This window comes from Doryrhamphus excisus, chromosome 1 (assembly GCF_030265055.1).
Source record: "Doryrhamphus excisus isolate RoL2022-K1 chromosome 1, RoL_Dexc_1.0, whole genome shotgun sequence".
NCBI classification, from domain to species: domain Eukaryota; kingdom Metazoa; phylum Chordata; class Actinopteri; order Syngnathiformes; family Syngnathidae; genus Doryrhamphus; species Doryrhamphus excisus.
Genome location: NC_080466.1, coordinates 15,544,017 through 15,688,195, shown reverse-complemented (window position 1 = coordinate 15,688,195; position 144,179 = coordinate 15,544,017). Strand labels below are relative to the sequence as shown.

Here is a 144,179-nt window from a genome sequence, read left to right as displayed (position 1 = left end):
GTGGGTCTACACAAGTTTTTTTTTGTCCGGTAAAAAACATGTAATGACTAAATTTACACTACGCTGACCTGGAAGAAATAATACAGCTGGAATAGGTGCAGATTCTGGAAGATCCGTGCTGGTTATCATGCGTAGCGGCTCTACAGGAGTCCACAACTCAGTACAAAGGGTCGAAAATTAGCATAATAGGCCCCCTTTAATAAATCCTAATTTCGCAAGAAAAATTTGGTAATTTTGCAAAAAAGTTTTTTATGAAATATTTGAATTATTCTGTGAGGAAAATTTAAAAAAATGAATTTCATGTAGTTCTCGTGTCTCTGTCTTCTTCTTGTGCCCTCTTTAATATACCCTACTTTTGCAAGAAAAATGTTGTAATTTTGCCAAAAAGTTGTATCTACAAAAATTCACATCATTATGAAAAATTTAAATTATTCTGTGATGATTTTTTTTTATTTCATTTCCTGCATTTCTCGTGTCTCTGTCTTCTTCTTGTGCCCCATTTAAAAAATCCTAATTTCACAAGAAAAATTTGTTAATTTTGCAAAAAAGTTTTTTATGAAATTTTTGAATTATTCTGTGAGGAAAATTAAAAAAAATGAATTTCATGTAGTTCTCGTGTCTCTGTCTTCTTCTTTTGCCCTCTTTAATATACCCTAATTTTGCAAGAATAATTTTGTAATTTTGCCAAAAAGTTGTATCTACAAAAATTCACATCTTTATGAAAAATTTGAATTATTCTGTGAGGAAATTTTTTTTATTTCATTTCCTGCATTTCTCGTGTCTCTGTCTTCTTCTTGTGCCCCATTTAAAAAATCCTAATTTCACAAGAAAAATTTGTTAATTTTGCAAAAAAGTTTTTTATGAAATTTGTGAATTATTCTGTGAGGAAAATTTAAAAAAATGAATTTCATGTAGTTCTCGTGTCTCTGTCTTCTTCTTTTGCCCTCTTTAATATACCCTAATTTTGCAAGAATAATTTTGTAATTTTGCCAAAAAGTTGTATCTACAAAAATTCACATTGTTATGAAAAATTTAAATTATTCTGTGATGAATTTTTTTTTATTTCATTTCCTGCATTTCTCGTGTCTCTGTCTTCTTCTTGTGCCCAATTTAATAAATCCCAATTTCACAAGAAAAATTTGGTAATTTTGCAAAAAAGTTTTTTATGAAATATTTGAATTATTCTGTGAAGAAAATTAAAAAAAATGAATTTCATGTAGTTCTCGTGTCTCTGTCTTCTTCTTGTGCCCTCTTTAATATACCCTAATTTTGCAAGAAAAATTTTGTAATTTTGCCAAAAAGTTGTATCTACAAAAATTCACATCTTTATGAAAAATTTGAATTATTCTGTGAGGAAATGTTTTTTTATTTTTTTTATTTTTATAACATATTTTTATTTAATGCATTTCTTGTGTCTCTTTCTTCTTCTTGTGCCCGCTTTAATAAATCCTAATTTTGCAAGAAAATTAGGTAATTTTGCCAAAAAGTTGTATCGACAAAAAGTCACATTTTTATGAAAAATTAATGAAATTGTGTCTCTGTCTTCTTCTTGTGTTTTTTTTTTTTTTTTTTTTTTGTCCTTCCAGATCCCCTGGTTCTGGCTGGAGGCGCAGCTACCGGGCGCACCTGATGCTGATTGCTTCCAGCCTTTTTATGGCAATGGCTTGGAGGAGGAAGATGCCAGATTGTTCCTCCATGTCTCTTCTGTGCTATCAATAATAATAATATTATTATTATTATTATTATTATTATTATGATTATTCATTCATTCATGAATAATAATAACAACAATAATAATTATTATTATTAAATAATAATAATAGTAATAATAATAATCATTATTATTATTATAAATATAAATATAAAAAATAATATTTTCACTGTCAAAAAAGTTGTCTAATATAATGACAATTAAGTCAAAATTTTACTATTCATTTTTAAGTTTATTTTGTGACCAAAAATGTTAAATACATTGTATAAATTATGACTAGAGAACGTAACAGAGATCTAAAACTAAATATTATTTTGGACAAGCAAAGCAGATAGAGCGTATTGGTTTTAGATGTCAATGAGCCATCAGCAAGCCCAACAGGGACTCTATTGTCTATTGATGCTGCGGCTCCTTCACGCCTCAGGACGGACCGTGGAGTGTGGATCAATGACAGCAGTCAAGTGCAGGTCAAGCTCACGTGGCAAACGGAGACCACAATGATCCAAAAGGTCGTTAGTGGATAAGCAACTCCTCTCGCTCTCCTTCATCATTTGATTGTCATGGTTACAGCAATAAGACAACAATGTTGCTGGTTTCATATCAATAACTTGATATCTGAAGTCAATAAAATATTTTTAAAAATGTCCCCAATGGTAGTAATGTACGCTTTGTCTTATATGATTTGCATTGATACACATACGTACTTATGCTAGTTCTGTCAACAACTTACAATGTCCACTCTCATTGGGATGGCCGTGTCTTCCAGCACAAGACGTGTCTTCCAGTCCTCGGGTAAAAAAATGCTGACGGCAAACTAGCATCTTGAAATTGAGAGCTCGGTATCGACTCTACCGAGACGCCGTGTTAGCTAGTTAGCATCAATGCACGAGGAAAGAAGTTTCGGTTTGTTTTAAATCACTGCAACTATTACACGTTATTATCGGTGTATGTGTTTATGTATTAGCACGGCGTGTATATCAATGTTTTTTTTAAAAAATCTTTTTAGAGTGCTTCATAGTCGAAATAAGTGTATCCCAATGACGACATTGTTAGCTAGCTCATATTAACTTGCTTTTTTTGTGTTATAATGCACAAAAAAGGAAAGAAATATGTGTTTATGTTTCACATAAGGATGTTCGGCAAAATTCCCAAAAAAGTACAGTTCCCTTTTAAGGTTCTACTGCATAATTCCTAAAAATTGCATCCAAATAGACGACAAAACTGTAGCTTTACTGTTATTCCTAAATGTTTGTACATTGTGTTAGCTAGTTAGTATCAATGCGCGAGGAAAGAAGTTTTGGTTTGTTTTAAATCACTGCAACTATTACACGTTATTATCGGTGTATGTGTTTATGTATTAGCACGGCGTGTATATCAATGTTTTTCTACTTCTTTTTAGAGTGCTTCATAGTCCAAATAAGTGTATCCCAATGACGACATTGTTAGCTAGCTCATATTAACTATTAGTTTCTTTGTGTTATAATGCACAAAAAAAGGAAAGAAATATGTGTTTATGTTTCACATAAGGATGTTCGGCAAAATTCCCAAAAAAGTACAGTTCCCTTTTAAGGTTTGACTGCATAATTCCTAAAAATTGCATCCAAATAGACGACAAAACTGTAGCTTTACTGTTATTCCTAAATGTTTGTACATTTATAAGCAAAAAAGGCCCAAGTTAAAAAAGTTGGCCGTCACTATTTTGTAACGCAGTGGTGACCAAACTGCGGCCCCTCGGGCCACATCAGGCCCGCGAAGTGCCTTAATCCGGCCCATCAGGCCTTTCCAAATTCTTTTAACATGGAAATTGTAATAATAATAATAACAATAACAATAACAATAACAATAACAATAACAATAACAATAACTATTTATTATTATTTATTATTATTATTATTATTATTATTATTATTATTATTATTATTATTATTATTATTATTATTATTATTATTATTATTATTATTAAATTAATTAATTAATTAATTAATTAATTAATTAATTAATTAATTAAATTTAATTTAATTTAATTAATTTTACATTTCTAAGCAAAAAAGGCCCAAGTTGGAAAAGTTGGAAATCCTCCAGTGGAGCTTTAAAAAGACGAAAAAAATGTGCACGTGAAACTCAATAGAGCAAACATTGACTCAAGGCTGAGAATATTTCAGTGATGAATATTGTAGTCAAAAGGGGGGGGGGTGTCATCATGGTTTGAAGTCGCATCGTATCGCCGTTTTTAAGATGTTCTATGCAGTTTATGCAAGCAAAATGGGGGCCTCGGCTTCCTTCTATATTGTAAAAGCCGAGGGCGTCTTTAAGAATTGACACAAAGCCTCTAAAACTTACATCTCATTGAAACGACTTAAAGGGCTGCAATTTTAATATAACTTGAGAATGGGAGAGGGGGGGGGAGTAAAATAGCATTTTAGCTCGGCAGCGAGCAGCGGGGGCACCACAAAGCCAGCGTAAAAGAGAATACGGGGCTCACATCACATGTGAAAGGCAAACACGCTGGCAGGCGAGCCTGATGATGAGCGACAACCGCGATGCGGACGTTTAAAAAAAAAAAAATCAAATAAAGACCAGATTTCACCTTTTTGCATCACTGGCTTTTTGTAGCAACACATGTCCGCTCACACCACAGCCCCTTTTTGCCATGAAAGCTCCAGTTTGATGAGTTCATCGCAGTAAATGAGAAGAAGAAGAAGAAGAAAAGCTCTGTGACACGTCCATCCATCCGACAAAGAAACTTCAGCAGAGCATCTCAAACTATTCTGCTAGGCTAAAATTTTATGTTAGCGCAGAACTGCAAACAAGAAAGGTTGTTTTTTTCGGTTCGAAGGCACAACAATGGGTTGACTTTAACGTTTCTTTTGTCGATGTACACAAAAGCAAAAGAAATCCATCGTTTTTTGGAGAGGTTTATTTATAAGGATTATTCTCGGGAGGGAAAAGGGGGTTTGGGGCTGATTTGTATGATTTTTTATGATTTTATGCCAAATTTAACATATAATTTTATGACATTAAATTCACAATTTTACAACAATTTTTTTAGTTTTTTTATTATATTTTTAATATATTTAATAATATATATTTAATAATATATTATTTTTAATATATTTCTTCTTATTATTATTTATTTTAATATTATTTTAGAGCCTTAATTATATGTGGGGAAAAAACATATTTTTTGTAAACTATTACAAAAACATTAAAATGATTTCACAATTTTTCACAAAATGAAGTCACAATTTTATTACATTTATTTAAATAATACAAAAATAAGGTGGGAGAAATGTTTCCTAATTTCTACATTTATGACAAAATGTCATTTTATGAGAAAAAGTCAGATTTAATTTTTATGTCACGGTTCGGCTTCATTGCTTTACGGTTCGACCCCAGGATGCAGAGAACAGGACCAAGTGCAGGTAAATAATATTTATTCTGTGCCTTAATAGCAACAGAAAAACAAAGCAACTCAGGTAGCTGACGGACAAACAATACAATGATCCAACAAAGGGAGAAGGACACACCTGAACTAAATAGAGGACAAATTAGGGACAGGTGTGGGTAACCATGGCAACTAAGGCAGACGGGGCAAAAGAGGAAGTCCAATACAAAACCAGAGTGTTCAAAAGGGAAACCAAAGCCCAGACAGGGAACATAAACAAACTGTCACGCACGAACCCACACAGGGCGTGACATTTTAGTTATTTTTCTTTTTTTCTTTTTTTTTGTATGAGGTGATATGAGCATCCAATGACATAATGGGTACCATAGCAACTGTCAATATAATGATATATATATAGTACATTATTAATTTAATAATTTATTTTTTTAAAACTTAATTTTAATAATTTTTAGATTATATTTTATATTATATTATTATAATATATATTATTTTTTAGTTTTTTTTGTCACATACCGTAGTATGTTATTATTATTATTATTATCCAGTCTCCTTTTGATTGAAACATGGCTGCCAAAAACAAAGCCTGAGCAATGATAACTTAAGAGTCTTTGATGCATTGGATCTTATTAGATTGCGTAGGTGTGTCTAATGTTGTGAACGGTGAGTGTGAGCTCATGGAAAGTTAATTAGGGTCATGCATGGCTGCAGGTGCTCTTCAGGTAATGTAGCAGCCTGTCAAAAAAAAAGAAAAAAAGTCAGTCTGCTATATTGTGGCTAATTATTTTCACTATGTCAGACGCTGCATTTAAATCTTTATTAGACGAGCCGCCCGTGGCCATTGAAGACCAGCCGATCCTTTGTTTTAAGCTGTCAATCAAGCCCTCAATGTCACGCCGCAACATCAGGACCGTGGACCAACGCAGCATCGCAGCCATTGATTGAACAGCCGCTTGGCGGCGTGTCGTCAATGCCGATTGTTTTTCAACATGCTTAACGAACTCCGCCTGCCGCTAATGAAGCTGCTCCGCAGAGAGCCCGGGTCAGAAAGTGATGCCGCTAATCTGATGTACGTCAGGATAATTAACGTGCATACATTAAAGCTTTATCTTATTGAATTATACATCTTCTCTTTGCCGAGTATCGTACCTGTAGCCCCTCCGTGAAGCATCAATTATTATATATATCAGTGGAAGACCTTGTGTTGCATTCAGGGGGATCGGGAACTACTCACGTTAAAAGTAAAAACTTTCTTCGCACCGTGGGCTAGTATGTCCTTCTGCGTGATGCCACCCAATGTGACAAATCGTATCCATGTGCCAAAAATCATATATAAATCCATATATTCCTGTTGCAAGGCATGCTGGGTAGCTTTCTCACAACATTCTGTTGTGTTTGTCACATTTTTGCTAGAGACGTAAACAAGATAACTTAACATACTCTTGATATCCAATGCTTTATTGTTCATAGTTCATATTGTTGTTGAAGCCGGACTACCCAGCATGCCTTGCGGGCATTTGAAATAACATTTTTTTTACAGTGAGTTACGTGTTATGTGTTGTGTTTTTCATTTCCTCGCACAGTCACTATTTTGTAACACAGTGGTAGCCAAACTGCGGCCCCTCGGGCCACATCAGGCCCGCCAAGTGCCTTAATCCGGCCCATCGGGCCTTTTGAAATTCTTCAACACACGACACACAAAGTCGCCGACAGAACCTACTGCACCATGCGGGCTGACAAAACTTATCCACGTGCAATACCCATGCCAAAAATCATATATAAACTCATATATTCCTACCGCAAGGCATGCTGGGTAGCTTGTGGTACTCTCTCTCACAACATTCTGTTGTGTTTGCCACATTTTTCTGAAGAAGTAAACAAGGAGGACTTAACATACTCTTGATATCCAATGCTTTATTGTCCATAGTTCATATTGTTGTTGAAGATGGGCTACCCAGCATGCCTTGCAGGCATTTGAAATAAAAAATTTTTACAGTGTGTTACGTGTTATGACCTCTCCGCCAATTTTTTTAACCCAATGTGGCACATATAGACAAACAACCATTCACACTCACATTCATACCTATGGACAATTTGGAGTCGCTAATTAACCTAGCATGTTTTTTTTTTGAATGTGGGAGGAAACCGGAGTAGCATCATTGTGGCATCGTTGTTTAGACATTTTGTCTCAAAATGCATTCCCTTCTCTGTTTTCTTTTTTCTTCTTTTCTATCCCCTCCTGCTCCGGTCTGACCACTCCAAATTTGCAAAACATTCATTCATTCATTGATTCATTCATTTTCTACCGCTTTTTTCCTCACGAGGGTTGTGGGGGTGCTGGAGCCTATCCCAGCTGTCTTCTTTTGGAGAGAGTTGCGGTACACCCTGGACTGGTGGCCAGCCAATCACAGGGCACATACTATAGACAAACAACCATTCACACTCACATTCATACCTATGGACAATTTGGAGTCGCTAATTAACCTAGCATGTTTTTTTTTTTTTTGGAATGTGGGAGGAAACCGGAGTACCCGGAGAAAACCCACGCATGCACGGGGAGAACATGCAAACTCCAGGGTGGAATTGAACCCTAGTCTCCTAGCTGTGAGGTCTGCGTGCTAACCACTCGAACACCGTGCTGCCCTCTGAAGTGTTTTCAAGCGTTTAAAAAAACATGCACACTATAATAGTGTACTGTTTATCGCCATTGTCTTGTCAGTCATGCCTGAAGAACATCTCGTTTTTTGCGTTTTTTTTTTTTTACACACACACGCACGCACACACACACACAAAGACACTGTTCCTTTTCATATTCAAATGAGAACATTAACATTAGCCATCAGGCATGGCATGGTCCCTCTCTGTTAGCGTCTCATTTGAATATCTCATATCTCCGAGACATGACACTACTATGTGACGACGGAATAGTCATCTGGGCTTTTCGTCCCCCCCACACACACACACACATAAGCAGCATCAGGCACCCCGTGTCACGCATCCTGCCTGGTAATTTGTCATGAAAAGATGAAGGTAACGAGCTGTCAAGGTTGTAATGGCCAACGTAAACACGGCTAATTAATTAGCAACCAGGTGAGGCAGAGGGTAGTTTAGGGTAAGGTACGGGGTCAGCCCCCCCCCACCCTCTTCTAATTAGCTCCTACGTCACATCTATACAACTTATACACAGGGGGGGTCCTGAACATCAACATGGGAGGGGGGGGGGGGGGGTACCTGTAAAAGGAGCTGAAAAAAACCATGCATTATAAAAACAAAATAGGCAAGCCATCCTCCATTAGCGATGAAGACCAAAACAGACAATATCATGTTGTCATGATGCTGATGCGATATTAGTAAACCAAAGGGCGTCAGCGTCCATGTTGGATAGATATGTAGCATAAAGTGTAGATATAGTATAGATAGAATCACACCCACACTTAACACACTCCTGTGGAGCTTTAACTAATTACAAGCTTATTCCGCCTCATTAACATTAGGCTGGATGAAGACATGCAGAATGCCAATTCATCAGCCTCAGGCAATGCAGCGCTACTTTCGCTAATTAATGCTAAGTTTTTGGTGTTTTTTTTTAAAGGACATTCCCTCAAACGGCCAAGAAAAGAGAACGGAACTCGTGTTGTGTTTTATTGTTGAAGTTGACTGAAAAGAACATGATGATGTTTTAGGAATCAAATTCATATTATGGTAATGGTAATGGTTTTATTTCATTTGAACATGCATCAGATTACAATTGAATGCATCACATAATCAGTTCACAGTTCCACATGTCCAAAAGGAGTAGGAAGAAGCAAAGCTTATTAAATGCTACCCCTCCATCTGCTACTTTTACAATCAGTAACTGTTACATTTGTTCACTTCCTGCTTTCCTAATATAATGTAAGTTGTTTTTTTTTAAATTAATTTTTAAAATTATTTCATTTATTTTTTATTCATGTATTTATTTGTGTATTTATTTGTGTATTTAGCGGGACTTTGAGGTGAAGCAAAGCTTATTAAATCCTACCCCTCCATCTGGTATTTTTACAATCAGTAACTGTTACATTTGTTCACTTCCTGCTTTCCTAATATAATGTAAGTTGTTGTTTTGTGGGTTTTTTTTTTTACTAATTTTTAAAATTATTTTTATTTATTTTTATTTATGTATTTACTTGTGTATTTATTTGAGTATTTATGTATTTATTTATTTAAATTTAGCGGGACTTTGAGGTGAAGCAAAGCTTATTAAATCCTACCCCTCCATCTGGTACTTTTACAATCAGTAACTGTTACATTTGTTCACTTCCTGCTTTCCTAATATAATTACATTTTTTTAAAATTCATTTTATTATTTTTTGTATTATTTATTTATTATGATATATTAGTTTTATTTATTTATTTATTTATTTATTTATTGTCACATACCAAAGTATGTTATTATTATTATCCATCCGTAACGGAAAGTAGTCTCCTTTTGATTAAAACATGGCTGCCAAAAATATAGCCTGAGCGATGATAACTTCATTATTTTTAATTACATTATGTTGCATTTTTTTGGTGTGTAATTAACTCCTCACACACAGTCTTACACTTTTTATTCTAACCTGACGTCCGTACTCACTGTATCTTATCTCCCATTACAAGAAGGCCAGATGCATTTAGGGACACTCCGGACATCACAATAAAGCTATTATGCTTCCATGTGTGGTCTAAATGAACGGAAAGACAAGGAAAAACATGAAGTGGATATTCTTATTACTCACTTTGTACAATTTGCTGCATTCAAGTATGCTGGGAAATTGCAGAAATTTGACATAAAAGAATAATTCTATATTATTTGCTTCATGTTGCATTCCAGATGCTAAAGTCGCAACCATCTCATCTACTATTTGCCCTCAGGCTGCTCATGTTGATTCTTTGCTTCCTGCTGACACCTCCCCACTCGCCCACCCCACCCCCCTGTCTTTACCTGCTTGGTGGTACGGCCCCAGTTTCGGCCAGGAAGTGCTGAAGCTCATCCAGCTAATAGCGAGGATGGTTTGTAGTAGTGGGGGTGGATGGGAGGAGGAAAGCTGGTTCCTCCGGAGTGGGGGTGAGGGGGGGGTCTGCCACCATATGGCTGACCCAGGCCCTGCAGCCTCCCCAGGGGCGGCTTGTGCCCGGATCAGCGAAAACGACGAGCGGGTGTAGTATTATTTTTATTATTTTTATTATTTTTATTATTTTTATTATTTTTATTATTTTTATTATTTTTATTATTTTTAATTATTTTTATTACATAAAAACATGGTTTGGCAAATGCACACCTGACATTTTTTTTATTTGCATGACCTTTAAGCCGCTTAAAGGCCAACATCAAGGCAGTGATGGGTAAGATCCAGCAGTTGGCGCTGTTTTTCTACTTTACATTTAATACAGAGTAGCTATTGCGTTTTGTATGTTTCTTAATCCTTACGGGGGGGGGGGGTTAATGTTTCACGCTGCATGGAGACTAGCTACTGAGCCAGCAGAGCTGAGCCAACATGCCATGGCTGTGGTTAAGTGGAAAAAACTGTTCTCCTCCCAGTCGGTGTGGAAGTGGTAAGTTTAAGCTTGCAATAGCTTGGTAGCTAATGTCTCCACGGTGATTCCGTATCCTGCACAATGTGATATAAAGAAATAATAATAGGAGTTAAAAGTCATTACTAGGGTTATTTCATATATAGTACAGTCCTGTAGTAACGTTATAAGAAAGTCATAAACAGGTTATTACAAAGTCATAAACAGGTTTTCTATGCTCTATGAAAATATTCTGTTTATTGACATTGGATCCTACTTTGCAGAAATTCACTTAGCGTCATCTAGCATCATCTAGATGCTAGATGCAAAGACATTGAACTGTTAGCCGTTAGCATGAGACCGTACTATCTGCCGCGGGAATTCTCGCACGTTATCGCGATAGCGGCGTACATTCCCCCCTCTGCTAACGCCGACGCGGCCTGTGACGTCATCCACTCTGCCGTGGGCCGGCTACAGACACAACATCCGCAGGCTCTCCTTCTTCTCTCAGGTGATTTCAACCACGCTTCTCCATCCTCCACCCTGCCCACCTTCACCCAGTATGTCACCTGCTGCACTAGAGACAATAAAACACTGGACTTGTGTTATGCCAACACCAAGGAGGCATATAATTCAACAGCACTTCCTCCCCTGGGAAGATCAGACCACAACCTGGTACATCTCCAGCCTGTGTACAAACCTCTGGTACGCAGGCTGCCAGCTGTGTCCCGCACAGTGAAGAGATGGTCTGATGAAGCCGACGAGGCTCTGAAGGACTGTTTCAACACAACAGTGTGGGAGGAACTCTGCCATCCTCATGGGGACGATATAGACAGTCTCACTGACTGCATCACAGACTACATAAACTTCTGTGTGGAAAACACTGTACCCACCAGGACTGTACGGTGTTTCTCCAACAACAAACCGTGGATTAATCCGGACATAAAGGCTCTCCTAAAGGAGAAGAAGAGGGTCTTTAAGTCAGGAAATAGGGAAGAGCTGAAGGCTGTGCAGAAGGAGCTGAGGAGGAAAATCAGGGAGGGGAAGGACTGCTACAGGAAAAAGATGGAGGAACAGCTGCAGCAGAACAACGTCAGAGGAGTCTGGAGAGGCCTGAAAACCATCTCTGGCCACAAGGGGCCCGACTCCCAGGCTGCTGGGGACCAGGTAAAGGCTAACGATCTGAATCTATTTTTCAACAGGTTTGATCAACCATCTGCCCATCCCCCGGCCCAGCACCTCCTGCCGAAACTTCTGCCGAAACTCCCCCCATCGACACCTCGAGTGGACAGCCCTACCCCCACCTCCCCCTCCTGCACACAGCCATCCCCCACCACTTCTCACCTAATCAGCTCAACCTCCTCACTAACCTCCCCCCGCACACAGCCCCACTGCTCCAACCTGACCCTCACAACATCCCAGGTGAGAAACCAGCTCCGGAAAACCAAGGCGAGGAAGGCAGCGGGACCAGACGGCATCAGCTCCAGGCTCCTGAAGTCCTGCGCGGACGAGCTGTGCGGGATTGTTGAGCACATCTTCAACCTGAGCCTGAAGCTGGGGAGGGTGCCACAGCTGTGGAAGACATCCTGCGTGGTTCCTGTCCCCAAGACGCCGCACCCCAAGGACCTCAGCAGCTACAGGCCGGTGGCACTTACATCACACCTGATGAAGACCTTGGAGCGGCTGATCCTTGACCATCTCCGCCCCCTGGTGGGTCCTTCGATGGACCCGCTCCAGTTCGCCTATCAACCTGGCACTGGGGTGGACGACGCTGTCATCTTCCTCCAGCACAGAGCGCTCTCTCACCTGGAGAAACCTGGGAGCACGGTGAGAATCATGTTCTTTGATTTTTCCAGTGCGTTCAACACCATCCAGCCAGCACTTCTGAGGGACAAGCTGGAGAACACAGGGGTGGACCTGCACCTCACATCGTGGATACTGGATTACCTCACCAACCGTCCACAGTATGTGAGGACACGGGACTGTGTGTCCGACACAGTTGTCTGCAGTACGGGGGCTCCGCAGGGAACGGTCCTGGCTCCGTTCCTTTTCACCCTCTACACAGCAGACTTCTCCTACAACACACCAACCTCCCACCTGCAGAAGTTCTCTGACGACTCTGCAATTGTTGGCCTCATCACAGATGGGGACGACTTGGAGTACAGAGGACTGACACAGGACTTTGTGGACTGGTGCCAGCGGAACTGCCTCCAGATCAACACGGGGAAAACCAGAGAGCTGGTGGTGGATTTCCGCAGGCGCATCCACTCTCCTCCAACACCAGTGAACATTCAGGGAATGGACATTGAGATGGTGACATCTTACAAGTACCTGGGTGTTCATCTCAACAATAGACTGGACTGGACTCATCACACAGAAGCACTTTACAGGAAGGGCATGAGCAGACTCTATCTGCTCAGGAGACTGAGGTCTTTTGGAGTGCAAGGGGCACTCCTCAAGACGTTCTATGACTCTGTTGTGGCTTCAGCCATTTTCCAGGGAGTGGTCTGCTGGGGCAGCAGCATTTCGGCTGCGGATAGGAAGAGACTGGATAAGATCATCAGGAAGGCCAGCTCTGCACTGGGTTGCCCCCTTGACCCAGTGGAGGTGGTGGGAGAGAGGAGGATGTTGGCTAAGCTATCATCCATGTTGGAGAACAACTCCCACCCCCTGCAGGACACCTTGACAGCACTTGAAAGCTCCTTCAGCGATAGACTGCTTCACCCCAAGTGTGTGAAGGAGCGATATCGCAGGTCTTTTCTTCCTGCAGCTGTCAGGCTGTACAACCAGCACTGCTCCCAATAGACTTCTACACTGCTATGTACATCTGTGTAATACTTTGCTTTTTACATTCAGTATAGTTACTCCAGACCCCATTCACTGTGCAATATCTGATCAACCTCCATGTGCAATATTAAGGCTCTAAATGCAATATATTAAGTTCTATGTGAAGTATTTCCATAATGCCTCATATTAACTCACTAGCAAGATCTCAGTGTATAGACTGGTCATATATATCATCTCGTCTCATATTATCTACATACTGTATTGTATATAACTCTGGGAAAAACTGTTGATTTTTGTTAATACTTGAGTCGTTATATTGTTTATTTTTCTATATTGTGTATTTTGTACTGCTTAACTGATTCTGTACTCTTGCTGCTGTGCAATACAAATTTCCCCACTGAGGGACGAATAAAGGCATATCTTAATCTTAATCTTAATCTTAGCGTTTGAGTTCCTGTTCCAGACGACTCTTCACGTCGTCACATTTTGATATTATATACTACATATGAATACATATGAGTCTATTTTTATTAATATACGCCAAATCCCAACAGTCATCTCATGGCACTTTACACGTGGAGATCACATTCATTAGTGAAACGAGGAGAACCAACTGAAACCCCACACGAACAAGCACTTGGCGTTGGAGGCAAGGAAAAACTCCCTGTTGGAAATGAAACCTTGGATAGAACCCAGGCTCTGTGGGGCGGCCGTCTGTCTCGACCCCTAAAAATAGAGTCAAGGGATAGATGGCAGATCAAGCCAGACGTCCAAGGAACATGGATGGATGTCTGTGATTACAGTATCAGCGTATCAGGGTCACTGGAGGGGGAGACGAGGACCCTGGTAACTAAATTTGGAATGGCTAATTAACCTAGCGTGTTTTTGGAATGTGGGAGGAAACCCGAGTACCCGGAGAAAACCCACAAAACCCCCAAAATTAAAATTCTTAAATTAAAGTTCTTAAATTAAAATTCTTAAATTAAAGTTCTTAAATTAAAATTCTTAAATTAAAAAATTGAAATTAAAATTAAAAGGATTTCAATTTAAATTTAAAATTAAAGGATTTCAATTTAAATTTAAAATTAAATTTTAAATTTTAAATGAAAAAAAATTAAATGAATTGAAGTTATCGTATTTTTGCCAGCAATGTTTTAATCAAAAGGAGACTACTTTCCGTTACGGATGGATGATAATAATAATAACGTACTTTGGTACGTGACAAAAAATAAATAAATAAATAAATAATAAAAATAAATAATATATAATAAATAAATAATATAAAAAATAAATAAAGTTAAAAAAAACTTAAATTATATTAGGAAAGCAGGAAGTGAACAAATGTAACAGTTACTGATTGTAAAAGTACCAGATGGAGGGGTAGGATTTAATAAGCTTTGCTTCTTCCTACTCCTTTTGGACATGTGGAACTGTGAACTGATTATGGGATGCACTCAATTGTCATCTGATGCATGTTCAAATGAAATAAAACCATTACCTTTACCATGAGAGCTACAGTATAACACCCACCCCACCCCCCACTCCCCTGAACTTGCCTTCCATCCCCACTAGCACCAGGCTACGTGGCCCCAACATCGACTGCAGTGCAGGGACGCTAAAGTGTCATTATTTGCAGGCCTAGAGGGATGGAGGGCGGCTGCTGCTGGGTGGACCAGATGGTGGAGGAGCGAAGCAGGAACGAGCTAAGAAGAGAGCGGCCCTATTACAATCCTCTGTAGTATAGTCCTTGTGCTATCAAAGAGCTACAGCGACCGAGGCCTTGTTGGGGCTACCTTGTTATCTCATTTGGGTATGTTTATTTATGTGCATCAGCGGTCCCACGAGGGGGCGGTGAAGATGTCATTCATTTGCGTGTACAACTACACCAGAGCGTGTGAACCGACTTTAACTTAATAGCGCTGCATAGTTAGTACTCATGTGTACAATCAGGAGGGCATTTGTATAAAACAATTCACGTAATATAGGAAGTAAGTAATGACATAACATGCAATAAAATATGTATATAATAATATAATAAGTAAATATAATAAATAAAAAAGGCAATAAAAATATGAGAAATTAATACGTAATACGGTCAAATAAGCATGTTGGTAAATGAATGCCTGTCTTGCGGCGTCAAGCAAAATAGAGCATTTTTGTGTTTAGCTTATATGTTGACCTCTGGGTGCATAAATAACAAGCATAATAATAATAATAAATAATAACGGTAATGGTTTTATTTCATTTAAACATGCATCAGATTACAATTGAATGCATCCCATAATCAGTTCCCAGTTCCACATGTCCAAAAGGAGTAGGAAGAAGCAAAGCTTATTAAATCCTACCCCTCCATCTGGTACTTTTACAATCACTAACTGTTACATTTGTTCACTTCCTGCTTTCCTAATATAATTTAAGTTTTTATTTTTATTTTTATTTTTATTTTTATTTTTGTTTTTATTTTTATTTTTATTTTTATTTTTATTTTTATTTTTATTTTTATTTTTATTTTTATTTTTATTTTTATTTTTATTTTTATTTTTATTTTTATTTTTATTTTTATTTTTATTTTTATTTTACTAAAATCAGCTAGGTTTTGAGTGATAAATGACAGTAATGAAATAAATGAAAGTATTGGTGACTAAAATAATCTTAACGAGGTTTACAAATGGATAGATTATCTGCATTTCTAATATATTTATGTCTGTATGAGGGGAAAAAATAAAACAGACGCATTTAGTGTTGAGTTTTATCACTTAAGACTAAATTTCCCTCCAGTAAATAAGACAGCATGTAGAAGGGAACTTTTTTTTTAAGATTACAGTGACACCTTTCGTCCAAAAGGGAGTATTACATCAACTCCTGCTCAAAAGCTTCCCACTCTGGGATGGAAACGTCCCATTGCTTTTAATTTGTGCCCTTCATTAACACGGAATAACAAACACGACATGTCATACATAATAGATTTGACACTTTTTTTCCCCAACAGTTTTTTAAAGAAGAAGGTTTTTTGGGGGGGGGGGGACTCCAGAGCGGTCGCCATTCAAGTCAGCCTGTTAGGAATTAAAGCAGTGCTTCCTTAGGACATACTAATGAATCATGTATTCAAGATAATCATTATTGGTTTTAAAAGCGACTCACTTTGCCTCGCCGAGCGCATTGGGCTCAGTCCCGGGATGTGCAACCATGGGTAATAATGTCGTTACAACTGGAAACACGCTGGCAATTCTCGGAATGTCGAGAAACTCTGCAGGCGACGTTATTTCACTTTTAGCATGTTTTTACAATTAGATGTATTTGCTAATATATTAACCGCTAAGTTGCCTTTCCACACAGGAAGTCATGGCAATAAAAATTTAATACGACTTTAATACTCACGGACACATTGACGGCATTGGAACATACGTACGCAAGTTCGATGTCGCTTTGGCTTATAGAACCTACATGCCAGACACTTCCATACTGCCTGTCTGCTCATTTTTCAAGCCTTTGTATTGAGTTAACTCCTATAGAGCAGCTACACACAATAACCAGTACAGACAGCTTTCTATCTTCCAGAATCTGCACCTATTCCGGTGTATTTCATTGGATTTCTTGAAAATAGTAATAATAGTAATAATAGCAGTAATAATAGCAGTAATAATAGTAATAATAGTAATAATAATAGTAATAATAGTAATTGTAATAATAGTAATGTAATAATAGTAATGTAATATAGTAATAATAGTAATAGTAATATAGTAGTAACAATAGTAATAATAGTAATATAGTAATAGTAATAATAGTAACAGTAATAATAGTAATAGTAATAGTAATAATAGTAATAGTAATAATAGTAATAGTAATAATAGTAATGTAATGATAGTAATAGTAATAATAGTAATAATAGTATAATAGTAATAAAGTAAAGTAATAAAAATAATAATGGTAATAATAATAATAGTAATAATAATAGTAATAAAAATAATAGTTATAATAATATAGTAATAATAATAATAATAATAATAGTTATAATAATAGTAATAACAGTAATAACAGTAATAATGATAATAGTAATAATAAATAATAATAATAACAATAATATACAGATAGATACTACTACTACAAGAGAACTTCACATTTCCAGAAGCATAATTAACTTAATTACAAAATTAAACACTTTAATTAAACAAAGGCAAGACTAAGAGATTTGAAAAATAGTGTAAGAATAAATAAATACATAACAGATCCCATCAAATTGGTAGTGCAATAATACATAATAATACTACATTACATAATACATTGCCGTTTCAAGACAGTGCGTGGGCCCAAAAAAAGCAATATTGTGCCACTCAATTTGTCGAGATGTTGGGGGCACTTCATATGGCCAACACATATATGCGTAATATTAAAGGAAATGAGCAATTTTTGGATGAATTAACTACTTTTCCCTTGTAAAATCTTGTGAAAATAACTTGAACGATACCAACTAAATAAAACTAAATAAAATAAAACTAAATAAAACTAAATAAAAAACTGTGATATTTCACATATTTTTGTGCACGCCTCACACGCTAATCACTCTCAGCATTTGACACAAACGAGTTAGAAATAAATGAAAAGTTGGGATGAAGTGCCTACTATATAAAACGGCTGCTAATGTTGAACTCAACAGGTGTAGCTCACTGGCGCTACTTCCACCTTTCATGGCGCGGCTACCTTTGAACGAGCGCGCATGTGTGTATATCTACAATAAATGGAATAATTCATGATTGTGTCATTAAAAATGAAAACTTTCTTTTCCTCGTACTTGGGATGTGTTTTGAAACGATACATAATGGACCGCAAGATGTTCAGAAGTTGAACCCAAACCTCCTCCAGCTACGACGTTGGCAGACGAGCACCCAGTAACAAGTAGCACCTACCAGAAGGAGACGAGGTAGCGAGGTAGCAGGGGCTTTAATTACGTGCTGTGCCGGGATCATTAGCATGGATGGAGGTGCTGAGTCTCTCCAGTCGAGGAACTCTTCTCCTCTCATGTCGCTGTCGGCTTTGTTACTGGAGCACAGGTTAACAAGCGGCTAGCGTCGCCACACGCATGGCCAAAATACGACCCCTGGACTCACGGACACATTGACGGCATTGGAACATACGTACACACGTCCGATGTCGCTTTAGCTTATAGAACCTACATACCGGAGACTTCCATACTGCCTGTCTGCTCATTTTTCGACCCTTTGTATTGAGTTAACCCCTATAGAGCAGCTACACACAATAACCAGCACAGAAAGCTTTCCAGATCTTCCAGAATCTGCACCTATTCAGCTGTATTTCTTTGGATTTCTTGATAATTGTAATAATAATGAAAAAATTGTAATAATAATAATAATAGTTATAATAGTAATAATAGTCATAACAGTAATAATAATAATAATAATAATAGTAATAATAACAACAACAATAATATACAGATAGATACTACTACTACAAGAGAACTTCACTTTCACTTTGGCTTATAATAATAATAATAATAATAGAAAAAACATATACTACTACTACTACTACTACTAATAATAATAATAATAAACTTTGGCTTATAATAATAATAAATAAAAATAAAAACCCAACTAATAATAATAATAATAATAATAATAATAATAACAACAATAATATACAGATAGATACTACTACTACTACAAGAGAACTTCACATTTCATACATACACACGTTCAATGTCAATTTGGCTACTACTACTACTAATAATAAATAAAAATAAAAAAACCAAATATAATAATAATAATAATAATAAACTTTGGCTTATAATAATAATAATAATAAATAAAAAATAAAAAACCCAAATAATAATAATAATAACAACAATAATATACAGATAGATACTACTACTACTACAAGAGAACTTCACATTTCATACATACACACGTTCAATGTCAATTTGGCTACTACTACTACTAATAATAAATAAAAATAAAAAAACCAAATATAATAATAATAATAATAATAAACTTTGGCTTATAATAATAATAATAATAAATAAAAAATAAAAAACCCAAATAATAATAATAATAACAACAATAATATACAGATAGATACTACTACTACAAGAGAACTTCACATTTCATACATAGACACATTCAATGTCACTTTGGCTTATAGAACCTACATGCCAGAGACTTATAGAGCAGCTACACACAATAACCAGCACAGAAAGCTTTCTAGATCGTCCAGAATCTGCACCTATTCAGCTGTATTTCTTTAGATTTCTTGGTTCCCATAAAAAAGCGGTCTGTTTTAATGTATTCCACCCACGGCGAGTGTGTAAAACTTGTATTCTATATTTCTTAGCTACTTTCTACATGTTAAGCTGCTGTGTGATGAGTTTAACGTTCTTTATAAGATTACTTTATAAGATTTTTTTTATTACTTTTTTAAAAATTTTGCCTCAAAAAGAGGCAAAATAATTTGCATATAATTTCCTACTAAATTCTTCGGACGTCACCAGATTGGATTTATGCGACTGGACACGACAATGTTTCCCCTTCCACATTCATAAAGTAAGTCATATTTCATGACCCCCGTAGGAGGAAACCGCCACACGGTGCCAGAGACACACAACTACACAACTACACAACTACACACACAGAACTCCACAATCAGCCATGACACAGATAGATGTGACGCTGGTTCACGTTCACGCCAACCTACTTGAGAAACTTTCTCAATTATTCATTAATATGAAATTGTGTTTGTCTCAAGTGGAACTGAGCCATTTCCTCCCAAGACGTTCAGGCCTTGTCATGTGCGTCGTCGTCGTCGTCAAGGGGAGAAGGGGGGGGGGGGGGCTCTGTGGGGGCCACTGGCTCTCAGCTGACTCCTGTTGTATAAAAAAAGGAACATTTCCCTGATGATACTTTGGAGGAACCCTGAATGGTCCTAATCTCCAGATCATTTGTAAGACAGAAGACGGGGATGAATAATAAATGGTGTATTACGGAGACAGAGGAATTTTTTTTATGGTTTAGGAAAGGAAAATATTTCTATATGGTGACATTATGAAATCATGATATGTGCACTGACTGTTTGAATCAACACTAAATGTTGGATGGAACTAAATATATAAGATTATTAATTAACGTCAGGATGCTTGCTTTTTCATTTTCTTTTTAATAAAAAATAGGAAAAATATCCTTTATATATATATATATATATATATATATATATATATATATTTTTTTTTTTTATATTATATATGTTTTATTATATTTTATTATATTATATAATATATATATATACATATATAAATACTTTTTTCTTATTTTCTTTATAAATATTCTATATATATATATATATACACGTATATATATATATATATAAAGAATATTTTTCTTATTTTTATCTTAAACTTTATATGAAGAATATATAATATAAAGTTTTCACATTACTTTTCAAATGAAATACTCCACAAAACTGTCACATGACTTTTTGTATTATAATATTATATATAGTATTATATGTATATATAATATTTATGTTAACATAAATGTAGAGTTTGAAGGCTTATCAATGGCTCTATGGTAATAAGCTTGTTTAAGCAACAGAGAGAATTAAAATTAAATTAAATTAAAGAAATAAAATAAAAATTCAATTTAAAATGAAAAAGAAAAATAATTAAAAAAAAAATAAAATTTAAATAAAAAATTAAACAAATAATAATTAAAGAACTAAATTAAAGATTAAAATTAAAAGAGGATAAAAAAATAAATGGAAGTAATTGTTTTTTTATGAAAGTGATAAATCCACGATAAATGTATCAATGTATAAATGTGTAAAATTCTTATATACTTATGGTTTATGTTATTTTCTGACAAATCAGTGTAGGTCTGTGATGTTATTAAAAACCCTCACCCTCACATTAACATTAATATTGCTAATATTAATGTTAATGCAGTTGGTCAATAAATCAATGACAATCATGTATCTGACCCACAGAGGAGAGATTCTGAAGGTGAACAGTGTGTTTTGTTTTTTTAAAACATCGGTCCATTTATCATGTTTTTTTAATGAGTATATGATGATTATCCACTACCGTGCGACAAAAGACGTGAATAAAAGATATGAGGGCGCTTCTAAAAACAACATTCATCTATTTTAATGATCGGAAAAGGAAAAAAAATCCATTCTGGTTTCCTTTGTAATTGAGATTGTTGGAATTTAATTTTAGCAGAAATAAAATGAGTGTGAATAGGATGGTTTGTACGTATATGCTAATTAGCCAGCGGTCTCGTTAGAGCGAGAGTGCGGCGCCAAATGAAATTCAAACTTACCTGTAAGCGCTTGTGTGTCTGAGAATTAAGCCAAATAAAAACACTTTTTTTTGTGCACACTCAGTTGTTTTTACGCCAGACGAAGGTCTTAATTGTCGGTAGTGTCTAATAATGGCTGCGGGGACATTTGGGTTTGTAAGGGGGGGTGGGAGTGTGGGGGGGTGTAACGCCCAGCAATGGAGCTTCATTTCATGAGATAATTCATAAAGTAGTTGCAAGACTTGCACTTTGCTCTGCCTGAGGGTTCGGCTCATGATGGTGCTAGCGTGGAGATTAGGCGTAAAAAGAAAGGTGAAAGGTCACAGGATTATCTGCCTTACTTATTTAGACAGGACATTTAGGCTGAATCCCATTCCCATAATAAAAAATGTAAATATACATATGATAAACATCCATCCTCACAAGGATAAATGTGTTAATATGAGCTAGCTAACAATGCTGCCATTGGGATACACCTATTTCGAAAACAAAACAACGTATTTTGGCGTATTTTCATTCATTCATTTTCTACCGCTTCACCTCATTAGGGTCACAGGGGGGTGCTGGAGCCTATCCCAGCTGTCTGGGTACACCCTGGACTGGTGGCCAGCCAATCACAGGACACATATAGACAAACAACCATTCACACTCACATTCATACCTATGGACAATTTGGAGTCGCTAATTAACCTAGCATGTTTTTGGAATGTGGGAGGAAACCGGAGTAGCATCGTTGTGGCATCATTGTTTGTCTAAAAACGCACTCCCCCGTCTGTTTTGTTTTTTCTTCTTTTCTATCCCCTCCTGCTCCGGTCTGACCACTCCAAATTTGCAAAACAACAAAACATCATTCATTCATTAATTTTCTACCGCTTATCCTCACAAGGGTTACGGGGGTGCTGGAGCTTATCCTAGCTGTCTTCAGGCGAGAGAGGCGGGGTACACCCTGGACTGGTGGCCAGCCAATCACAGGGCACATATAGACAAACAACCATTCACACTCACATTCATACCTATGGACAATTTGGAGTCGCCAATTAACCTAGCATGTTTTTGGAATGTGGGAGGAAACCGGAGTACCCGGAGAAAACCCACGCATGCACGGGGAGAACATGCAAACTCCACACAGAGATGGCCGAGGGTGGGATTGAACTCGGGTTTCCTAGCTGTGAGGTCTGCGCGCTAACCATTCGACCGCCGTGCAGCTTGTTGGCATATTTTGATGATTTAAAACACTACCAAAACATCATTTTTTCTCAGTGCATTGACACACATACTTATATGCTAGTTGTCAACAACACTTGGGATGTCCGCGTCTTCCAGCACATGATCCAAAAAACAAAATGTTGACGGCAAACAAACATCTTGTTGAGTCTTTGTAGCAAACTTAAGACGTACGTTTTGTCCGTCGGTGAAGGAAATTATGTTGTAAATTTCATTTATTTGACAACAAAATATGATCACTAATATGACCACATTTCATTTTGAATAATATTTTCTGCAAAATCGGACTAAAGAAGCGCCTTCTCTGCAGAATCGGACAATTTTAATGACATGTAAGATTAATGAAAAATGATCACTTTGCATTTTTACACAGCACATAATGAGGGAGCTTCTACTTTTTATGCTAATGCTAGCCTAGCCTTGCTTTGCACCCTTGACCACCTGTTGGGATGTCCCGTTAAATATTTCACGCACCTCGTCGTCTTTTTTTTTTCTCTCTCTCTCTCTCTCTTGCTGGTTCCTCACGGCGCTTTTGATGTTTTTGTTCCACATCCTTTGCTTTTTCATCCTCGGCGGGCTCGCTGTGAAATCATCCTACAGCTTCCCTTTCATGCGCCAAAAACTTTGCATCGCATTTCAATGTGGGGGCCGGAGAACGCTCTTACCCCCGCCACCCCCTTTTTTTTTCCTCATGTACGATTGCATCTTTGATAAAAAAGCGTGAGGGGCTGAGGAGGTGCTGCTGGATGCGTTGTAAAGGTCTCTGGGAGGCTGATTAGCATCTGGGAGCCGGCGCGGGGCTTCCTGCTAATGAGCAAAAAAATGCAGCATGGCTGCCATTGGACGCCTTGGTCAAGACTTATTACAGCCGATGTTTTCATCCCAGGCCGCTCGTGCCAAGTAACTTCACACTTGAAAGCTTCCTGCAGCAACAATCTTGGCAAATGCGACGTTTGGGGGCGGGGGGCAAACTAGCGTTCCTGCAGCTGCAGCGTTAATGGCCGCCATTCCATGAGGAAATTGGGTCCTCTTTCGGATTCTCATCGTGACCATATTCAATATCCAACATGAACACCCTGAAGTATACCAACTGGGGAGGGGGTCCAGCACCACATTTTTTATTCACTTTATTGAATGAAAGATAAACATATCGAAAAACAAGTCATATGTAGCATTGGTCGCTAGGCATCACTATTGTTACTTAATCCGACATCACATGACATTCCCTTACACTGCACAGAGTTCGCCATGGTCGGATATAAGAGTGAAAAAAAAAATCCCCTCACATTTAGTGTGGAAGTGGTAAATTTTTGTCCTTTTTCCCCACTCGATTTGAAACCTTTTTAGAATAAATAAACTGTAGGCTAACTAGTTAGCGAGGTAGACTTCTACAGTATGTTTAAAACGGCGGCTATCGCTAGTGCCCCTTCAGCGATCCCGTAGCCTGTGCATTACAGTTGAGTAATGTGTTGTAAATGAAGAATAACAGGAGTGTAAAGATGACTGTAGGGGTGCTATTTTCATGTCTACAGGGCAGGAGGAAGAAGCAAAGCTTATTAAATGCTACTCCTCCATTTGGTACTTTTACAATCAGTAACTGTTACATTTGTTCACTTCCTGCTTTCCTAATATAGTTTAAGTTTTCTATTTTTTATTAATTTGTTTTTTTTAATTAATTTGTTATTTTTACTTTTTTATTTGTTATTTTGTTATTTTTATTTTTTATTATTTTCATTGTTATTTTTTTATTTTATTTTTATTTCATTTATTCATTTTTTGGAGGGGGGGGGTCACATACCGAAGTAGGAGGTGATATGAGCATCCAATGACATAATGGGTACCATAGTAAGTGTCAATATAGTGATATATATAGCACATCGGTTGAATGAGATTGAAACGTGATATCGAAACACCGTCACAATAGCAAAAACGAAAGTGAAAGCCAACACAAGATGGATGACTTTTCTCTTTTATCTAGCGTAAACATGGCAGACATGACGCTGGTGCGTGCATCTTTAAAACATCATCATTGTGAGGTCTCTTTGTTGTTGTATTTTGAGTTTTGAATGGAAAAGAAAAGGGACCTAAGCAGGAGCCTTGAGGGATACCATTTCTTCTCTGACCTTTCTCATGATTTCGTCTGTACTCCCTCCGGAACAAAAAGCAGTGGTATCATCCGCAAATAATACTAGCTTTAAGTCTTTTGTGACTTTGGAGATATCGTTGATGTACAAGTTGAACAGTTTTGGCCCCAGTATTGACCCCTGGGGAACTCCGCATGTAATATGTGGGAGTCCTTGCTGTTGGTTTACTATTATGTTTTTTCCACTTTTCTGACCTATAAATGTATTTAGTGATACCAAAATTTCAGATAATGAGGTTTGCGCATTTGGAAGTTAGCCCTGAAAAAAGTTTTTGATAGCTCAAAACGCTACGTTCGAGAAGGCGTGGTAAAACTACTCCTTTGTGATGTCACAGAGCAGGAGCCTTGAGGGATACCATTTCTTCTCTGACCTTTCTCATTATTTTGTTTGTACTCCCTCCGGAACAAAAAGCAGTGGTATCATCCGCAAATAATACTAGTTTTAAGTCTTAATTGATGTACAAGTTGAACAGTTTTGGTCCCAGTATTGACCCCTGGGGAACTCCGCATGTAATATATGTGTATTCTCGTGGTTGTTTATCAGCGTAGCATTCCATCATTAACTCTTGCGCAGAAAAAAAACATAAAAGATGTCCAAAAAAAACATCTTTGGTAGCAAATGAGTTAAATAATATTTGAAAAACCGCAACCAATCGAGGGACAACTGTATGACCTTTACTGACCTTTGGTAAAAAAAAAAAAAAAAAAAAGTACGTAGCGACATGAACAACTTTGAGCTTCTGACTCAAATTAGCATTGCTGGGCCTTGGGGGAGGTCTATGCGATTGTAGTCGACTCCCTTTTTGCATGAACAATGCCAAAGAGCGTTGAGGAAGAGGTGCTCCTCTTAATGAAATTCCGAGATTCTGCGCCCCTGATGTCAGGCCCGACTCAACCGTGCTTGATTTTTTCTTTTGTGCCTTTTCCCCTGTAAAGGGAAAAAAGATCTAAACCTTTTTTTTTTCTTCTTCTTCTTCTTTTGGACTGAATTTACATCTTCCCCTCATTTCTGCACTGGTGTTCTTACCAAGAGAATTGTAATGAAGGGCAGAGTGGGATATCTGCAGGGATACAAGAGGACCCGGAGACAGGAGCGGGATGCAGCCACTGATGGCAAAGACATTTCCATAAAAAAGTACAATCAGGTTGGAATTTTAAAAGTGCATGTTTAATCAGCCTAAGAGATGGGCTTTGATTCGCGCTCTGATCAAACCCGAGACGTCTCATTCCGAGAATAATGATTTTTTTTCTCCCCCCCCCCCACTTATAATTTCGCCCTCTTTCTGTCTCATCTGTGAGCTTACAGGTAGAGCCGAGCCCCCAGTGGTATTGTTTCCCCCCCATTGCAGTACGTGAGCATCGCAGCCTTTCTTCTGCCACATTAGACGTGGCCAAAAAGAATGGTAAATGGAGACGGGGGGGGGGGGGGGGGGGGGGTTGTTGGGGAGGGGGGGGAGTGGGGGCAACGACACTCCAAACATCGCAGGCCCTGAACCACAAAGTGTTGCTACAAACTTATGATGAGCGGGATGTATGAGTGGTTAGCGCGCAGACCTCACAGCTAGAAGACCCGAGTTCGATTCCACCCTCGGCCATCTCTATGTGGAGTTTGCATGTTCTCCCCGTGCATGTGTGGGTTTTCTCCGGGTACTCCGGTTTCCTCCCACATTCTAAAAACATGCTAGGTTAATTAGCGACTCCAAATTGTCCATAGGTATGAATGTGAGTGTGAATGGTTGTTTGTCTATATGTGTCCTGTGATTGGCTGGCCACCAGTCCAGGGTGTACCCCGCCTCTGGGGAAGGCTCCAGCACCCCCCGCGACCCTCGTGAGGATAAGCGGTAGAAAATGAATGAATGAATGGATGATGTTCTGTTGTTTTGCAAATTTGAAGAGGTCAGACAAGAGCAGGAGGGGATAGAAAAGAAAAATGGAAAACAGGGGGGATTGCATTTTTAGACAAAATGTTTAAACAATGATGTTACTCCGGTTTCCTCCCACATTCCAAAAACATGCTAGGTTAATTGTAGACTCCAAATTGTCCATAGGTATGAATGTGAGTGTGAATGGTTGTTTGTCTACATGTGCCCTGTGATTGGAACTGATTATGGGATGCACTCAATTGTAATCTGATGCATGTTCAAATGAAATAAAACCATTACCATTTTTAGAAAGTGTCGTGTGCCATTAAATAACAGACGCGGGCCGCACTTTGGACACCCCAAAGGTGTTGAGTAAAATGCTGCATGTAAATTGGCACAGGGATTGTGGACCGATGCCTGTTGTTGATGGTTAATGTATGTCCACTTTACGTGGCTATTATAGCAATACATGATGCGTTTAGGTACGTTTAGGCCCTGGGCAGGAAACAGTTCAAAAAGGTTTTGGAAACCATGTCTTAACTGACTTTTAAAAAATGTTCATAGCTCGTCCGATGTTGTGTTTGAGTCCGATAATGTTGCCTAATTGGAATAAGTAAGAAGAGCAGAAAGGATGTTGCTACTTTCTTCCAAAACTCACGTCAGTAACTTTTTCCCCGAGCGTCTATACATTTTTCCGCTTTTCAAATATGATTTGTCAGACTTGCGTGCTTCGGCTGCAAGCTTGTTTCCTCCCTCCATTTTTTTTTTTTTTTGTGTATGGAGAAGATTCCTGACCGCTTCTATTCAGACAGATGCAGGGATGCAGAATGACGAGAAGCATCAGCTTTTTTTTCCTCCAGATGATGCCTAAGGTAAGAGGAACACGGCCGGAGGCTACGGCCGCCCTCTGGGGACACGCTGGGGTTTTTATAAACTGTGAAACTGACATCTCTAATCTATTACTTGTGCTAAGTAAAACTTTAAAAACATTGACGCTTTTCTCCCCAGCTCACATATGCTTAGCATTTTTGCTGGTATTGACTTGTTAGCGCAAATAATAGGACCGGCGTGTTATTTTTATGTATTCCAAAATCAATAAAGGATGGAACCTATTTCATAGCGTCAATATAAAGGGGGGGGGCTCCATCACCCACACTCTCTGACAAGGTCACCATGTTGGAAAGCTGTCACTTCCACTTACGGCACAACAACAAACATTAACATGCTAGCTTTGTGCTTTGTTTTTTGTATTTGTAGGAATCTCTCTCTTGGAAGTGGACAAAATATATGCATGTAAAGAAATTTAATGAACCGGAGCAGGGATAGACTTTTTCATCAGAGTTTTTTTTTAAACGACAGTTTGAAGTGGATCATTATAAGCAGCTGGTGGCAAATCTCCTGAAGTCTACACGGGAATGGAAATACAGTATAAACTATTAGAACAGTGCTTCTCAGATAGTGGGGCGGGTCCCCTTGGGGGAGGGCGGGGGGTGGGGGGGGGGGGGGGGGGCTGGTGAAGATTTTCAATATTTTTATATAAAATAATTTTTTTTAATTTTTTTTATTTTTTCAGACAGCTGTTTTTATTTAGATTTTTTCCAACTATTTGAACTTTCTTCTCGTAATTGTGACTTAGTTCAACTTTATTCACGAAACCGTTTCCAAAACCAAATTTTCCAAAAAAAATACAACTTCCTTTGTTGTTTTATTTCTCATAACATCACAACTTTAAACTTTATGATACTAAAATTGTGTTATTTTTTTCCTCATAATGTTACTCTGTTCTCATAAAATTACCAAATTTTCTTATTAGATTATGACTTTTTTCTCTTGATAGTTTGAAAAATTAAAAATTAAAACAAATAAAAAATTTAAAATAAAATTATTGCAATTTTTTCAATAAAATTACCAAATGAAATTACCAAATTTTCTTATTAGATTACGACTAATAAAAAATAAAAAATAAATAAAAAATTTAAATAAAATTATTGCAAATTTTTTTTACTGTTCCTTGTTATATGATATTTTTAGTAAATGCTAACCCTAAAAAAATTGTGTTGTGACCGAAATATTACCTTTTGCCGCAATGATATCACAAATATCAAATATCAGTTTTATTTAAGTCCTTAAGGCCATAAAAAACAGCCCATTCCAAGTTCAAATAATACTACATAGAGATTGATGCATTTAAGGTTATTTACGTATTTAGGACTAGCGTTAATGAATCATCCAATGTACCGCTACGGTATACGCACGGACTCGAGTACTAAGTAAGACACAGAAACAGCACAATGCAATTTCCCGATAGACTTAATGAAAGCTTCAATCCCAGTTCCCGGCTCTTCATCAGTCACTTTTACCATCTTTATCCAGTTACACCCCCACCCGGTTGGAGACTTCAAACATCCCAACACAGCTAAAGACACCTCAGAAGTTCAAATTGACCTCTTGGACTCCTGGGACAAGCCCTAATCAATTCTGCGTCTCTAGATGAAGTAAACGCCCTGCAGGAGCATTCGGCGTTATGATTAGCATCTGTGAGGTTAAACAATAAGAAAGGACACACGAGACTGTTAGCTGTTGATGATGATAAACAACATTAGGAGGTTTAAACTTTACTAGAATCTTTGTTAAAAGGGTATAAAAATGTCTCAGAGGTCATGGCATAAAGGTTCAAAGTCAAATTATTGCTACAACAGCAAAGTGAACCGCGGTATCCCTCAAGGCTCTTGCTTAGATCCCTTTTCTTTTCCATTCAAAACTCAAAACACAACAACAAAGACACCTCAAATGATGATGTTTTAAAGATGTCATGTCTGCCGTGTTGACACTAGATAAAAGATAAAAGTCATCCGTCTTCTGTTGGCTTTCACTTTTGTTTTTGCTATTGTGACGGTGTTTCGATATCACGTTTCAATCTCATTCGACTGCCCCCCGCCCCCATTACTGACTTCAAGACAAGCTACATTACAAGTTATTGCATTACAAATTGTAATCAGTTTGCCACAACAGCAAAGTGAACCGCGGTATCCCTCAAGGCTCCTGCTTAGGTCCCTTTTCTTTTCCATTCAAAACTCAAAACACAACAACAAAGATGTTTTAAAGATGCACGCACCAGCGTCACGTCTGCCATGTTGGCACTGGATAAAAGATAAAAGTCATCCATCTTGTGTTGACTTTCACTTTCGTTTTTGCTATTGTGACAGTGTTTCGATATCACATTTCAATCTCATTCGACTGTTAACCTGATTAGAAAATGTTGCCCCTTACTTGCTAGCGACTAGTGACAAATCCGGTGAAATTTTTCTGGCCTCATTGGGGAACTTTTTGGTATTTGGGGTATTTGGGGGTCCGTTCCTCTGTGACATCACAAAGGGGCAGTTTTACCACGCCTTCTCAAACGTAGTGTTTTGAGCTATCCCAAACTTCTTTCAGGGCTCACTTCCAAATGCGCAAACAAATCCTGTGACATTTCTCTGGCCTCATTGGGGAACTTTTTGGTATTTGGTGGTCAGTTCCTCTGTGACATCACAAAGGGGCAGTTTTACCACGCCTTCTCAAACGTAGTGTTTTGAGCTATCCCAAACTTCTTTCAGGGCTAACTTCCAAATGCGCAAATTATCTGAAACTTTGGCATCATTTAACACGAGAATACAACATTTTAAATACATTTATAAGTCAGAAAAGTGGAAAAAACATGAAAGGTTTAATAATATAATAATAATAATAACCAACAACAAGGACTCCCACAACTCCCCTGCTTTGGTAACAAGACAAAATTTGTAAATGACATTTACGCCTCAAAGCTCCAATACAACTGAAACTTTAAAGTTCATTTATGCTGACCGTACAAAAAGCCTAAACTTTTTCAAGACTAGTTTTATACGTACCACATTTCGAGCGTATAAAAAGCTAACAAACACAGACAGTGAGTTTTATCCACTTCAATCAACGATGATACTTCAACGGACTCAAACCTAGCAGGAGACATCACCTCTCCCAGAGATGTTAATTATTCCTGGCCTGCTATCCGACCGGCTAGCTTGCAGGCATTATGCTTTGATTTACTTGACAAAATAAATAAATTATCACTCATAAAAGCATAATTCCGCAACCAGCCAGCGGTCAGGACACGTTAGCAAAGGTACGACGAGGTCGGGAGGCAAACAGCGTTCGGAGGAGGAAGTGTTTGACGTTCGCTACTGAACTAATCCCCCAAACTTGTGTGTGTGTGGGGGGGGGGTGTTCCTCTCCTGTTGATTCTTGTTAGTGTTTCGGTTTTTTACGGTCAGCAAAGATACACACGCGTAAAATGCGAGTACAACAGCAACGTAACTACTTTTCACACAATTTAATCATCAATTTATCATCCGTAGTCATGAAAATAAACTTTATCTGCACATGAAGTCTAAAACCTAGGTTGCCTCTTTTGGTCGTCCAATTTGTGATTAGTTGTGGTGACCATGAAAGACTAAGGACTAATCAGCAATTGAACATCCAGCAACTTTGCAGACCCAGTCTTAGATCATTGTGTTTACTGGTGGGCCACTGAGTCTTAATCCTTCGAGCACAAAGCATGGATGGTTGGTTGGATGGATGGATGGATGGATGGATGGATGGATGGACAGTTGGTTGGATGGTTGGTTGGTTGGTTGGATGGATGGATGGTTGGTTGGATGGATGGTTGGATGGTTGGTTGGTTGGACAGATGGATGGATGGTTGGATGGATGGTTGGATGGTTGGATGGATGGATGGATGGATGGATGGATGGATGGATGGATGGCTGGATGGATGGCTGGTTGGATGGATGGATGACAGATTGATGCATGCGTCAAATGTTTAGATCATTGTGTTTACTGATGTGCCACTGAGTCTTAATCCTTCGAGCACAAAGCACGGTGGTGTGTTTAGGAATGCAGGACAACCTGACGACAAGGAAGTAGGTGTTTTTTGGTAGGTGGGGTGGGGGGGTATATATTCTGCCTGGCCGTCACTCATGTCCTTAAAGCTTGACGTTATTGTCCGTGTCAGCTCGGAGGGTATGGGGGGGGGGCTTTGCTGGGGCTCGCTGTCACCCCCTCTGTCAGGCAGTGACCGATAAAGCTGGCGGTTCTGCCAATCTCCCTTCTTCAGCTCTGCTGGCTGTTCCTGGACTCCATTCCTGCACTAATTAGCTCTTCAGAGATTTCTCCTCATAGAGCAAGCAGGGGGTTGTATTGGTGGTGGTGCTTATGGGGGCGTGGGGGGGGGGGGGTACTGGGGGCTTGAGGTGCGGTGTAGGGTAGGGTAAGATGGAAAGAGGAAAAGGGATGTATGTTGGATGCTCCAGTAATTGATGGATGGATGGATGGATAGATGGTTGGATGGATGGATGGATGGTTGGTTGGTTGGTTGGATGGATGGATGGATGGTTGGTTGGTTGGATGGATGGTTGGATGGGTGGTTGGATGGATGGATAAATGGAAGAATATCAATTAATGAATGAATGATGTTTTATTGTTTTCCAAATTTTGAGTGGTCAGACCGGAGCAGGAGGGGATAGAAAATAAGAAAAAAGAAAACAGCGGGGGGGGGGGGGGGGGGGTTGCATTTTTAGACAAAATGTCTAAACAACGATGCCACTCCAGTTTCCTCCCACATTAAAAAAAAAACATGCTAGGTTAATTAGCGACTCCAAATTATCCATAGGTACGTATGAATGTGAGTGTGAATGGTTGTTTGTCTATATGTGCCCTGTGATTGGCTGGCCACCAGTCCAGGGTGTACCCCGCCTCTCTCGCCCAAAGACAGCTGGGATAGGCTCCAGCACCCCCCGCGACCCTTGTGAGGAAAAGCAGATGGACGGGTGTAAGTAACTAAATTGAAGGATGGACACCAGACAGACTGTTGCCGTAGCGACGTGTCCAGGCCGGTCAATGGAGATGATGTGCACGTGCCCACTACCGGGTAGCAGGATATGCGACATGAAAAGGCGGCCGGTTTCTTTGTCTAGCGCCGGGTAAATATTGTGCTAGCCGCATATAAAAGTAGCGCAAGTGTACGCTACAAAAACACGGAGAAAAAAGATCAAGAGTGGGTCTCGCATCAAGGAGGACCCTGAGGATGTCTTTGTTGTCAACTTCAGAAGGGGGAAGAGAGCGGCAGATGAGGAAACTGGCAGAAGGGCGGGTGCGAGAAGGGGGGGGGGGATAGATGCCAGAGCCAGCTCAAAGGATGGGGGCCCGGGCAAGGTGATCGGTATTCCTCGGCAGTCTGCCTCCTGGCTCAGATCAGTGGGAGTGAGCTGGCAGCCAAGCCAGAGGGCATAACAGCACAAACACACCTTCAGTGCTACGCTGCTAGCGGCTGCGCTCTACAATCTGGAGGTGGGGGGGCGTGGGGGGTTGGACGGAAACCAGGTGAAAATAAACAACCCCCCTAATTACTGTCATGCCGTCCACCGCTCGCTGTAAACACGGGGTCACCTCGCCTCACGTTGCTAAGCCGGGGTGCAAGGGTCACCAAGTCCAAAAAACACCCACTGGGGACCGCCCACCAACGCAAAAAGGGCACTGGCGCTCGACATCCGACATGGTCCTGCTAGGGGCCACGAGTCCGGGTCCAGATGTGGAGAGGAAGAGTGGGCAGGACTCGCAGACGGAGCGTTCACAGACGCTAAGTGCTGTGGCAGGTAGCAGATGTCCTGGCAGAAGACAGCTGTTTCCACGGCAAACACACACAGCACGGTGGTTAAGTGGATCAGCCGTGGCACGCTATCAGACTCGCGGTCCTGCTTCAACATGTAGTCTATGTCTCATGTCAATGCAACAACTACATAGTGGATGTTGCAACCAACAAATGGTTTTGGCAACCCTTGCCGGGAATTGAACCCCCACCCTGAAACTTACATTACAACACTAGAGATATAACGCTGACTCACGCATTAAAGAAATCTGTACCGGTTTTTATGATGCCAAATCTCTCAGTGCTGCACAAATTCTGCCTAGCAACAAGTGACAAAATCATGTGAACTGCTAGCCTGCTATCTAGCTAAAATGGAGTATTCATTCATTCATTCATTTTATACCACTTATTCTCACGAGGGTTGCTGGGGGCGCTGGAGCCTATTCCAGCTGTCACTCACGCTGGACTGGTGGCCAGCCAATCGCAGGGCACATATAGACAAGCAACCATTCTTCGGGCGAGCCAGCCAATCACAGGGCACATATAGACAAACAATAAAAAATTAAATTAAATTAAATTAAATTACATTTTTTATTTTATTTATTTATTTTATATTTAATATTTTATTAAATTTTACTAAATAAGACATCCGACTTGCAAGTCATGTTGCCAATTTGTATGTTAAAAGTTGAAATACAACATTACAAAAGTACAAAAAGCAACTGGTGGGCCGGATTCAAACGCTTGGTGGGCCGCATGTGGCCACCGGGCCATAGTTTGCCCACCCCTGGAATAAAACAAACTATTGCTTGACAGTTTACTTGACAACTTTATCTTCTTGCTGCAGCTTGCTTTCACATGGAAAACACACACACACGGTGGTTGAGTGGTTAGCATGTAGCCCATGCAGTCAGGAGATCGGGAAGACATGTGTTCAAATCTCGGCTTGTGTGTGAGTTCCTCCCGAATCCCCAAAACATGCATGTTGAGTCAATTGGCTCTTGTCTGAAGTCAGCTGGGGTAGGCTCCAGCATGGATGGATGGATGGAATCCCATTCAGGTGTACTGTTATAGAATAATAAACTGGCGAGAATTGGATATGGAGTAGTTACTTCCTAGTTTAAAAGTTGCTTCTTGGGATGAACAAACTTGAACATTTCATGTTATTGAATATAATATTTTTATTTTTCATGCAATTGTTCATTATTTCCATGTGTATTGCTTATTATTTATATTATAGATTTCAAGCCCCGGTGTGTTTTGTTCAATAAATCATTCATTCAAAATGCAATATACAACTTCCTATTCCGACAGGAAGACCTTGAGTTGATGTGAATAAAAAAATAATAATAATAATTAAAAAAAATGAGAATATATTTTTCATGCACAAAATTCAATACACATTTAATACTGAAGTAATACTCATCATTACACCATAACCGATCAATACGGTGACAAGCTGAACTTTTAGCGAGGCCTGTTGAGACCCCCGCCAAGGCCACACGGAGGTCAAACACTCATGTATGATATCAGACATAATCATCATACATAATCATGTGGATATGGAAGAGGAATATATCCTAATGAGACTTTTCCCCTTTACTGTTGGAGGTCAAAGATATGGATTGAATACATAAATGCAAAAAGAAAAGAAAAAAAAAACAATTAGTAATGCATCAATAGTCAGATCAATAACGATGTTGGTAATTATCACTTTTGGGATCAGGGAGATGCTCTTCCCCGTTATTGATGCAGCCCTAATTCACAGGTATGACCTGAGGGCCTGCGGAATAAATCAAAACACATCAAGGTAAACCACCGCGTTCAATTCCTTTATGGAATAACCTGAATAATTTAATCTTATAGCCGCCAACTTTCACGTATTAAAAGTTCAACTTGTTAGCGTCAACTTGACTCCGGCTTTAATTAGCCGGGAGAAGGATAATAGATTTCACATCCATTGGATTTAAAATGATTAGGAAATAAAAATGACATTTGTTACAGTTATCAAAATGATAAAAAATAAAAAAATAAAAAATAATGAAAAGATATGTAAAAAGCTAAATGTGTCTGTTTATTTCATATTAAAGGTATGTGCTTTAACCTTCCATCCATCCATCTTCTATGCCGCCTATCATCACTAGGGTCCTTGATATGGATTATATAATTATAAAATTATATAAAATAATATTTTTTAATACTAATAATTTATTAAGTAATAATAAAATTATATAAATTATAATTATAATTGTTAAATTATAATGTTAAATATATATAAATTGTTTACATAGGGTTTGAAATGAACTCATTTGCTAGCAAAGACGTGTTTGCCGTGTAATTATAGTAATTATAATCATAATTACTAATACTAATTTCATATAATATATACGTATATATGTAGAAGAAGGATATTAATAAACTGAATATTTTCATAGTTTGAGCATAAAAAACGTGTTTATGACTTGTAACAGGATCATTGCAGACATAACAGAAGGCCGTCACTAGCATAGCATTATTAATATATATTATTATATTAATATATATATATTCATATATAGTATTATAATAATTATATTATTATTATATTTCATTATAGTCAATTTAATTTAATTTATCTTCCATCTTTTTCACCCCGGATGCCCTTCCTGACGCAACTCTATCATTTATGGGGTCTTGGGACCAGCATTGGACACCTGTGCTCAATGGCTGTTGGGTCCCTGGTGGGAATCAAACCTGAAGTCTCATCACTTTGAGCCATAAAAGTACATTTTTGGCAAAAAAAAACCACTTACAGAACTAAGAAGACACATCTGACTCACTTACTTTTACCTCATTTTTACGCTTGTAAGAGGATTAAAACCATTAAAATCCTATACTTCAAAAGCTGCATGATGGCCACAGTTTGACTCTGGAACAGATCATTTCTATTTCCATTCCTCCCATGACTACATTGTGTTTATAAACAGACACATGCAACACATTTAGGGTGTCAGGACCTCATCAGACAGACAGAGCGGACCACCTGGATGTGAATGCAGGCCCGCAAAGCTTCATCATCACCATCATCATCATCATCATCATGTCTGCCGGATGGCTCCATTGATTTTTGAAGGCTCCTTCCCCTCCTGCCTCTCCTTTGATTATTAATTCACAGAAGCAAAAAGACAAGTGCCCACTGCTTTTAAAGCTTAAGCGCTCACTCAACAACCATCTGAGGATGACAGGAAGAAGAGGAAGAGGAGGAAAAAGGACCACAGCGGGCCGCCGTGTGCCTCAGAGGGCGGCGGCCATGAATAAGACGGGAGGTGACTTACTGAATTATATTGCAAAGTGTACTCCTGGGGGGTGGGGGGGGGGGGGGGGGTGCGTAGTATTCAAATGTATTCTTTCAAATCAATACGGATTAAAAAGGACACACACACACATGTGGTGAAGCGGTTACATTCACTTCCAGTGGAGTGATTATGATTATGGTTATGATTATGATGATGATGATGAAATCAAAGTGTAACCTGTGGATGCTGAGTGAGAACCACAAGGTATATTATACAGTATATCTACTTTCTATATATCATACATATAGCCTATATACAGTACATACTGCACTGTATATACAGTACATACTGCACTGTATATACCCTATATATTTTTTTTATTTATTATTATTACAGCCTTATGTGTTGTTATAAATATTATTATTGATGATGTATTATTGCACTACAATTTGGAAGTGAAGCATTCCGTATTATTTATGTATGTATGTATTTATTCTAGTTACTGTATGGATTAATGTGCATGACTTATTCCTGTACTCCTATTAATAATCTTAAATGTGTGTGTTTAAAAATAAAAATGTCATTATTTCATTTTCGCTTTATTATTATTTTTCCTATTTTGTTGGGTTTTTTTTAGGTTTTTAGACACATTTTGTTGTTGTTATTATTAAAAATGATTAAATGTATTGATAACAGTGGCATCATTAGGTCTGTTTTATTTATTGATATTTTTTATTGATTTTTTTTAAAGTCTCTGACAAATTTCATATAATAATAGGACAAAAGCAGGCTAATAAGCAAGCCAATAAGCAGGCTAATACTAGTCTACTACTACTACTAGTATATAATAATAATAATCATCATCATCATCATCATCATCATCATCAGAAGATTAATAATGATGATAGTAATAATAATAATCATCATCATAGGCTAATTGATAATATAATAATGATTATTATATCATTTTATTGCTAACACTGGCATCATTAGGCCTATTTTATTTATTGATATTTTTTATTGATTTTTTTAATTGATTTTTTTTACAAAAAAAATCTCTGACAAATTTCATATCATAGGGCAAAAGCAGGCTAATAAGCAAGCCAATAAGCAAGCCAATAAGCAAGGTAATACTAGTCTACTACTACTACCAGTAGTACCAGCTCACGTGCATCACTAACTCTATTGGAGGAACAAGGCCATCAGGTACGTGTTGCCACACGGACCATTATTACATTGCTCCACCGGTCTTTACACCGGGGACACTCGTATATATATGTATATATATATATATATACTCATATTTGCAGAAAATGGTTAATAAATGTTAATTTAAAAAAATATTCGATAATATCTCACGGTACACCTGGCGATTTCTCGCGTGGGGAGAAATTCACCTGTCTATAGATTAACGATAAAGTTTGATTAGCTTGTTCCCAAGCTAATCACTGGATAAAATACACAATTGTGGCCGTCGCACTTCCACAAACAGACGCTAGAGGGAGCAAGAAATGAAAGTTTCAGGTACTTCAAGGCCACTCATTAAAAAAGACTTAGGATGTGAATTATATAATATATGACAATCTTAGATGAAAGTATTCGTGTTTTGTTGTCACTTCTGACTTATAATGTGGACTTCTGCAAACGTCCAATGTTTAGCATTAGCAAATAAGAAGTAAATAAAAGTACGGGCCGCGGTCCAATATGTTGTGTTTGTGCGGAGTGTTTGATCCTTTGACTGGGGCCGTGTTTGTTTGGCGAGTGTTGTTGCCGAGAGATGAATGTATGATAAAAGAGTCCTCAGAAGTGTCCGCTCTCTGGGACGTCATCCTAATGAGTTATTTAAATAAATAAAAAATCACCATTAAAAACATATTGATGAATATTAACCATTCCCCATGTCTTCTTATTTAATCCAACGCCAGATAAAGATACTTTTTACCCCAGAAGGCTTTTGCTCTTTGCCTGGTAGCTGCAGGCTCCTGCACCCCCACCCCTACCCCTACGCCCGCCCCCCCCATATATACTTCTTTTTCCTCTTGTTTGCTACATTTCTTGTCGGCATCACAGTGAAAGAGGTGATACAATATACATGCTCCATCTGGTCAAACTTTGTGAACTTAAATATACCTGTCAAGTGCAACTTGAAAGTTGTTCGAGCACTTCTGGGCGCGGGGCCTAATCCACTAAGGCCTTCATTAAAAAGCAGCCCCACTTTCCGGGATGAGCTCGTCTAAATGAGGGAGTTTGCGCTGGCAGACGAGGAGCCGGGGGTCTTGCAGTGGGACCCCGCTTGTGGCTTTCATCACTTTTCAGCGCTCCTTCGGCTCTGAAGTTGCAGAGAGGCAGCTGTCTGACTCCAAGTAGAGGGGGGGTTAGTGGAGGAGAAGGAAGCAGGGCCGGGAGGACACGATAGCCTCCTTTTGTTACGACTATGTGCACGCAAAAAGATGTTTAAAATTATTTTTTTCTTGCAGTAATTGCATTTTTACAAATAATTTGTTCAACAAGTAATCTCACTTTTCTAAATTTTTTTCTGTTTAAAAAAAAACATTTTTCCTACCTAAAGAGGTCAAATTAAAAATGTCAAAATGTGTTAAATAGGTGTTAAAAGCATTTATTGTATAAAAATGATAAACTCTGGTAATAATTACTGTTGTTGCCTCAATGCAATCCGACCTCAATATCAGGGTGAAGGCGAAACTAGTAAAAACGACGCAATCCTGACATCTAGCGGTTATTTTACGAAATGACAGGATAATAATAATATACTTGGGAGAAGACCGAATGGCAAAAAAAGTACTTTACTCTAAGTTTAAATATATATTTTTTTTAATCTAAGCACTTTTTAATTATTTTTATAATATTTAAATATTTAGAAATAAATGCATAAATTAATTGAAAACATTTTATATATATATATATATATATATATATATATATATATATATATATATATATATATATATATATATATATATATATATATATATATATATATATATATATATATATATATATATATATATTAAGGTTTTAAAAAATAGACTAAAATAATGCAGTGTTAAAAATAACTTAAATATTTTTTAAAAATGTACTGCTTTCGCTTATAATTTCAGTAAAATTAAGTGTAAAAAGTGTAAACAATACAATTAAAATAACAAAATTAAACTTTTTATTATTAAAGGAGAAAAAAAAACACAAACCTACATGGTCCTGTGTGAAAAAGTGATTGTTCCTCCCGTTAAAACATAACAAATGAAATTAATTTAGATCTATCAGTCCAGAAAAGGTTACAAAGCCATTCCTAAAGCGTCAGGACTCCAGCAAACCACAGTGAGAGACATTATCCACAAATAGCAAAAACATGGAAGAGTGGTGAACCTTCCCAGGTGTGGCTATCCAACCAAAATGACCCCAAGAGCGCAACGGCGACTCATCCAAGAGGTCACAAAAGACCCCACAACAACATCCAAAGAACTGCAGGCCTCACTTGCTTTAGTTAAGGTCAGTGTTCATGACTCCACCATAAGAAAGACACTGGGAAAACACTGCCTACATGACAGAGTCCCAAGACCAAAACCACTACTGAACACAAAGAACATTTTGCCAGAAAACATCCTAATGATCTCCAAGACCTTTGTGAAAATACTCTGTAGTGTGACAAGACAAAAGTTCTACTTTTTGGAAGGTCCCAGTCAGAAAAAGAACATCATAGCAACAGTCAAATATGGTGGTGGTAGTGTGATGGTCTGGGGACATTTTGCTGCTTCAGGACCTGGAAGACTTGCTGTGAACTTTTTTGAAAGGTGTGTATCCCATCATAACAACAGTAAAATATGGTGGTGGTAGTGTGATGGTCTGGGGCTGTTTTGCTGCTTCAGGACCTGGATGAATTACTGTGAACTTTTTGGAAGGCGTGTATCCCATCATAGCAACAGTAAAATATGGTGGTGGTAGTGTGATGGTCTGGGGCAATTTTGCTGCTTCAGGATCTGGAAGACTTGCTGTGAACTTTTTGGAGGGTGTGTATACCATCACAGGAACAGTAAAATATGGTGGTAGTAGTGTGATGGTCTGGGGCTGTTTTGCTGCTTATATTTATGTCATATTTATGTGAAATACTGAAATACAGCTTCCATGTATAACTTTTAATATAACGTAAGCGAGAAAGGGCTCAATGGTTCCAGGCGCTGAGCCGAGGCCTGCTGAACTCGGGGAAAGGTCGCCATTTTCCCACGCATGTCAAGCAGAAGTCTGTTTCCTTTTAGACTCAATTAGCCAATAAAAGTATACAAAGGGGGGATGGGGGGGTCACAAAAGTTGAAATGTGTGTGTGTCACTGATCCCGCATGTCTTAAGTAACACCGTGACGGACATGCTGCTAAAAATACAGTTTTAACGCAGCAGTGGGCTCCCATAATGTCATCGCACGTCAGCTGCTCGTCGGCAAAGTACAACGATGAAAAAGGTCACCCCCCCCCCCCCCCCAATTTACTGGACACTGACTAGACAACAAGCTAAAAGCTTTAATCCTGTTATTGTTCTATTTTCTATTTAAAATGAATGAATGTTGCAAGGACGAATTATTGTACAATGGCGCCCTCTGTGGCTGAATAGTGTAATTGACTAGCTCAGGTTGTGCTTGTTATTATTATTTTTTCTTCAAAAAAATTTATTATTAAAAATTATTCCCGAAACATTAAAATTTTATTTCGCAACCAAATTGTTTTTAAATTGCCACTTTATTTATTGTTTTGTTTGTTTGTCATAATATGCTAATAAAGTGATTTTTCCTTGAATAATAATCTCTACATTATTCTCCTAAAATGTTTCTCATTAATATACAACTTTCTTCTCTTAATATTTTCATAAGATTATTACTTTTTTTTTTAAATGGAAAGAAATGTTTTTGTTTAATATTTCAACTTCATATTACCAAAATGACATTTTATTCCTCATAATATTACATTTCTCATTAGAATACAACTTTTTTCTCTTGATATTTTAATAAGATTATGACTTTTTTTTATGAAAAAAAATTGTTTTTGTTTAATATTTCAACTTTATACTACCAAAATGACATTTTATTCCTCATAATATTAAGTTTCTCATTAGAATATAACTCTTTTCTCTTAATATTTTTAATAATAATAATAATAATAATAATAATAATACATTTTATTTGTATAGCGCTTTTCAAAATACTCAAAGACACTTTACAGAAAAATTGAGTTGAATAAAAACAAGTAAACAGAATAAAATATACGTTAAAATACAACATTAATTCGTTTATACACAGTTAAACCATGAGTAAAAGCGTAATTGATGTTAAATGAACTGTATCACTCACATTGTATGTCAGGTTCTATGGTTATCATCACCATAAAAATGCTGAAGTCTCACCAGACGACGTTTTGAATACATTTCTTTTCCCGAAAGTATTTATTTGCACTACTTTAAGTGCTTCTCATGCTGCCGTTGGTTAGCTTAGACGGTCCAGCTAGACAACCTACACACACACACACACACACACACGCACACACACACACACACACACACTGGGCTGAGTGTGTTTTGCTAACGTAATTAAATCATCCCATGTTCCATCTATGGGATCTCCCTGGAGAATGGAGCCCCACACTGCTGCCGACTACCCTCCCACCCCCGCCCCCACCCCAACCCCCCCCCCCCCCCCAGGTCAGCGGGGTGTATGTTTCCCTTGGAAATCCTTCATGAGACTATTTGGTGTGTACTCTCTCTTGCTACTCCAATTCCGGACCACGGACAGTTGTCCAGAACCAGACTCATCCCGCATGGTTCCCCTGATGATTGGACCCCGGTGGGTGGCCCCCCCCCCTCACATTTGTAATGTGCTGGAGGTCATATGGGGGTCTTCAACTGCGCCTGTTATGTTTGTTCTGGCCATTTTAGACTATTTTGATGTGTTCGATGACTATATAAACAAAACAAATATTACACTCCCCTCTTTCCTCGTTCTTTAGTAATCAGCAGTATAGAACATATGTTTGTTTCAGGAAAATATCAGCTCCCAACTAGAAAGGGGATTAAAACCATCTTTTTTGTGAAAAGATTATTTAATTTATTTTTATTTTTATTTTTAGATTAATAACTTTCACTTTATCACAAATATTTTTGCTTTTGTGACAGCTCAAATATCTCAACTATACCAACATAAATGTTTTTTTAACATGAAAATAATAATAATAATAATACATTTAATGGTCATATATGGGTCTTCAACTGTGCCTGTTATGTTTGTTTTGGCCATGTTAGACAATTTTGATGTGTTCGATAACTATATAAACAAAACAGAAGTTACACTCCACTCTTTCCTCGGGATAAAAAAGCTTGTTTCTAAATTTTTTTTACATTTTTTACATTTTTCTTTAGTAATCAGCAGTATAGAACATATGTATGTTTCAGGAAAATATCAGCTCCCCACTAAAAAGGGGATAAAACCATCTTTTTGCATAACTTTCATTTATTCATTTTCTACCTCTTATCCTCACGAGGGTCGCGGGGGTGCTGGAGCCTATCCCAGCTGTCTGGATACACCCCGGACTGGTGGCCAGCCAATCACAGGGCACATATAGACAAACAACCATTCACACTCACATTCGTACCTATGGACAATTTGGAGTGGCCAATTAACCTAGCATGTTTTTGGGGATACAACCAATGGGATACAATGGGATACATTGTGGTCGTCTACAACCATGTATTTTTAGTTGAGAGGCAAATCTATGCAGGTTTTTCCTCCTAATTGTTGCCTTATGATATCCATCATCTCATAGCCTCTTTAAAGCTTCTAAGCAACCTCATCAGTGTCTCGTGTTACACAATTCCATGGAAGACAATGAGATTACATACATCGATCCTTGCCGAGGGAACGTCACAACAATCCATGCACTCCGACTCCAGTCTTCCCTTAATGAACTTGCAAGAAGTCGGGATAAACATCGGAGGATCCATACTGTAAACAACATTATGTCCTTGAAGAGATCACCAGGGGGATTCCTGGGAATTTGGGACGCTCAGAGGTGACTGGATTTTGTGTCTTTTAGATACAGCTTACATGGTCCTTAAACACACCATATTCCTTTTTGGTTTCTTTTAATCATACTCTGTTGGAAATTAAACAACCATTTTACTCACATTCATACCTATGGACAATTTGGAGTGGCTAATTAACCTAGCATGTTTTTCGAATGTTTTTGGAATGATGGAGGAAACCGGAGTACCCGGAGAAAACCCACGCATGCACGGGGAGAACATGCAAACTCCACACAGAGATGGCCGAGGGTGGAATTGAACCCTGGTCTCCTAGCTGTGAGGTATGCGCGCTAACCACACAACTGCTGTGCAGCCCTATTAAAGCAACAAACAATATTAATTAACAAACTGGTATTAATTGAGATCTATCAGTCTAGAAAAGGTGAAAAAGCCATTTCTAAAGCTTTGGGACTCCAGCAAACCACAGCGAGAGCCATTGTGGTTATATACACCCTGGACTGGTGGCCAGCCAATCACAGGGCACATATAGACAAACAACCATTCACACTCACATTCATACCTATGGACAATTTGGAGTGGCTAATTAACCTAGCATGTTTTTGGAATGTGGGAGGAAACCTGGAGTAAACCCACACATGCACGGGGAGAACGTGCATACTCCACACAAATTCGAACCCGGGTCTTCTTGATCTAACCGTGTGGTCAACATGCTAACCACTCGAACACTGTGCGGCCGCATTTGCAAATGTGAAAATTTCAATAATTCATGGTTTTTGTAAATATATTGTTATTTTGATGTTAAAAAAGTGTGTGTGTTATAGTTGAGATATTTGAGCTGTCACAAAAGCAAAAGTATTTGTGATAAAGTAAAAGCTATGCGGGGCTGCACGGCGGGGGAGTGGTTAGCGCGTGCATTCCAAAAACATGCTAAGTTAATTAGCAACTCCAAATTATCCATAGGTATGAATGTAAGTGTGAATGGTTGTTTGTCTATATGTGCCCTGTGATTGGCTGGCCACCAGTCCAGGGTGTATACAACCACAATAGCTCTCGCTGTGTTTTGCTGGAGTCCCAAAACGCTTTAGAAATGGCTTTTATCACCTTTTCCAGACTGATAGATCTCAGTCAATATCAGTTTGTTAATTAATATTGTTTGTTGCTTTAATAGGCGGTCGTGTGGTTAGTGCGCAGACCTCACAGCAAGGAGACCCGGGTTCAATTCCACCCTCGGCCATCTCTGTGTGGAGTTTATATATTGAGTATATGAGCATATCAGAGGCGTGTTGAGGGTGAGATTGAAGAGTTTAGCATGTGATTCTGTTAGCTAAGATTGCAATATGATTGTATTTTCATCATCATCATCATCATCCAGGCATGCTTGTCTCCTCAAAGAACTCAGCCTGTAAACAAGTACAGGAAATGATCATGTCCTCTTGCCAATGCTTTTAGGGGAGGATTGTTTTTCGTTTTTTGGCACCTGACTTGCTTCGTGTGAGCAAAGCTGATGAGTTTGAACGTTGCCTCCTCGTTGCACTTTTACTCCCGGTCCAAATGTTCGGAAGCTGGATTGTTTTCGGTGTTCTCAGTTGTAGAAAATGCTTCGAAATAATGTTAGTTTTTAAATGCCGAAGTGAAACATTTCAGGGGAAAAACACCGAATTATAAAAAAAAAAAAAAAAGCACATAGCCTACAGTTAATGATGCATTACTCCAGCATGTACAGTGAACAAGCTAGCGGCCAGCCAAGCCCATTTCCTCGGCTTTAATCATCTCACACAGGAAGCAACAGTCAAAAGGCGTCTTACTCACTATCACTCTTGTCTATACTCAGTAAAACAACCACAGGAAACGAGCCAAATGCACCAGAATTCAAAATCCAATACCCAAACACACATATTGTTCATTAAGGTTAGTCGCATGGCCGCAGTTAACCATTGTTTTAGTTGATTAATCGGTTTGGCCCTAGATCAGGAGTGTCCAAAAGCTTTCTACTGAGGGCCGCATGCCCAAATATCGAATGGATGCAGGAATCACATTTGGTAATGGTAATGGTTTTATTTCATTTGAACATGCATCAGATTACAATTGAGTGCATCCCATAATCAGTTCACAGTTCCACATGTCCAAAAGGAGTAGGAAGAAGCAAAGCTTATTAAATCCTACCCCTCCATCTGGTACTTTTACAATCAGTAACTGTTACATTTGTTCACTTCCTGCTTTCCTAATATAGTTAGTTAGTTAGTTAGTTAGTTAAGTAAGTTTTTATTTATTTAAGTTATTTTTATTGTTTGTTAATTTGTTATTTTTACTTTTTTATTTGTTATTTTTACTTTTTCATTTGTTATTTTTAATTTTTATTTGTTATTTTTATTTTTTTTTTTTTTATTTGTTATTTGTCATTTGTTATTTTTATTTGTACTTTTTATTTGTTATTTTTATTTTGTTATTTGTTTTTTTTAATTTTAAAATTTTTAATTTGTTTTTTCTTTTTTTATTATTTATTATTATTTTTTTTTAATTTGTTATTCATTTTTTTAATTTGTTATTCTTTTTTTAATTTGTTATTCTTTTTTTAAAATTTGTTATTCATTTTTTTTAATTTGTTATTCATTTTTTTATTTGTTATTTGTATTTTTATTTTTAGCCTTATGCATTATTTTAGCTGTTTGAAGATGAACTATATCAGCAAGTTGAAGTTTTTGTTATTTTAGAAATAAGGAGTTAGTATGTTCTCTGTAGGCGGCATTATGAATTATCCTTACTGACCTTTTTTGCAGTACATTTAGCCAGTGAAGATTGCTTTTATAGTTATTAGCCCATATTTCCACACAATAAGTGAGATATGGTAGAACCAGAGAGCAATAAAGAAACTTTCTTCGTGTTGCGTTTCAAGTTTCCCAGATTGAATTGTCAACACAGGTGGGCCTCTAAGTTTGGTTGGTCCCTCAGGGCTGAATAAGTTCCCCATTACGAGGGTCAAAGGTGACTTAAGGGGCTCGGGGCTGACTGATGTGAGCGGTGCTTAGCTATGCATATCCGCAATGAATCCTAGCGGCTAATAACATATAACGCTAGCCCATTAAAAGTATCGTGAGTATTTGTGTTAATTGCTTTCAAACTAGCATAAATGTCAATCAGAGCGTAATTAGCGGGTTATGGACTGCGGGGACATTACAGTTTAAACCGTTTTGGGATGCAAATACGGGAATACACGTTGAAGACAAGTCCCGTTTGATAAGCAAGCCAGACGTAATCGCTGCCAGATGCTCCTACGCTCGTCTCCTGTGACCTTTGACATGGCCTTCGCTACATGCTAAGAAACAATGATAAGGTCTGAGGGGCCTCGTTTGCCGGGTGAGTTGATCCCAAAAGTAGGATATCGACTTTTCAAAGAAGCAGATGAGGCCGTGAAGTCCTGGCAGAGTATAAACAAACAAACCACAAAAAGCACGAAGAGCACATGAACGTCTGAGGTCATGGTTGGACGAGATGCCGATAAACATTTGGAAGAGGTTCCCGTACGGAAACATGAGCAATCAATTAAAAATTGGATTACTAAACCAAAAATATGATCAATCAAGTTGAGACTTTGGTCTGAAACAGAACCATGACACAGTTAGAACTTTAACTTTTCAACCGTTCAGATTCCGGTTTCTGTTCTTCGTCCTTCATTTTCCATGCCGCTTATCCTCACTAGGGCCTTGGTTGTTTTAATTTGTGATTAACTTATTAAGTTCATGATAACATTTTTGCCGAGATGCTGAAAATGGGAATTTCTCTTGAACACATCAACAGTAGTGAAATTAAATAAATAAATAAATAAATTCTCCTCCCACATTGTGTGGAAGTGTTTTTTTGGTTTTTTAAGTTTAGGAGAACGAAATTTGAGGCTAAGTAGTCCCTGCAAAATAATTATTGTGCAATGTGTTGCATCTCTCTGCTCATAAAATACAGTCAATTAGCAAATGGTGATTAATCATGATTAACAAACTTGAAAAAAGTGATTAATTTGCAATCCTAATTATAATGTTTTTATGTTTTGATTATTTTTATGATAATAATAATAATTATTATTATTATTATCATTATTATGTTTTTATAATAATAATAATAATAGTAGTAATACTAATAATACTACTATTAGTATTATTATTTTATTATAGATTATAATTTAGTATTAATTTATATTATAAATGAAAAATGAAATATGAAATGAAAAAAAATATATAATAGTAATAATAATAATAAGAAGAAGAAGAAGAATTACTATTATTATTTTATTATAGATTATATTTATTATTAATTTATATTATAAATGAAAAAAATAAATGAAATGAAAATATAATAATAATTATTATTATTATTATGTTTTTGTTCTTTAATATATTGTGTGTGGGGGTGGGGGGGAGGGGGGGGGGGAGTACCAAAAAAAATGACTGACGAAAGAGGAACAGAATGTAATGCACCTCCAACCAAAATGACGACCGTTGTCGTGCTAATAAAGCCTTGATGATGGCTTGATTCATTATTATGTTTATTTCTAGTCTGGCATATTTATTCTTGGATTGAATGAATGTAAACTGTCAGATTAGCTTTGAAAAACCCGCCTCGAAAAAGAAGAATGCAAAGCTGAAAAAACAACACCGGCAGCAATCAGGAGGAATAAGTGGCGGGATTAAGTCATCCAGAGGGACGAGGCAGGGATTAAAATAGCAACTGCATTTGACGGACATTTGGGAACAGGTTGTCAGTCCCTTAAAAGACTTAAATACGCAAGCAGGCCAATCCGTGACAACCTGGAGCTAAAAGGCTGAAAGCCGCTCGAAGGAAACAAAGCCCATCGATCTGTTATTGTCACTTTTAGCCCACTTGATCCCCCACCCAGCTGTGTTTACCCCAACGCCACCTCAAATTGCTGACACGTGTATTTTCACACCCAAACCACCTGCATACCAATGCGTTTACATTGACCATACACACTTGAGAAAAGGACCTGGTGCACAAGTGCACTCGTTTTCCAGCATTAAAATTATGTCCCGGATAACCAACATTGGTATTCATCAGCGTTCCGACAATCAGAGCTTCCGTGTCTGTCCAACAAGAGCCAGATTGTAAACAAGACTGTGTCAGAAACTCGCTATCCGGACATCTGACAGTTCTGTGTTTAGCCTGTGGACACGCTAGCAAAGCAGCATGGATCCATCTGGTACTTTTACAATCAGTAACTGTTACATTTGTTCACTTCCTGCTTTCATAATATAATTTTTTTAATGAAAAATTCCATTTATTTATTTATTTATTTTGGGCCACGTACTGAAGGCATCCCTCTTCAAAGATTTTAGTTTTATTGTATTGTAGCAAATATGGTAATGGTAATGGTTTTATTTCATTTGAACATGCATCAGATTACAATTGAGTGCATCCCATAATCAGTTCACAGTTCCACATGTCCAAAAGGAGTAGGAAGAAGCAAAGCTTATTAAATCCTACCCCTCCATCTGGTACTTTTACAATCAGTAATTGTTACATTTGTTCACTTCCTGCTTTCCTAATATAGTTGAAGTTTTTTTATTTTATTTGTTATTTTTATTTTTTATTAATTTGTTATTTTTACTTTTTTTAATTTGTTATTTTTACTTTTTTATTTGTTATTTTTATTTTTTTATTTTGTTACTTGCTATTTTTACTTTGTTATTTGTTATTTTGTTATTTGTTATTTTTCCTTTTTTGTTATTTTTACTTTTTTATTTGTTATTTTTATTTTGTGATTTGTTATTTATATTTTAACTTTTTATTTGTTATTTATATTTTGTTATTTGTTATTTGTAATTTTTACTTTTTTATTTGTTATTTGTAATTTTTACTTTTTTATTTGTTATTTGTAATTTTTACTTTTTTGTTATTTGTTATGTTGAGTTTTTTATTCCAATTTAATTTAATTTAATTTAATTTAATTTAATTTAATTTAATTTAATTTAATTTAATTTAATTTAATTTAATTTAATTTAATTTAATTTAATTTAATTTAATTTAATTTAATTTTTTGTCACGTACCAAAGTACGAGGTGATATGACCATACAATGACATAATGGGTCCAATTTTCAGCTTGGAAAACAGTAACACAGACACAAAAAAAACTTTTTAAGTTTGAACGGGATGATTTTTTTTAGCAATCTTTGCTCACTTCAAGGGTGAAGCTGCTGTTTTTCAGAGTCGCTGTGGACTTATCTCGGTCGTGTTTAGTCCAAAAGATAACCTCCTGTCACTTCCGATATAATCCCACACCTTCCCAGGCCGCCTTATCACGGAAGAGAGAAAAGTTGCAAGGTTTTTGTGTGGCTGGCTGGCTGTTTTGCATCCCATATCGTCATTATTGCGCCTGACTGAAAAGAGCTTGTTAATGTCGACGGATTTCGTTAAGAAGTTAATTAAAAATTCTCCATCGCCGTATTAACTTTTGTTTGTGCCCCAAATGAATGACTCCTGGCAGAAGATTGAAACCTCTTCCCTGTGTCGCATCTCGTCACAGTAGAATTGGCCTCAAACCTCCTTTCTCTTTCTCGCCTTGGTGCTTGTCTCTCTGTTCTTTTTTTTTTTTTTCCCATGCAAGTGTCCCAGTTAAGAAATTGCTTACATCCCTCTCAGTCTGGGGCTGGCTTGCTTGAAATTTCCCATAGGGTATGTACCAATATGCAGAGAGCACACTTCGACAGATGCCATCAGAGAACAAGCGTATGAATTACCAGGCAGCCTGCCATCTTTCAGTTCAGACAGAATGGCATTAATACGCGATTGCCATCCAAACAACAACACAACAACAACATGAAAGCCACCCTGCAACCAGGGAGCAGGTAAAGGTTTCATCATTTATATATTAATGGCTTCACTCACAAAGACTCCTAGTTCCAACCCCCCCCCCCCCCCAACACCACCACCGACGCCCCCTCTTTCCGCTAAAGTTTAAATGTCACAGAAGATGCCAACAATCGAGGGACTTCAGAGTAAAAAAAAAAAAAAAAAAAAACAGATCCCGTCAGCGAATCACGTCTCGATGAATTAAATATCGGCCACCGCTGACCAATGACTTATTAACGAGGAGCCATCACATATTCATGACTACAATTAAAGAAAACACGATGGCTTTAATTTTGAATGGCGGTAAATATTGGCATTACCCAATTAAGTCACCGACGACTACCGGAGAAGTACCTGCAAAATTGAGCCGTCAACGCTCGACCTGTCATTAAAATATAATAGAAAATGGAGAAACATTACTTTTACATTTTTCGGGCGAGCCAGCCAATCACAGGACACATATAGACAAGCAACCATTTTTCGGGCGAGCCAGCCAATCACAGGGCACATATAGACAAAGAACCATTTTTCGGGCGAGCCAGCCAATCTCGGGGCACATATAGACAAACAACCATTTTTCAGGCAAGCCAGCCAATCACAGGGCACATATAGACAAACAACCATTTTCCGGGCGAGCCAGCCAAGCCAATCTCAGGGCACATATAGACAAACAACCATTTTTCGGGCGAGCCAGCCAAGCCAATAACAGGGCACATATAGACAAACAATCATTTTTCGGGCAAGCCAGCCAATCACAGGGCACATCTTGACAAACAACCATTTTTCGGGCGAGCCAGCCAATCTCAGGGCACATACAGACAAACGACCATTTTTCGGGCAAGCCAGCCAATCACAGGGCACATATAGACAAACAACCATTTTTCGGGCGAGCCAGCCAAGCCAATAACAGGGCACATATAGACAAACAATCATTTTTCGGGCGAGCCAGCCAATCTCAGGGCACATACAGACAAACGACCATTTTTCGGGCAAGCCAGCAAATTGCAGGGCACATATAGACAAGCAACCATTTTTCAGGCGAGCCAGCCAATCACAGGGCACATATAGACAAGCAACCATTTTTCGGGCGAGCCAGCCAATCACAGGGCACATATAGACAAACAACCATTTTTCAGGCAAGCCAGCCAATCACAGGGCACATATAGACAAACAACCATTTTTCGGGCAAGCCAGCCAATCACAGGGCACATATAGACAAACAACCATTTTTTGGGCGAGCCAGCCAAGCCAATCTCAGGGCACATATAGACAAACAACCATTTTTCGGGCGAGCCAGCCAAGCCAATAACAGGGCACATATAGACAAACAATCATTTTTCGGGCGAGCCAGCCAATCTCAGGGCACATACAGACAAACGACCATTTTTCGGGCAAGCCAGCAAATCGCAGGGCACATATAGACAAGCAACCATTTTTCGGGCGAGCCAGCCAATCACAGGGCACATATAGACAAACAACCATTTTTAGAGTATTCTAAACATAGCAGCCCTACAGTCACGTTTACATAACCCCAGTTTGTTTCTTATAGCCGTTGTATGTTTATTTAAATGTGAAGTATCATCCTGAGGTGAAGGGTGCTGGGTCCAAGTCTGCAGACTTTATTTTAAAAAAAATTAAATTAAATTAAAAAAATAATAAAAAACACAATCCAGACAGATGATGCTCTCATTGCTGTCAAACAGGAGCAAAGACAGGAGAAGAGTGCTGCTTCTGCATCCATTATGGATTGGAAAATGAACCATTTATCATGACGTGAGCTGAGAGCAGGAAAAAGAGATGCTCATACACCCCCCCCCCCCCCCAACCCATGTGACCTGTCCTGAGCCAGGCCAAAGAGCCCATTCTGTGGTTCCTTAAAAGCTTGGGATAAAAATATGATATGAAACTACGCATGTTTTACAGTTTATTCATATATAAGCCGTACCAGTGTGTAATCTGGCTGCACCGCGGTCAAGTGGTTAGCGCTCACAGCTAGGAGACCCGAGTTCAATCCCACCCTCGGCCTCGGTTAATTGGCGTTAATTCAAAATTGTCCATAGGTATGAATGTGAGTGTGAATGGTTGTTTGTCTATATGTGCCCTGTGATTGGCTGGCCACCAGTCCAGGGTGTACCCTGCCTCTTGCCCGAAGACAGCTGGGATAGGCTCCAGCACCCCCGTGACCCTCGTGAGGATAAGCGGTAGAAAATGAATGAATGAATGAAATAAAGATGCCAAAAAAAACACACAAAAAAAAACATTCAAAAAGTTTTCATTCAAATGTTTTCAAACATTTCATTGGACGACAAGCGGCATAGAAAACAAACGCTGCAATGTTGCCAAGAGCAGCCCAGAGGGAGGCTGATTTTATCTAAAAATGCATTATGGGAGCACCCATTTTGGTGCATGTTTGTATATTTTACAGGTGCGCCTTTTGAGTGTTAACTTGCTGTGTGATGAGTTTAGTGTTCTTCGTCAGATGACACTGTGATATTTACCGACCTCTTCTAATAGGTCGACAGGCTTGTTGCGAGTAGACTGATAGCTTGTGATTGGCTCCTGCCGATCTACCATCGAGCGGTACAGTATTTTAACCGTTAGTAGTCGTCCTGAAGAAAAGGAGAGGTAACGAGATTAGCCGCACCGCTGTATAAAACGCAGGGTTCAAACTTTAAGAAAAAACTTTGCAGCTTATACACCAGAAATTAACGTTATGATTAGCCAAAGTAGCAAAGTAGCAAAGTTCTTGGTGATTCAGCCAAGGACTGTAAAGTAACAGTTGTCGTTTTTTGAGAGTTTTGTGAGAAATTTCCGAGATTTCCGAGATGTTTTGACAAATGTTTACCCTTTTTGCGTGCAGCAGTTCAAAATTAAAAGAGTTAGCTTACAGAAAGGTGAGGGAAAAAATCCACTTTCCACTCCGTGAAAAAAATCCCCCTTTTTTTTTTTTTACATGCTTATTTTTGGTGTGTTTTTCTTTTGTTTTGGATTTTTTTTTTACATGCTTATTTTTGCTGTGTTTTTCTTTTGTTTTGGATTTTTTTTTTTTACATGCTTATTTTTGGTGTGTTTTTCTTTTGTTTTGGATTTTTTTTTTACATGCTTATTTTTGGTGTGTTTTTCTTTTGTTTCATTTTTTTTACATGCTTATTTTTGCTGTGTTTTTCTTTTGTTTTGGATTTTTTTTTTGTTTTTTTTTCATCTGTTGTCCACATGTTTAGAAGGCAACTAGGCTCGGCCCACCCACACACACACACTTAGCAATTATCTTAACGGGTAGGTTGATGGTTCTATTCCCGCTTCCTGTTTCTAAAAATGACGTAAAAACCTGCATGTGTTGTCTATAATGTACAACATTGGGGAACAGGTTAGTATTGATTCAAGTTATGTTTTGTTTTTCGGGGGGCGATTTTAGGGGGCGCGTGTGTGTGTGGGTGCGTTCAAGACGAGTGTCAGCCTGAGAGGTGTGTGTGTGTGTGTGTGTGTGGGGAGGGAGACATGTTTCCAAAGGGGGGGCCCAGGCTGTTACCACAGGGAGGTGGAGATTTACTATCCCACCCAGTCTTACTAGTGGTCTGACACACACACACACACACACACACTTTAGAAAGTCTCCACAGGAAACGGTGAGCCATAATGCGAAGGCACCTCGGAGCAGACGGCCGCCTTTGCTTCAAACCAATTGGGATACGGTCGCCGGGCTTTGATAGTGCGTTAATTACTCATGTGATGTGATACAGATGTCTGGGGGCTTCAGCCGAAACTTTGCCTGACGCTTTCCGAGGGGGCCAGGCAGACATTTTTAGAGAAGCGGTAGGTAAAAAAAAAAAAAAATGTATTTATTATTTATGGACAGATCAGTTTGTGTGCTGTCACGGGGGTCCCGGCGGTGCGTCGCTGATGCTAAACTGTGATGCTACTTGAAGGGCTGGCTGCTAAATAGTTCTTTGTGTACTCGCTGACAGGCGGGACTTTGAACAGGAACGACTCGAGGCTAGAAGACTCGCCTGCTCTCCTGACATGACGCAAAGGGCTTTAACCCGTCACGCTGACAGCTTTTAAAACTTTACCTACTCTTCTTGCGTCGCTAAGTTTTTTTTTTTTGTGGGACATCAACTACAGAGGCTGTCTCTTCTATCCGTAGAGAGGGCGATGCTTTTAATGTGAAGGAATAGAGTCATCAGGAAAATATTGGGGGGGTCCATTGGGTATTCATCTGGGTTTTATTGTACCCTTAAATGTTGTTGTTTGAAATGATGAGCCCTACAGTCGCCATTCGACTACATTTTCTTCATCGGCTATGGCAAAAAATTACATAATAAATATCATTTGATAACTACTTATTTTTATTGTTCCTGTTATTATGATTTTAGTTTTATTGTATTTATTATTAAGAATTTGTATTATTCATTCTAATGGTCTTTCCCCTTAATTATTTTAATCTGGTTTTTGACGTGATTAATCAGCAATATTTTTCCAGTCTATTTCCAAAATATAACTACTTATTTTTATTGTTGCTGTTATTATGATTTTAGTTTTATTGTATTTATTATTAAGAATATTTATTATTCATTCTAATGGCCTTTTTCCCTTAATTTTTCTAATCTGTTTTTTGACGTGATTAATCAGCAATATTTTTCCAGTCTATTTCCAAAATATAACTACTTATTTTCATTGTTGCTGTTTTTATGATTTTAGTTTTATTGTATTTACTATTAAGAATATTTATTATTCATTCTAATGGTCTTTTCCCTTAATTATTTTAATTTGGTGTTTGACTTGATTAATCAGCAATAAATTGCTAGTATTTATAAGTCAATTAATTTTGTATTAATACTATACGGCAGAAATACAACATGTATTTTTCTTGGGGGGGTGTGCTGATGGAGCCTATCCCAGCTGTCTTGGGGTGAGAGGCGGGGTACACCCTGGACTGGTGGCCAGCCAATCACAGGGCACATATAGACAAACAACCATTCACACTCACATTCTTACCTATGGACAATTTGGAGTCGCTAATTAACCTAGCATGTTTTTGGAACGGGGAGAACATGCAAACTCCACACAGAGATGGCCGAGGGTGGGATTGAACTTGGTTCTCCTAGCTGTGAGGTCTGCGTGCTAACCGCTAACCACTCGACCACCGTGTAGCCCCAAAACAATTGTGTCAAACTGAAAGTTAATCTCTTTTTTAAACTCTTTTTTTTGTTGGGAACTGATATTTTCCTGAAACTTACCTGTGTTCTACAGCTGATTAGTAAACAACATGTTTATGTAGCCAAAGAACACAATATTCTGTGTACCTTGAAGTATCAGTCAAAATTTTGCCTTGATTGCTTAAATCGGTTCAGTCTGAAGGATCAATTAATCGATTAATCTACTATTAAATCAAATGTAGCCTGTATCTTTGAGGTTTTAAGTAGACAATACAGCAAAAGACTTCTAAATGTTCCTAAACTTGAAAATCGGAGGTCAAACATTGGTTCTGGACCTTCTACCCAAACCGCTAAGGCAATGCAGACCCCCCTCATACAGACCAGAAGTGGTCTCATCCATCTGGGCCCCTTAGCAAAGTTGCTCAGCTGCCAAAGCTACTTGTCCAATCGTTTGCTGATTCTTAGAAACCTAACGTTCCTCTCCTGCTGTGTTGTTTCTTTCCCCTCACTAGTGATAACGTGGGAGTGGAACCAAAGTACAGCCAGCGTTCCATAATGGCCGCCACAGCCATGCATATGTTGCTGCTAATGGGCTGTATGGCAGCCAAAGGAATGTGCCAGATAAACAACGCTGCAGCGGAGGAGGACCATCACGTCGGATTGCTCCTCCGCTCCACCCTTCAACCCCCGGACCTCCACAGTACCTTCGTACCCAGCACAGACGCGTGGGGCCCGGTGGCGCAAGCAATGGGATCCGGTTCCGCAAACAGCACGGTCATAAGGAAGCCCTTACCGCCACCCATGTGCCGTGCGACTACGTCAATAAAGGGTTATTTTAAGTACATCAACACGGTCATCTCTATCGTGGTGTTCGTGGTGGGTCTGGTGGGCAACGCCACCCTGCTGAGGATCATATACCAGCAAAAGTGCATGAGGAACGGGCCCAACGCCCTCATCGCCAGCCTGGCCCTGGGGGACCTCATCTACATCATAATTGATATTCCCATCAATGTGTACAAGGTAAGACTTGCACATTGCCTGGGAAAAACAAGCTGTTTTCCACCCTTTCTCCACTTTGCTGTTCGATATAAACCTTGCCAAGATCCAACGTGGATTTTCTTGTGCGACTTATACTCCAGTGCAACTTATGTATGTTTTTTTTCTACTTAATTATAAATTTTTGACCTTGTGTGACTTATACTCCAGTGCGACTTATGTATGTTTTTTTTCTACCTAATTATGCATTTTTGGCCTTGTGCAACTTATACTCCAGTGCGACTTATGTATGTTTTTTTTCTACCTAATTATGCATTTTTGGCCTTGTGCAACTTATACTCCAGTGCGACTTATGTATGTTTTTTTCTACCCAATTATGCATTTTTGGCCTTGTGCGACTTATACTCCAGTGCGACTTATGTATGTTTTTTTTCTACTCAATTGTGCATTTTTGGCCTTGTGCGACTTATACTCCAGTGCGACTTATGTATGTTTTTTTCTACCTAATTATGCATTTTTGGCCTTGTGCGACTTATAGTCCGGAAAATACGGTAATTCTGCTTAGCCTGGTCCCTCTAGTGGACTACAGCTGTCCTATCTAGACTACCTAGTGTTTATCCTATCTAGTCATTGAGCAAGAACTGAGACCAAACGTCTCCCAAGACACCCTGAACAGTTGAGTTGCGATGGATTCAATGCCCTGAGAAGTTAACCGAGGCATGCATCTGGCGTCTGTGTGAAATGCAAAAGTGGATAAACCCTCGATCTTTTCTGGCCGCATCAATTGATGAGCACGTCGACATAAACAAAACGGACCATTCCAGACGAGAAAAAAACGGGAAGTGTCTGCAGCCAGGCAGGGCGCAAATAGACGGGAAAGCGTAATCAGCGTTTTGCGGCGTTATCTTCATCATGCGGCCGGGCTGGTGATGAGAGGTGCTGGGATACGACGTCTAAAATAAACACTGGAATCAGGCTGCGGCTGAACATGCGTGTAGCCTTGTGCTGACCTGGGACATTAGTCACCGTGCTTATCTGCAGTTCTTATGAAAATACCCACTCTATGAAGATTAATCACTTTAAAAAAAAAAAAAAAAAAAGCACATGAAAGTAATGTTCTGGCATTTGGTCGCAACGACTTCGACCAAGGAAGACAACACGTCCGACAATACTGAGACCACTTTGAAGCTTTTTGTTCTGGTCAGAGGAGCTACGGCAGGCAGCGCAGCCAAAAATAATCACAGGCTAAAAACAGTGACGTGGTTTTCCTTTCCTTTCCTTTGTGAGCAACTTAAACAGCTGGAGTAAACAATAGGAGGGCCAGGAAGCTACGCGGGGCTTCTTCCTTTATCATAAAGCGTAATGCCGCTCATATCCTCTGGAAGGAAAGGTGCCAAGATGATGAAAGTAACGCAGCTTTGACTTGGTAATGGTAATGGTTTTATTTCATTTGAACATGCATCAGATTACAATTGAATGCATCCCATAATCAGTTCACAGTTCCACATGTCCAAAAGGAGTAGGAAGAAGCAAAGCTTATTAAATCCTACCCCTCCATCTGGTACTTTTACAATCAGTAACTGTTACATTTGTTCACTTCCTGCTTTCCTAATATAATGTAAGTTGTTTTTTTAAATAAATTTTTTAAATTATTTTTATTTATTTGTTCAATTATTAAATATAATTTAATTTTTTTTAAACTTTATTTTATTATTATTATTTTATTTATTTAGTTTTTGTCACGTACCAAAGTACAAGGTGATATGACTATACAATGACATAATGGGTACCATTATTTATTGTTGTAAATAATAATAATAATTGTTAAATCCTTCCCCTCCATTTGGTACTTTCAAAATCAGTAACTGTTACATTTGTTCACTTCCTGCTTTCCCAATATAATTTAAGTTTTTTATTTTTGTTAATTTGTTATTTGTTGTTATTTGTTGTTAGCTATATTTTAATTTTAATTTTAATTTGTTCACTTCCTGCTTTCTTAATACAGTTAGTTTTTTATTAAGTTATTTTTACTTTTTTATTTATTTCTATTTTTTATTTGTTATTTTTACTTTTTACTTGTTATTTGTTATTTATTTTTATTTGTTTAAATTTTTTTTAAATTTTTATGGCTTTTTAACGTAGTCCTAGCATATAAGTGTTTCAAATGTACTTCTTCCCCGAGATCATATTTCTCCTCTCTTGTAGAGAAGTATTGGATGACATTTTTAGCTAATTTGTTATTTTTACCCTTTTAGTATTATTTTAGCTGTTTGAAGATGAACTATATCAGCAAGTTGAAGTATTTGTGATTTTAGAAATAAGGAGTTAGTATGTTCTCTTGGAATGAGTCAAGTTGCACCAGGCTAATGAGCTCCATATGTTTTTTTTAAACCATAAACAGGATGCATTCAGTATAAGATGAGACATTAAAAGCCATCTCTTATGTAACAGTAATGGACAAAAGCATCCGGGCACTATTATACTCTTCATCTTCATTCTAGTCTACCCTAAAAGGGGCTTGATGAGGTTCTTGCCTTTATGGATCTTTATGGTGCGCACTGGGAAAACACGGAATGGTCCAAAATTCTTTTTTTTTTTTTTTTTTTTTTTTTAAATCCATATCAGCAAATTCTGTCTGGCCTCTTTGTATGTGGATGTGACTGTTTTTGTTTTCCTCCACCAGCTTCTGGCGTCACGTTGGCCATTTGACGACAGTGCTGTGGGCTTGTGCCTCTGCAAGCTCTTTCCCTTCCTGCAGAAAGCCTCAGTGGGCATCACGGTCCTCAACCTGTGCGCCCTCAGCGTTGACAGGTCGGTGCTTCAATGCCTATCGGTCGCTAGGCGACTTGCACAGAAACTAAAACAATGTTATACAATCATCAGTGAGTCAAAAGAGTCCAAGTATAAGGGGGCACCACAAATGTTATTTACAACTATGTTTGTTTTCATTATAAAAATTGTACAAAATAAGCACAATATTACCTGGAAATCTCAATCTTTTGTTTAAAAACATTGATTAGGGTCATTATTTGTTGCAGAAAGTCTGTCTCTCACTGAAACAGCCGTTTTTTTTCATACATTTTTTTCCTATAAGAAGTCATGTAAATTCAATGAATTCGTTCCAGAAAACATATTTTTATAGTTTTACAATCATGCGGGAAACTATTTTGAATGCATATAAATACATATTTGGACCCTGTGATTGGCTGGCCACCAGTCCAGGGTGTACCCCGCCTCTCGCCCCAAGACAGCTGGGATAGGCTCCAGCACCCCCCGCGACCCTCGTGAGGATAAGCGGTAGAAAATGAATGAATGATTACATATAAATAATAAATGAAAAGGATAAATAAATAATAATAATAATAAGGATAAATGAACATTTAAAGTCACTTTCCTGGGTTCCTTGTCTATTTTTTGCATATTAAATTAATTCATTAATAATTAATTAAATAGTTACAGTATAGAAAACATGTTTATGACTTTGTAACTGTGGTTTTTAACATATTAGAGACATGTAATAACATCCAGAGGGTCACATTTTAATAATAATAATAATAATAAAATTTATTTGTATAGCGTTTTTCAGAATAATCAAAGATGATGATAGAGAAAAAAGAAATAAAAATAGATTTGAGTAAAAACTGAGTAAAAGATGCATTAAAATACAAAATCCATACATTCAATTCAGAGCTAAAACAAGGCTAAAAGTGTGGCGCGGCAGTCAGGTATAAAAAGTTAGACATTAAAAAAGTTAGACATTAAACGCATATTCATCATTGTTTACATCACATTGCAACTCTTACTTTTACCAATTCCACACGTAATGGAAGGAGAACTTTTATTTCCACTATCATGTTGCGCATGACTTCATGCAGTGTTAAGGTAATGTAACGTAAGGTAATTGTCTGAATGTTTTGTGTCATCCTCGTGAGGATAAGCGGTGGAAAATGAATGAATGAATGAATAATAACATAAAAATAATAAATGAAAAGGATAAATGAACATTTAAAGTCACTTTCCTGGGTTCCTTGTCTATTTTTTTTGCATATTTAATTAATTAAATAAATAAATAATTGATTTTTAACATTATTAGGAGACATGTAATAACATCCTGAGGGTCACATTTTAATAATATTTTTAGAGTACTCAAAGACGCTTTACAGTAGAGAAAAAGAAATAATAGAAAAAATAGAGTTGATTAAAAACATTAAACGCATATTCATCATTGTTTACATCACATTGCAACTCTTACTCTTACCACTTCCACACGTAATGAAAGGAGAACTTTTATGTTATGTTATTTTATGTTATTTTATGTTATTTTATTTCATTTTATTTATCATGTTTGACATGGCTGACTTCATGCAGTGTTAAGGTAATGTCACGTAAGGTAATTGTCTGAATGTTTTGTGTCATTACTGCCGCCTAATACTACATATCACTTTTCAATATATTGAAATACAAGTATAGCTAATGCCAGACCATATTCTGCCATTAATTAACCTGACTTCGAGGAAGGACTGTACTGCGTTCGACAAAACTTGTGTTACGCTTCTTATACTTGAATGGAAGCCTATTTAGCCACATCCAGTGTGTGTGTGTGTGTGTGTGTGTGTGTTAGCATCGCCAGGCATTATGTGGTGAAGTTGCGCTCCGACCTTGCATTTAATAGAAATTCCCCCATGAAAAAGTAATGACCACCAAGTGCAGACGCAACTACGGAGATAAGAGGCTCTCCCGCGGTTAATGAGCTCTATTATGGGAAAGCGATGCCTTCGAGAGCGGCTTGTTTTCAAGAAAAGTTGCTTTGATAAAAGGATTGGGGTTAGTTTAAGGTCAGGGTTACGGTAACAGGAAATTAAACTTGGATTGTGCGACACACACACACACATAAATAAAGCTTATGTTATTATATTTCTTCCACGTTGTTTCGACGATGTCGAATGAGAAGAAGGCGGATTGGTTTACCGCAACGTTGGTAAAATATACATGCCGCCATGATGTTCGACAGAGAAACTCAAACGTGTCATGAAAAATATATTGTTTTTGCCCCATAAAATCTTGATGCGCCATTTTACTAAAACATTTCGACAAGTGGTTCACCATTAATGAAACAAACAAGCGAGCAAGCGACGGAGGGGGGAGGGAGGGGATAATACGAGCCAACAGGCGGACCCCCTCTCTGCCAACATGGGCCGGTCTGTTCGGCGGAGGCGTTTTGCATACAATATTATGAATTTTAGATATTTAAAATAAACAATTGATCATCTCTACACATGAATTCTTAACATTTTTGACAGTCGTCATTTACTCGGATGTTTATTGTGTTGCTGTGCCGCCACACAAAATGTTTCTTGTTGCTACAATTAATTTTAGATTAATTTGAGATCAATTTAGATTTACAAGATGACATTAGAAGCATTGCAAGTGCAGAAACGTGATTATGTAAACATATAGTCCTCAATTAGCCTCGTTTATTTTGGTTAATTGATTCCAGGCCTAACAACGATAACTGAATTTCCACCAAGTAGGAATCAGTATCAATAAATGGAATATTTTCAAAGTTAGAGCAAAAAAAAAACTTTTTAGGACCTTCTAAATACAATATTTTACCATGATTAGAGTCCTGTGGATATGAAATAGCACCCCTATAGTCACCTTTACACTTGTATTACCCAATATAATGGACATAATAATAGAAAATAAAGCATCTTAAGGGCGGCACGGTGATCGAGTGGTCAGCTAGGAGACCAGGGTTCAATTCCACCAGGGTTCAATTCCACCCTCGACCATCTCTGTGTGGAGTTTGCATGTTCTCCCCGTGCATGCGTGGGTTTTCTCCGGATACTCCGGTTTCCTCCCACATTCCAAAAACATGCTAGGTTAATTAGCCACTCCAAATTGTCCATAGGTATGAATGTGAGTAGCATCGTTTTGGCATCGTTGTTTTGACATTTTGTCTAAAAATTCACTCTCTCCTTTTCTTTTTTCTACTTTCCTATCCCCTCCTGCTCCGGTCTGACCACTCCAAATTAGCAAAACAACAAAACATCATTCATTCATTTTCCTCACGAGGGTCGCAGGGGTGCTGGAGCCTATCCCAGCTGTCCCAGGCAGGGTACACCCTGGACTGGTGGCCAGCCAATCACAGGGCACATATAGACAAACAACCATTCACACTCACATTCATACCTATGGACAATTTGGAGTCGCTAATTAACCTAGCATGTTTTTGGAATGTGGGAGGAAACCGGAATACCCGGAGAAAACCCACACATGCACTGGGAGAACATGCAAACTCCACACTGAGATAGCCGAGGGTGGAATTGAACATGGATCTCCTAGCTGTGAGGTCTGCGTGCTAACCACTCGATCACCGGTTTTCCCATGTGGGGAAAAAAAGGAAAAAAAGTATCTTATCATTGTCCTAATATCCATGTCCAACCGGTCGCAGGTACCGAGCAGTGGCATCCTGGAGTCGAGTGCAAGGCGTCGGCATTCCGCTCTTCACCGTCTTGGAAATAGTCTCAATTTGGCTCCTGTCGCTAATCCTGGCCATCCCGGAAGCCATCGGATTCGACATGGTCAGCTTCAACTACAGGAACGAAACCCTCCGCACGTGTATGCTTTACCCCAAATCGGACTTCATGATGGTACGTATGTCATCCTGAACCGGAATCTTATTTCACTCACATCCACAAAGGTACATTTGTTGACGACTAGACAAAACATTCCCAGACTGGAAAGATATGGATGACTTCTGCTGTATTTCCAGCTGAAAAGACCAATAAAGTCTCTCCAACGCTCGCTTTTAGGCTTTTTTTCCACGTCCCGAAAGAACACAATTGATTACAGACCGACTGTAATTACCGAGACCTGAAACCCGAATCAACAAACCTGAAACCCGAGGCCACATGTGCAGATCATCATGGAGTAATCAGTCTCAGACCTCAGGAAAAAAACATAGTGAAGTCTCAATAAAACAAGACTTCCAGCTGTGTTTGCTGCACGATGACCGTGACCTGATTGCCGTCTTTGAGCGTGCGTTCTTATTAAAACCAATCATTTGGAAGTATTAAAAAATTCCAACATGGCTGTGTTTGTTTAGTTCTACAAGGAAGCCAAGGACTGGTGGTTGTTTGGCTTCTACTTCTGCGTGCCGCTGACCTGCACCGCCATCTTTTACACCTTGATGACCTACGAAATGCTAAACCACAGGAACGGCAGCCTACGCATCGCCCTTACCGAGCACCTCAAACAGGTAGGACCGGAAGTCCTGAAATTCCAAAAGCCAGTGTCCTTTCCGACCCTTTCTTTTGGATCATTTGTCAACAACTGCGTTAGCACCTGACCAAACAAAAGGTCAAGAGTTTAAGGATTAACATGTTTTTTTTTTTTACGTAAAGCTAGGAGAATATACATCTACAAGTTCATATATTACATGCGGAGTTCCCCAGGGGTCAATACTGAGACCAAAACTGTTCAACTTCAATGATACATCAATGATGTCTCCAAAGGCATATTATTAATATATGTTATTAATAATATAATAAAAATACAAAAATAAATAAAATGAAAATAATAAAATTAAATAATAATAACATTTAAAATTAATACAAATTAAAAAATATATAAAAAATAACAAAAAAATTAAATTATATTAGGAAAGCAGGAAGTGAACAAATGTAACAGTTACTGATTTTAAATGTACCAGATGGAGGGGAAGGATTTAACCCATTATGTCATTGTATGGTCATATCACCTTGTACTTTGGTACGTGACAAAAACTAACTAAATAAAATAATAATAATAAAATAAAGTTTTAAAAAAAACTTAAATTATATTAGGAAAGCAGGAAGTGAACAAATGTAACAGTTACTGATTTTAAAAGTACCAGATGGAGGGGTAGGATTTAATACGAATAATTATTATTTATAACAATAAATAATGGTACCCATTATGTCATTGTATGGTCATATCACCTTGTACTTTGGTACGTGACAAAAACTAAATAAATAAAATAATAATAATAATAATAAAGTTTAAAAAAAAAACTTAAATTATATTAGGAAAGAAGGAAGTGAACACATAAATAAAAAATAATTTTAAAAATGTATCTAAAAAAACAAAAAAACAACTTACATTATATTAGGAAAGCAGGAAGTGAACAAATGTAACAGTTACTGATTGTAAAAGTACCAGATGGAGAGGTAGGATTTAATAAGCTTTGCTTCTTCCTACTCCTTTTGGACATGTGGAACTGGGAACTGATTATGGGATGCATTCAATTGTAATCTGATGCATGTTAAAAATGAAATAAAAACATTACCATAACCATTTTTTCTTACCCCGTCTCTGCAGAGAAGGGAAGTGGCCAAAGCAGTCTTCTGTCTGGTCCTGATATTCGCCCTGTGCTGGTTCCCACTTCACCTCAGCAGGATCCTGAAGAAGACGGTGTACTACCAGAACGACGAGATGCGCTGCGATCTGCTCAAGTAAGTCCGCTTAACGTTTCCAGTTGGCTTCTTCTACATGTACTAAATGGCCGTGGTTGGCGCTCATGTTGTATGTTCAGCTTCCTTTTGGTCATGGATTACCTCAGCATCAACCTGGCAACCGTCAACTCCTGCATCAATCCCATTATCCTCTACTTTGTCAGCAAAAAGTTCAAAAACTGCTTCAAGGTAAGCCACCTCGGACTGATGTTGGTCAATGATAGTACACGTACATACATCAATACTCAAGAATACTAAATAAATATTCTAAGCATAAACTATAAGTTACAACTCTTTCTGTAAAACTGCAGTGGACCTCGGTTAGCGCCCTGGTGTTTTTCCGTCAACGTCAAAAATTGTGTATTCTCCAGTTAGCATACAATATGTCGTATTATTAATATCACATGAGTCCAACTGAGTTCTTAATTATTATTATTTTTTAAATCACAAAACTTATTAGCTAGCACCCTATTAGCTAGCTAACAAAATGGCTACGGGAACCAGAAGTAAAGTCGCCTGTCTATGATGTCATCAGCAGTTGACTCCCAAAAATGTTTAAAGAAATCACGTTTTTCAGGGTTTTATTATCATGTTCAGCAAACAGGGTTTTAGACCCACTTTTAGCCTTGTTTTTTTAGATTTTAATGAATGTATGACATATTGACAATATTGACATATTGAGTTTATTTTGATATATACAAATATACAGAATATCATCCTGTCCTGTTACTTATCTTTAAATAAGATAATTTTTAAAAGTTCATTAAATGCAGCAAAAATTGGCAGGTTTATGATATAATTACTCATGGTGATTAATCATGATTAATTCATTTTTTTTAACTGTGATTAATCTGATTAAAATGTTGAATCATTTGACAACCCTAGTTTTGACAACAAAAATATATTTTTGATGTGATTAATCATGATTAATTCAAAAAAAAACTGAGATTAATTAGATTAAAATGTTGAATCATTTGACAGCCCTAATTTTGACAACAAAAATAAAAAAATATATAACAAAAAATATTTAAAAAATATAAAAATATAAAAATATAAAAATATAAAAATATAAAAATATAAAAATATAAAAATATAAAAATATAAAAATATAAAAATATAAAAATATAAAAATATAAAAATATAAAAATATAAAAATATAAAAATATAAAAATATAAAAATATTATGAAGCTTTCTTTTTGTCTCATAAATTTACAACCAGCATTTCCAGATGTGTAAACAACAACAAAGACGTGAATGTGCATTTCAGCCACGGCGTTCCATGAGCAGCACGCAATATGATTTACGAATCCACTGCTCGTAAACAGCAGAGAATTGTCTCCAGCCTGGAGATGCAACATGCCTGTCGTTGGAGCACGGAAAGACCTCCTCATGAACTCATCCATCCTGTCTCCACAGTCGTGCTTGTGTTGCTGGTGCTACTCCGACAGCCAGCTGAGCAGCATCGGGGCCATGAACGGCACCAGCATCCAGTGTAAGAGCCCCGAGCCCAACAATGTGCTCACCGACCGCAGCTTGAGGAAAGACAGCGATTGAACACCCCCCCCCCAACCCCCCTCAAGAACTCTTTGCAGCCACTAAAGTCGCCGCAGCTAGCCTCCTAATCCTAATTTACACGCATTAATATGACACCTTATGTTTTTTTAAACAGAAACACACTTAGGAACCTACTGAAGCCAGGAAACAAGGTTGAAGAGGAAGTGGACTGAGCTGGGGGGGGGTGGGGGGGCAGGATGCAGCTAAACTGTGAATTACTGTCAATGAGTAGTACCTCGTTATGATTCCAGTAAACGGCGGCGGTAGCAGCAGCGCTACTGGGAAAGAGAAAGCAGACAAGCGTCTGTCAAACGGAATGACGGGAGACCTGCGCCGGCACGATCCCGTGAGCTGGGAAACAGGAACCAGACCATAAATTTTCCATGGGACACGGCCGTGGATGTACTCATGACTCATTGATTTAGCGTCCTCGTGTCGGGAAGCTTTGCCTTGAATGGTCTCGCGTTTCATAAGTCATTGGTGTAAATCAGGGTTTCCCTAAACTGAGGGTTTGTTCCCAAAATGGCCAACTTTGGGAGCGGCGTGGTGAAGTTAACTTGGAAATTGCTTCATGTTGTCTTGACTAGTTGGTGCTCATCAGGTGATTGTATGCAGAATGCTGGTGCCAGCAACTCATACAGTGGTTTGTACAGAGAAATAAATGTACAGTTCCGTGGAACCTTGGTTAGCAACATTAATTCATTCCAGAAGAAATGACTGGAACCAAAAGGGATGCTAACCCATACGAATTCATTCATTCATTTTCTACAAATTTCCCCACTGAGGGACGAATAAAGGCATATCTTATCTTAGGCATATCTTGTCCTCATGAGGGTCGCGGCGGGTGCTGGAGCCTATCCCAGCTGTACACCCTGGACTGGTGGCCAGCCAATCACAGGGCACATATAGACAAACAACCATTCACACTCACATTCATACCTATGGACAATTTGGAGTCGCTAATTAACCTAGCATGTTGTTTTTTTTTTTAATGTGGGATAAAGATAAAACATCAGAGGTTTCCTACAGCCACACAGTTACTCGACCCGGCACTATTTGCTTTTGGAGACCACGCACCTAATGACTACGTTTGGGGAAACCCTGGTGTACATGGTCCCATGAAGGAAACACTAAACCTTACAAATAGGAACGCTATAAATCATTTATGCTAGCATAATCCTACTATATCCACTTTTATAAAGTGTTTTTTTTGTAGTAATTGCTAGTATTACTCAGACTGGTTTATCTGTGTAATGACAAAGGCGGATTAAAAGTACGATGGCTAGAACAGCCTGCAACTGGAATTGCTACTCATCATAAATACAAGTTAATATTCACATTAATACACCATGGAAATAAATACATTTCCGGATATTATTTACATTTTATTATTCTGTTTTGCAACTGATCTATTTCTTTTATGTTTTTACAGAAAATTGGTTGATTGGTGAACATGAAGCTAAAGTTAGTATTGTGTTGACATAATCCAGGGGTGTCCAAACTTTTTCCAGCAAGGGCCATTTTGATATTTTGTAAAGTAACACATGCAGATATGCTAAGATGTATATATACGGTATATTTCAAGAAAAAAACTGCATATCAGTTTTGTCATATAGGTGAAAAAGCATATTAGTAATATCAACAATTTTTTCCTTTTTTCCAAAAAAAATTTTTAAAATACAACTTTATGGTCCTAAAATGACGTTGTTTTTAAATTATTCTCATACAATTATAACTTTTTCTCATTAGATTACATATTTTTCTCTTCATATTTTGACTTGATTCTGGTAAAACTGCAGCTGTTTTTTGCATTTCTCTTTCATCTTGTAAATTGTCTTCTCAAATGATGACATTACTACCATTATATTTGGACTTTATTCTTCTAACATGCTAACTTTTTAAGCAACTCAAAATTCATGTTTCAACTTACATAATAAAAGGATTTTTTTCCTCATAATGTTACAATATTCTCATAAATGTACACATTTTCAGCATTAGATTACAAAATTTTTTTTGTTTTTATTTCCGTAAAATTTGTTCAGATTTTTCAATTTTAATATATTTTCCTTTTGGAAATATTGCATGGACCACAATTGCCCGCGGTCTGCACTTTGGACACTCCTGGCATTGTTCAAATTTACCAAAGCATAACAACTTTTTTTGTGTGTTTCTAAGAAGTCATAACATAAACAAACAATGCTAATCTGCATCCAATACGTTTATTATCCCTTATGATGTATTCCCTGGAAAAATAACTATACTGCTTATACAGTACTATTTGTGAGTATACATAGTATAAAGCTGTGTTTGTTTGAATGTGAACACATTTTTAAAGGTTTTGCACGTGTGTACAGAAGAAAAGGCTAAATCTGCACATAATATTCCCAAAGTTCTTTTCAGATTGTTGTCCTGACGTTAGCGCTGCTTCTTATCATAATAAATATATGTCCAGTGCAAGTCTATTTCCACCGTGTTGCTAATGTGGCTTCCTCGGCGGGAAGTGGGAGGAGGCGGCTCCGTGTGTTTCCCTTCGGCATCTGTGAGAAAAAAAGACGTCTGGGAATGATTTTGCAGAGCGTTGCGACCTGCTGAGCCCTGTGATCCCAGCAAACCCCCGAGGCTTCCTGATCTCCATACATAGAGGATGTGAGCCATTCGCTCACTCGCTTGCTTGACGATGGGAATTTGACACCCAAAACTGGATCATCATGTGTGCTGCCAGAAGAAGATCAATTGAAGCTCGAGATGGTGTTATTTAGTCCGTTCACACGGCAGGAATTTTCACCATTTTTTTTCATTAACGAGCCTAGAATGATCTGAAAAATGACATCCAGCCACGCATGCACTGGATATATAATAGAAATATAATGTATAGAGGCCGGCAAAATGATCAAGTTTGTTTGAATTTATCGTGCAATTAATTGATTTACTGATTATCATGCCAAAGGTCAACCAATCAAATGAAACGTATTTTCATAGTCTTACAATTACAGTTTTTCTATTGGAAATGCATATAAATACATACAGTTGTTTAAAAAATATATGTCCCTTTCCTAATTTATTATTTGTCACACTTAAATATTTCGGATCATCCAACAAAGTCATTGCCTCCCTATTAAAACATTAATTAACTGAGATTAACTTGGATCTATCAGTCTGGGAAAGGTTATAAAGCCATTTTTAAAGCTTTGGGACTCCAGCAAACCACAAAGAGAGCCATTATCCACAAATGGTGAAAACACGGTAACAGCGGTGAACCTTCCCAGGAGTGGTTGGCCAACCAAAATGACCCCAAGAGAGCGGCGACGACTCACCCAAGAGGTCACAAAAGACCCCACAACATCATCCAAAGAACCACAAGCCTCACTCGCCTCAGTGTTAAGGTCAGTGTTCATGACTCCACCATAAGAAAGACACTGGTTCCAAGATCAAAAGCACTTCTGAACACAAAGAAGATAAAAAAAAACTTGTCTCAAATTTGTCAGAAAACATCTTAATGATCCCCAAGACCTTTCTCTGATGAGACAAAAGTTGAACTTTTTGGAAGGTGTGTCAACCATTACATCTGGCGTAAAAGTTATGCTGCAGTTCAGAAAAAGAACAGTAAAATATGGTGGTGGTAGTATGATGTTCCGGGGCTGTTTTGCTGCTTCAGGACCTGGAAGACTTGCTGTGAACTTTTTGGAGGGCGTGTATCCCATCATAGCAACAGTAAAATATGGTGGCGGTAGTGTGATGGTCTGGGGCTGTTTTGCTGCTTAAGGACCTGGAAGGCTTGCTGTGAACTTTTTGGAAGGTGTATATCCCATCATAGCGACAGTAAAGTGTGGTGGTAGTGTGATGGTCTGAGGCAGTTTTGCTGCTTCAGGACCTGGAAGACTTGCTGTGAACTTTTTGGAGGGCGTTTAGCCCATCATATCAACAGTAAAATATGGTGGTGGTAGTGTGATGGTCTGGGGCTGTTTTGCTGCTTCAGGACCAGGAAGACTGGTCCAAAACACACCAGCAAGTCCGCCTTTGGGGCAAACACTTTTTCCACACCGATGTATGCCACATTTTGGGAATTTTAACTTCAACTAGCAAAAAAAAACAACAACACTAAGTCAGGTACTTTGATAGAAATTTCACAAACTTGATCCCACTTCCATTGCTGAATGGGATGGAGGCCACATCCTTTAAGCTAAAATACCTTTTGGGTGTGATTAAACACAACATATGTTTATCCAGCCTGCCCCGATGGCTTTGGCCGGGTTTCCCGTCACTGTACACGGCATTCCCTTTGAGCCATCCAACATGGCGCTAGCTTTCCCGCATGACTAGTGGCAAGGACCATATCTTATTCATAAAAGCCAAAAGGAGGAATTGAAAATTTATGAACAATCTGTCCTGCAACAAGCAGTGATTTCTGTGACTGCGGGCCACTGGAGCCATGGCGCAAACAGGGAGGAAAGTTTTGGCTGCTGACGCCGTAAGGTCCGCTTATTTATACTGTCGTGCCTCCAAAGTCTAACCATGCGGAATATGACTACTATTTTCAGGAAAAAGTAAAGTAACATGAAAGTTCAGAACTTTAACTCAACCATACTTAGCTTCTGAAGTGTGACGATAACAATTGTGAGTCCATATACTGGCTGCTCAGTACACAATAGCTGAATCAAGGAATGGGATGTACACAGGAAGTATTCAGGTACGGAATTAGAATTACACCAACATGGTAAATTAATTTTTAAAATTGTCAAAAGAAGACTTTGTGGAGAGCATATTAAAAAAATAAAAATAAAACAAAAAGACAGCAAACATAGCAGTAACTCTTTGTACTACTATGTGTTCTTACAGTGGTATTATTTACAACTCTTTATTAATTTTATTTTAATTTTTAATCATGTTTATTTTGTTATTTTTCTATTACAACACAGACATTTACCCCAATGTGAGCTAAATAAAGTTTACCCAGGGTTGCCTACCAATTGTTAAATAATGTCGCCATCTGCTGGACAATATGCACATATGCACAACCACACATAAAAAAAAGAAAATCCTCATCACTGATTGGTCAAGCAAGAAGAACGCCACCAATCACATCAGAGACTGAAGGCGGGACACAATCCAGAAGCCGGAAGCATTCTAAGCAAAGGAAGTACTTCGGAAACTTTGAGACTTACAAGAAAGAAAATTCATTTCTGACTACTTTTAATTTACTATAAATGCGAGTGTGTAGTTGTACATAAGTATACCTTTAAACACTGCGTTTGTTGTTTAGTGACTTTATATGGCGTACTGAAAATGGGCCGTGTACATAGTTTGTTTACATGGCAAAATAGCTAGCAAGCTAGTAGCCAGTAGCTAGCACAATAGGAGGCACATGAATTGATAATTATCTAACAGCTTTTGAAATCAAACTTCGAAATTCAGGCGTTTACCTACTTGTAAACAAGGGAAGTCTTCATTTTCTTGCCAAATGTGTCCAGTTTTGTTCGTTGTGCGAACACCGATATAAAACTTGGCGGAAAGGCCCGGCGTCTTCATGTCAAAGATGCCGTGCTCCTGTGGGAATTGGAGAAGATGGATTCGTCCTTTGGTTGTTTTGTTGTATATTTTGTTGTTGCTCGTCGTCTTGCCGCTGTGCGTCTGGGAACTTCAGAAGTCAGAGGTGAGTGTCGGCCGCCATTACCTGTACGCAGCACATCATGGGAGATTATATGCGTTCAAGACTGCTTCCAAAGCTGTAATATTTAATTAACCGTTATTATATAGCGCTTAGCAAAAATATCGTGTTATATGATTACCATTGTTACAGTTGCCAAGTGGCAGCCTCGAAAATTGAAGTTAATTCTGTCTCAGTTCAAATGGAGCAACAAAAATATGGACTATTCATGTCTTTGTAATGGAGTAAACTTACAAACATCAAATTATTATTTTCCCCACTGTATCCCATCTCATATTTATATGAGATTTATATTGACCCCTGGAGTTCCCCATGGGTCAATACTGGGGCCAAAACTGTTCAACTTGTACATCAATGATATCTCAAAAGTTACTCTTTATTGCTCTCTGGTTCTACCATGCCTTGTTGTGTGGAAATATGGGCTAATAACTATAAAAGCAATCTTCACTGGCTAAATGTACTGCAAAAAAGGTCAGTAAGGATAATTCATAATGCCGCCTACAGAGAACATACTAACTCCTTATTTCTAAAAACACAAATACTTAAACTTGCTGATATAGTTCATCTTCAAACAGCTAAAATAATGCATAAGGCTAAAAATAACCAATTAGCTAAAATGTAATCCAATACTAATAATAAATATAATATTAATAAAAATAAAAAATAATAAAAAATTAAAATTAATAAAAAATTAAAAAATATATAAAAAAATAACAAATAAAAACACTTACATTATATTAGGAAAGCAGGAAGTGAACAAATGTAACAGTTACTGATTGTAAAAGTACCAGATGGAGGGGTAGGATTTAATAAGCTTTGGTTCTTCCTACTCCTTTTGGACATGTGGAACTGTGAACTGATTATGTGATGCATTCAATTGCAACCTGATGCATGTTCAAATGAAATAAAACCATTACCATATTTAAGTGTTTTTTTATATGACAGGTTGGTACTCATAACAAAGCCTGGTTCATTGCTGGGATATTCGTCTTTATGACCATCCCCATATCATTATGGGGTATCCTCCAGCATCTGGTTCACTACACGCAACCTGAGCTTCAGAAACCCATCATTAGGTAAACACTTGAACAAGCATAAGTTCATTATTAATCAGAAATTACTGTTACTAATTTGCTGTGATGTGGTACTTTCTTCCTAGGATATTATGGATGGTGCCAATCTACAGCTTGGACAGTGTAAGCTTATTGTTATTTTACTTTCATTTTAAATAAAAAAAATTGTCATGTATTTACATATTTTTTATACGTTGTAGTGGATCGCGCTAAAATATCCGAGCATTGCCATTTATGTGGACACGTGCAGAGAATGCTACGAGGCCTACGTCATCTACAACTTCATGACCTTCCTGCTCAACTACCTGGAGAATCAATACCCCAGCCTGGTGATGATGCTGGAGGTCCAGGAGCAGCAGAAGCACCTTCCTCCTCTCTGCTGCTGCCCGCCCTGGCCTATGGGAGAGTGAGTAGACGTTCAACTGCAACACATGCGTGATTGTGTTAGCGCCATCTTTGTTATTCATTTCTATTCTCCTTGAAAGGGTTTTACTTTTAAGGTGCAAGCTGGGAGTACTGCAGTACACCGTAGTTAGACCCGTCACGACTATCATTGCTCTGTAAGTACTTCAGTCTTCTTAAGTATCTGACAAGTGTGAGTACATTCCTCACATTTCATTAGGCATTTTAGTACACGATATATGTATTGTACTATCCATCCATTTTCTATACCGCTTCTCCTCATTAAGGTTGCAGGGGTAAGATGGAGCCTGTATTGTACTCCGGATTTTTATGAACATGCTAACTAATTCTTTTTGGCCAAATACCTTTTTTGTGTGTTTTAATTAACAAAAGTACTTTGAGACCGAGTCCTGTCTGAATATTCTAGTATTATGACACATGGAGTTGGGTTTTCTTCTTAATGATGCATTTTTGGCCTTGTGCGACTTATACTCCAGTGCGACTTATGTATGTTTTTTTCTACCTAATTATGCATTTTTGACCTTGTGCAACTTTTACTCCAGTGTGACTTATGTATGTTTTTTTCTACTTAGTTATGCATTTTTGGCCTTGTGCGACTTATACTCCAGTACGACTTATGTATGTTTTTTCTACCTAATTATGTATTTTTGGCCTTGTGCGACTTATACTCCAGTGCGACTTATGTATGTTTTTTTCTACCTAATTATGCATTTTTGGCCTTGTGCGACTTATACTCCAGTGCGACTTATGTATGTTTTTCTTTTACCTAATTGTGCATTTTTGGCCTTGTGCGACTTATACTCCAGCGTGACTTATGTATGGTTTTTTTCTACCTAATTATGCATTTTTGGCCTTGTGCGACTTATACTCCAGTGTGACTTATGTATGTCTTTTTCGACCCAATTGTGCATTTTTGGCCTTGTGCGACTTATGTATGTTTTTTTCTACCTAATTTATACATTTTTGGCCTTGTGCGAGTTATACCCCAGTGCGACTTATGTATGTTTTTTTCTACCCAATTGTGCATTTTTGGCCTTGTGCGACTTATACTCCAGTTCGACTTATGTATGTTTTTTTTCTACCTAATTATGCATTTTTGGCCTTGTGTGACTTATACTCTGGAGCGACTTATAGTCCAGAAAATACGGTATATGTAAGTTTCATTTCTGTAATATTGTCCCTTGACAAAATGCTTTTCAGGTACACCTCACTATCAGTCATATCGACTTCCTGTCCTTTTTGTAGGATCTGTCAGCTATGCAACGTGTACGACGAAGGCAACTTTAGCTCAACTAACGCTTGGACGTACCTGGTTATTTTCAACAACATGTCACAGCTGGTAGGTTGATCATTGAACACAGCATGTTTAATGTTGCGGTTGTCGCCGTGCGTCACACTGAGTGACCATTTTGTATTCTAATACGTTTGTCTTCTTTGCATCTAGTTTGCCATGTACTGCCTGGTGCTGTTCTACCGGGCTCTGCGAGAGGAGCTGAGTCCCATCCAACCAGTGGGAAAATTTCTGTGTGTCAAAATGGTGGTCTTTGTCTCATTTTGGTAAATGGTTTTAGTTTTAAAACATAAACGTTATGATTGAGAGTAATATATAAAAATTGTGTCTTGTCATTTGTTGTGCAGGCAAGCCGTGCTAATTGCTTTACTGGTCAAAGTGGGCATCATTTCGGAAAAACGCACATGGGACTGGCAAAGCGTGGAGGCGGTGGCTACGGGACTACAGGTAAAAAGTCAAAATTTCTACAACTACCAAAACATTATGGTGCAGATCTGGATAAAGGTGCACTTTCCGCTGCAATTGTCGCCAAGCGGGAGCAGATGAAGCTCGATTTCCATATTTTTGCAACAAAGCTCAAAGCCTCAGTCGTCAAACGTCATCGGTTCTCCTCCCCAAACCCCTTCAGGATTTCGTCATATGCGTGGAGATGTTCCTGGCGGCCATCGCGCACCACTTCAGCTTCACGTACAAGCCTTACATCCAGGAGGCTGAGGAGGGCTCGTGCTTCGACTCCTTCATGGCCATGTGGGACATCTCCGACGTCAGGGCCGACATCTCGGAACAAGTCCGGAATGTTGGTCAGTGGCTCTTTTACTAATGGAACTTATGGAATGTCTCATGGAATTTTTGTTTCAATATATGCTTTTTTTTTTACAGGCAGGACAGTCATGGGTCGCCCCAGGAAGTCGTACTTTGGTGAGGCGCAGAGCGACGGCGAGAGCTCGGGCCTCCTCTCCTCGTCGGCCTCTCAAGACGCCATCGCAGAGGCAGCATCCAATCCGGTGTCACCCAAGGGCCGGTACGAAGGCATGGGGAGTACCCAGACGCCGCACTCTCTGTCAGCCCCCGCCGGGCTCAGCGACGCAAACTGGGAAGAAGGACACGAGGCCAGGCCTGAAGAGAACGACGGAGCCGAAGAAGCGGCACACGCAGACCTGATCGTCATCACTTAGCGTATTATGTCATCACTTAGTAACACGGTTGGGCGGGACCCAGTGACTGAACTTGTTCAACAGTTGCCTGTGATAGCTGGAAGAATGTTCCATGAGGATATGGCACTACTACACTACTTTAAGCTTCGATCAGGTGCGGCCAATATTGACAAACATTTAGAAAATTCCACAAAGTATAAATATACTTTTGCAGAAAATTATAAGGATTTAAATAGAACCTATAACAATATCTCTTCTGGTCAGAAATGTACCGTAAAATTCGAGTATATAAGCTGGACCGACTAAATTTCGGGAATTTTTAATTTTTTTTTACATAAGTGACACATGCCCGTGTTATAAATTGGCATATTAGGGCGTGCACGAGTAAGGACATGGCGGCTCTTTACAAAGAGCCAATCATCAACTCACGACTAGCTTGTTGCCAGAAGTCAGTACTCAATACAACAGGCTGACTCGCCGTGTCATCTTACAAATAACACTAAACTCATCACACAGCAACTTAACACTCCAAAAGGTATACCTGAGATATATATATACACGTATATATACACAAACATGTTCCAATCACAAGTTCAAATCAGTTTAGAAAATGGATGGTTGGTGCGGCAATGCTATATCAGCCTACCAGAGGGAGGCTGACGTCAATGCAGTACCCCAATGAATGTGTAGTTCAAATGCAATGCATCATGGGATAACTCTAAAAGAGTTGTTTCCCCCCCTCCCCATTTTTAAACTTGTATTGGTATGTGTTTGTATATTTTCTCAGGTATACCTATGGCGTGTTAAACTTCTGTGTGACGAATTTAATGACACGACACGACTAGCTTGTTGCAGGAAGTCAGTACTCAATACAACAGGCTGACTCGCTGTGTCATCTTACAAATAACACTAAACTCATCACACAGCAACTTAATACTCAAAAAGGTATACCCGAGATATATATATATATATCCAAACATGTACCAAAACAATATCAAATCAGCATAGAAAATGGATGGTTGGTGCGGCAATGCTATATCAGCCTACCAGAGGGAGGCTGACGTCAATGCAGTACCCCAATGAATGTGTTGTTCAAATGAAATGCATTATGAGATAACTCTAAACGAGTTTTAAACTTGTATTGGTATGTGTCTGTATATTTTCTCAGAGTGTTAAGTTCCCGTGTGACGAATTTAATGACACCGTGAGTGTTATATTGTTCTGTGATTTCCAATGGGTTGGCAAGCTCGATATACATGCTCATGAAGCTTTCCTCACTGACTCAGGAGCGGCACAGTTTGAAAACAATTAGTGAATTAGAATTTAGCCATATTAGCCGCACCACTACAAAGTGTAAGAAAAAATGAGCGGCTTATACGGCAGAATTTAGCGTATATACACTCATCAAGGGAATAAATGTCCTGGTAATTATGGGATTTATTTGAATTATAGGTTCGAATTTTACAATTGTATAATTTACACAAGTTTTACGTCCAGACTCAAATTGAACTTGGTAATTTTTAGCTCCGCCCTAAGCCATTTAATATGATTGGTTACTGACTTGAAGGGATACCGACATGTAAAACGAGTGTTACTAATTGTGATAAGTCATATCCTGTATCCTGTCCAATGCCTTACACAGCTTTTATTTTTTACAATAAAACTGACAATAAAACACAAGTAAGCCGTCATAAGCCAGCCCATTTAAAAACACTTCAAAAGGTACCGCACCTCCACCGTGATGAGGCAGCATCACGCCACCACCACCGCCGCCATAATGGATATGGTGCTGTTGTGGACCTTCACAGACAGGCGGACCTCCTCTCCCGCCCGAACCTCCAGCGGCTGCTGCAGCACGACGGCCGCCTGCTTCCAGTGGGAGTTGGGACTGAGGGTGCTGACGCTGATGTCTTCGTCCAAAAAGATGTGGTACCAGAAGGGAATGGCGGTAATTCGGCCCGGAGACGTAGCCTGAACCTGAAGAGGATAAGAACACAGTACTTTGGTGGAATACCTTGTTTTCTACTGCCTGTATTGCTTACCTTTGATGTATATGTTTTATATTAGCTGAGTGGTCTACTTTTGTAGAATACTGTTTTTTAGTATTGGGTCATCAGTGGCTGTTTTTTTAGAAGATTGTATCTATTTATTTATTTATTTTTTTTTACAATCATTCCTCGTTTATTGCGTTAATTGCCTCTGCAAAGTAGGATTCCTTACTTTTGTCATAGTATTTTATAGTATTAGTATAATATAATATATATTATATAAAATATTACTATAGTATTTAAATTTATATTAATATTAATTAAATTTATATTAATATTTTTTTAGAATATTTTATTTTTTTACAATCATTCTTCGTTTATTGCGTTAATTGCTTCTGCAAAGTAGGATTCCTTACTTTTGTCACAGTATTTTATAGTATTAGTATTATATAATATATTATTATAGTATTTAAATTTATATTATTAATTACATTTATATTAATATTTTCATTTAGACTATTTTATTTATTTAATAATTTTTTTACAATCATTCTTAAAATTAAATTAAATATTATTATATTATTATGTTATTATATAGTATACATAGTATTTTGTATATAGTATATTGTCATAGTTGGAGCATAGAAAACGTTTTAACATTATTTGAGCCCTCTGGATGTGAATAGAGTAGAATATTTTATTTTAGAATATATTCATATTTTATTTATTTATTTAATTTTTTTGCAATCATTCTTCGTTTATTGCGTTAATTGCTTCTGCAGGAAGGATTCCTTACTTTTGTCATAGTATTTTATAGTATTAGCATTATATAATATATAATAATATATAATATAATAATATATATATATATATTATATATAATATATTATATAAAATATTATCATAGTATTATATTATTATAGATAATATAGAATATTTTATTTTAGAATATATGAATATTTTTATTTAGAATATTTTATTAGCAACATCCAATCTGCAAGCAGAACCAGTACGACCTACCTGGACTTCTCTGTTGGTGTAGTTAGCATTAGCGTCCATAAGGTCGAGTACAAAGAGCTCCACCGCCTCACTGAGGTGACGGCACGCCAAGGTGGAGAAATCCAGAAAGACATGGACCGGAACCTGAAGCCGAAACAAACGTCCGTAGTAGTCCACGTTGCCATGGAGATGGCGTAGTCCACTTACCGTAAACTGGTTGATAAAAGGGGCTATGTTGAATCCCAGCGTGGGCTCGTGACCCTGCACGGCGCTTTCTAGGAGCAGCGTGTCCGACTCCACCAGCATGCCGTGCACCACCAGCTTCTGTGGAAACACACGTCCTCCACGCTCCAGTAGGCATCTTGGAACACAAACATGGCGAGATCACAGATTTGAACACAAGGTAATGCTAATGCTAATGCTAATGGTTTTATTTCATTTGAACATACATCAGACTACAATCGAATGCATCCCATAATCAGTTCACAGTTCCACATGTCCAAAAGGAGTAAGAAGAAGCAAAGCTTATTAAATCCTACCCCTCCATCTGGTACTTTTACAATCAGTAACTGTTACATTTGTTCACTTCCTGCTTTCCTAATATAATTTAAGTTTTTTTATTTTTGTTAATTTGTTATTTTAAGTTCTTTATTTTTGTTAATTTGTTATTTTAAGTTCTTTATTTTTGTTAATTTGTTATTTTAATTGTGTTATTTAAATTTAAATTAAAAATAATAAACAATAAATATATAATAAATAATAAAACAACAAAATTTAAAGTTAAATAAATAACAAAATTAATATAACAAATTAACAAAAATAAAATAACAAATTAACAAAATAAAAAACTTAACTAACTAAACTAACTAAACTAAATTTAAGTAAATTAAAATTAAAATGATTTTTTTGTTATTTTAATTATTAATTATAATTAAAATATATATAATTAAAATATATAATTATAAATAATTATAATTATTTTTAGTCCCGTTATGATATGATATGATCACCATGACATAATGGGTACCATAAGGTCATAAAATATATATTTTTTTAATGGTAAAAACTATAGTTTTGCTATCCAAACAAGCGGAACCTGAAGTCCCAACACGCACGGCGTACCTGGCCAAAGATGCCTTCTCCATCAGTTTCTGCCTCACGAGGCCGCAGGTCTCCACACAGTCCAGCATGATGGCACTCCACAGTTTCTCCCTGGAAGGCCGTTGCAGCACCCCTTGGTCGTCCTCCGTGTGGCTGAGCCAGAACTCCAAATTCTGCTCCGGGATGTTATTGGCCCGAGCCAGCCTCTTGAGAACATCCTGCTGCTTGCTCTTCTCCACGGAGCTGAAGGCTTTCACTTGGCCTTGGCCGGCAGCCATGAGGGACAGCAACGAGAAACCCTCTGACACATCCAGAACGTAGAGAAGCTCTGTGGGTTCGGGTTGGATGCCAAGTCCCGGACTTTGGGATCCGTTCCTGAGCCGGGCCACTAGCTTGGACAAAGCACTGCCAAAGCGTTGATGGTAGTCGGAATTGTTCAGGAGCGCCATTTCTGAGCATTCCAGTATGCAGAGGTCTTTGTGCTGGTTTTGGTCCGTTTGTAACAAGGCCAGAGCGCTGCACAGGTCCAATTCAGGGTTGGGGACAAGGCTTGTGGAGTTCCATGCGTTTGGGTACTTGCCTAAATGGATCTCCTGCCCGTCCCTTAGTACGGCAACACTGCAGAGTCTCAAGTAGGCGTCCCTGCAGGACACTTCCACGATGAGATCATCTCCAGGTTTTAGGAGGAAACCTACAGGGAAACAATCATAACAGTCAAATAAAAATTATAAAATAATAAACCTTTTATGTGTATACATTGATTTCCATCTCTGTCACACTTAAATGTTTCAGATCATCAAACAAATTTAAATTTGTCAATGGCAACTGGTGGCCAGCCAATCACAGGGCACATATAGACAAACAACCATTCACACTCACATTCATACCTATGGACAATTTGGAGTCGCTAATTAACCTAGCATGTTTTTGGAATGTGGGAGGAAACCGGAGTAGCATCGTTGTGGCATCGTTGTTTAGACATTTTGTCTAAAAAAATGAACTCCCCCCTATGTTTTCTTTTTTCTTCTTTTCTATCCCCTCCTGCTCCGGTCTGACCACTCCTAATTTGCAAAACAACAAAACATCATTCATTCATTTTCTACTGCTTATCCTCACGAGGGTCCAGGTACACCCTGGACTGGTGGCCAGCCAATCACAGGTCACATATAGACAAACAACCATTCACACTCACATTCATACCTATGGACAATTTGGAGTCACTAATTAACCTAGCATGTTTTTGGAATGTGGGAGGAAACCGGAGTACCCGGAGAAAACCCACGCATGCACGGGGAGAACATGCAAACTCCACACAGAGATGGCCGAGGGTGGAATTGAACTTGGGTCTCCTAGCTGTGGAGCCTGCATGCTAACCACTTAACTACCATGCAGCCTCATTTATAATTGTAAACGTGAAAAAAAATGTGTCATTTGTTAACATTTGTGGCTTGGAAAGGAAAAATTGGATTGAGAAATATACAAACATGTACCAGTGCGAGTTCAACATGCAAAAAAACCCATTCATACCTATGGACAATTTGGAGTTGCCAATTAACCTAGCATGTTTTTGGAATGTGGGAGGAAACCGGAGTACCCGGAGAAAACCCGGGGAGAACATGCAAACTCCACACAGACATGGACGAGGGTGGAATTGAACCCGGGTCTGAGCAGTAACCACACGACCGCCGTGCAGCCCTATTAAAGCAACAAACAATAATAATTAACAAACTGATATTAATTGAGATCTATCAGTCTGGAAAAGGTGCTAAAGCCATTTCTAAAGCTTTGGGACTCCAGCAAACCACAGTAAGAGCCATTACCCACAAATGGCGAAAGCAGTGGTGAACCTTTCACCAAAAGGCCCCACGACAAAGCCTAAACCTCTAACCTCTTAATTTCAGTAAATAATAGTTTAATAAAAGTTTATAAAGAATACATTCCAAATAAATAAATAAAGTATTATTATTAATATTAACTGATCCATGATGATGACATCATTGCATAAATACAATTACAATTGTAAATGAAATGGAATCTAAGACGTGGAAAAGTGGGAAGGAAGGAGAGCAATGAGATGCAATGGGCCATGGCACATGAACAGGGAGGGGTGGGGGGGTATTTATTAGGAGGTTATTCCAGCAGGAATAACATCTGTTCACGTCACGCCTTGTCAGCCACGTTTTGCATTTGGAGGCGATGCATATTTATTCCGCCTTATAAGAATTTCATGATCTCTAAAGGGTGTCACAGGCGATCAGGGGGCTCACAAATAAACAGCGGCCCGGAAAAACGGATGTCGGTGATGGACGTGGATGTCGGCGGATGCCCCCCCTGACGACGGCGGTGGTGGCGGCGGCGGTTGCTGCCGTCTGATGGCGGTTGATGCGCTGCCACGCCGGCTGCACGTCTGAGGCAATTAGCTTCTGACTACACGGAATATTTGGGAGGGTTGTTGTCTATGAGGAACCAGTGACCTCTAGTGGTCAAACGTGGTAAGGCCGTTGAATGACTACAGTAATGAACTTGATTGGGGCAGCATTATAATGATCAATATAGAAATCCAAATTCATTCATTCATTCATTTTCTACCGCTTTTTCCTCACGAGGGTCGCGGGGGGTGCTGGAGCCTATCCCAGCTGTCTTCGGGCGAGAGGCGGGGTACACCCTGGACTGGTCGCCAGCCAATCACAGGAAATCCAAATTACTTTCCAAAATAATAATAATTTAAAAATACAAAATATTAAAAAAAAAAAACTAATGAAAAAAAATGCTCATACAATGCTTTGATAATGGCATTTTTATACTCAACTGCAGAGAGTATGAGGTATATATTTTGATTGTGGGAGACATTTAATTTATTAATAATTGGATTTATTTTTACTATTTTATTTTGGTAATTCTTATTTATCATCTCCATTTTGCGGTGCCACATACTGTAAATAAATGTGAATGTAATGACTACAGTAATGAACTTGGGGCAGCATTTATAATGATCAATATAGAAATCATAATTACTTTAAAAAATAATAAAAATAAAAAAAATATTATAAAAATTAAAAAGATTTAAACAAAAAAATAAAAATAAAAAAATGCTCATACAATGCTTTGATAATGGCATTTTCAATGGCACTCATTTTCATACTTCATACTCTCAACAGCAGAGAGTATGAGGGATATATTTTGATTGTGGGAGACATTTAATTTATTAATAATTGGATTTATTTTCTACTTTATTTTGGTAATTCTTATTTATCATCTCCATTTTGCGGTGCCACATACTGTAAATAAATGTAAATGTGAAATACATATTTACCCTTGGCACAGTGCTCGGGGTAGATGGCCTGCTCCCAGCAGGTGTCCTCCTGGGGTCCCGTGGACAAACTGCTGTCCTCGTCCAGGTGGAGCTGGAACCACACGGCCAGGGCGTCCAGCTCACCGCGCTGCACCACCGGGATTCGGACCCGCTGCACCGGCCTCGAAGTCAGCCCCTCCAGCTCCTGCGTCATGTGGAAAAAAAGGTCTCGTTTTATGCACAAAAGTTACGGTTTTGCTAAAGTTGTATTTTCAAACTTTTAATTAATCAGAAAAAAACTAAAAAACTCAATATTATTTATGACTATATCTGTATTATTTAGTCATTTTTGCCAGTGCGTGATGGGGGATGAATAAATAAAAGTTGACTTGTCTGCAGTCCAATTGCATCACAAGTCGGGATAAACATGTTAATAATAACGAGCTTAGCCAGGCGTCGCTCATCCACGAGGAGCTAATAAATCCTGCAGGCCTCGCCGAGGAGCCGCTGATGACGCAAAAATATTATTCAGCCAACATGTTTGTTCCAGGAGAGCAATATGTATGAATTAATCGTTGTTGGGGAATTAATTAGTCCTGCTATTCATCACATCAGCTCAGGGCGAGAGACTCGTTGACAAAACGTATTTATTTTTATTTGTGACTTGTGAAAAGAATGACTCAATAAAGCCCACAAGTCGACATCTTAAATCTGGGGCATCTAAACTTTTTCCACGGAAGGTACAGCCCATTTTTGATGACCTTTTTCCGTACAGTTTCTTTCATTCATTCATTCATTCATTCATTTTCTACTGCTTATCCTCATGAGGGTCACGGGGGTAGCTGGAGCCTATCCCAGCTGTCTTATCATACCTATAGACAATTTGGAGTGGCCAATTAACCTAGCATGTTTTTGGAATGTGGGAGGAAACCGGAGTACCCGGAGAAAACCCACGCATGCACGGGGAGAACATGCAAACTCCACACAGAGATGGCCGAGGGTGGAATTGAACTCGGGTCTCCTGGCTGTGAGGCCTGCGTGCGAACCACTTGTACGCAGTGCAGCCCTGCATGAAAATAATTGTTTAATAATTAGTAGTTAATTGCACTTCATTAATTGCAATTAATAACTAATTTAATAGGGCGGCACGGTGGTCTAGGGGTTAGCGCACAGACCTCACAGCTAGGAGACCAGGGTTCAATCCCACCCTCGGGCATCTCTGTGTGGAGTTTGCATGTTCTCCCCGTGCATGCGTGGGTTTTCTCCAGGTACTCCGGTTTCCTCCCACATTCCAAAAACATGCTAGGTTAATTGGCGACTCCAAATTGTCCATAGGTATGAATGTGAGTGTGAATGGTTGTTTGTCTATATGTGCCCTGTGATTGGCTGGCGACCAGTCTAGGGTGTACCCCGCCTTACGCCCGAAGACAGCTGGGATAGGCTCCAGCACCCCCGCGACCCTCGTGAGGAAAAGCGGTAGCGAATGAATGAACTAATTTAACAATATAATTTAACAATATAATTTAATTTAATAATAACTAATTTAATAATAATAATAATAAACTAATAATAACTAATTAAATAAATACTAACAAATTAGTACTTAATTATTAGTAATAATTAATTTGAGCTTTCTACAACCATTCACACTCACATTCATACCTGAACTCGGGTCTACTAGCTGCGAGGCCTGCGTGCTAAACACTCATCCGCAGTGCAGTGCAGCCCTGCATGAAAATAATTATTTAATAATTAGTAGTTAATTGCACTTAATTAATTGCAATTAATAACTAATTTAATAATTTAATTTAACAATTTAATTTAAAATTTAATTTAACAATTTAATTTAGCAATTTAATTTAATAATTTAATTAGTATTTTTAATAATTATTTAATAATAACAACTAATTTAATAATAACAATGATAAATTAATAATAACTAATTAAATAAATAATAACAGATTAGTGCTTAATTATTAGTAATAATTAATTTGAACTTCCTACAACCATTCACACTGGCACATGGCTAATTAACCTAGCATGTTTTTGGAATGTGGGAGGCCGTGGCTCACCTGCACATCATTGAAATCAATATGGAGGACGGTGAGCGGATCGGTGAGGGCCGTGTAACCTCCCGGCAGTCTGCTGAGTCTCTCAGTGGTGTAAGGCTCCATGGAGTCGTCCGGTTCGGGGCTGCAGCTCACTGGACTACGGAGATGCTCCGCCTCGGTCATGGAGAGACCGCCCACTTCTGATACGCAAAGCCTGTGGACAAAATTTACAGTCAATGACTGTACTGTACTGAACGTACGATAAGGGCGCGCTTGTTATGCGTACTTGTTATGGCGGCGGATCTCAAGGCACTCCACAGCCATGGCGAACACGGTGGCTCCGGCGGGGATCACACGACCGGTCTCAGATGCCTCCTTCGATTCCGTCTCTTTCGTCTGTAGAACATAACAGCATCCATTTATACTATCACTTCCTGCTAGCTACAGAACGGATGTTTTTACCCGTGGAGGGAGCAGGAGGTGGTGCCAGGCATGGATGAGACTCTCTATGATGCCTTCTCCAAATAATCCGGCGTCCACCGTCTCCGTCACCACCAGTGTCACTCTGACGGGGCCGACAAACAGTCAAAACAGTGGAGGAGTGTTTATCTGAGGAGTAAACGCAAGAGATGTACCTGTGGGGGATGTCCTTGGGCACCTCCATCTCCAGAGACTTCATATGGAGGATCTTGATCGCGCCGTCCATCCCGTTGGCAGTCACCACATCGCAGGCCAACTCGTACATAGTCTTGGAGAGCTCGCAGGCGTACACCTCGGCCGCCCCCGCCTTCTTCGCGCACATGCTGGAACCAACCAGAAGGAGATATGGTTATGGTTATGGTAATGGTTTTATTTCATTTGAACATGCATCAGATTACAATTGAGTGCATCCCATAATCAGTTCACAGTTCCACATGTCCAAAAGGAGTAGGAAGAAGCAAAGCTTATTAAATCCTACCCCTCCATCTGGTACTTTTACAATCACTAACTGTTACATTTCTTCACTTCCTGCTTTCCTAATATAATTTAATTTTTTTTTATTATTTATTTTTTGTCACGTACCGAAGTACAAGGTGATGTGACCATATAATAACAGAATGGGTACCATTACAAAAAGGAGATGATTACCGTTACAATCAGTAACCGTTACATTTGTTCACTTCCTGCTTTCCTAATATAATTTACGCTTTTTTAAAACTTTACATAATTATTATTTTTTTTTTGTCACGTACCGAAGTACAAGATGATATGACCATTACATTTGACCGTTACATTTGTTCACTTCCTGCTTTCCTAATATAATTTGTTATTTTATTTTTTTAACTTGATTTTATTAATTAATTAATTAATTAATTTTTGTCACGGACCGACCTCACTTCCTGCTTTCCTAATATAATTTACGTTTTTTTTAAACTTTATTTTATTATTATTATTATTTATTTAATTTTTTCACGTACCAAAGTATGAGGTGATATGAGCATCCAATGCCATAATGGGTACCATAGTAAGAGTCAATATAGTGATATATATAGCACATCATGACTGGTTCAAGACTCTTCATCCTTGTATTTAGCAAACATCAACTGCTTGTATATATCTGTTCAGAGTGGGGTCGGCTTTGGTTCAAAGACAACGTCGTCATAAAAAAAAGCGTCCGCATCTCACCCAAGGATTCCGGTTCCGGTACCGATGTCTAGCACTGTGCTGCAGCCCCCCCGCACAGCCTTCTGGATGGCTTGCTGGTATTTGCGGTTCCTCCCATGGTCATTGAGCATGAGGAAGTGCCAGCGCTCTACCAGCCAGTTAGCCACCCGGTAGAAGTTCTCCCTGGCTTCCGGGTAATCAGGCTTCAGTTTGAGGGCTTTGAAGAAGTGGCCCGCTGCTTCATCTCGAAAGCCCATTCTGGTTTGGACATAAACGGTCACAATTACACATTTAAGATGGAGGACTTGGATAAGACACGTGATTGAAGCACTTTGTGCCCATACAGTTGGAGTGAGAGTTTTTTTTTTTCCCCAACACCGGCTCTCTGTAACTTCACAGTGGGCTTTGTGATTAGGTAGAAAAAAACATACATAAGTCGCACTGGAGTATAAATCACACAAGGTCAAAAATGCATAATTAGGTAGAAAAAAAAACATACATAAGTCGCACTGGAGTATAAGTCGCACAAGGCCAAAATGCATAATTAGGTAGAAAAAGACATACATAAAGTCGCACAGGAGTATAAGTCGCATTTTTTGTGGGTAATTTATTTTACAAACTACTTAACCAAAACAGACATTACGCCATCTTGGAAGGCAAGTTCTAACAATAAAAGAAGAAGATATGCTAACACAATGATTATTCAGCTACACAAAAAATATAAACATGAACAGAAAAGGTGTCCAGTGTTTATGTAACATAAACAGTTTTTCATTAATAAGTCGCTCTGGAGTAAAAGTCGTAGGAACAGCCAACTTATGAAAAAAGGTGCGACTTATAGTCCGGAAAATACGGTAATATTTGCAGATTCTGGAAAATCTAGATAATTTTCTGTGTGCGTTATTGTGTGTAGCTGCTCTACAGGAGTCCACAACTCAATACAAAGGGCCAAAAATAAGCATAATAGCTCCCCTTTAAATTCCCCCATTGTAATTCTAATCTAATATGGCAGTGAATACCTGAATAAATGTTCACCCATGCTGTTCAGGATGACCTCGTCGGCGGGGAAGAGCTCCAGCGCTTGCTCGTAGCAGCTGAACAGGTCCTGAATGCGTCCCACCGAGTCCAGCTCATCCGCCCATTTAAAGAGAGTGAACCGGAAAGACTCCTGCCAGCGACGACAACAACAACAACAACAATACTGACTGCCTGTGCAAGGTGGTCTGAAGGTTTTGGGGTTTTACCGGACAATACCCTGGCAAAGTCTTTAAACTCCGGCGCCAGGTTGAGCACCAGGAGGTAGTGCACGAATGCGGTTCCATAATCCTGGCTGAAGAGGCACTGCTGGGCGCTTTCAAGGGAACTGGATACCAGCTCGTTCCTGGCGGGGTCCTCTCTGCGGCGTCTTCGGGTCCTCCTGCCATGCTTTGGCCTTGCACTGGCATTAGGCATCCCTGTAAAGAAGTCTGGACTATAACACATCACTGTGCGCACTAAACGCCTGCTACTCTCTGCAGTTGAGCACCATGGCGACTACACGGTGACATCATTTTAGTAGCAACCAATCATAACTTGACAGTAAATACTGAATGACATCATTGTTGACGCGGACTTACTGTTGCGAGTTTAGATCACAGCGCAGTGATCTTGAATGGAGAACCACAGTGCGGGACTTGAACAACGCTTTATTGACGCATCAAAAACGCACACATTCAGTCCTTCAAGATGCGTCTCAGCAACGCTTTCAGCATCCTGCCGTGGGATAAAATAAAATGACTACATCAACTTACCGCCAGATACAATAACTGCACTTAAACAGACTGTAAACCGGAGCTAATAGCATGTTTGCTACTTGGTTTCCGCCAGGAAATGGGCTCGGGTATAAACACGTGACAAATAAAAGTTCCGTGGCTACAATTTAGTTTCATGTACAAAACAAATACTTGAAAGGACAAATATGACGTATCGTATTTAGTAAATCATTAACTTAAAAACATATATATTGTAACCGCCATGTTGTCACGGTGCCAAGTCGTGATTTCAATCGAGAGATTTAAAAAGGGCAAACGGATTTGGAAGATCAAAGATTACTAATAGATCAGGATAACTTCCGTAAAATGTCAAGCAGCATCGGTTTGCAAATCGTTAGTCTAGACTATTTGAACAAACGTTCAAATAGTGTGAAGAGTCTTGAAAAAAACAACATTGTGTATGTATAATTATGTATATTTCAGGGTCATTTTTATGTATACAAATATGCGTTTGTTAAGGGCTTAATTCACTTGAAGCTAACGCAACCTGAATGCTACATAACTGTTTCGACAATGCCGCGCACTCTTTGGTAGAAGTTTCCCTACACACACACACACACACACACACACACACAAATGTCAGCAGAGTTTGTCAATCTGTCACTTTGCAAGGCGGGGTGCATTTAACGAGGAAAGAAGACAACATGGACGCGTTAACTTTCTGACAGCCGCTTTGGAACGACTTCCGATGAATACCCGGTGGCTGCTTTTTTGTTGAAACACGCCATACGTGGCTTTGCTAGCTTCTCCTGTCCTTAAATTTGACAACACCCATGCGCGTGTCAGAGAAGTGACCATGCTAGCCACCGTTAGCATCTACTGCTAGCTATGCTTTTCGATTCTTAGCCGTTACTATTATTTGTAGGTTTTAGTCGACAGTTATTTATTTGACAGTTTATTCCCCCCAACGAAAGAGGACGAAGACATGGGACTGCACCCGCTGGAATTCAGTGAATGCTATCTGGACAGCCCCAGCTTCAGGGAGAAAATTAAGGCTCACGAAGCAGAGCTGGACAAAACCAACAGGTTCATCAAGGAGCTCTACAAGGATGGCAAGAACCTCATCAACGCCACGAAACGTGAGTGAAGTTCACGTAGTGGGGATTCACTTTGTGACCAACAGTCTGTACTATTACTAAAACTACTTTTAGTAATACTCTTTCTACTCTTAATACAATGTTTTCCATGCGTCCATTATCTACACTGATTGTCCTCATTAGAATCACCTGTGCTGGAGCCTATCCCAGCTGACTTGAACAGAAATGATCCGAAACCAAACATTCAGAAACACCATAAAATGAACGCAACGGAAAAATGCTGCAATCACCTGTCAATATAAACTATTACTCATTCATGCTGGAGCCTATCCCAGCTGTCTTCAGGCGAGAGGCGGGGTACGCCCTGGACTGGTTGCCAGCCAATCACAGGGCACATATAGACAAACAACCATTCTTCGGGCGAGCCAGCCAATCACAGGGCACATATAGACAAACAACCGTTCACACTCACATTCATACCTATGGACAATTTGGAGTCGCTAATTAACCTAGCAACCTAACCTCCCCGCGTATGCGTGGGTTTTCTCCGGGTACTCCGGTTTCCTCCCACATTCCAAAAAAAGCATGCTAGGTTGATTGGCGACTCCAAATTGTCCATAGGTATGAATGTGAGTGTGAATGGTTGTTTGTCTATATGTGCCCTGTGATTGGCTGGCCACCAGTCCAGGGTGTACCCCGCCTCTCGCCCGAAGACAGCTAGGATAGGCTCCAGCACCTCCCGCGATCCTCGTGAGGATAAGCGGGAGAAAATGAATGAATGAATGATGTTTTGTTGTTTTGCAAATTTGGAGTGGTCAGACCGGAGCAGGAGGGGATAGAAAAGAAGAAAAAAGAAAAGGGGGAAGTGCATTTTTAGACAAAATGTCTAAACAACGATGCCACAACGATGCTACCCCGGTTTCTTCCCACATTCCAAAAACATGCTAGGTTAATTGGCGACTCCAAATTGTCCATAGGTATGAATGTGAGTGTGAATGGTTGTTTGTCTATATGTACCCTGTGATTGGCTGGCCACCAGTCCAGGGTGTACCCCGGAAAAAAATGGAGGAAAAACCGTCACATTCTGACCTCCAAACAATGCGGTGTTGCGACTCTCTGTGACGTTGATCTGTCCTGCACTCCCACATCTGGGAGGATGTCCCGCCATGGAAAGTCCTTGGCTCAGAGAGGAAACTTGAAGCTGGATGTCCGAGGGGGGGGCAGAGAGCAAGTGACATGGAAGTTGCCCACCGGAGGAGCAGCATGCAGATATGCTTCTGTTTCTAGTGGTTTTCCTCTGCAGGAACCGTGTCCCGTGTGTCCCCCTTGGTGTTGTCTTTGAGGAAACATCATGTTGGTGTTGGAGTCTAACATCTGACTGAAGGCCTCAGCTCTGCAAGGGTCCTTCTTCTGCCTCCGTGGTTGGAATAGTCAGTGCGCTTTGGCTGTGTGCTTTCTTGCTGTAATCACATTACAGTCTCTGCCAAGGAGCCACATCACAGCCTTTCATTAAAATCGCATTAGCCTCATGTCCGAGGAACTCTTGCCGGAGAGACGCAAGAAGAGAGCGGAATTGCACTCGCACTCATTTGCGTGACTGTCCACATCACACATGTAAAGACCACACATGTGCGATGAGCCACATGGCCCATTGTTGCCAGCGTGACCTCACCCTCCAGACTTGTTTGGAGAATCAGGAAGTCTCGGATGAAGTAATGCATGCTCGGTGGGCAGCGAGCCACGTGAGAGGGGGGGGGGGGTGGGCGGGTTCTGACGAGGGCAAAAGGTCGCGGGTTGCGAGGTGGATGGAAAAGATGGGCGAGTGGAGCAGGAAGTACAGTGGAAAGGCAAAGCGTGGAAACGCTAGCCGGGCAAGGCGTGTTCTGACCCTAAGAGTAGGAATCAAAACAAACAGGCCACATCAGGCGGATACGCAGGAGGACATCTTCAGACCTTAAACTTTGACTATATGTTCCCTTTCTGCTTTGTTTTGGGGGAAACGGTAAAAGCCTCCCTGATGCACCGCCGGACAGGATGGAATTGTGTTTGACCCGAGTTCCACGGTACTACATTACCTTTCTACTACATTACATTTCTACTGTATTACCTTTCTACCGTATTACCTTTCTACTGTATTACCTTTCTCCTGTATTAACTTTCTACTACATTACCTTTTTAAGACATTACCTTTTTACTACATTACCTTTCTACTGTACATTACCTTTCTACTGTATTACCTTTTTACTGTATTACCTTTTTACTCCATACATTTCTACTATATTACCTTTCGACTACATACATTTCTACTATATTACCTTTCGACTACATTACCTTTCTACTGTATTACCTTTCTACTGTATTACCTTCCTACCGTTCTGCCATTTAGAGAGAATATAGCATTAGTCTTTCAGCAATCGTTTTATTATGTCTTACCCATGGACAATAATACTCTTCAAATGACACTCTTCAGTGTAGTCGGTATACAACCTGTACACAATTCAGGTTGTCAATTCCTTGCAATATTTAAAGGCGGTGAATCACATTTGTTCATAGTTAACTCATAATTAATCACAATTTATTGCAGATAGATTTTATCCATAATAAAACTGTATTGTACTTTATGTATTGTGCATATTCTACCGTCTAAATCCTTCTTGTCTTCGTGCTTTGTCAATTAGAAATGGCAAGTAAAAGCGCAGTCACACAACACGGTTTTTGTTCTTCCTGTGGTCCCGGACTCCCTGGTGTCAACTTTGGCCACACCAACCTCTTCTGAATCGGGGCACCAATGTTTATGTGACACAGACGGGCTCGCTTGCTTGCCTTGTTTTTTATTTATTTTCCCGTGGTTCCAGAAAGAAAAGCTTGTCTGTAATATCAGATGGCTGCAAGGTGGAGTCTCCATGACTCATGGCCTGCAGCCTGCTAAGAGTGGGGGTCTCTGGCTTTCTGCTGAGAAACTAGCCAAGTTTGACAGTTCCCAGGTTTGCACACAAATGCTTTGGCTTTAAAAGGCAAAAAAATGGAGGAGAGCTTTTTTGGCGTCGGACTCATGTGTACCCAAGTGTGTATGTGTGTGATGTTTCTATCTTGTGATGCCTCGTTCCTTGAAGGCAGAACTTTTCACCGATCTGGAGTCTTCTATTTTCCACCCAGTTGCTCTATTGACAACATGAACAAGGTTTCGCTTTTCCTCGCTCCTCTCGGCTGTCGCCTGTTGTCCATTACGCTCATTCCACGTGCTTTATGTAATGAAGTCCACACAGCTTGTCCTCATAACAGCCGCGCATGAGCTGTCCGCCCTTCAAACACGCACTGTGTCATCAAATTGTGCATGGACGAGTGTGATCCGGGTCATCACATTCGAGCGTATGTCTTTAATAAGGACACTGAATATCTGTTATAATAATGTCTTCCTCATTAGAGTCTTAATGCAACAGTTATCCTATCACTTGTTGCGCATAGTTAGTTATGTAGAAGAATAGTCAATTGTTGGTTGTTGGTTTTGTTTTGTGTCGCAGGGCTCTACATTAAAAATAAAAATTACTTACTCATGGGGAATCCTTAAGGTGAGAACTACTTGCCCGAACTTGCCCCATGTAAAATGAAAAGACTGCCATAATGATATCATCTCATTTTTGTGGCATCACATGAGAATCTCAAATAAATGATTATTAAATGATTATTATTGAATAGACACATTTGTGTACTAGTACAAGTGTTTTTAATCCATTAAAAAATGCTCAATGTTCAAACAAATAATTTGTGAAGCAAAGGTGAGAAAAATACACAGAGAAATGGAAGCGCTAGATTTTGTAGCTTGTGCAAAATCAGTACTTGGTATTGGATCTAATCGGTGGTGTTTCATTGTGACCGCTTCAAATTGTCACGGCAATGTGATTCACTCACCTGTGCCATCATTTGATTTGATTCCGCTAATAAAATACTTGTTTAGGAGGCACTGGTTCATCACTTTTTGGTGTTTTTCTTCAGAAGTTGTTGAAGAATTAGACCATGTTGGCAGGGACGCCATGATAGATGTTTTCGTAGTCAAACCATCGCTGATTGGTTGATCGCGAACAAGAACGGATGTGGGTAAAACGCGGACTGTGGACCACGGACCGCGGTCTAAATAAACGATTCTGATTGGTCCATTTCAAGATTTGCAAGGATTGCTTTGCAAATTACCACCGGAATTACGCAGTCCGTGTTTTACCAACACACAACAAGAAATCTCTTGGCAGTATGGCATGCCAAAGTGCACTTGGGGGGGGGGGAGTGCATTTTTAGACAAAATGTCTAAACAACGATGCCACAACGATGCTACTCCGATTTCCTCCCACATTCCAAAAACATGCTAGGTTAATTGGCAACTCCAAATTGTCCATAGGTATGAATGTGAGTGTGAATGGTTGTTTGTCTATATGTGCCCTGTGATTGGCTGGCCACCAGTCCAGGGTGCACCCCGCCTCTCGCCCGAAGACAGCTGGGATAAGCGGTAGAAAATGAATGAATGATGTTTTGTTGTTTTGCAAATTTGGAGTGGTCAGACCGGAGCAGGAGGGGATAGAAAAGAAGAAAAAAGAAAAGGGGGGGAGCGCGTTTTTAGACAAAATGTCTAAACAACGATTGGATTTACTTGCCCGAATTTTGTTTTAACTTGCCCCGGGCCATCGGTACATCGTTATTGTTGAGCCCTGTGTCGGGAACTGGACTGTAGAAATTGGTGTTTCATACATTTCTGTTTCTTAAACTATGATGAAATAGAAAATGTGCCATACTTATACCTTTTAATATGTTGCCTTGACTTTGGCTGCATTTTCTTTTACATAATCATTCAATTCTTTTATATTGTGCATATATATCGTGTATATATATAAGGGTAATTTGGTCATCAAGTGGAGATATGAAGTTTTTATGGGCGGGCATATTTCAAGACACGACGCTGCAAATGTCACTTAGCGATCCGACCTTCCGTCCCGTCAGGTGTAGTGTTTCTGCTATGTTCAGGTGTATCAGGGTTCAGTGTAATGTTGTCAAAACATTCACTTTTTCCATCAATGGAAGCAGGCGAAATTTCCACTCTGGTTCTGAAAGCCTTGGGAGTCACATGTGCTGCAGTTGACCAATAAGGGCATGCTTATTTCTGACCACGCTAAATGGAAAATAACACCAAATCTGTGACATGAGAATGCTAAATATTCTTCAACCCGAGACGGTGTTGTTATTTTAACATACTCTGCATGTGCTGGTCTGTAAGCGACCCCGCCCCTTTTACTATGTAATGTTTGACAAGGTGCTAATAAAAACACTTGACGGTTGCGCAACAGTCCACTGGAGTAGTCGAGGCTTTATGTCAGGCCACCGAGGAGAGAAAAAAAATGCAGAGGTGTAAGGTGCCAGTTGCTACTAGCAACCAGAGTGCTGCAGAAATAAGAGGTGCAGTTGTAGGCCCGCGTCACCTTTTATGGACTTGCACACCCCTGCTGTGGATTCCAGCATTGTGCCACTACGTTGTAGATGAAACTACAAACCGTATGCATTTGTATTTTTTTTATATGTACAGTTGGTGTTTGAGTAATATCACTTGTTGGCAGACAGGAGCCACTCTGCCTTTTCAAATAATCCACACTACAAAGTCAGTAATAACTAGGGATCGACCAATATGGTTTTTTTCAGGCCGATACCGATTTTTTCACCCTTAGCCGATTTGTGGCAGGCTGCACGGCGGTCGTGTGGTTAGCGCGCAGACCTCACAGCTAGGAGACCAGGGTTCTATTCCACCTTGGCCATCTCTGTGTGGAGTAATGGCTCTCACTGTGGTTTGCTGGAGTCCCAAAGCTTTAGAAATGGCTTCATAACCTTTTCCAGACTGATAGATCTCAATTAATATCAGTTTGTTAATTAATATTGTTTATTACTTTAATAGGGCTGCACGGCGGCTGTGTGGTTAGCGCGCAGACCTCACAGCTAGGAGACCCGGGTTCGTTTCCACACTCGGCGATCTCTGTGTGGAGTTTGCATGTTCTCCCCTTGCATGCTCCGGTTTTCTCCGGGTGCTTTGGTTTCCTCCCACATTCCAAAAACATGCTAGCTTAATTAGCGACTCCAAATTATCCATAGGTATGAATGTGAGTGTGAATGGTTGTTTGTCTATATGTGTCCTGTGATTGGCTGGCCACCAGTCCAGGGTGTACCCTGCCTCACGCCCGAAGACAGCTGGGATAGGCTCCAACACCCCCCGCGACCCTCGGGAGGATAAGCAGTAGAAAATGAATGAATGAACAAATGAATGAATGATGTTTTATTGTTTTGCAAATTTGGAGTGGTCAGACCGAAGCAGGAGGGGATAGAAAAGAAGAAAAAAGAAAAGAGGGGAGTGCATTTTTAGACAAAATATCTAAACAACGATGCCACAACGATGCTACCCCGGTTTCCTCCCACATTCCAAAAACATGCTAGCTTAATTAGCGACTCCAAATTATCCATAGGTATGAATGTGAGTGTGAATGGTTGTTTGTCTATATGTGCCCTGTGATTGGCTGGCCACCAGTCCAGGGTGTACCCCGCCTCTCGCCCAAAGAAGACAGCTGGGATAGGCTCCAGCACCACCCGCGACCCTCGTGAGGATAAACGGTAGAAAATGACCCTTTGCCGTGTCTGCACTTGAATAAATACCATATACAGTCTTTGATAAATGCCTAAAAATATCCATATCATACTTTTTTAATATCGATACAGTATTGTAGAACAAAGATATTTGTGAAACGATATTTTCTTACACTTACACTTACACTAATTACTAATGTGTGTTGGCCTTGGCGTTTCTTCTTGCTGCTAAAACTGCAACTGAGAACCCTCGCTGCAGACTTGTTAGTCACATCGACGTGTGCGTTTCCTGCACGCTTGCATCAAGTATCTTGTATCAAGCACTTGTGGTCGTGTTTCTTTCAAAGCTTGTAGAGCAACAAGTCGTGCTGCAGTGGAGTGAAAATAAGCTACCGAGGCAGAAGCAATGCCCTACATGCTTGGCTCGGGTAGACCGTCTCAACGCGGCTCACATGTTCTGTCTTTTTGCTGCCCTCATTTTAGTGTTTAGCCTATGTCTACATTGTTCTCTATTATTATTATTATTACATTTCTGCATGTGGAAGCTTTATGTCGCCTTGTAGAAGCAAGGTCACCTGTTCAGACACAGTCTCAAGTTCATGTTTTTTTAATGCACAAGATTAGACACATGAAATCCAGAAAATGATATGTAAATGTTACACTTAAGGGGAAAAAGTGGGCTAATAAATTAAATAATATAGAAATAATAATATTAAAAAATAATTAATTAAATAAATAATAATAAATAAGATAAATTAATTAAATAAAAGCACAAATACTGCAGATTTCAGAAAACAACAGATAAAATGATACAGCACTCTCCAAGAAGCAATGAAGTCTGTAAAATTAAATAATTAAAAAAAATCAAAAGAACAAAAAATTGTTACAACTATAATGATGAAAATGGTAATATTAATGATGATTATAATAATGGTGATAATAATAATACAATAATAATGGTAATAATAATAAAAATTATAACAATAATGATAATAATAATGATAACAATAATAATATTACAATGATAATAATAACAGGGGAAAACAAGACTGTGGCATGAACATGATTATATCTTGCAAAAAGGGGTTTTGAGCTTGTGAACAGATAGTTGAATACAAATGTAAATAAGGGAAAGTTATATTTTGATTGATGTAAGAAATGCACTGTAATGTTTCACATATTTGCCAAAAAAAAAAAAAAATTATTAAAAATAATTATTTTCCCTGTCGTCTCGGACCATTCATCATACGCAGAGACACGATGCTTCCTTACTCTGCACAGCTCCGGTCTTTAAATACGCTCGCCATATTCTGCGATGCTTCCCATGGGGGGCACCCAGGGGGGGGGGGGGGGGTCGCCGTATACATGCCACGTCAGGGGAATCTCTTTGCTGTCTGGAAATAGTTCTGGTTTGCCTTGTGTCTGTGTGTGTCATGCAGACCTTTGAGGCAATAGTAAAGAGTTGTAGTACTGTATTACTATGAAACGCATGAAAACATATATTTTGTCATAAGTTGTCATGCCACACACATTTGGTTTTGACCTGTTAGCAGCAAGATGAACAGGATGTTTGCAAAGGGGTTAACTACAATACAAATGTCATGGTAATGGTTTTATTTCATTTGAACATGCATCAGATTACAATTGAGTGCATCCCATAATCAGTTCACAGTTCCACATGTCCAAAAGGAGTAGGAAGAAGCAAAGCTTATTAAATCCTACCCCTCCATCTGGTACTTTTACAATCAGTAACTGTTACATTTGTTCACTTCCTGCTTTCTTAATACAGTTTAAGTTTTTTTTGAGGGGGGGGGGGGGTTGTTTGTTTGTTCTTTTTAATAATGTACCTCGTACAGAAGTAGGAGGTGATATGACCATCCAATGACATAATGGGTACCATAGTAACTGTCAATATAGTGATATATATAGCACATCATAACTGTTACATTTGTTCACTTCCTGCTTTCCTAATATAATTTTAGTTATTTTATGTTTTTAACTTTATTTTATTAATTAATACATTTATTTATTTTTGTCACGTACCAAAGTAACTTCCTGCTTTCCTAATATAATTTTTAAAGTTTTTTTTTTAACTTTATTTTATTATCATTATGTGATCCACAATGTGATCCACTTTTCATGATGACTGATGTTTGTGCATCTTTTGCCAAAAGTAAAGCAAGAACGTGAAATTATGTCCAGACATTATCGCAAACATGCTAGTCTTTGCTTTTTGCAGGTTTGGTATATAAACAGCATTCACTGCCATCAAAACTAATTTTAATATCTTCTTTTCATGTTTTTTTCCAGAGTTGGGGATGGCACAGCGCAAATTCGCGCAGTGCTTGGGAGAGTTTCAGTTTGAGTACATCGGCGACGCAAAGACGGACGATGAGCGGTGCATTGGTAAGTGTGGGTTTTTTTTGCATCTGTCTGTCATGATTCAAGCCGGTAACTCCGCCTCGGAGCGCCACCAAAATGCAAATGTTTGTCGACGGTTCTTCTCGGGCTACTCGTAAGTCTACCACTAAACATATAATCATCTTGTCTTTTTTGGGGGGATGCTTGTGCTGTGATGAGTTAATGTTGTCCGTTTGACGATTGAATGTACGAAAGGAAAAAAAAAACACGCGTATGGGGTTGGTGGATGATGAAAGTAAACACGTGTATCTGCTTTTGGATGTGAAAAAGAGGAGAAAAAAAGCCCCCCAGGCAATGTTATCAGAAACCGTTAACTGTTAGCTTTCTATTCATATCTTCCAGATGAGTCATTGCAGGAGTTCTCCTCATTCCTCAAGAACCTGGAAGACCAAAGAGAGCTGATGGTGAGCAAACCAGTCTGAGCCTGCTTGAAAACGTGGGGAAATACCTTGTGTGTGTGTGTGTGTGTGTGCACGCAAACGTGCACGTGGCCCCTACAGTTTGTACTAATACACACTCAAGTAACACGTATTAATGTCCATATTTGGTCGTCGCATCTATTAATGTCCTGGCAAAAGTCCCGGGATTTCATTTTCTTCAGCCCCCCCTTCATTTGGGAGGATGAATAATGTGGATGGCGTCGTATCTATCCTGGTTTACTCGCGCCTGTCTAAGGGTCAGTGCCGCCGCTGCACCTTCCTGGGAGTGGCAACGTCGTTAGGCTTTAAAATACACACCTCGGTGCTCACTACTGGCAACAAGGTCCACCACAATAGCAGGGTACCCAAAGAAACGCTGCAGTATCAAAGTATGCATTGTTTTATTAACGCTTTATGGAAAGTGGCGCATTTATGCTCTAACCTTCCTCTTGTGTTAGGGTCGGCATCGACCCGTTTTACATTTTAATGCATAAAAAGAATCACATAACATTTGTTTATTGCATCAAGGCTTTTTGACTTTGTCAGGAAACTCTATTTCAACAAAATAAAACCAAAAAAATATTTTTTACTACATTTTAAAATGGTCTAGTTGAAATTATGACCATTGTATTGTGAGGGTCGGTTTTGACCCGGTTATAATAATATGACTATAAAGCAATATTTTGAGCCCCAACTGAAATCATAAGTGTACAATTAGCCAACACAATGACAACCAGCTCCTCTTCTCATCATGTAAGCTTCAGGGGATTCTCATTTTGACCGCTTTTCCAGTATACATGTGAGGTGAATTCACTCATTTGACTGGCTGATTTCACATTTACAATTTGGATCATGGAAAGAACGGCAAGAAGTACAGTGAACCAAGATCTGGACCTGTTCTGCTTTTTCATTTCACTTTATACTAAAGTTCTGTTGCTGAAAACAATAACTTTTTCTACCTTTTCTTGACATTAATATATATGGGTCAAAATTCACCCCAACACCATAGATGTTTCTTTAGTGATTAATACTAAAATGAGAAAATAAATAAAACTAATTGATTTAAGAGATATGTTCTATAGCCCTCAGTAATAGCCATTATGATTCTTTTGAGGTTCATCTTACCATTTTTGGAAATTGAAATGGAGGGGTATAGTGACAAAAAAAAAGGCCTACATGGCCACACCAAAAGTATTAAAACAAACATTTTCAATAAATGAGGAAGCCTAAGAAGGTAACCAAAACATGAGAAGCAAATTTGATGGTTATTGTTTTTAGTGTATTTTATAGCTGATTTAATACATGGGTCAAAACCGACCCGTTAACATAAGAGATGATACCAGAAAGCTAACACAAGCTAAAAGGCTAAAAGTCATCAATGTTGTTTTGTCATAGAAAGTAATTAAAGGAAGCAAGATAGTCGAGTCGCAGCTATCCTGTTATCCTGAAAAGAAAGCCATAACAAGGCCACTGGAGTCTCCTCTGGAGCTTAACAGCCAGCCGATGATTGATTTGGGGGCAGAGCTTGAGACCACACTGTGGTAAACACTACAGTAAAGCGGCTTGGCCTTGTGGGGATGACATCATATTGCAAAGTAAGGAAAAGTGGGATGGGCTGCAGGCACAGACACGTCCCATGGCCTGCTAGCAACCCCGGAGGAACTTCCTTATTGTATCAGCAAATGCATGTGTGCACACAGGAAGTTCAAATTCATTAATAATTGCAATTAAACACACAGTTTAGTTGCAAATGTGAAAATTGTAAATGATTCATGGTGTTATATTTGAAAACAATTATTTTTATATAGGGCTGCACTGCGGATGAGTGGTTAGCATTCAGGCCTCACAGCTAGGAGACCCGAGTTCAATTCTACCCTCCGCTATCTCTTTCAGCGAAAATTGTCATATTTCACATATAGCTGCAAATGGTATTTAATCATGATTTATTCATACATTTATTCATATCATGTCGACTATACGAGTATAAAGGTGACTATAGGGGTGTTATTTAATGTCTGCAGGGCTCTAATAAGGTCATCAACAGGTTTTCTACGTTCTACTGTATAACTACGAGAATATTTAATTAATTCATATTGACTCACAGCTAGGAGGACCAGGGTTCAATTCCACCCTCGGCTATCTCTGTGTGGAGTTTGCATGTTCTCCCCGTGCATGCGTGGGTTTTCTCCAGGTACTCCGGTTTCCTCCCACATTCCAAAAAAAACATGCTAGCTTAATTGGCCGCTCCAAATTGTCCATAGGTATGAATGTGAGTGTGAATGGTTGTTTGTCTATATGTGCCCTGTGATTGGCTGGCCACCAGTCCAGGGTGTACCCCGCCTCTCGCCCGAAGACAGCTGGGATAGGCTCCAGCACGCCCCGCGACCCTCGTGAGGATAAACGATAGAAAATGAATGACTGAATGAATATTTACCTGGATAAGCAACCATTTTTTGTATTGTTTATGTTGTGGCATCGTTGTTTTGACATTTTGGCTAAATATATATGGCTAAATATGTAAAAGTAAAAGTTGTGTTGTGAAATAAATGAAATATTTGCTTTTGTCTAGATGAGAAACATCACAGAGACCCTCATGAAGCCCCTGGAGAAGTTCCGGAAAGACCACCTCGGCACAGTAAGGGTACTGTATGACGGCCAATTGCCTCTTCTCAGTATGTCTTTTCATTAAACCACTGTTGCTAAAAGCACTTTGGCTTTGATTCACCCCCCCACCCCCTCCTCCTCCTTTGGGAATGATGAATGACGGTCTTCTTCTCTTGTCCAGGCGGAGAGGAAAAAGTACGAGAAGGAAACAGAGAAGTACTACAGCTCGTTGGAAAAGCTTCTGAATATGTCTGCAAAGAAGAAAGAGCCGCAGCTGCAAGAGGTATTTGTAATACCTTGTATTCAAATATTTATTTGAACCCATTTACTAGAAAACGTGATATGGTTTGTAATGGTAATGGTAATGGTTTAATTTCATTTGAACATGCATCAGATTACAATTGAGTGCATCCCATAATCAGTTCACAGTTCCACATGTCCAAAAGGAGTAGGAAGAAGCAAAGCTTATTAAATCCTACCCCTCCATCTGGTACTTTTACAATCAGTAACTGTTACATTTCTTCACTTCCTGCTTTCCATATTACAGTTTAAGGTTTTTTTTTTTGTTAGTTTTTTTTTTTTTGTACCTCGTATCGAAGTACGAGGTGATATAAGCATCCAATGACATAACGGGTACCATAGTAACTGTCAATATAGAGATATATATATATAGCACATCATAACTGTTACATTTGTTCACTTCCTGCTTTCCTAATATCATTTTAGTTATTTTATTTTTTTTACTTTATTTTATTAATTAATAAATGCATTTATTTATTTTTGTCACCGAGGTAACTTCCTGCTTTCCTAATATAATTAAAAAAAAATTTTTACTTTATTTTATTATTATTATTATTTATTTATCATGTTTTCACTTCCTGCTTTCCTAATATAATTTAAGTATTTTTTCATTTGTATTTTTTATTAACAATTTTATTTATTTAGTTTTTAATTTTAATTTTAATTTTAATTTTAATTTTAATTTTAATTTTAATTTTAATTTTAATTTTAATTTTAATTTTAATTTTAATTTTAATTTTAATTTTAATTTTAATTTTAATTTTAATTTTAATTTTAATTTTAATTTTAATTTTAATTTTAATTTTAATTTTAATTTTAGAGAAGTATTGGATGACATTTTTAGGTAATTAATTGTTTTTAGCCTTATGCATTATTTTAGCTGTTTGAAGATGAACTATATCAGCAAGTTGAAGTATTTGTGATTTCAGAAATGTTGTATGGGAAAACGAGAACAGGGCAGCCAGACGTCAATTAGACTGTCAACTGTAGCATGGCTGCTATAATAAACGTAACATGGAAGTGCACATCAGTAATGGCGGGTCCGTGTTGAAGCCCCCGGCAGAGTTCCATGCCCTGCAAGTTCGCTTTGCTTTGTTTGAGTGTCCTCGTTTTTTTTTTTTTACCCAAAACCTCATTGACCCACGCGAGGCACCAATGACGCACCATCCAGCGACAAATTTTCCTGGCTGGTTTTGTACAGGAAGTGTGAACTGGCTTTGACAGTAACACCAAGGTCATCATCTGTGTGCAGTGCGTGCTACAACAAACCAGCACGGCCGCTTCTTAATGGATGGTTCACTCCGCTTGTCCAATGCATCCATGTAAGGTGCTCTCTCTATAGAGAACACACTTGAAATTGTTGACACAGTTACACTGTGTATTTTGCAGTGGGTAGATCTACACAGCGGCGTCTTTATAAGGAACAAAAAAAAGGTGTTGTAGGGTGCCAACCACTTGAGTATAAGCGACATATAAGAAAACACAAAAAAAGTGTGCTTTTTAGCGTACTAAACCACAGATCATTTTATTTTAGCTATCATCATCAATGTAGCATCAATGTAAAACAACGAAAAACCCGCCTCTTTAAATCTGTTTTTAATGTTTAACTTTTTATACCTGACTGCTGTGCCACACCCCCCCCCCCCGCCCCGCTTTTACTCATGTTTTAACTCTACTGGGATAGGCTCCAGCACCCCCTGCGACACTCGTGAGGAAAAGTGGTAGAAAATGAATGAATGAATGAATTATTATTATTATTATTAGCTGAACTCTTGTTGCTAGGCAGATTTTCACAGGGCTCAAGCATAACTAACTGCCCCACAGGCCAATGACTGAATGAGGTGTTTGAATGACAAACTAGAGGCTTTGTATTACAGCAATGGCTTCCACTCCACTTGCATAGAAACCGTGAACGTGAAGTAGACATCCCGTTGCCTTTTGAACACGGAAGTGATCATTCTTGCAGCAGCAAGATCTCCACTATCCTCAATCTCCACCCATACAGGCCTCCAAAGCCACGGAACTTCTCATCAAAGCCGTGTATTATTATTGTTTTTGCATAAAAGTTTAAACAGCATTTTTGTCTGCATAGAATCATAACACAGATGTAATGATGGTGGTTCTGTGGTTGTGATCTCCTCCAGTTGGCGAGGCGGATACTTAATTCCACATTTAGGGTGGCTGGTGTGAAGATGACACAGAGCGCCTTCTCTATTCTGTGTATCTTCTCCCTGAATTCTGTTGGTATTCATGTTTTGAAACTAAGTTGAATTTATGGCCCTCAATGATTCAGTTTCCTCACAGCGTCATCCATTCCGCTGGCCATTCTCTTTCAGCGTCTTCCAGCTTCTTATTTATGCTTGTTTAATAAGCCCGCTCTCAGATTTCAACTTTTTGATATATTGATATAAAATGAAACGACAAGAGGAGCCTCTAGCTTCTTTTTCCACACACCACAAAGACACTCCTCTGTACGCCAAAGCTCACCATGTTCCTCCCCGCCGGCATCTGTGTGTGATTATAACGGACCTCGTGGTGTGTGTTCTCTCCAGGCAGACATCCAGGTGGAAACCATGAGGCAGCACTTCCAGGAGGAGTCGCTGGACTACGTGTGCAAGCTGCAAGAGATCCAGGAGAGGAAGAAGTTTGAGTGTGTGGAGCCGGTGAGTGACGAGCAAGAAAACGCCGTCGTGACGTGGATTGCATCCGTCAGCGTGTGATGTCATCTACCTTTTGGTTTTTGTTTGTAGATGCTGGCCTTCTTCCAGACGGTCTTCACTTTTTACCACCAGGGTTTTGAGCTCGCCAAGGACTTTGACCATTATAAACGAGCGCTACAGATCAATATTCAGAATGTAAGCTACACCGGTGCAAACGTCATACAGCTTCTTCACACTAGTGAAGAAAAAGTCAGCAAAATAAGCTTGTTAAATGTTCCTTTACACTTTCTCTGGAAGGCTAGACCTCCACCCAGGTTTATGGTAATGGTTTTATTTCATTTGAACATGCATCAGATTACAATTGAGTGCATCCCATAATCAGTTCACAGTTCCACATGTCCAAAAGGAGTAGGAAGAAGCAAAGCTTATTAAATCCTACCCCTGTCTGGTACTTTTACAATCAGTAACTGTTACATTTGTTCACTTCCTGCTTTCCTAACATAGTTAAAGTTTTTTGTTTTTTATTAATTTATTTTTATTTTTGTTATTTGTTGTTGTTTTTATTTGTTAATTTTAATTTTCTAATTGGTTATTTTTATTTTCATTATTTTAGATGTTTGAAGATGAACTATATCAGCAAGTCAAAGTATTTGTGATTTTAGAAATAAGGAGTTAGTATGTTCTCTGTAGGCGGCATTATGAATTATCCTTACTGACCTTTTTTGCAGTACATTTAGCCAGTGAAGATTGCTTTTATAGTTATTAGCCCATATTTCCACACAATAAGTAAGATATGGTAGAACCAGACATGCCACCATTTTCAGTCCAAATGACGTGTAAACCTTCCTTTTGCAGACGAGGAGTCGCTTTGAGGGTGCACGCTCCGAGGTCTACGAGCTCATGAAAAGGATCCGGGAGGCGCCTCAAGACTACAGACAGACTAGTGCCATCAGCTGTGAAGGCTACCTCTATGTCCAGGAAAAACGTACATTCCACATGGACTTTAAAGTCTTTAACTTTTATGTCATGTTGCTGAGTGTTGATGTCCGTGTGTTCCCAGGGCCGCCCCCATTTGGTTCCAGTTGGGTGAAACGTTATTGCACCTTTGTCAAAGAGCAGAAAATCCTGCATATGGTGACGTTTGACCATAGATCAGGTGGAAGGAGTGTGAGTATCCGCATTAAATGCTAACAAGCAGGGGTGTGTGATACTACAGATTTTGGTATCGAGCTAACAAGCCGTGTGTTCACCGTCTTGTTTGCATCTTTTCTTCTTCAGGGTGAAACGGAGTCGGTCACCCTCAAGTCCTGCCTTCGCAAAACGACAGACATGTTGGACCGTCGCTTCTGCCTGGATCTGGACATTACGGATCGGTACGTGGTACACTTTGAGATACGTTAATACTCTTTTAATATAATGACATGAATTTTCTGCTCTCTCTCGCCGTCTCAGGCCAGGAACGGCCCTCACTGTGCAGGCTCTTTCAGAGGGTGACCACAAGTTCTGGATGCAGGCCATGGGTGGCAAGGAACCTGTGAGTCCGGACAACTTTGTAGTATACACTTGTTACTCGTTTATCGTAATTGGTTGTCGCCTCAGCTGTGAATTTCCGTAAAGTAGGAGTCAATATTAATTAATTAATTAAATATTCTCGCACTTATAAAGCGTAGAAAACCTGTTGATGACCTTATTAGAGCCCTGCAGACGTTAAATAACACCCCCATAGTCACCTTTATACTGGTATAGTCGACATGAAGTGCAATAATAAGTATGGCTGTCATTCATTCATTCATTCATTCATTTTCTACTGCTTTTTCCTCACGAGGTGTGCTGGAGCCTATCCCAGCTGTCTTCGGGCGAGAGGCGGGGTACACCCTGGACTGGTGGCCAGCCAATCACAGGGCACATATAGACAAACAACCATTCACACTCACATTCATACCTATGGACAATTTGGAGTCGCTAATTAACCTAGCATGTTTTTTTTTGGAATGTGGGAGGAAACCGGAGTACCCGGAGAAAACCCACGCATGCACGGGGAGAACATGCAAACTCCACACAGAGATGGCCGAGAGTGGGGAAAGACAAAATAAGAAGCCAAAAAGTTACCACTTCCACACAAAATAGGAGGAGAACTCATTGATTGATTGATTCATTCATTTATTCATTTCCTACCGCTTATCCTCACAAAGGTCGTAGGGGGTGCTGGAGCCTATCCCAGCTGTCTTCGGGCGAGAGGTACACCCTGGTGACTGGTGGCCAGCCAATCACAGGGCACATATAGACAAACAACCATTCACACTCACATTCATACCTATGGACAATTTGGAGTCGCCAATTAACCTAGCATGTTTTTTTTGGAATGTGGGAGGAAACCGGAGTACCCGGAGAAAACCCACAACTCCACACAGAGTTTGCCGAAGGCCACTTTAACAATAGAAAACCACCAATCTAACTAGTTAGTCTCATTCTAAACTTCAAAAAAAAGTTTGAGTGGGGAAGAAGGACAGAGTAAGTGAAAAATGTACCACTTCCACACGTGGTGGGAGAACTTTTTTTTTTCATTATGTCATGTCGGACTCTGCATCTCTGGATGACAGATATTGTCTCATCAATGTAACATTACTGACACCTAGTAGTGACCAGAATACTATACTATATGTGGATTGTCTTTCTATATTATTTGACTAATAACAACCCTTAGTCAAGTCAGCATGGAGCAGCGACCATTAATGCATTAATTCATTATTTTAAAAAAATGTTAGAGGGACAGCTGTATCTTCATCATCCATCTATTATATCAGTCTGTCTGTCCTTCGTGTCACAAAATAACAAATATGTTGTGTCTTAAACAGATTGGACACTATCTGGGAAGAACTTGTTCTAAGGAGAGAGGAAGTGAGTGTCCTGATGAACTTAAATGTTGCATGTATTATATTTATATAATCAGTATGCCTTTGTCATTTTGTGATAAGATTAAAAATATTATCTTCATTTAGTAAAAGTTTAGACCTCACCGTTTTTTTTTTCCTTCTTCTTCTTGCAGTTGATGCCCAGCTTGACGAGGTGGGCTTGAATTTTGTGAAGAACTCCATCAGCGCCATAGAAACAAGAGGTGAGCATTCACTTAATAGGTGACTTACATCAGTCGACTCGATGGAAGTCCAACTTTGAATGAGCACCAAATAATTTGAGATAACTCCTCCTACTTTTTGCTTGAAACGGTGCAGGGAAAAAACAGCAGCACTTTTGCATCGAAATGCATTGGCTTCCGCTTTGACCCACTACACACACACACGTGTGTGGAAATCGGTTGCATTGTGTTTGGGTAATCACTGCTTGCAAACTCACAAATGACTACTCGAAGAGATTCAATTTGGTGCAGGGACTTTTGTTGTACACAAGGGGGCGAACTTGCACCTGTTTTGAACAGCAGAACCTCAACCTCATTGCCATTGATGTGGTAATTATTACTCAGAATGAAACTGCTTCTTTTAAACGTTACAAGCACTTATTTAATCATTTGATGTTTAAAGTGCCTTAATATCTATTATATATAGGGCACAGTATATTTTGTTTTTAGCCTTTTTTCTAGTATCAGCATTGTCTTAAAGTTGTATTAAAAATATATATATATTCGTCCCTCAGTGGGGAAATTTGAAATAATATATAATTATATATTCATATAAATAAATAAATGAATAAATAAATAATTATAACAATAAATCCTTTTATTCCTGTGCAGGTATAAATGACCAAGGCCTGTACAGAGTTGTGGGAGTAAGCTCCAAGGTCCAGAAGCTCCTCTTATTAATGATTGGTAAGTCATTGTTTATTTTTCCCTCTCTGCTCCTTTTTCAAAATGAGCTCTATGATATGGTAATGGTTTAATTTCATTTGAACATGCATCAGATTACAATTGAGTGCATCCCATCATCAGTTCACAGTTCCACATGTCCAAAAGGAGTAGGAAGAAGCAAAGCTACTTAAATCCTACCCCTCCATCTGGTACTTTTACAATCAGTAACTGTTACATTTGTTCACTTCCTGCTTTCCATAATACAGTTTAATTTATTTTTAGTTTTTTATTTATTATTTTTATTTGTTAGTGTTATTTTTGTTATTTATTGATTTTATTTATTTATTTTTTCATTTTGATTGGCTGGGTGGATCTAGCCTCTCGTCCAAAGAGAGGGGTAGGCTCCAGCATACCCTAGTGAGGATAAGTGGCATAGAAAATTGATTAATTTTAATTTTAATTTTAATTTTAATTTTAATTTTAATTTTAATTTTAATTTTAATTTTAATTTTAATTTTAATTTTAATTTTAATTTTAATTTTAATTTTAATTTTAATTTTAATTTTAATTTTTTGTCACATACCAAAGTATGAGGTTATACTCTTCATCCTTGTATTTTATTTTATTTTATAGCTTATTATTATATAGCTTATTAAATCATACCCCTCCATCTGGTACTTTTACAATCAGTAATTGTAACATTTGTTCACTTCCTGCTTTCCTAATATAATTTAAGTTTTTTTTTTATTATTTTTATTTTGTATTTTTATTTATATTTTGTCACATGGATATGATATGAGTGTGGCCCCCAACTCGGCGGTGACACTGTGATTTTTTTTTCTCTTTAATATTCCCCAGCCATCGTCTGTCTTTCTCATTACTCACATTGACTGCTAAAGTGCAACAAGTAGTAGTTTTTGTTCCAGACAAGCAGACACGTCCTCACACCCTGGCTAGCCTCATTAGCACGCAGCTGTGACGGGCTCAGTATCCATCCTCGGGGCCCCTCCTTTACTTCTCAGCGTATCTGCCGTCCTTTTTTTTTTTTTTTTTTTTTTTTGCACGCTCCCTTCCTTGTCTGCTCCCTGGTTTCCTGCCATCCCTCGCAGAAGCGGGGCTCGCTTTCCCGAGCTCTGTGTTCAGAATGACAACCAACCCCAGCCTGTCTCAGCTTCCACAAACCTGCGCACTCATGCTGTGTAGACTCCTCGTCCAGTACAAGAACACAATAATGAACTCATCTAACACTATTTCAATTTTTGTTAGCATTGTGCTAACCTGTTAACCTTGCTTCGGTTATGTTATGGTAATGGTAATGATTTTCATTTTATTTGAACATGCATCAGATTACAATTGAGTGCATCCCATAATCAGTTCACAGTTCCACATGTCCAAAAGGAGTAGGAAGAAGCAAAGCTTATTAAATCCTACCCCTCCATCTGGTACTTTTACAATCAGTAACCGTTACATTTGTTCACTTCCTGCTTTCCATAATACATAATACATTCCATAAGGTTTTTTTGTTTGTTTTTTTTAATAATGTACCTCGTATTGAAGTACAAGTTGATATGACCATCCAATGACATAATGGGTACCATAGTAACTGTCAATATAGTGATATATATATATATCTATATATATATATAGATAGATATATATATATATATATATATATATATATATATATATATATATATATATACATAACTGTTACATTTGTTCACTTCCTGCTTTCCTAATATAATTTTAGTTATTTTATTTTGTTAACTTTATTTTATTAATTAATAAATGCATTTAAATAATTTAAATAATTATTATTATTATTAAATCCTACCCCTCCATCTGGTTACATTTGTTCACTCCCTGCTTTCCTATTTTTTTTCAACTTTATATTATGAATTGTGTTTGTTTTTTTTAGTTTTATTTATTTAAATTTTTTTTTGTCACATACCAAAGTAGGAGGTGATATGAGCATCCAATGACGTAATGGGTACTATAATAAGTGTCAATATAGTGATATATATAGCACATCATGACTGTTTCTTGATGTCAAAGGCAAAATTCATTGATTTTTAATCTGCAACAGTCAGAGAAAGGAGAAAACTCCACAGAATATACATCAGAAAATAAATTTTTCGGGGAGTAGGAGACACCCCAACCTTATTGTAAACTCTGAAGGGATTCTTACGGTCCCAAACGTGTTGGAAAATGGATTTTTAAAAGTGCGTGAATCTCATGTTGATTGGACTTTTTTGAAACATTTCACCTTATGTAACCTTTCTTTTACTGTTGTTTTGAGCCAGAAATAGCCGCATGTGGCAGCACCAGTCATGTGTGCTGACAGACGGAGCTTACCGTGTGTGGGGGGTGAATTACACTTTCAACCCCGAGGACCATCCTCATCCATCGTCATGGCCGGCATCCAATCACATTACAGCGCCATCAAAGACAACTCTTTTTGATGCCTTCCGTACGGTTATCTAGCGCAGCGGCATTCTGCTCTCTAGTATTACAGGTTTAAGATCATGTCGCAACTTAAATTATGAAATTCTGACACACACACACCCCCATCATCATCTTCATTTCCAGCACACCACCTCCCCAGAGTATCCCAGCAGACTCTCCGGAGTAATGAGAGATTAATTAATGTTGTAATTATTGTAGAACCAGCAACTTCCTTTCATATCCGTCGGGACAGCAGCAGCTTCACTTTTATTCTGTCATTACACTTTACTGCACATATTTATTTTTTATTGGATTGTAGCTGGGCTGCACGGTGGTCGAGTGGTTAGCGCTAGGAGACCAGGGTTCAATTCCACCCTCGGCCATCTCTGTGTGGAGTTTACATGTTCTCCCCGTGCATGCGTGGGTTTTCTCCGGGTACTCAGGTTTCCTCTTCGGGTACTCCGGTTTTCCTCCCACATTCCAAAGAAAACATGCTAGGATAATTAGCGACTCCAAATTGTCCATAGGTATGAATGTGAGTGTGAATGGTTGTTTGTCTATATGTGCCCTGTGATTGGCTGGCCACCAGTCCAGGGTGCACCCCGCCTATCGCCGGAAAACTGCTGGGATAGGCTCCAGCACCCTCCGCGACCCTCATGAGGAAAAGCGGTAGAAAATGAATGAATGAATGGATTGTAGCTTCCTACTTGAATGAAAATATTAAATATTGTGTGTGTGTTTTGGTTCAGACGAAAAGAGCACCGACGTGGATCTGTCCGCCAGCGAGGACTGGGACGTCAAGACCATAACGAGCGCACTGAAGCTGTACCTGAGGTGGGGGGTCTCCTGCGTCATGAATAAAGGATTACAGTGCAATACAAAATGTGTAATATTAAGTGCCAGGTTTTGCTTTTATGGAAGTGCTAGATACTTGATTATGCAAAGAGGTTGCCATGCATGTCTCTTCCACTCCGAGCAGCTCCTTCCAGGTTTGACGGCGTGTGGGTGAAGCTCTGATATTCAAATGCACTTTGGCTATACGACACTCTGGCGCTTTCGATGTATACACTCTTGTTTTTGCTCCCGTTTTTTTTTTTCATGAGGTGAACTCCAAGATGAAAAACTTTTCCCATACACACAAAAGCGGTGTTTATACTTGCATGCATTTTGCCTCCGCATTGTCCCGCAATTTGCTGTGGCGATACGTGTCGTTTATTTATTTATTTATTTGTGGCACTCCTTAAAAAAGACTGAAGACTACTTTGCTTTGTGTTTATATAAAATGTTGAACTTTAGAGAAGAAACTTAAGCAATAACAGAAATGTAAGGCTGCAGAAAGAGCAAGAAGGAAGCAATAAAGTACAAAAAAGGAGGCATGGCCAATTTGACCATTAGACCTCACAGCTAGGAGACCTGGGTTCAATTCCACCCTCGGCCATCTCTGTGTGGAGTTTGCATGTTCTCCCGCGACCCTTGTGAGGATAAGCAGTAGGAAATGAATGAATGTATGAGTTCTCCTCCTATTTTGTGTGGAAGTGGTAACTTTTTGGCTTCTTATGTTGTCTTTCCCCACCCTCGGCCATCATGTGTGGAGTTTGCATGTTCTCCCCGCACATGCGTGGGTTTTCTCCGGGTACTCCGGTTTCCTCCCACATTCCAAAAACATGCTAGGTTAATTGGCGACTCCAAATTATCCATAGGTATGAATGTGAGTGTGAATGGTTGTTTGTCTATATGTGCCATGTGATTGGTTGAAGACCAGTCCAGGGTGTACCCCGCCTCTCGCCCAATGACCTTGGTTAGCATCGTTAAATTCATTCCAGAAGATATGACTGGAACCAAAACGGATGCTAATCCATAAGAATTCATGTCAAATTAATTTTTCCATTCCAAGCCACAAATGTTCACACGTTTTTTTAGTTTTACAATTATAAATGAGGCTGCACGTCGGTCGAGTGGTTAGCACGCAGGCCCCACAGCTAGGAGACCCAAGTTCAATTCCACCCTTGGCCATCTCTGTGTGGAGTTTGTATGTTCTCCCTGTGCATGCGTGGGTTTTCTCCGGGTACTCCGGTTTCCTCCCACATTCCAAAAACATGCTAGGTTAATTAGCGGCTCCAAATTGTCCATAGGTATGAATGTGAGTGTGAATGGTTGTTTGTCTATATGTGCCCTGTGATTGGTTGAAGACCAGTCCAGGGTGTACCCCGCCTCTCGCCCGGAGACAGCAGGGGTAGGCACCCCCCGTGACCCTCGTGAGGAAAAGCGGTAGAAAATGAATGAATGTTTTTGTTGTTTTTTTTTTCCAAAATAAGACATCTGACATGCAAGTCATGTTGGCAGTTAGTATATTAAAAGTTGAAATACTTGGAAAGCAACTGGCGGGCCGGATTCAAACGCTTTGTGGGCCGCATGTGGCCCCCTGGCCGTAGTTTGCCCACCCCTGTGTTAGACAGTCAATTTTGCATAACACAGGACCTTTTAAGTGAATATTGAGAGATGTATTTGTATGTTTAATGTCGGTTCAAGATGTTGCTAACAAGACGTGAGAGTAATTCGGGTCGGCGGCCATATTTGACGTGTTGTCACAAGCATTCATTCATTTGATAAAGTTGATTAGTGGAAGTATTCTTCTGACTTGTCGACGTTGTTTCTGTCGGGCTTGTTGGGAGAAGGCCGAGCCAATGTCATCAGTTTCCTCTGAGACTTTAAGTACCCCTGGACAGTGTCCAGCTCTGGAGTGAAAGTACCTTCAGATGAACTTGGTTATCTCAAACACGTGCGCCATCTAATTTCATCCACCCACCTCTCGGCCCGGGCCACATTAATCACAACCGTGCGGGCACACATACACTCCCCCGTAATAAAACAGTATGGCTGCTATTTCTGTCCCTCGTCTCACTTATCCCAAACCCTATTCCCCTCTGTCTGCCCCCCCCCCCCTCCCCCTGCAGGAGCCTTCCCGAGCCACTGATGACCTACGGACTTTACAAAGAGTTCATCAGCCCTGCGAGTAAGTCCCGACATGCTCATAATAACAAGCAAACACTACAGGCCTCACCACCGGAGGGAAATGGAAGAAAGATGGTGGTGTATTTATCAATTGATTAATCGATCGATCGATGTATTTATCAATTGATTAATCAATTGATCGATCAATGTATTTTTCAATTGATTAATCGATTGATCGATGTATTTATCAATTGATTAATCGATCGATTGATGTATTTATCAATTGATTAATCGATCGATCGATGTATTTATCAATTGATTAATCGATTGATCGATGTATTGATCAATTGATTAATTGATTGATCGATGTATTGATCAATTGATTAATTGATTGATCGATGTATTGATCAATTGATTAATCGATTGATCGATGTATTGATCAATTGATTAATTGATTGATCAATTGATTAATCGATTGATCAATTGATTAATAGATTGATCAATTAATATATTGTTTGATTGATGTATTTATCAATTAATTAATCGATTGATTAATTTTTTCAAAAAGAATGTGACGACATTAATAAAGAAAACTGCAGGAGGAGGAGTGGAGGAGTGGTTAGCGTGCACGCCTCACAGCAAGGAGACCCAGGTTCAATTGCCTCGGCCATCTCTGTGTGGATGTTGCATGTTTTCTCCGGGTACTCCGGTTTCCTCCCCCATTCCAAAAACATGCTAGTTTAATTGGCGACTCCAAATTGTCCATAGGTATGAATGTGAGTGTGAATGGTTGTTTGTCTATATGTGCCCTGTGATTGGCTGGCCACCAGTCCAGAGTGTTCAGGGTGCACCCCCCCCCCCGCGACCCTCGTGAGGATAAGCGGTAGAAAATGAATGAATGAATTTTGAATTTTATTGTGCATTTATATACATATGGTATACTGGTCCACCCCAATATATACTGTCTGTACTACTGGTTACATTCATGTCACCTCGTACGTATATCAGCATTCTCATTTGCCCAACATCATTTATGTATTCATTTTCAATCATATTACAACAAGTGCTATAATTGGATCAGGTTGACATTTTTATCAGGCACTAGCAATGCCCTCTTAACGACAGAGGGGTAAGAAATGGATTAGCAATGATCTTTATTTATATTTATGTGTTTGACAGATGACAGCATCCTTTTTTTTGTTGTTTTTTTTTTTTATGTTTTAAATCCCCCCCCCTCCCCCTCATGGTTCCCATAGTAATGATATCCGGCGTGGGCGTTCAGATGCCCATGTGTGAGGAAATATTTAAGAGATGATCTCTGAGGCGGTAACGTAAAGCTATCTCCTCTGCCAGCCGCCCCCCCCCCCCCCACACACACACACTTTTTTGCTGCTGCCAAATTCCGGCATGCCGTATATTACCATTACATCTCTTCTTTGGTCCCTGAAACGGGAATGCATCATCCTCTTACCCTTAGCCCCCTGTACCGAGTTTATAGCCCCCCCGATGATTGTGTCCTTAAAGATCTGCTAACTTTTTATTTTCTGTAATATAACCTATTAGGTGGGTGGGGGCCTTTTAAGTTGAATTGATAGGACGATTACAGCTCAGCTTGTTGGCTTTCCGCCATCTTTTTTTTTTTTTTTAATGTCGGTGTACGTTTTCAACAGAGGGCGGCAGTCCAGAGTCTCGAATCCAGGCCGTCCACTGCTTGGTCCACAAGTTACCGGAGAGGAATCGACAAGTCCTGGGGCTGTTTATGAAGCATCTGGCCAAGTGAGTGCTCGCCCGTCCCCTTTGGTCATAGTTCATCCAATCTACACCTCCTCCTAAACTCTCCACACTCCTTCCTTCCTGTCTGTCTGTCTCCTCGTTCTCACTCCACATGCTTATTCTCTCCTTTCGCTCACTCCCACTCGCCTTCTTCACTCCCCCTTCCCTGCTGTCACTCCATCTCTTCTCCTTTGCCAGCATTTTTGTCCTGTTTTTTTTTTTTTTTTTTTACTGTGTTTTAACATCAAGGAAGGGATCATGTGTCCAGACATCGTCTTGCCAGCGAGTATAAAAGTGAAAGATGCAACTATAGTTGGCCCCCAAAATAGTAGAACCCCCTAGTTCAGGGGTCTCAAACTCAATTTACCTGGGGGCCACTGGAGCTAGGGTCTGGATGAGGCTGGGCCGCATCAGGTTAAAAAAAAAAAATAAAAAAAAAAAATTAAAAAAAAAATATATATATATACTAAAAATACAATAAAAATATTAATAAATATTAATTGTATTAAATATTAATAAATATATATATATATAACATAATAGTCTTCAATGCTTCTGCTATACCCTCCACTTTTTCAGTGCTTTGGTTCTTTGCAAAAGCTCTGATAAAACATTAAATTATAATACATTATTATAAATTATTTTTTATTTATTATTAAATTATTGAATAAATGTTTAATGTTAATTTTTATTTTTTGACACAAAATAAAAAAATAATAAAGAAAAGAAAAATAAATAGGCAAATCAAAAAACAAATGAAACAAGTGAAACACATTAATTTTTATTTATTATTAAATAAATGTTTCATGTTAATTTTTATTTTTTGACACAAAATAAGATGGAAAAATAAATAAGCAAATCAAGTTCCATCTAGGACACATCTATGCAGGAACTTGTACCACTTGTATCATGTTAATATTCCCAAATGCCATACAATTACCAAGCGACGTTAGCCAATGTGCAATAAAACTAAAATAAAGTAAAGTTAGCCAAGCTATTGGGGAACAGGAATGTGTTTACAGAGCTTTCCTGTGTTTCCTGGTTCTATGGTTATCATCACACTTGTTCTTTGCCATCAATGGTAGCCTTCTGTGATAGCTTCACCCAGAAAACAAACAAAAAAATCACAGCCAAGCCAAAGAAAAAGCATGTTGTTTGAGCTTTGGAGGTTCCACTACATTACAATCAGTCGATCGGAAGCAATAATGTTACATTATTACGCATTATATATGTCTTTATTTTAATATACATGTATTCATGTTAGAAATATAGACATAAAATATGCATGTTGTACAAATTAAAAATAGATTTTCTGAAATTAAATTCAAATTATTAAAATCAATTAACGTTTAATTATTTACTTTCTATTTTCATTCATGTTCCTGCATAGATGTGTCCGAGATGGAACTTGTACCACTTGTATCATGTTAATATTCCCGAATGCCATACAATTACCAAGCGACGTTAACCACTGTGCAATAAAACTAAAATAAAGTAAAGTTAACCAAGAGATGGGGGGACGGGAAAGTGTTTACAGAGCTATACTGGCATTTTTCTGTGTTTTCTGATTCTATGGTTATCATCACACTTGTTCTTTCCCATCAATGGTAGCCTTCTGTGATAGCTTCACCCAGAAAAAAAAATCACAAACAAGCCAAAGAAAAAGCATGTTGTTTGAGCTTTGGAGGTTCCACTACATTGCAATCAGTCGATCGGAAGCAATAACGTCAGCTGACATTACAAGGTTTTACCTCTGCAAAGCTTTTTTTAAACTTAATGTGAGTAAATTGGGGATAAGTAAATAATCCCTCCTCCCCCGAGGCCGTGAAAGTCGGCTGGATCTTAGCTCATTGAAGCCCACTTCTGCAGGATTGGGCTCTTGTTAAAAAAGAAGAAGAAAAAAAAGGAGCACTATTGAAATTGAATTTGGATTATCCGGCGTGAAATTCGCCAGACTGGAGAGACTGAAATATATATATATGTATATATTTTTATTATTTCTGAAGTTGGCGTGCGTGCATGTCCTGCAGGGGAAAGAAGCAAAGCCAGAATTTCACACTCCTATCTGAAAGGGTTTGGGAGATGTAATAAATTTGAGGTGTCACCGGCGTTTTTGTCTTCAAAGGAATCATCGAGAGCTATTTAAACTGCAGTTTCCCTGCAGATGCGCACCGCATTGCAGCAGGATTTGACTGTCAAATCCTTTCACCTGTCTTTAGCAAATTTTGCAAAAGGAAGCCACCCCCCACATACTTTTTCACCTCCCAACACCCACTCCTACCCAGTGCTTCAGTCTAATATTCACATTGTTATTGTTGTTTTTCGTAATTACATTTCGTGTTGTTCTGTTTATTTCTATTGCTCGTGGTGGAGGTTATTGATAATTGGTGGGAGGACGATTAATTGGATTAATCATATGACACATGTTGAAAAGGAGCTCGCATGTGAGCGACCGTACAGTACAGGCTTTAACTTTGTGGATTATTTCTAGTCTTACTATTTGTTTTTGTTCTGGAAAGTGGCGGCTATCATCAATAACTGGTGGCGGGAATTACATACACGCTCCTGATCATTCATTCGTTCATTGTACAGCTGGAGCCTATCCCAATGTCAGTGATGTCAATTAAAAAACACAGCAGGGAGTTGCCTACAGTTATCACAATAACTGGTGGGAGGAGGGATCACAGGAATTGTATTTGTTTGTTTCTTTTGGATTTTTCCTGGGTTACGGAGTCGCCACAGCGATACCAGTTATTGTTATTACCAGTTATTGTGATAACAATAACTGGTAACAATAACTGGTGGGAGGAGGGATCACAGGAATTGTATTTGTTTGTTTCTTTCGGACTTTTCCTGGGTTACGGAGTCGCCACAGCGACACCAGTTATTGTTATGACCAGTTATTATTGTCAGGGTTGGGCTGCACGGCGATCGAGTGGTTTGGGCCAGGCCTAACAGCTAGGAGATCCAAGTTCAATTCCACCCTCTGCCATCTCTGTTTGGAGTTTGTGTTATCACAATAACTGGTGGGCGGAGGGATCACAGGAATTGTATTTGTTTGTTTCTTTCGGATTTTTCCCGGATTACGGAGTCGCCACAGCGGATCTTTTTGATCCACATACTGATTTGAATACCGATGATGCATACTAGTGGAGATTCGAACCCGAAGCCTCCGCTCCAAAGTCCAGAACGCTAACCACTTCACCACGACAAGCTCGATCACAGGAATTGTATGACAAAGAAATGTTGTTTGTTCATTAAAACAAAACTTTACACTTTTAACAATACATAATGTCGCTAACCGAGGTCCCCCCCCCAACATACAGTGTGGCCGCCCACAGTAAACAGAACCTGATGACGGTGGCGAATCTGGGCGTGGTGTTCGGCCCGACGCTGATGAGGCCGCAGGAGGAGACAGTCGCTGCCATCATGGATCTGAAGTTCCAGAACATCGTAGTGGAGATCCTCATTGAGCACCATGAAAAGGTAGAACACTCTGCCAAGGAATGACACATGAATACACTTGAAAAGACGTTCCGCCATCTTTGCACCTCGGCATAAATATGAGAAACAGCTAAATAACTACTTTATATTCACCAAACATTCTGTAAATAAGCTAACAAAGCCAAAGTTTGCTAAGTCGTCGAGTGTCGTTTTTCTCACCTTGAGGTCTTTCTCGCAATATTTGAAGAGCGCTCTTAAAGTGTCCTGTCGGGGCTCTTTCTTCACGTTCTTGAGGAATTGAAATAGATAGATTTTGACCGAAGTGTTTTGCAGATTTACACTTCCAGACTTGTTGATGACGCATGCTCATGCTTTCATGTGCATTGCTCATTTTCCACGCAATAAAAGAATGCCGTGTTGAGGCTCTCGCCTGTGTTTTGGAAAACTCTGCCCGTCTCATCAAGCCAGCTAGTTAGCTAGCTCGCAGTGCTTCCACATGCTTAACCCTTAATTAGGGAGAATTGTAATGCAACGATCCAAACCCTCTCTCTGAGCGTCAATCTGAATCCCAGATATTGATGTTGGATTTCTCACCAAAACGCCTCCATTACCGCTCTTTTGAATGTAAAAATATTCTCGATGTCACGTTCCCTGAAAGACGAGTAGCATGGCTTTGTATCATAAAATCTCCGAGTATCATTACTCGGCGTCAAACCTCAAAGGAGGGAAGAGGAAAAAGGTTTTAGATTAGTCTTCTAATCTTTTGGAGCAGCGCTGAGGTCTGTTTGTGTGCCAACTCAAAGCTTTTAGTGTTTTGTGTGACTTTTTTTTTTTCCCCCTACCAGCCTCATTAACTGAAAGATGTAAATAAAATTCAGCCTGCTCACAAATAGTAGTAAAGTGGAATACGCTTTTTGGAAATCATTACAGAGAATTTAAGAGAACTATTTAAAAAAAAAAAAAAAAAAAACTAGTGTCTTCCTTTGAGGCTTGGGTGCCAACACGTTTTCAAGATCCCCTACCGGTTCTGACAAGGAGACAGACCTGGGTCCTTACCTATGAAGCTTGTTTTCCACGCTAAGTATGGTATCCTACCCCTCCATCTGGTACTTTTACAATCAGTAGCTGTTACATTTGTTCACTGCCTGCTTTCCTAATATAATTTAAATAAAAAAAAAAATTCTATATATTTATGTATTTCTTTATTTATTTAGTATTATTGTATTATTTATTTATTTATTTTGGGCCACGTACTGAGAACCAGTAACTGTTACATTTGTTCACTTCCTACTTTCCATAATACAGTTTAAGGGTTTTTTTTTGTTTTGTTTTGTTTTTGTTTTTTTATTTTTAAAATTTGTATTTTTTTTTCCCGTACCGAAGTACAAGATGATATGACCATAAAATATGAAACATATGAAATCAAGTGCGGTAACTTCTAAGAAAACGTGATGTAAGTTGCACCTGTAAATGATACATTTTTCCATCACATACGTATTTGTACATAAATCAATAGTCAATAATGTATCATTTATTTGACCCCTTTCGTGTGTAACAGCCCCTGAATGCATCTTAAGATGCGAATCCAAGATTTCTTTGCCATATTTCTGCTAACATTGCAAGATACGGCATTGGGTTTTTTTGTGTTTGCTAACTCTTAGTGAATAATACATGAGCCCTAGGCATATGTAGGCATATCTATAAATGTGTACAGTTTGGTGCTGATCCAAATTAGGATGGTTTCGGCCTTGGAGTCGGTTTGCTCTCTGCTGAGAGATAACCTAGTTGGAAAAATAACATTGAAAATCCCCCCCCCCCATCCCCCCAAAAAAAGTCTTTTAACACAAGTTAGACTTCTCTTTCAACAAACTGGACGGGACTCTGATGGAATAAAATAAACAGGTTCTGGACTCAAGAAGGGTTTGTCCCGAGTTGTGTTTACATAGGAACTTTTAGAAGTGGAGTTTAAAGAGAATAGGTGTGCCGAGGAGAGGCAGCCTCAGCAGAGACGATCACAGAGAGGAGGGAGGATGGAGGGCTTGGTGGTTGCGGCGAGAGAAAGTGGCAGAGAAAGCGAGAGCGAGTGTGAACAGGCGAGGCAGACGCAGAGGGGGGATGGCATGAGAGAGAAAGTTTGTTGGAGCAAGGCAGAGACGGGGAGGAAAAAAAAAAAGTGAGAAATCTGATATGGCTGAGACGCCGGGCTGCCACTCTGGGCAGATGGAGGTGAATGTAAAACACTGCTGCTATGCTATCAGAGGCTATTGACAGTCTGAAGTTGGACTCGGCAGTGTGGAAAGTTACTGTCTTGTCTGTCCAACCTCCAACGCTCTCTTCGAAAGACTGTCCCTGCATTCCAACGAGCCATGAGCATCTCGTATGGCCATTTATTGATTTGCCATTGTTAACCTTCCTCTTGTGTTAGCTTTATGGTATCATCATCATCATTCATAAAAATGCACTCCCCCCTCCGTTTTCTTTTTTCTTCTTTTCTATCCCCTCCTGCTCCGGTCTGACCACTCCAAATTTGCAAAACAACAAAACATCATTCATTCATTCATTCATTTTCTACCGCTTTTTCCTCACGAGGGTCGCGGGGGTGCTGGAGCCTATCCCAGCTGTCTTTGGGCGAGAGGCGGAGTACACCCTGGACTGGTGGCCAATTAACCTAGCATATTTTTGGAATGTGGGAGGAAACCGGAGTACCCGGAGAAAACCCACACATGCACGAGGATAATATACAAACTCCACACCAAGGGTGGAATTGAACCCTAGTCTCCTAGCTGTGAGGTCTGCGCGCTAACCACTCGACGACCGTGCTGCCCATTCATTCATTCATTTTCTACCGCTTATCCTCACGCTGGAGCCTATCCCAGCTGTCTTTGGGCAAGAGGCGGGGTACACCTTGGACTGGTGGCCAGCCAATCACAGGGCACATATAGACAAACAACCATTCACACTCACATTCATACCTATGGACAATTTGGAGTCGCTAATTAACCTAGCATGTTTTTTTTTAATGTGGGAGGAAACCGGAGTAGCATAGTTGTGGCATCGTTGTTTAGACATTTTGTCTAAAAATGCACTCCCCCCTCTGTTTTCTTTTTTCTTCTTTTTTATCCCCTCCTGCTCTGGTCTGCCCACTCCAAATTTGCAAAACAACAAAACATAATTAATTTTCTACCGCTTTTTCCTCACGAAGGTCGCAGGGGGTGCTGGAGCCTATCCCAGCTGTCTTCGGGCGAGAGGCGGGGTACACCCTGGACTGGTGGCCAGCCAATCACAGGGCACATATAGACAAACAACCATTCACATTCACATTCATACCTATGGACAATTTGGAGCGGCCAATTAACCTAGCATGTTTTTGGAATGTGGGAGGAAACCGGAGTACCCGGAGAAAACCCACGCATGCACGGGGAGAACATGCAAACTCCACACAGAGATGGCAGAGGGTGGAATTGAACCCTGGTCTCCTAGCTGTGAGATCTGCGTGCTAACCACTCGACCACTATGCAGCCTCATCTTTATAGTCCCATGTCCTTCCAAGACAGAAAAAGACAACAAGGAGTCCAATAGTAGTGATGACAGTATTCAGTCATATAATCATTTAACTGGGATTGGCTGGTGACCAGTCCAGGGTGTACCCCACCTTTTGCCCCAAAGTCACCCGGGATACGCTCCAGCATGCCCCTGCAACCTTAGTTAGGACAAGCGGCATAGAAAATGCATGAAGGAATGGTCATTTAAAATGTAAGCACATGGCTCTGAACAACCCGCCGAGTTTTGCTGGCGTCTCACATTTGAAGTTTGGTGTGTATTTTTGAACACTTTGGTTCTATTTGAAATTGTATGACCCGAGGGGTGTTTGAATTTTATAGTCCAACTACAAAGTCATACATTTTGCTTCCCATTTGTATATAAACAAAGAACATGGCTGACAACGCTGGTAAAGTAGTATTTCATTTGTTTATGACAAGACAATTTGATTTTTTTTTTTTAGAACATTGTCATTTCTGTGTTTTAAAGGTTTTAACATTCCTGGACCTTTCAATAGCCACGTTTACATGAGGAGTTTTTCTCTTTCCGAATGACCTTTCAGAAAGCAATGGTATACATGGAAAGGAATATTCCAATCGCGTGTCTACATACGGCGCTATAATCAACCAGAATAGTCAATGGGGCATGCGCAGTAAAACGTAAACACCAACATCACGTGATACCGACTTCCTCCAGTTTTTCTTTCACTTGTCGGAATAACTCCGTATTGCCAGTTTTTCCTTTGTTCCAGTCTTGAAATTTAGTTTGAATCAAAAACAAACTTTCCTTAGCAGTCCAGTGCCGATTGCTGGCCTCCATTTTTTAAATCGAAAAACATCTCGAGCTGCGTGTTACGTCATATCTCAGCATTCGCTGAAAGAACGCACCCGGGAACACGAAAAAGATAAAGTTCAGTCTTGCTAATATTTTATAATTAAGCTTGGCACATGTTTTATATAGATATGTATTTTCCTTTTTAATAAAACTGGACTTGTGAATGGCGTATAGAAGGGTTTAGATTCTGTTCCACAGATGGCGGTAATGCACACGAAAGCTGCTTGCCAACCGCCAATAAACAACAGAAGAAGAAAAAGAACGCAGTCTGACAACTTTCCGATTGAGCGGGTACAAGATACCTCAATCGGATTGGGGAAAGGAATATTCCACCCCTGTGAATCCGATTATATATTCATTCGGATTGGCACTTTTCTTTCGGAATGAGGTGTATACAAAGGTTACATTCTTTCCGATTGAGCAAATAAACAGAATGAAATTGGAATAATTGGAATAACGCGGCTAATGTCCCATTTTTGGTACTCTCGTGCAAATTCCAAATGGGCAATTTTTAAGATGTTTTTTTTCTTATTAAAGGACTCCACATTATATGGGGCCAAGGATCATCCCGTGTCCCATTTTTTTGGATCAACCACTTGACTTTGTTGTTTCATAACCCTCAGAATCTTTGAAGTTTGAAAAGTTTTGAAATCTTATGGCGTCCAACCTCATCAGCAAGGCCTTGCTAATAACTCATGACTGTGTGAATAAAGAAAATGACATTAAATCCACATTTTTGCCAAGATTTGGCCTTTTAAAGGCTTTGGTCTGAAACGTATGATCATCCTGTTTCAATTTAATGCTTATTTGCAATAAATTGTTTTTGTCTCACTACCATTTATTCTTGTTCCATTTTGAATTACTACCTAGAACCTCTTTAAGATTTTTTCAAAAGATTTTTTTTAGGGTTTCAAGTGTTGGAATTTTAAACTCCGAACTTTAAAGTGGTGGTCCATGTGTGCAAATGAAATGTTAAATGTCCTAATTTTCTAGAATGCAGCACTAATTTAAGACTCTTCCTTCCTTCTAAATGCCTGCATTTGACATCAATTCAGCAGCTTTTGCATAATCAGGCTTACAAATAAACAGTCAACAAAACCTAACCTCAGTGAAGGTAATAGTGGAACTTTTCAGCTGCGCTTATTTTCACCAGAGTCTTACTTTTCAGATCTTTGCAGACGCTCCCGATTCATGCCTCCTTTCACCGACCGCCCCAGTCTTCTGTGCTCCAACCAGGCAGTCCAAGAAGCTGAATCGACAGAACCGTCCCCTTGCTGTCTACAATCCACAAGCTCTGGACATTCAGACCGGTAAAGTAATAACATTGGCTTTCCGGGGATTGAACCTGCCAGTCAATACACCTAAGAATAAATATTAAAAATGCTTATGATTTACATACACCACAGTAGCCCACTATGACAGCACCACTGATTTATAGCATTTGGCCCAAGGCATTTTAGTCATCTTACATCTGGAAATAGTCATTTTTGGGCAAGAAGGCAAACCTTAAAAAAAAAATACTCTATTGAAACAATACAATGTGGGACTTAAAGGTGCTGTGCAGCAGCTTGAGAAAAATAAAGAAAACATTTTTATGTCTATCAAAGGTCAAATTTATCAGTTTTATCAGCATGAGCATCAACAAAGCAACCCAATGTGGACCAGTACAGTCATCTTCTGTGTTGAAGGGACTTTGTTTAAAAAAAAAAAAAAAAAAAAAGTGATATATTCCAAATCAGACCCGAGTTCAATTCCACCATCTCTGTGTGGAGTTTGCATGTTCTCCCCGTGCATGCATGGGTTTTCTCCGGGTACTCCGGTTTCCTCCCACATTCCAAAAACATGCTAGGTTAATTGGCGACTCCAAATTGTCCATAGGTATGAATGTGAGTGTGAATGGTTGTTTGTCTATATGTGCCCTGTGATTGGCTGGCCACCAGTCCAGGGTGTACCCCGCCTCTCACCCGAAGACAGCTGGGATAGGCTCCAGCACCCCCGCAACCCTTGTGAGGATAAGCGGTAGAAAATTAAGTAATAAATGAATGATGTTTTGCAAATTTGGAGTGGTCAGACCGGAGCAGGAGGGGATAGAAAAGAAGAAAAAATAAAACAGAGGGGGGAGTTCATTTTTAGACAAAATGTCTACACAACGATGCTACTCCAATTTCCTCCCACATAAAAAAAACATGCTAGGTTAATTAGCGACTCCAAATTGTCCATAGGTATGAATGTGAGTGTGAATGGTTGTTTGTCTATATGTGCCCTGTGATTGGCTGGCCACCAGTCCAGGGTGTACCCCGCCTCTCGCCCAAAGACAGCTGGGATAGGCGGTAGAAAATGAATGAATGAATGAAATGAATATTCCAAATTACACCATAAATTGATCAATAACCATGTCAAATGATTACTCTACCCATAGTAATTTCTGTGTATTATTTAAAAAAAAAATCGGTATTGGATTGGCAAGACTATAAAAAAGGAAGCCAAAAAATGTGCATGGCTAAGCTGTAGTATATACAGAGTATAGATTGCCTTCCTTGTTCCCATTCATTATTACTGAGACCAGAACTTTGGGGGTGAACTTAAGGGAACTATATACACACATTTTTGCTGACATGTTGCTTTTTTTATACATATAACTGCATTAGTGGTTGATCATCTCTTTTTTTCCCTAATCAAGTAGCCTTGAACATCCATATCGGGGCTGACCGTTGGAATTCCTCTTTAAATTGTCGTTAAGAAGACACCTTCTCAAATAAAAATTTCATATACATCTTCAGCGTGCGACACCACCAATCTCGCAGCAGATGAAGCATCCATGGGCAGCAATGAGTCCGTGTCATCCCAGTCCTCGTCCACTTCTGTGCCGGAGATGTCGTCGGACAGGAGCGACCACGTCCCGCTCAGCGCCAGCCTCTCCTCGGGCAGCAACTCCAGGTCGGTGTTGAATGCTGATTAATTGTAGGTTCACGCTTCAGGGTCCTTCTTCTGCTGTGTCATGTCTGCCAATTCACCTTGAAATCTTTTGCTCGTTCACCCTCCCCGACTCCCATCAGTGCCTAACAGGATAGATAATATCCTTCCTCTTTCATTTTGACCTCTCTCTGTCTCGCAAGAGTCCACTTCCTGTACTCAACAGATAAGGTGTAGCTTGGCCTGTTTTTAGCAAATATTAAGCCTGACCTTGAACGTAAATATTTCTTTTAGGTTTGGTATAATTCTATATTTTTATTGTAAATGTAATTAATCACAATAATTAAGAGCAGCTGCACGGTGATCGAGTGGTTAGCACGCAGGCCTCACAGCTAGGTTAATTGGCGACTCCAAATTGTCCATGGGTATGAATGTGAGTGTGAATGGTTGTTTGTCTATATGTGCCCTGTGATTGGCTGGCCACCAGTCCAGGGTGTACCCCGCCTCTCACCTGAAGACAGCTGGGATAGGCTCCAGCACCCCCGCGACCCTGAAAATGAAAATGAATTAATGAATGAATGATGTTTTGTTGTTTTGCAAATTTGGAGTGGTCAGACTGGAGCAGGAGGGGATAGAAAAGAAGAAAAAAGAAAACAGAGGGGGAATATATGCACACTTGTCCTCACAAGGGTTGGAATGTGGGAGGAAACCAGAGTAGCATCGTTGTTTAGACATTTTGCCTAAAAATGCACTCCCCCCTCTGTTTTTTTTTCTTCTTTTCTATCCCCTCCTCCTCCGATCTGACCACTCCAAATTTTCAAAACAACAAAACATCATTTATTCATTCATTCATTTTCTACCTCTTATCCTCACGAGGGTTGCAGGGGTGCTGGAGCCTATCCCAGCTGTCTTGTGGCGAGAGGCGGGGTACACCCTGGACTGGTGGCCAGCCAATCACAGGGCACATATAGACAAACAACCATTCACACTCACATTCATACCTATGGACAATTTGGAGTGGCTAATTAACCTAACAGGTTTTTGGAATGTGGAAGGAAACCGGAGTACCCGGAGAAAACCCACGCATGCACGGGGAGAACATGCAAAGTCCACACAGTGATGGCCGAGGGTGGAATTGAACCCTGGTCTGCGCGCTAACCACTCGACCACCGTGCCGCCCCCAATTGAACGTTAATTTTCCCAATTAAGGGCAGTTATTTATTTGTCACATCATACTCAAGTTAGCTTTAGCTCTTATCAAAATGTAAAGCATGTTGGCCGCTATGCAACCGCCCCCCCCCCCCCCCCCCCACATGCTTTCCAACATATGTAGCATGGTGCTAAAGGACGGAAGTAGTGCTCCCAGGAGGAGGTGGTAAATCTCCGCTCTTATTTGCCCCGGGAGACAGGTGGCCGCGTTGGTCGTGTAAATCGTACTGACATTGGGAAGATATTCATCTTGTTTACCACCCCCCCGCCCCGCCCCCTCTTACAGTCACAACTCCTGTCCCTTTATATGAAGACTTCCACCATATGTCACCGGGTGTCACCCTGGCTTTGTTCACTCGTAAACTGCGGCCTGAGATGGCGGCGATCTGTTACAGCTGAGCCAAAACCAGCTCATAAGTAAATCCACTTGAACGTTTCATCTGCATGAAGGTCACCCCAGAAGATGACACTTCAGCCGGGTCATACACAGACAAACATTTCATCTTTTCAGACAACAATTTTCGCCATTTTAAGATAAATTCGAGATATGTAGTGTTGAAAAGATGGAGGTGAGCCAATTGGGTGCGTTGCATTTCCCACACTGCTAATCAGTGATGGCTCATAGGAGTGGGAGTGGCACTAGTTAACCCCATTCTTCTCCTCCCCACGCTCCACCAGCAGCCCTCCACGCCTCTGGCGGTCTGACAGCTGTGGATCATAAAACGGTGGCTTGCAACTGATTTCCTGGCCACCCAAACCCATCGAGCATAGTGTGCACGCAGAGCTCAGCTTCTTTTTTTATTTTATTTTATTTTTTCCAGAAATCCCACCACTAGCCCCTTTTTCCTTTAACGGAATGACACTTGATCGCCCTCCTCATCCTGTTACTGGAGCTCCGTGCCAGGATCAAAAAGCCATGGATGGGACGCTGCAGGGCAGGTTTCCTGTTTCCTAATGAGAAGCAGGAGTCCACTTTAGCTGCTGATGAATTTCTGACTGCCGCTAATCTGGCAACACGCGATAGTGTATGATAACCCGAATCACACAATCTGGTGCACCCTTGGCATTTGAACACGATTTGACCTTACATTTGTCTCCATTTGCTATTCCATAAACTTCTAAGTATTGCAAAGTAAAGTCACATTCCAAAAACATGCTAGGTTAATTAATTGGCGACTCCAAATTGTCCAATAGTCCAATAATGTGAGTGTGAATGGTTGTTTGCCTATATGTGCCCTGTGATTGGCTGGCCACCAGTCCAGGGTGTACCCTGCCTCTCGCCCAAAAGACAGCTGGGATAAGCTCCAGCACGCCCGCGACTCTTGTGAGGATAAGCGGGAGAAAATGAATGAATGATGTTTTGTTGTTTTGCAAATTTGGAGTGGTCAGACCGGAGCAGGAGGGAATAGAAAAGAAAAAAAAAAAAGAAAACAAAGGAGGGAGTGCATTTTTAGACAAAAAGTCTAAACGACGATGCCACAACGATGCTACTCCGGTTTCCTCCCACATTCAAAAAAAAAACCATGCTAGGTTAATTGGCGACTCCAAATTGTCCATAGGTATGAATGTGAGTGTGAATGGATGTTTGTCTATATGTGCCTTGTGATTGGCTGTGTACCCCGCCTCTCGCCCGAAGACAGCTGGGATAGGCTCCAGCACCCCCACAAGCGTGTATGCCATTCCCGCCACCAGTTGTTGATGATGGCCGCCACTTTCCAGAACAAAAACAAACAGAAAGACTGGAAATAATACACAAAGTTAAAGCAGTTAAAGACAGCTGGGATAGGCTCCAGCACCCCGGCGACCCTCGTTAGGATAAGCGGTAGAAAATGAATGAATGAATTAAAAATACAACTGTAATTTTCATCACATCAGTGCTAGCTACTGTACCTATGCTAACCAAGTCTCCTACAAATTGAAGCTAGAAAGCCAGCATCTGGAGAGCGAAATATTGGGACACACAGAATGCTTTGCTCGCACAAGTCCCCATTTACTGTATTTAATCATGTTTACAGAAGAAGCTTAACTCGCTCTCTGATGAGCTGAAAACAACAGATGAGCCATTCAAAAGCCGGTTGCTATTTTTTGCCCCAGAGGAAAAAAAAAAAAAAAAAAAACGGCAAATGAGCGATTTCCCTCGCTTTGGCTTAGCTGTAATTGTGACAGCAATTTTTGGGATGAATCCATTTACGTCTGCCGCATTTAACAAGTTTCTAGGGCAAAGCCGCGTGGCGCCCGCCCATGTCCATTTTACTCACTGTGTAGATTTATTTGGATCGTTCTAATCCAGTCCCACAACTGGTAGAGCGGATTGGCTGTTGGTTACTTTGCTGCCCCACCCTGCTTGGTTGTCACACAGGCAGGTTCCATGCTGCACCGCGCCAGGAGGGGCCGTGCCCCATCAGCCGGGCCTGAACAGAGTATTTCAGAAACAGTGCTGGTGAAACCCAAATCCGGATCTTTCCTCCCTTCCAGTCCGTCTATCTCTCCTCCACCAAGGTAGCCGCATCCCCTCGACCTCCAGCCCCTCCCTGGCCGCTCCCCTCTAATTGCCTTGATTAGTGTCTCTATGGGAGCGGCAGCTCGGAGCAATTTGCCCATTATGTGATGTATTAGTACTGGCCCTGGGGCAGGCATGGAACACAGAGGGATGCCTGACTTAAACTCTGCGTTTGCTTGGACCCCCCGCCTGTCACCCCCCCATACGTCGGACATGGATTGGGCAGGTCTGACAGCAGGCGATGTAAAGCACAGCTGTTGATGCTCCTGATCAGATACATAGCAAAAACCTAAGATGAGGTTCAACTCCGCTAAGTACACAAACCCAGCTGACTGTCATAGTGTCAGCATTTCACCAGTAGTATAATTATAATCATTATTATTACATTATTATTATTATTATTATTATTTCTAGAAGAGAGGAGAAATATGATCTCAGGGAAGAAGTACATTTGAAACACTTCTATGCTAGGACTACGTTAAAAAGCCATAGTATTTCAGTATGTGGAATCAAACTATGGAATGGATTGAGTAAGGACCTCAAACAATGCACAACGATGAGCCAATTCAAGAAACAATACAAGCAGTTGATGTTTGCTAAATACAAAGATGAAGAGTCTTGAACCAGTCATGATGTGCTAAAATTAAAATTAAAATTAAAAAATACTTAAACTATATTAGGAAAGCAGGAAGTGAACAAATGCAAGTTACTGATTGTAAAAGTACCGTTATGTCATTGTATGGTCATATCACCTCGTACTTCGGTATTTGACAAAAAATTAAAATTGATTAATTAAATAAATTTTAAAAATAGTAAAAAAAAAAATTAAATAAAAATATAAAAGTAAAAATAAAAAATATATTTAAAAAATAATACAAATATAAAAATAAAGATAAACAAATAAAGTTAAAACAAGGGGTAGGATTGAATATGCTTTGCTTCTTCCTACTCCTTTTGGACATGTGGAACTGTGAACTGATTATGGGATGCACTCAATTGTAATCTGATGCATGTTCAAATGAAATAAAACCATTACCATTACCATGATTCACCATGATTTTCATGATGTTTATGTCGTCCTAAAAATACCCCCAAAGACTGATATGGAGCTCTCTTCTCTGAAAACGTCTGGCAGTGAACGAGTTAAGGAGCTGACTAGAGCTTCAAAATGAAAAAAAAAAAAGATAAGAAATTGGAGTGAAACCAAAAAAAAAAATATTGCCAAGAACTGTTAAATGGGCTGATCAGCTGATCAAAAGACCATAAAAAACCAAAAAAAAACTAAACCCCGCTGGATTAGCCAGTAGGATTTCAACCAGTTTAAGGCAGTTCCTGTATTAAAATATGGTGGTCAGCTGTGCCAAAAGCTGCGTTAAGATCTAACAGAACCAGTACAGAAACAAGACCTTTGTCTGAAGCAACAAGGAGGTCCTTAGTAACTTTTACAAGTGCTGTTTAGATGTTGTCTAAACCCGAACTCAAAGTGCTTGGCAACCGCGGATATTGGTCTATAATTAGATAAGAGATCTGGATCAAAGTTAGCTTTTTTTTTTTTAACATAGCCTGTTATTAAATACTTATTAATGATGTTGAGTACAGCAGTGCCAGTCAGTGGTAGAGTATCTTTAAATGGGACTTATTGTCATTTTTTTCCACTGTAAGGGTCTAAAAATGAGCATAATTGGTCCCAAGTAAGAATCACATGTAATAAACAAGTTGATGAGTTCGAGAAAGAAGTTGTAGAAAAAAAAAAAACCTTAGTACAAAAAGTGTTTAAGTACGCATTCGTCATTTGCACTTCATCTAAGGGCATCGCACTTGAGGAACGATTTTCGCCGTTTGATGGAAGTCGGTGATTGATTTTGTCTAGTCTAGTAATAGTGACAATTTTATTGTCGACAAATGCCATGAACTCATCACCACCGAGAGTGATAGAAATGGATGGGTCGATGGTGCTGTGACACTTTGTCAGCCTGGCTACAAAACTGAAGAGAAATGTGTGGTCCGTCGGGATTTCGATTAAAGATGAGTAATAGATGGATAGTAATAGATTACTTTAACATTTACAGAGGGCGTTCTGAATATTTGAAGGCCGAATCGGAATACTATGTCTTTGCCCTCCCCACTACTTACCGTCACTATCAGACTCTAAGAATATGGGCGTCATGTTTTTCCCAGGCTGAATGATTTGCTAGTAAAACGGTAGAATGTTATTTCCGTCATTCCACCCTCATTCCATCCCCGCTCATCCGCAACCTCGGCATCCTCCTGGACCCTACCCTTTCTTTCAAACCCCATGGATTGAGTAAGGACCTCAAACAATGCACAACGATGAGCCCGTTCAAGAAACAATACAAGCAGTTGATGTTTGCTAAACACAAGGATGAAGAGTCTTGAACCAGTCATGATGTGCTAAAATTAAAATTAAAAAATACTTAAACTATATTAGGAAAGCAGGAAGTGAACAAATGTAAGTTACTGATTGTAAAAGTACCCGTTATGTCATTGTATGGTCATATCACCTCGTACTTCAGTATTTGACAAACAATTAAAATTAAAATTAATTAATTAAATTAATTTTAAAAATTGTAAAAAAAAATAAATAAAAATATAAAAGTAAAAAAAATACTTCAAAAAATTATACAAATATAAAAATAAAGATAAAAAAATAAAGTTAAAACAACAAAAAAACTTAAATTATATTAGGAAAGCAGGAAGTGAACAAATATAACAGTTACTGATTGTAAAAGTACCAGATGGAGGGGTAGGATTTAATAAGCTTTGCTTCTTCCTACTCCTTTTGGAAATGTGGAACTGGGAACTGATTATGGGATGCATTCAATTGTAATCTGATGCATGTTCAAATGAAATAAAACCATTACCATTATTCACCATGATTTTCTGCAGCCTGTGTTGTGTTTATATGTTATATGTTTATATATATCACTATATTGACACTTACTATGGTACCCATTATGTCATTGGATGCTCATATCACCTCCTACTTCGGTATGTGACAAAAAAATAAATAAATAAAAAAAAAACTTAAACTATATTAGGAAAGCAGGAAGTGAACAAATGTGACAGTTACTGATTGTAAAAGTACCAGATGGAGGGGTAGGATTTAATAAGCTTTGCTTCTTCCTACTCCTTTTGGACATGTGGAACTGTGAACTGATTATGGGATGCGTGAGAATAACAGATGAGCACCGTTGGGTGTGGAAACTTCCAATAGTGCCTCGCTTTAGCAAGCTTAAGATTAACTTTGTACAACAGTGCTTAGCTTAGCTTAGCACTTAGCATTCCCGAGCAGCCGAGGAAGCAGGGGAGACGGGGTGACAGATGGGCACGACTCGAAGCACAGAATCCACCGTTCAGCCCCGAGGGTGATAGCTCGCCTCGCATGTCTAACAGGTTTTCTCATTGTCGTTCTCTCGGGTCCACTTCCCAACCTGGCAAGTGATGACATGTTTAGCAGCATGTCATCATTCCGTGGATGGTTGTCACGTTGCCCCCCCCCCCCCCCCCCCCCCCTTTCCCCCACCACCTAACAAGGTGGACTCTCTACAACATTGGCAAGAGTTTCTGGGGCAAACCAGGCCTTAGGAGAGATGGGGTCCACACATTTTGGTGGACACTGCTCTTTCATCTCCATGGTACAGTTCCCAAACTTGGGAGCTTAAATAATAATAATAATAAATCGAGTGGTTAGCGCCCAGACCTCACAGCTAGGAGACCAGGGTTCAATCCAACCCTCGGCCATCTCTGTGTGGAGTTTGCATGTTCTCCCCATGCATGCGTGGGTTTTCTCCGGGTACTCCGGTTTCCTCCCACATCCCAAAAACATGCTAGGTTAATTAGCGACTCCAAATTGTCCATAGGTATGAATGTGAGTGTGAATGGTTGTTTGTCTATATGTGCCCTGTGATTGGCTGGCCACCAGTCCAGGGTGTACCCAGCCCAAAGACAGCTGGGATAGGCTCCAGCACCGCCGCAACCATCGTGAGGATAAGCCGTAGAAAATGAATGAATGATGTTTTGTTGTTTTGCAAATTTGGAGTGGTCAGACCGGAGCAGGAGGGGATAGAAAAGAAGAAAAAAGAGAACAGAGGGGGGAGTGCATTTTTAGACAAAATGTCTAAACAACGATGCCACAACGATGCTACTCGGGTTTCCTCCCACATTCCAAAAACATGCTAGGTTAATTAGCCACTCCAAATTGTCCATAGGTATGAATGTGAGTGTGAATGGTTGTTTGTCTATATGTGCCCTGTGATTGGCTGGCCACCAGTCCAGGGTGTGCCCCACCTCTCGCCCGAATACAGCTGGGATAGGCTCCAGCATCCCCGCAACCCTTTGTTGATAAGTGGTAGAAAATGAATGAATGATGTTTTGTTGTTTTGCAAATTTGGTCAGACCGGAGCAGGAAGGGATAGAAAAGAAGAAAAAAGAAAACAGAGGGGCGCCTTTTTTGTCAAAGGTTGCGCAAACAAGCGAAGGAGGCTGGAGGGACCACTTGCGCATATAAGCAGAGCTTATAATATAAACAGAGCTTATAATCTTACCAGTAACGTCACTTTTAAACAAGGACTGAAAAGATGTGCTATTTCTTTGTGCAGAGCGTCCACCGCAGCAGCAGCAGCAGCTTCCTGGTTAGGAGATGGCCAGCATCCTGCCACACCTGACAAAGAAAAGCCACAGGAGAGGTAAAAGTGCAAAAAAAAAACTAGTTTAACTTCAACTCATGCTCGTCACTCTTTTTCCCTCACTTTCTCACTATTTTAAATGCACCACCAGTACAGCAGAAGCGCCAACCCACTCAGGTCCCACGCTTGTCAAACAAGTGGCCGCTAAATGCGCGTTTATCATTTATTGTGTGAACCGTGCTCTCGCGCTGATTTTTGTAGCTCTACGTCCAAATTATGAACTCATTTGGCTGCTTTTCCGTTTGCGACCGGGAGAAAATTGTAAACAGCTCGGCCCGTTGTCCGGCCAGTCCATTAATGTTATGAGCACAAATGTGAGCTTCGTTTTGAAAAAAAAAAAGCGGCATATGAATGATGTTGCCGAGAGTCTCAGAACACAAGCCTGTTGCCTTCCACTTTCCCTCCCATTGCTCATCTGTGTGCAGAAAGGAATATGAAATATTTATTGACATATCGCGCGCTGAAGCACAGCGTCTACCTGCCAATGCTGCTGCTGCCTTCGAGATAACGCTTTGCAACGGCAAGCACAACACCTTTTTTTTTTTCGCCATCTTTCCCAAGAAGGAAACAGCCTTCTTTTTTACCTTTTTGTTTTTTGTGTGAGCCGACTTCAAACATTTTTAGTTCTTTGTTTTTAATTATTTTCAAAACAAAAAGCCTCCCTTGCTTGTTTGCGTAACCTTTGACAAAAAAAGGCGCTCAAATAGTTGCTGGTGACGGAAGGAGAAACCTCCATCCACGTTTCATGGTTTATTATGGATTATTTTGTTTTGTTTATTGACAAGCTCTTGACATTCAAATTGCAATGTTAAATACTACTTTATTCATTTTGATATGACACACTTGCAATATTATGCCATATATTATCAATTCATTCATGTAAAAAAAAAGAGTCAAAATCTGCAATAATTTGTATTATCCAACAAAATGTGTTAGGCCCAACTATATGCAAATGAGCTGAAATCTACATACGCAGAATTCCTGGGATACTTCTCCGGTTTTCTTCCTCCCACATTCCAAAAACATGCTAGGTTAATTAGCGACTCCAAATTGTCCATAGGTATGAATGTGAGTGTGAATGGTTGTTTGTCTATATGTGCCCTGTGATTGGCTGGCCACCAGTCCAGGGTGTACCCCGCCTCTCGCCCAAAGACAGCTGGGGTAGGCTCCAGCACCCCCGCAACCCTTGTAAGGATAAGCAGTAGAAAATGAATGAATGAATGAATGATGTTTTGTTGTTTTGCAAATTTGGAGTGGTCAGACCGGAGCAGGAGGGGATAGAAAAGAAGAGAAAAGAAAACAGAGGGGGGAGTGCATTTTTAGACAAAATGTCTAAACAACGATGCCACAACGATTGCTACTCCGGTTTCCTCCCACATTCCAAAAACATGCTAGGTTAATTAGCGACTCGATACAGGCGCCTCTTCAGAGGAAATCCGATGTGTTTGTCCTGCTAGTATGCTCTCTTTGGTCAACTGTGAACGTGATCATCTAAACCCTGTTGTGCACCACATCTACTGCTAACACTATAACTAGGGCTGGGTTAAACGATTATTTCTGTAATCGATTAATCTAGAAAATAGTTTTTCGATGCCGTTAAAACGACAGCAACCAGCATACATAAAAGACAAATATGTCAAAGAAAGACACTGTAAGTGCTGCCCTAGTGGACGGAATCACAGAACAGGCCAATCAAAACGAAGAAAAACTGCTAACTACCGTTAAACGCGGAATCTGAGCTCTCGAGCTAAACATGTCTGAATGGTGACCTGAATTAGCTTTGACACTCCTCGTACGGAGCGTGAATGGAAGCTAGCGCAGTTAGCTTAGAGCTAGCTTATCAGCGTATGCTAATGTAATGTGTATGTTGACATCTCATTAGAAAAGTTAGCCATGCTACATCCGTGTCTGAAATACTGGGCAACATTGGCCAGTGATGTATTGCATCAATAAATGTAAGGATGTTTGTATTTAATTCAGACATTTTGTTTACTTTCACAAAAGTACACTCTTTGCTGGGAAAATAAGTGTAGAAGAAGAAAAGGAAATACAATTTAATAAAAAAAAAAATCGAACAGATTTTATATGGACGTACCAAGATCACCACTATAAATCCAGACTAAAAATTTTGGACTGGACACATAACAAAAAAAAAACAAAAACGGAGAGGCCTGCGCACTGATTGCCTCCATTTTTCATTGTCAGCAGCAGGAAAGCCAAGGCGGTGTACCCGTGCGAGGCTGAGCACGACTCTGAGCTCTCCTTCCAGGTCGGAGCAATTTTCAACGCCGGTAAGTGTTATCGCCGTATGCCGTAGCCGCCCAGCATATTGGATTGGGAAGAAAAACACAACTCATAATCTGAGGGCCAATCTAAAAGAGAGATAAAATGAAAGTGTGGTGGAAGGGAGGATCTTTGATCACTTAGAGGAAGTCAGCGTTATTATGTTGTTAGTGGAACCTTGGTTAGCATCCTTATTTTGTTCCAGAAGGTCCGACTCCAACCAAAGCAAACGCTAACTGAATCAACTTTCACCATCAGAAATAATGTAAATCCAATGAATCTGTTCCAGAAAGCCAGAAATGTTGACACAAAACATGTTTTCATAATTTCACAATTATAGTTTTACATGCAGAAATAATTTGAAATGTATACAAAAAGGTTGCTTTCATTGAAGACTGCGAGACAACACGGGGACGCCACCTTCCTGTTTTGCCGTGAGTTATTTCTTGAATTGGACAGAAAACTTATAAAAACATTTTGAGTGAATGACATCATAGATGGGCTACTTAGCTGCAAACTAGCTAAGGACGTTTTGTGACAAAAAATACATGAAGAACACAGTTGCACTCACACAGTGTATTCATAACACAGCAACGTATTGTACGCTAACCGGGAAATGTACGTAAACTGAGACAATTTTTTTTGACATTAAGTAAAAACTATGCTAACCGGGGTGGACGCTAACCAAGGTTTCCCTGATTGTTTTTTTCTATTTAAAAATTAAAAAAAAATTGATTGATCAGGCTGCATGAGTGCTGCTGGCATTCGAGAGCCACTGTTCCAAATAATAATGTTTAATCATATATTTAATAATATTAAATATAATTTAATTTATATAATAATATTATAGTATATATAATATTATAATCATAATTATAATAATAATGATTATATAATTTATATTATTATAATATCCAACTATCCATCCATCCATCCATCCATCTATCCATCCTCTCTCTTTATCCATCTATCCATCCGTCTCTCTCTCTCTCACTCCATCTATCTCTCTCTATCCATCTTTCTATCTATCCATCCACCCATCCCTCTCTCTTTCTATCTCTCTTTCTATCCATCCATATCTATACATCAATCCATCCATCCATCTCTCTCTCTTTATGCTGTACATTTTATGCTATATTATCATAAATATATTATTATAATATATAATAATACATATTATTATAATATATTTAATAATATTATACTAATTATAATATTACATTATAATATATTAATAAATAAATATATTAATAAATAAAGAAATAATATATATAAATAAATATATGTTTTATATAAATAAATAATAAATTAATAAATGATAATATTAATAATATTTCATTATATATTTAATAATAATAATATTTGTCACGATACAGTAGAGGTCCACTGCTCACACTCACTGGAGTCCCTGTACTTTTCTCTTATGTAACCCCCACCCTCCAATACCCACCCACCTCCACACCACCACCACCTGCTGCTGCCCCGCTCCATATCCTGGTCTCCTGCAGTGACCCAGTCTAGAGAGCCGGGCTGGCTGGAGGGGGAACTTGAGGGCAAGAGGGGCCTTATCCCTGAGAACTATGTGGAGATGCTGTAGCCTCCAAACGGACACCATTATTCATATTGTTGTTATTATTATTATTATTATTATGTGCACATGCCTTTGCAGTCACGGCGGAGCCTCATTCAGAGTGTTCTCTCAAGCCATGGACTTGATGAAATGTCTGCGTACTTTATCCTATGCATGCTGGCCGTCGGGGAGAGGAGAGACCACATGGAGTTCGATTCCGCCGCACTGCTGTAAACCCAGGTAGCATATTTTTTGCTCCACCCACTTATCCATGGTATCCATGACGAGCCCCTCCTCCTACACCAGGATTCTGTCCCAATGTGCCTTTGTAGCGTAGACGGCTGTGAATGGCCATAAATCACAGGGTTCTCACTCGGAGGCACCTTGCTTTTTGGCTTCCTCTCCGCTTCACTTGGATCACCTCAGAGGGCGCCGACGCCGTAGTTTCCATTCAAACTCAAACGCCGTCTTTTTAGCTATCAAAGGCAGCGACATTTAGCTAGGAGGCAACCTTCTCACCATTCAGGTTATTGTCAAAGATCAGCAAAAAAAAGTGGCAAATTGGTCGCAAAAAAGACAACAGAGTCGTGCATCTTTTGTTTGGCCATCTCTATATTTGCAAATAATACATCTTTTGTTGGAAACTATGCAATCCAGAAAATGACAATAAGAGTGGTACATCTTCTGTTTGGTCGTCTTTGTTGGGTAATGTTTAGTTTACAAAACTACAACAGAGTGAAACATCTTTAGTTGGATTGTCGTTATTTGCAAAAACTACAACAAAGTGAGACATCTTTTGGTCATAATTTTTTTTGAGGTCCTCTGTGTTTGTAATATTTGCTACAGAGTTATACATCTTTTGTTGTCTGATCTTTGTATTTGTATCAACAATGTGATAAATCTTTTGTTGGGCAATATGTAGTCCAGAAAATTACAAGAGTGATCCATCAGGTGATCTTTGTATTTGCAACAACGCCAACAGAGTGATACATCTTTTTTTTTTGGCTTATCTGTAGTTGTGAAAAGTTTGGGTTATCTTTGCATTTGCAAAAACGCCAACAGAGTGATACATCTTTTTTTTTTTTTTGCTGATCTGTAGTTTTGAAAAGTGATACATCTTTTGTCAGATAATTCCAAATACAAAGATCACCCAACAGAAGATGGACCACTCTTGTTGTAGTTTTCTGAACTACATATTACCCGACGACAGATGTCTCACTTTGTTGTAGTTTTTGCAAATAATGATAAATCTGTTGTAGTTTTTGAGAATACAGATTAGCCAACCAAAGATGTTATATCAGATTCAGATGTTTCACTCTGTAGGAGTTTTTACAAGTACAGATGACCAACAGAAGATGAACCAGACTTTGCTGTAGTTTTCCGGACTACATACTAGGCAACCAAAGATGGCTATATCTACAAAGTGAACTTTGTAGATCTTTTGTTGGGTAATATGTCGTTGCAAAACTATGAGAGTGATACATCTTTTTGTTGGATGACCGTTATTTTTAAAAACATCAACAAAGTGATACAGCTTTCATCGGGTAACGTGTCTTCCCGAAAACTACGACAGTCATCCATCCATCTTGTGCCGGATCATCATCATCATCATCATTTGCCAAAAGTACACCAGAGTGAGACATCTGCGCCAAAGTTTCAAAGCTTTCTAAAATGTTTTTTTGAGCTGCTAATAATGGATTTGGATTTGGAACACAATCGGCTCTGATGGGGCCGTCAGTGCAGCCCCTCTCCTTGTCAGAGATGCTTTTTCAGGGCTGAATGCATGCATTGAGATTATTCTTCATATTATTATTATTATTATGATTATTATGGTTATTATGATGGGTTGCAAGTGTTTCTGTTGGTTTTAAGCGTATTTTAAACTTTGCTCGGTTCCTTCCTGAGCAGAGAAATGAGACACTCCTACAAAATGTCTGATTTAACATGATTTTATTTCCTATATATTTCAATACCAAAATAATTTTATTATGAATAAGATATTAAAATGCAGTATTTACATTGGGGTTTTTTTTGTTTGTTTTTTTGCCTTTCTGTTTATTTCCCAAGGTTGAAAATGTTGGAAAGGTGGAATCTTCTAAACACGTAACAATCCATCACTCGTACGCACGGACGACAATTCACTTATTGGAGATTTTTTGTTTTATTTTCACTGGCGGTTGCAATAATAATTTAAAAGTACTGATTTGTGGTGTTTTTAAAGGGCCTTGACGTCATTTTTATACCTAAGGGGCATCGGCTTGTTAAATAATGTGAAATAAAATGTCTGCTTTCCTCTTAACGTGATGTCAAAGGTAATATTTTTTCATTAAAATGTCCGCTTTTTAGCTCATACGCAGTCAAAAACTGAAAGAATCGACACGGATCTATCAATCTAGTATCCAAGATTAAGGAATCACTTTCCCGTGATCTTCCATCACTGACGTTCTCCTGTTTTTAAGCATCCACGGCACAAACATCATTCAGAGATCTTTTACATGACGGGAGTGCTCCACTGTTTTTTTAAGAGCCTATTCCCAAAAGACACTTGTGAAAGATCTATATGACAGGGGCGCTCTGCTGTTTTTAGGAGTCTACTCCCCAAAAATTGTTGGTCAAAGATCTTCTTCATAACACGTGCGCTTTGCTCTTTAGGATTAAAATATGAAAAAATGTTTGTCATAAAGATGGATGCTATTTTTAAGCACCAGTGATCTGCTCTGCTATGCTGTTTTTAGGAATCAGCTGTTTTTAGGAACGTCCGTCAATTATTTTGTCCTTTCCACGATCCCCCTCCTGTTTTTATTGATGTCATGAAGGGGAACAAAAACGCTCTGCTGTTTTTAGGAATCTACTCCCCAAAAATTGTTGGTCAAAGATCTTCTTCATAACACAAGTGCTTTGCTCTTTAGGATGAAATTATGAAAAAATGTTTGTCATAAAGATGGATGCTATTTTTAAGCACCAGAGATCTGTTCTGCTCTGCTGTTTTTAGGAATCAGCTGTTTTTAGGGACGCCCGTCAATTATTTTGTCCTTTCCACGATCCCTATGCTGTTTTTAATGATGTCATGAAGGGGAACAAAAACACTCTGCTGTTTTTAGGAATCTACTTCCCAAAAATTGTTAGTCAAAGATCTTCTTCATAACACGAGTGCTTTGCTCTTTAGGATGTAATGATGACAAAATGTTTGTCATAAAGATGAATGAATGCTGTGCTATTTTTAAGCACCAGAGACCTGCTCTGCTCTGCTGTTTTTAGGAATCAGCTGTTTTTAGGAACGCCTGTCAATGATTTTGTCCTTTCCACCATCCCCCTCCTGCTTTTAATGATGTAATGAAGGGGAACAAAAACGCTCTGCTGTTTTTAGGAATCTACTTCCCAAAAATTGTTAGTCAAAGATTTTCTTCATAACACGAGTGCTTTGATTTTTAGGATGTAATGATGAAAAAATGTTTGTCATAAAGATGGATGAATGCTGTGCTATTTTTAAGCACCAAAGATCTTTTAGTTGACGGGGTTCTCTGCTGTTTTTAGGAATCAGCTGTTTTTAGGAATGCCCATCAATGATTTTGTCCTTTCCAGGATCCCTCTGCTCTTTTTAATGATGTAATGAAGGGGAACAAAAACGCTCTGCTGTTTTTAGGAATCTACTCCCCAAAAATTGTTAGTCAAAGATCTTCATAACACGAGTGCTTTGCTCTTTAGGATGTAATGATGAAAAAATGTTTGTCATAAAGATGGATGAATGCTGTGCTATTTTTAAGCACCAAAGATCTTTTAGTTGACGAGGTTCTCTGCTGTTTTTAGGAATCTGTCCCCCCAAAAATTGTTGGTTAAAGATCTTCATAACACGAGTGCTTTGCTCTTTAGGATGTAATGCTGAAAAAATGTTTGTCATAAAGATGTATGAATGCTGTGCTATTTTTAAGCACCAGAGATCTTTTAGGTGACGGGATGCTCTGCTGTTTTTGGGAATATGCCCCCCCCCCCAAAAAAAAACAAATGCACGTTAATGATTTTGTCCTTTCCAGGATCCCTCTGCTCTTTTATTGATGTAATGAAGGGCAACAAAAACGCTCTGCTGTTTTTAAGCATCAACTGCACAAAACCAGTCAGAGATCTTTTATAAGACGAGAGCCCTTTGCTCTTTTGAAAAATGTAATAGAAATAAATTCTGTCATTTGGTCTGACTTAAGCGATGCCAGGGTGTTCAAAGTGTGAATTGTATGACTTTAGGAATGTGGAAACGGAGCTAGCGCGCTACTGTATTGTTTATACATCCTGTTAGAGCACACACACACACACACACACGTTACATAACACTGTAAGGTGGAGCTAATGAGATGGGCGACATCCCCTACCCCCCCTCTCACTCCCCCCTCTCACTACCTCCTCCATCACTGCCACCATCCACCCTCGGGGCCCTTCAACCCCCCCCCCACTTCCACCCCCCCCCCCCCCCCACCCTGTAGAAATACTGCTGAATCACAGCGGCTACGCCAGCCAGCCAGACTGTCTATCATATCGAGTCTGAGGTCCTCCTCCTCCTCTTCCTCTTCCTCCTCTTCCTCCTCTCCGCACAATCTGACTCATGTCCACTTCCACTTTTTTTTATTTGCACCAGCGAGGTAAAAGTCATATTTTAATTTTTTAAGACTTACATATTTAGTTG

The 144,179-nt window shown here is 39.1% G+C and overlaps 4 protein-coding genes across 16 annotated transcripts; 3 read left to right on the top strand and 1 right to left on the bottom strand.

Annotated features, from left to right (window-relative positions):
- The first annotated feature begins 54,381 nt into the window (after positions 1-54,381).
- On the top strand, positions 54,382-67,809 carry ednraa (endothelin receptor type Aa). Its single transcript, XM_058046043.1, has 8 exons — positions 54,382-54,608; positions 56,464-56,971; positions 59,631-59,758; positions 63,402-63,600; positions 64,056-64,208; positions 65,309-65,442; positions 65,523-65,631; positions 66,860-67,809. Exons 2-8 carry the CDS (start codon positions 56,507-56,509, stop codon positions 66,995-66,997), a joined length of 1,326 nt encoding a protein of 441 aa, XP_057902026.1. The 5' UTR covers positions 54,382-54,608; positions 56,464-56,506; the 3' UTR covers positions 66,998-67,809.
- Positions 67,810-71,993: 4,184 nt separating this feature from the next.
- prmt9 (protein arginine methyltransferase 9) lies at positions 71,994-89,733 on the bottom strand. Of its 5 annotated transcripts, none has more exons than XM_058046032.1 (14): positions 89,295-89,733; positions 88,933-89,132; positions 88,698-88,846; positions 87,700-87,936; positions 86,670-86,837; positions 86,497-86,599; positions 86,321-86,430; positions 86,056-86,248; positions 84,005-84,188; positions 80,713-81,382; positions 79,798-79,951; positions 79,612-79,734; positions 78,335-78,580; positions 71,994-72,668 (listed from the first exon to the last, which is right to left on the bottom strand). In XM_058046032.1, the coding sequence occupies exons 2-13, from the start codon at positions 89,128-89,130 to the stop codon at positions 78,356-78,358; spliced, it is 2,514 nt and encodes an 837-aa protein (XP_057902015.1). In that variant the 5' UTR covers positions 89,131-89,132; positions 89,295-89,733; the 3' UTR covers positions 71,994-72,668; positions 78,335-78,355. The 5 variants fall into 5 exon arrangements, 4 of the variants coding, with proteins under 4 accessions (XP_057902015.1, XP_057902016.1, XP_057902013.1 ...); XM_058046033.1 differs by lacking the exon at positions 71,994-72,668 and having other exon boundaries at positions 73,374-78,580; positions 89,295-89,361; positions 89,469-89,733; XR_009118122.1 differs by lacking the exon at positions 71,994-72,668 and adding an exon at positions 73,375-75,106 and having other exon boundaries at positions 75,174-78,580.
- tmem184c (transmembrane protein 184C) lies at positions 72,097-78,283 on the top strand. Its single transcript, XM_058046042.1, has 10 exons — positions 72,097-72,647; positions 73,608-73,738; positions 73,822-73,858; positions 73,936-74,141; positions 74,221-74,295; positions 75,404-75,497; positions 75,603-75,715; positions 75,797-75,896; positions 76,078-76,249; positions 76,329-78,283. The coding sequence occupies exons 1-10, from the start codon at positions 72,522-72,524 to the stop codon at positions 76,622-76,624; spliced, it is 1,350 nt and encodes a 449-aa protein (XP_057902025.1). The 5' UTR covers positions 72,097-72,521; the 3' UTR covers positions 76,625-78,283.
- A 266-nt stretch (positions 89,734-89,999) lies between the features above and the next one.
- On the top strand, positions 90,000-143,888 carry arhgap10 (Rho GTPase activating protein 10). 9 transcript variants are annotated; one of them, XM_058046036.1, is made up of 23 exons: positions 90,000-90,568; positions 99,446-99,541; positions 99,899-99,960; positions 102,545-102,610; positions 102,761-102,862; positions 105,432-105,542; positions 105,630-105,734; positions 106,395-106,524; positions 106,600-106,706; positions 106,818-106,912; positions 106,992-107,073; positions 108,395-108,437; positions 108,586-108,654; positions 109,285-109,359; positions 112,533-112,617; positions 114,738-114,796; positions 116,406-116,511; positions 119,835-119,994; positions 125,495-125,636; positions 127,107-127,263; positions 135,568-135,654; positions 137,860-137,945; positions 139,446-143,888. In XM_058046036.1, exons 1-23 carry the CDS (start codon positions 90,415-90,417, stop codon positions 139,532-139,534), a joined length of 2,268 nt encoding a protein of 755 aa, XP_057902019.1. In that variant the 5' UTR covers positions 90,000-90,414; the 3' UTR covers positions 139,535-143,888. The 9 variants fall into 9 exon arrangements, 7 of the variants coding, with proteins under 7 accessions (XP_057902019.1, XP_057902021.1, XP_057902017.1 ...); XM_058046038.1 differs by having other exon boundaries at positions 102,545-102,616; positions 139,607-143,887; XM_058046034.1 differs by having other exon boundaries at positions 102,545-102,616; positions 139,446-143,887.
- Positions 143,889-144,179: the final 291 nt, after the last annotated feature.

What these genes read in the sequence shown, in the direction of transcription:
- ednraa (XM_058046043.1), top strand. Translation starts at nt 56,507, where the DNA reads ATGGCCGCCACAGCCATGCATATGTTGCTGCTAATGGGCTGTATGGCA. An exon ending in CCAAATCGGACTTCATGATG is followed by an intron (nt 63,601 to 64,055) that starts GTACGTATGTCA and finishes GTGTTTGTTTAG; the next exon opens with TTCTACAAGGAAGCCAAGGA. An exon ending in AGTTCAAAAACTGCTTCAAG is followed by an intron (nt 65,632 to 66,859) that starts GTAAGCCACCTC and finishes CTGTCTCCACAG; the next exon opens with TCGTGCTTGTGTTGCTGGTG.
- tmem184c (XM_058046042.1), top strand. Translation starts at nt 72,522, where the DNA reads ATGTCAAAGATGCCGTGCTCCTGTGGGAATTGGAGAAGATGGATTCGT. An exon ending in CAATCTACAGCTTGGACAGT is followed by an intron (nt 73,859 to 73,935) that starts GTAAGCTTATTG and finishes TATACGTTGTAG; the next exon opens with TGGATCGCGCTAAAATATCC. An exon ending in TCAACAACATGTCACAGCTG is followed by an intron (nt 75,498 to 75,602) that starts GTAGGTTGATCA and finishes CTTTGCATCTAG; the next exon opens with TTTGCCATGTACTGCCTGGT.
- prmt9 (XM_058046032.1), bottom strand. Translation starts at nt 89,130, where the DNA reads ATGCCTAATGCCAGTGCAAGGCCAAAGCATGGCAGGAGGACCCGAAGA. An exon ending in CCCAAGGACATCCCCCACAG is followed by an intron (nt 86,600 to 86,669) that starts GTACATCTCTTG and finishes CGGCCCCGTCAG; the next exon opens with AGTGACACTGGTGGTGACGG. An exon ending in GAGATCCGCCGCCATAACAA is followed by an intron (nt 86,249 to 86,320) that starts GTACGCATAACA and finishes TTTTGTCCACAG; the next exon opens with GCTTTGCGTATCAGAAGTGG.
- arhgap10 (XM_058046034.1), top strand. Translation starts at nt 90,415, where the DNA reads ATGGGACTGCACCCGCTGGAATTCAGTGAATGCTATCTGGACAGCCCC. An exon ending in CCATGGGTGGCAAGGAACCT is followed by an intron (nt 107,074 to 108,394) that starts GTGAGTCCGGAC and finishes TGTCTTAAACAG; the next exon opens with ATTGGACACTATCTGGGAAG. An exon ending in AGAGTTCATCAGCCCTGCGA is followed by an intron (nt 114,797 to 116,405) that starts GTAAGTCCCGAC and finishes CGTTTTCAACAG; the next exon opens with AGGGCGGCAGTCCAGAGTCT.